The sequence below is a fragment of the Myodes glareolus genome, chromosome 22 (assembly GCF_982192425.1).
Source record: "Myodes glareolus chromosome 22, mMyoGla1.1, whole genome shotgun sequence".
NCBI classification, from domain to species: domain Eukaryota; kingdom Metazoa; phylum Chordata; class Mammalia; order Rodentia; family Cricetidae; genus Myodes; species Myodes glareolus.
In genome coordinates this window covers 9,809,688-9,953,866 of record NC_142047.1, presented here as the reverse complement: position 1 = coordinate 9,953,866, position 144,179 = coordinate 9,809,688, and the positions used below count along the sequence as shown (strand labels likewise).

Here is a 144,179-nt window from a genome sequence, read left to right as displayed (position 1 = left end):
TGATCTAGAGAAAGGGGAAAGCAAAAAAAAATTATCCTTGCCAAGTGAGGACCGGCACATGTAGTCTGCATCTGCAGATGCAGCAGGGTCAGTAAGTATGAGTGGCCGTGGCCGTGTCAGTAAGTGTGAGTGGATGCAGTAATGTCAGTAAGTGTGAGTGAATGTGGCAGTGTCAGTAAGTGTGAGTGGATGCAGTAGTGTCAGTAAGTGTGAATGGATATGGCAGTGTCAGTAAGTGTGAGTGAATGTGGCAGTGTCAGTAAGTGTGAGTGGATGTGGCAGTGTCAGTAAGTGTGAGTGGATGCAGTAGTGTCAGTAAGTGTGAGTGGGTGTGGCAATGTCAGTAAGTGTGAGTGGATATGACAGTGTCAGTAAGTGTGAGTAGGTGTGGCAGTGTCAGTAAGTGTGAGTGATTAGAGATCAGAATGATTCTGAGACCACTGGAGACTGATTGGCTGTCAGAGAACCATGAATGTCACGCATGAAGTCATTGCCCATCACAGTCCCAGCATTTTGGAGACTCCTTTTATTCCATAAGCCGTTGTTTGCTAGTCACCCCCAGACAGGAACGGTTTAAGCTGTCTGTTTTCTAAAGTAACTGGCTAACAGCTAAGTGGATTAAAAAGTGATTTATTAATGTTATGATTCTTTGAAATAATTTTATTACATTTGGTTGTGTGTGTGTTCACACAAGCCATGATGTACATATGGGGGTCAGAGGACAACCTCTGGGACTCAGCTTTGTCCTTCATATGTGAATCCCAGGGATGGAATTCAAGTCACCAGGCTTGGCAACTTAACCACTGAGTCATCTCTCTGGCTCCATCTTACAAATCGTGAGGTTAGAAGTCTAATACAGGTGACATGAAGATAGAATCAAGGTGTCAACAGGACGGAGCTTTCTGCCGGTGACTCTGGGGGAGACTGACACCCTCACCTTACCAGCTCCTAGATCCCGACATTCTTGGGCTCATTACATCCTTTCTCTGTTCTCATAGCGGCACTGGTGGGTCCACCTGTGTCTTCCCTGCAGTCCCTTACGCTTCTCCCCTTCCCTCTGCCTCCACCCTGCATTTGTAAGGAGCCTTGGATTATACTGGTCGTGTACATATAATTCAGGACCTATCTTGAGCTTACAAGCTTCCTTTCAATTGAAACCTTAATTAGCTTATTCTGTGCAAGCTAATATATTCACAACTTCAGGGACTAAAATATGGGCATATTTGGGGGAACATTATTCTGCCTAATATTTTTGATCTTCAGATAATTTGATAAATTTATTTATAAGATGGCTATTAGCGTTTCAATTTCTCTTGGAGTGGTAAATAGTTTAAGATTGCTTATCTCACAATGTGGATGTAGCCTTAGTGTTTCCTGCCAGTTTAATGAAGACCAAAGTATTAAAACGGACGCTTACCTGCTGTGGATGGCTTTCGTCAGGAAACATGACCTCTCTGAACCAAGACTGTCTGCTTCGATGTATGGTAATTAAACATTTCCTTCCCATGTCAGAGTTGCCCTCTACAGGTAATGAGACGCAACATCTATATTCCAATACTTAGACATGTGACCTTTGCTGTAGAACTGTAACACAATATATTTGTTGGCGATAATTTTGACTGTGATAAAAAAAAAAAGATCCACCTTTTTGGCTAACTGCTCATATCCAAACCTCAAGACATTACCTGTTTAAGGCTCAGGGGAAAATGCTTCCTGCATTTTTGAATAATAGATTATAATACAGCACAGCACTTCCCGCATTAAAAGAGAGAACACTTCCTGAAGGTCTAAAAGTCTTGCAATCCCTAGGGTACCCTGTTGTCAGAGGATCTGGATCACAGATGTCACTGTGACAGGTACGATTGCTTCCACTTTCACCCTTGGGCAAATGGAAGCTTGTTTCCTCACCCTGCCTACAAGTGCATCCCAGAGAAAAACTGTTGCTTATGTAGAAGGATGCACACAGGTGGGCCAGGGCTCCTACTCCCCCATCTAAGGGCACACTTTCATTTTCAATGCAATTAGTTGTTTAATTGAGCATCCAAATTTAGCAGTGCATTTGCATGAGCAATTAATTATGATTTAAAAGCACTCTGTGTTAATGGTTTCTTTTCCATTATCTACAAATGTAATTACTGAAGGATGAATCGAATTTAGAAATCATGTGGGAATTTCTTCCATCCCTGGAGTTCAAGGCTGTAGGTGTCAACAGTGCAGTTAGAAGTATAAGGCCTGAAGGCGATGGGTGTGGGGATGAAGGGCTGTTGGGGTGTGTCAGGATTGCTAATTAGAGGCGATGGTGTTATTTTTCTTGCTTACTAGAATTAATTCAAATTGCAGTTGCCATATTATTTCATTCAGGCAGAACAGAGATAAACCCCGCATACAGAAAACACATTTGAAAGGAGTAAACTCACAGTAAAGGTTTTTGAAAATGAAGCAATGATCTTAGCATTTTTTCATAAATCACAAAATTACTGTGTAGCTCGACTTAGATACACTCACGGTGCTTCCTTAATTAAGGAAAGTAAAACTATGACCTTAAGGTTTGAAATGACATTCAAATCAAGAGCTGGTTACAATTAACCAAGAACAGGATCAAAGGCTTAGACTGACAAGACTGCAGAAAAATCTGACCAAAAGTGGTGAGGGTTTCCTTTCATTTTCTGAGGACAAAGCATGAAGCATAGACCCAGCGGACACAGAGTTGCTTTGGAAGAGGCACGTACGTTCAAGGGCTATCCCGGGCCCCAGACTCTTTAGAGACTGAGCTTCAGAGGTCTGCTTGCTTGAGCTGAAAGTCTGTTAAGAAATCACGCTGGAGGAAGTAAACGGTCGGTGAAATACTGGGGGCCACGTCAAAAAAAAAAGTGACTCAAAGCTGTAAGCTGTCATGGACGCTGCTCTTGCCTGGAGTTCATTAAATTGTAATTGTAAATGCTTAAGTTATTATGTGGGTTCAGGGAGTAATGTCCTTGTCACACAAGCATGAAGATCAGAATTCAATTCCCACTACCCATGCAAAAGTCCACGTGCTCACAATGCCAGCACTGAGAAGGTGGATCCCTGCGACTCTCTGTCAGCCCACCTAGCCTAATCTGGAAGCCCCAAGTCCCTGTGACAGACCCTGGCACCTGAGGTGTGACACTCGAAATTAATCTCTCCACATGCACATACACAAAAACAAACAAACAAACACACACACACACACACACACACACTCACGCACGCAAACACACTTATCTGCAAAGATAGGAACACACACCTACATACACACATACCTGTATGTATATATATAAATATATATATATATACACACACACATATATATACACATATACACAAACATTGTTTTTAAAAAACTAAATTAATTAAACATTTTAAAACATGTGTTATACTATCATTATTAATTTATGCATCAAAAGTTAACCAAAAAAAGCTGAGAGAAGAGGTCTATGCCTGTTCCCGGCAGCAGGGGACTGAGGTTGGAGGATCATGAGTTTAAGGCTAGCGTGAACTACTTGGTGACATTATGGCTCCAGAAAAAGCAAAACCAAATAAAAATTAAATGAAAGCCAATTTGCTTAATATATACTTGATGGGGAATCTCAGCCATTCACATTCTGCTTAAGGTGTGGCCCCTTCAGGCCACACAAAACAAATAAAAGATCGAAGTGCCTTGCCACTTTCTCTTTCTTTGGTTCCTGGCTCCTTCGGTGTTTGTGGGATCTCTGGTCTTGTAAGTTTTCCCCCTTTTATTAAAAGCTAAATCTTTTGTATTAAATCGGTCTGGTTAATTATTGATCGACCACACCCGCTACAGTGTGGTGCCCATATCGAAAATTATAAATCAATAGTCATATGTGTTTGTCATATATATATATTTAGGCTAATCAGGTTCTTTAGATACATAGAGATTATATTTAGTGTAGATAGTATAATCTACAACCTCTTTAAAGAGCTGTGAAAAATGGCCTTTAGTTTAACCTAGAATTTTGTGCTAAAGAGACACAATCACTCCTGGCATCACCGCTCTACTCCCAAGAGAACATTGAGCACCAAAGACACTCCACTTGCAGCTTGTCTTCTTCCTGGCAGAACTGGCCTTTGGGCAAAGAAAAAGCCCATACCTCAACCACTGACAGAATTACAAAATATCCGTAAATGGAAAAAAACAGGTTTGTCTTATCTTGCCAAGACAGGGTAAGAGAGTTCTAAAAGGTTCCTTGCCTTTAAAAATGACAAGTCAGTTAGGTTAGGCCTTAGCCAAAGTTGGTTGACTCAACATTTACAAACGAGACTTTGGGTAATTGCCCAGGTATTCAGTTGTCTCTTCCATTTGTTGCACATTTCGGAAGTTTCCCGCTTGTACTTCCGGGCTGCTTGAGTAAACTTATTTTCCTTCTCAGATCTTTGATGGAGTTGAAGATTAGATAGTTGTAGTTACCATCTACATTATTTAGACTCCTTGAAATAGAATGTTTAGTAAAACTTTTGTTATATGTTTCTTGCTTTATACTGTTTGTTGTTTGTAATTTTTTATATTTGGTATCTGTTCCTATTGTATATAGTTGTATTGGGTTAAGTTCAATCTTGTTTAGACAAAGGGGGAGATGGTGGGGAATCTCAGCCAATCACACTCTGCTTAAGGTGTGGCCCCATCAGGCCACACAAAACAAATAAAAGATTGGAGTGCCTTGCCACTTCCTCTTTCTTCGGTTCCCAGCTCGTTGAGTGTTTGTGGGATCTCTGGTCTTTTCCCCTTTTCTTAAAAGCTAAATCTTTTGTATTAAATCAGTCTGGTTAATTATCGATCGACCATGCCTGCTACACATAGTGTTTCAATTGTTTAAAATACAAATATGGCTTTCTATTTTTTTAATTTATTTGTTTATTTATTAAAAATTTCCACCTCTTCCCCACCTTCCTTTTCCCTCCCCCTCCCCACCTCCTCCTCCCTCTCTAGTCTTAAGAGCAGTAGGGTTCCCTGCCCCATGGGAAGTCCAAGGTCCTCCCCCCTCCATACAGGTCTATAAAGGTGAGCATCCAAACAAACCAGGCTCCCACAATTTATGCAGTAGAATAAAAACCCAGTGCCATTGTCCTTGGCTTCTCAGTCAGCCTTCATTGACAGCCACGTTCAGAGTGTCCATTTTGATCACATGCTCCATCACTCCCAGTCCAGTTGGCCTTGGTGAGCTCCCATTAGATCAGTCCCACTGTCTCAGTGGGTGAACGCACCCCTCATGATCCTGACTTCCTTGCTCACCTTCTCCCTCCTTCTACTCCTCATTTGGACTTAGGGAGCTAAGTCCAGTGCTCCAATGTGGGTCTCTGTCTCTATCTCCAACCCTCGCCAGATGAAGGTTCTATGGTGATATGCAAGATATTCATCAGTATGGCTATGGGACAAGGCTTTCTAATAAATGAACTAGTCAATGTGACAAGGAATCAGGAGTCTAAATGGGAGAAAAATGTTTCATTATGAACTAGTCAATGTAAAACATTTTTCTCCCATTTAGACTCCTGATTCCTCTCTTTAAAGATCACCATGATTAACATCTTTCTTGAGTTCATTCAGAAAAAAATATATTTATATAAAAATATCTTTATAAATATATATATTTGTAATTTGTATATGCATATTAAATAAATATGTATATACTTGTACCTGTACTTTGTACCTGAAGACATCCAACCCCTTCTCTCCTCGCTTCTGATTTCCCTTTAAAAGTAGTTAAGATGGTTTAAATTGAGATGAGTCTCCTTTTCTTAGACTCCAAATAATTTCTACAAATTAGTTTTTCAGTACAATGAGCAGAACAATGTTAGATTTCAGTTTTAAGTTTGCTGAAATTAAGCTATTAAAAATTTAAAGGCATTTAAGTAGTTTGAACTGAAACTGCTCGCTTAAACATTACAGCGGTTGCAATTGTCCTGCCTCTGAGGACTGGAACGTGCCCAGGCCACGTTCACACCCAGGCGCTCTGCATTGACTCTCGCTGTTGGTTGCTTAAATCCGTCTGTGCTTGCCTTTTATATAAAATAATGTAATGACCATCTACATAATCACATGGATGTACTTCGGTGAGGATATGAAGAAAGGGATTTTAGAAATGAAACTGTCTGTGCATGTGACTCATGCATATGTGGGTTTTGAATTTTAGAAAATATTGGCCATAAAAAGTTATCAGGGTTCGCTACCACCAAGAGGGCTCGAGAAGCCTGATCCCCCAAATACCTTAGCGATGTATTAAGATTTCATTTGTGTGTGTGTGTGTGTGTGTGTGTGTGTGTTTAATGTATGCAGTTGCCCACAGAGGCCAGAGCAGGGTGTTAGATTCCCTAGAGCTTGAGCCATCTCACGTGGGTGTTGGGAACTGAATCCAGTTATTCCGGAAGACCGGATAGAGCTCTCAACTGTCCGAGCATTCTATTACCCTATTACCAATATTTTACAAACTTTTCTCAAATTACTAATAAAAATATTTTACTTGAATTTGCATTTTCGGTCCTATCAATTCCCTTGTTTATTTCTGAGTCTTGTATTCCAGGCCAGCATGGAAGTGGCTGGCCTTCTGTCCCTGCTTCCTGGGCTGAGGTCACATGTATGTAGCACTGTGCCTGGTAACCTTTCCCTTACTTTTGAAGTTGGAGGTCTTCCTCATGAAGACTGTGGCAGGGGAACTTCTTCGTCACACAAGGGTCATTTCTATGTTTGTTTTATTTCTTTTAAACATTCTTTCTTGATCTTCTGTAAATTCTGATTTCGTGTGCCTGCTCGGTAGCCCGTTCCCCATATTCCTCTGTTTTACATTCTGCATTGATCCCTTAGCTACTGCTGGTGCCGTGTGCCCTGCGGGACTGAATTTTCTGTGACACTCTGGTACTCATGGGACCACAGCTCCAATCTGGAGCATTTGTTAAGTCTGAGGACAGTGCTTTTGTGTAGAGAGGGTCTGCCTGTCTGCTCCAAGGTGCTCAGTGTCACTTAGAAGGGGGATCTCCCCTCTTGCTCTCCTGTGGCCTCTGGCTTCCTGTGGAATTCTGTTCACTTTTACTGACTAGCAGTTTCCCAGGAGAAGCGACTCTTTTGTTTTACAGAAAACTACAAAGCTTCTTGACATGAAGACGAAGCCCACTTGTCACCATGTTGTCTTCACCTAGTTAGCAGACACTTGTTTCCACTTCTGTTTCACTGCATCAGCTGCATAACTTTTGATACATGGTTAATTTTATGTAGTAATTCACTGCAGTGATTTCCCATTTACCTAAGATATTTAAAAGGAATCTCTTTTTAACATGTCATTGTTGACATATTTATAGCCACCTCTACTTTGTTAATTCTTATTAACATGATTTTGTGTTAAGAATTATGAGTAATGCAGTTTGATATAGGAATCTTTGTACATGCCGCTAAAAAGGCTTGTATGTGTCCAGTGCTTCCTCTCTCTGACTTGGAGGTAAGATAGATTTGGTCCACATTAATCTACCATCCTAGAGGAATGGGGAACAAGCAAATAAGTCAATTTTAGGTGATGCTGGCCGTGAAATCCTAACAGTATAAAGAGATGGTGAGGAAGATGCTGTCATGGACAGAAAGGCCAGAGCAAGCGCATTTCAAGCCCAGCACTGAGACAAGAACTGAGAAGGATGGAAAGAAAACACCTGTGTCAAGGCAGAGGAAGAATATCCCAAAGAGTAGAAATGGCAACTTACTATACAGAATTTCCAAAAATTTATGTCACACACTTTTTTGGTTATCATTATTACATGTTTATATTCCTGTCATTTTTTTTTAGTATTTTCAATATTTTTAAGTATTCATTGTGATCAACATTTCTATCTGTTACTTCCTTTTTTTAAAAAAAAATTAAGACCTTAAAGTTATAGATGTGAATGTCCATAACTCCTCATAGTTTTTTTTTTTCACTAAACAGGTCAAATAATGTTCCAGGAAAACTGACTTCTACTGCTAATGTAGTTCAGTATAAATATTTTTAAACTATAGACAATCCTTCAAGTACTTAACATGAAATGTCAAATAGTTGGTAAGACTAGGTGCCCAGAAATAAATGACCTTTACATAGTACATACATTTGAGAGGTGCTCTTGGTACCCTCAGACAAATCTGTGGGGGTATTTCTAGAACACATAAAAGCTTAAAATGCAGCAGGAAATGCTTAAACATTAGTAGAACAAATAGAAAATATTACTTGCCATAAGACAAATTTATAGATATTCAAGACAACTTAAATTCACAGTATATGAGGACATAGTCAATAAGACAAGAAGGCAGCCACTGAATGGGAAAAGATCTTCACCAACCCACATCAGATAAAGAACTTAAGAAATTAGACATTAAAATTTTAAATAACCCAATTAAAAAATATGGTACTGAACTAAACAGAGAATTCTCAACAGAAGAATCCCAAATGGCCAAAAAGATACTTAAGGAAATATTCACCATCCTTAGTCATCAGAGAAATGCAAAGCAAAACAACTCTGAGATACCATATTACACCTGTCAGAATGGCTCAGAACAAAAACACTGATGATAGTTTATGCTGGAGAGGATTAGGAGTAAGGGGAACACTCATCCTTTGATGGTGGGAATGCAAACTTGTACAACCACTTTGGAAATCAGTATGGTGGTTTCTCAAAAAATTGGGAATCAACCTACCTCAGGATCCAGCAATACCCAAAAGATTCCCAATCATACTACTAAAGCATTTGTTCAACTATGTTCATAGCAGCATTATTTGTAATAGCCAGAACCTGGAAACAACCTAGATGCCCCTCAACCAAAGAACAGATAAAGAAAGTGTGCCACATTTACACATTTACTACTCAGTGGGAAAAAAAAATATGACATCTTGAATTTTGAATGCAAATGGATGGAATTAGAAAACACTATCCTGAATGAGGTAACCCAGACCCCAAAAGATGAATATGGTAGGTACTTACTCATAAATGAATACTAGTTATAAACAAAGGACATTGAGCCTATAGTTCATGACCCTCGAGAAGCTAAGTAATGAGGTAAACCCAAATAAAAACATATATAGATCCACCTGGAAATTGAAACAGACAAGATTGTCTGATAAAATTGGAAGCATGGGGATGGAGCGAGAAGGAAGGGTGGAAGGGAAAGAGGAGGGGAAAAATGAGGGTTGCGGAGAACTTGAGGGAATGGGATAGTTGAGATGGAGGAAGGACAGAGATGAGAGCAACAAAAGGGATATCTTGATTTAGGGAGCCATTACAGGGTTAACAGAAACCTGGCTCTAGAGAAATTCCCAGGAATCCACAAGGATGACCCTAGTTAAGACCCTAAGCAATAGAGGAAAGCGGGCCCAATCTTGACTTGCCCTGTAGTCAGACTGATGAATATCTTAAATATCAACATAGAACCTTCGTTCAGCAGTGGATGGAAACAAAGGCAGAGACCCACATTGGACCATTGGACTGAGCTCCCAAAGTTCAGTTAAAGAGTGAAAGAAATGAAATATGAGCAAAAAGGTCAAGACCATGATGGGTTGACCCAATGAAACAGTTTACCTGAGCTAATAGGAGCTCACTGACTCCAGCTGGACTAGGAAGGAAGAAGCATAGGACCAAACTAGTCCATCTGAATCTGGTTGACAGTTGCATGGCTGGGGAAGACTGAGGGGCCAGTGGCAGTGGCACCAAGATAAACTCCTACTGCTTGTACTGGCCTTTTGGGATCCTATTCTCTTTGGATGTATACCTTGCTCAGCCTAGATTTGGTAGGGAGGGCCTTGGACCTTCCCCAAAGCAATGTGCCCTATCTCTCTGTGGAGTGGATGGGATGGGATAGGAAATTGTATGGAGGGAATAGGAGGAGGTGAGCAAGTTGGAACCTGTATTGGTATTTTTTTAAAAAAATCTAATTAAAAAAAAGAAAGAACCTTGCAGTACTAACAGGACCCAAATTGTAAGCACTGTAGAAAGAAAAACAGACCACGGAGTAAATAAATCAGTGTATCAGAAAGCATAAGAAAATTTCCTTAGATATACACACTTGAACTACATTTTCTTAATTTTTTGTTTGAGATTATAATATAGTTATATCATTTCTCCCTTCCCTTTCATTTCTCCAAGCCTCCCATGTAGCCCTCTTTAAAATTAATGAATATTTATCTATAAATAATGGATATATATCCATTTTATATATATGTATAATATTTCTAAATACACAAATCCAGCATGCTCAGTTTATACAGTGTTACTACTTGTACTTACATGGTTTCAGCTATGACCATTTGACATTGACAAGTCTTTTGGTGTGCTCTTCTCTGAAGAAGACAATATTTTGCTAACTCTCATCTTTTTATAGTCAACTATATGAACTATATTTATAGATCTTTACATCAGACTGAAAATTTTGAATCAATTCTTCACAATAGTAGATTCTTGAGTCTATAGACCATATTACTGTATTTATATTACACTTTCTTTTTTACTATCTACCCATCCGTTTACATGTGTCTCTGTTAAATAATCAATTGGAGTTTGCAAGCATGAGAAAAGTTTGACTAACATTACTTTCTAGAAAACTATTTCCTATCAGCAATGTGGACTGTGGGCTGGTAAGGAAAATAGTTGGGTGTTTTAGAAGTTTACATTTACCAAATGTAGTCATATATCTTCTTTTCGGCACATTTACCTGGGGTAGAGTTATTATTCCCCGTTGACAGTTCCCATTCAGAGAAGGGCTTAGCTTGCACATGTCAGATGCAAGACTAGGATTCATTTGCCTGTTTTCAATACATTCCCTGACTTCTAAGTTCATTTCCGCTCTTCACTGACATCCCATGCACACCCTGCCCCCTTTCTGCAGCAGCACTGACACTCTGACTCTTGGGAAACTTTGATACCTCTAACGGCAGCCAGAGACCTGCTTGCAAACCAATGAGTCTATGAATCTGTTTTCCTTTATTCTCAGGAATATAGCTTGGCATTTTTCAGATGCCCAACAGTTAAATGCCGCTACAGACTAATTTTTAGTCAACGAAATTGGACAAAAAGCTGTATTCACCTCTTCTAATCCTGGTGCTAAAACCTTTCATGCTCCTTCATCCTCTGCCATCTTTGGCAGGTCTAAAGAGGCACAGGGTGGTGAAGTCATTCGAGATAGAAGAAACCTGAATGGTTCATCGCGAGAAGAAAAGACTGAAAACCAGAGCTCTTTCTGGGTCCAACACATGATGTCACTCTCCGTCACGGACAGGAAGGAAGAATCACAAGCACAAGATAATTGTGTTTTGTAATTATAATTAAGATATGTGTTAGCTAATGTAAAAGTCAGGAATCCATATGCTAATGCATTTGAACTTTTCATTGCCAAGGAAAGCCCTTGGGTCAGCAAGATGTCTCAGTAAGTAAAGACGAGGACAGATGGCCTGAGTTCTGTGGGTAACGGAAGGTAGAAGGAGAGAACCAACTCCACAAAGTTATATTTTGACCTTCTCTAAAAGACCATGGCACACATGTCTCTGAGTCCCATCACACATGGTAATAGTAATAAATGATAGAGAAATTGTAAAGCCCTAAAGTGAAAAGGGCTAGTTTACAAAGCTTATTTACATCTTTCCTGTTTTCGATGGCATTTTTCCTTTCGTGAGCGTTGTGTCTTCAGGAATATAACACTAACAGTACAAGGTTGTTTCGAGAGTAAAGGAGACCGGCTCTTACATCAGAACACAAAGCTGATGCCTCGGAACTGGCCTCAGTAAACGTCCTCTCCCTCTGTAGACTCAGTATTGCCAAGCTGCTAATGCCCCAGTTACAATGAAAAAGACACACAAATATTTCTTCATGCATGATATCCCAGTGTGCTTGGCATGCAATCAGTGCCACCCACCCACGGTTTTCAAACTCATCCCAGATCACAAATAACTCTCAGTTAGTTCACTGTAGCTCGCCAATTGTCTTAAATTAGATGAAAACTGTAATTTTCAAAAACAAATGAAGTGTACACCTACAGATTGAAAAAGACCCATACCTTAATAAAATATATTTCATCTGTATGTTATTTCTTTTCTTCTTTATACTCCCAGGGCCTCTTAGGATGCAGCTAGATGAGGCTTCTTAATTGTAAGTAGCCACTTGGAATTGCTTAATAAATGCTGACTTTCGACTCAGTGCATAGGCAAACTTCATCATCACCGCTATTTTCTGGATGAATTCCTAAGTTTGTATGGATCTGTGTATCATGCAATTTTCTTTCTTATTTCTCTAGACAATGCCAATTAAGTCAATTAGAAGATCTAAGTGTCTTAACTATACAAGCACATTTTCTTATGAAGAGTGGGAAATTTATTCCTAACCAAATACCTACCCTGGATGTACCCAGGAGCCTCAGTCTCCACAATGCTTCACACAGCCCTAAAAGTGGGGACTTGGAGAGTAGAAGGGCCAGTGCTAGCAGTTAGGGTGCTAGATATTTGTGTGTCACTTATAGCAGGTACAGGTTTTTAAGATGAAAGGATCTAGAGTGTTCCCTGTTTTTTGTTAAGAGTTCTTCTCCTCGCTGTGGCTCTGCTTCTGTCTAGAGTCATGGGTCGGGTGCTCAGTGATGATGTCCTACTTGGGTTACTTTTCTCTGTGCATATTCATCTGGGTAAAAATGAATAGTGGGCTTCATCCACTCTGCCATGTTTTCCTTTCTAAAAATCTAACCTTTTACAGCACATAAGTACTGTTTCAATTACACCTACTATAACTGTTAACGTGTGTGTGTGTACATGTGTGTGTGTGTGTGTGTGTGTTAATAAGCAGGAAGCTTATTTATTTATTTTTATTGGACTTGAGAAAATCACATTCCTAAAGTGTTTGAAGCCTTTGCATTTATAGCTTTTGTCTATCTGTGTGTTTGTTATATTCATTTATTTATTGTGTTGGGGTATATACATCTGCCACAAGAAGTATATAGGTCAAAGGACAACTTGTGGGAGTCAGATTTTTAATTTTATCATATGGATCCTGGAGACTGAACTCAGGTGGTCAGGCTTAGACAGATATATTAGCAGACAGAGTTTATAATTATCATAAGCTATATACCTCAGCTATATAGCTAAAGATGGTCAGCTGCTAAGGTGCTGTGCCCTTGCAGAGAACACATTAGGTTCTCCGTACCCGTATCCGTGACTCCAACCATCTGCTACTCCAGCTCCAGGGGACCCATTGCTTTTGCTTCCGGACTCAGTGGGCACCTGCAGTTGAACAAGTACATACAGATAGACATGTGCACACACACGTACACACACATAAAATCACACACACATATGTACACACACACATAAACTAAAATGAAATCCTTTTTAGATATATCTCTGTACCTCTCATTCTTTGATACTCCAGACCAGTTACAAAATCACATTTCTTTCAACTTCCTTGTGTGTTTTTACTGAATTGCACTTACCAAGAACTCAAATAACTATTCTAAACATAATAGGAAAAAGGATTTTTATGGGACTCAAACTAAATCATTTGAGTATGGCTAACAAATCTCCTCCTCAAAGGTCCATTTATAGGAAGTTTGGCCCACAAGGTTGTGGGGAATTGGATAGTGTGTACCTTTCACAAGGACAATGGGATATCGTTAGGTCATTGAAGGCCTGCCTCTAAGAGGAAGATAGGCTCCCATCCCTCAGTCTCCTTCTTGACTGGTGATGTGGCTGTTTGTTGGCCATGTGTCTGTCCCTGCTATCCTATACTCTCACAGGACATTAGTTCAGTGGTCAGCTGATTCGTGAATTTAAACCTCCAAACTCTCAGCTGAATAAATATATTCTCTCTTGAAACATCTCAGGCACTGTGTTGTGTTTATGAAAAGCTAGCTAATGCAGAAGTTTTAAGGCTTTGACCAGCGCAAGTGGTTTCCAGAGCAAAGCAGGTGGAGGGCTCTGGATCAGTGCCTCTCTCTCATGCTGCTACGATGCTTTCCTCATAGCTGCAACAGTGGTAATGCTCAGGTACAGTTTTGTAAGTCCGTGGTTTGTAGGTTTAAAAAGTGTGAAGAGGAATGTGTGGAGGAAGAGAGAAAAAAGGAAAGAGAAGGGGAAGAGGAGAGGAGGGGGTAAGACAAGACATTCGGGGTCTTGTTGGCATGTACGGTTTGGTCTTCATAGATAGTCCGGGTTAGACTATTCCTCCTGTCCCATATGTTTTCTTGTCTTGTCTTTCCTTCCTTCCTTTTGTCCTTCCTCCCTCCTTTCATTTCTCCATCCTTTTCTTCCTTCCTCCTTCCCTTTTTCCTCCCTCTCTTTCCTCCTTCCTCCCTCCCTCCCTTCCTTCCTCTCTCCCTCCCTCCATTCCTTCCTCCCTCCCTCTCTTCCTTCTTCCCTCCTTCCTCTCCTTCCTCCCTTCCTCCTTCCTCCCTCCCTCCCTCCCTCTCTCCCTCCCTCCCTTCCTTCCTTCTTCCTCCCTCCCTTCCTTCCTTCCTTCCTTTCTTTATAACATTGGAACAGGGAGAAAGATCCCTCTCGTGTAACAGGTCTGCACTTTTATAATATGTAGAACCATAGTCTGCCTTTGATTGAAAGCACAACTACATATTCTGTCCTTGTAAACCTTCTTTTTGTTTGTTCCTGAGGTTCTTCCTCTGTCAGCTGGAAGACATTGCTATAGTTGTATGCAGTATGTCTCCACATATTCACTTCTTTTCTTAACATTTCTTACTATCTTAGAACTTTCAAAATCTCCTCTGTGACCATAATCAACAGCTTTGCAGCTATAAGTCTTTGATAATATCAAAACATTGTAGTATGGAGGCCACTTGTTAGTTTTCTGGCTTCCCAGACTCCCAAAATAATCACAAAGAAACCATATTATTTAAATCACTGCTTGGCCCATTAGCTCTAGCTTCTTATTGGCTAACTCTTACATATTCATTTAATCCATCTCCATTAATTTGTGTATCGCCACATAGCAGTGGTTTACTGGCAAAGTTTCAGCACGTCTGTCTCTGGTGGCAGCTCTATGACATCTCTCTGACTCCACCCTCTTTCACCCAGCATTCAGCCTAGCTTTCCCTGTCTTACTAAGTTCTACATTGCTATAGGCCAAGTCAGTTTCTTTAATCATTAATCAATAAAAGAAACACATAGACAGAAGGACCTCCCACACCAAAACAAGAACATAAATATGTATTTAAATAAAAAATACTTTTAACAGAAAAATTGATTTCTCTACACATAGTAATGATTATAAAATCTACACTATGTAACATTCCAAGCCTTAAAATAAGGTTAAAATTCATGTGTCGGAGGGAGGGTACATCCATTCATCCCTTGTGTGAATGGCCAGAGACTGACATCCGGATGTTTTCTTTCGTATTTTTTTGTGATATAGTTTCTCACTTCTAAACTTAGAATTTTCAGTTCTGCCGCTTTGACTATACTGACTGCCCAGAGATCTTCCCAAGATCAACCTGTGTCTGCCCTTGGCATTGGGGTTACAGAAGTGCTCCACTATGCATGTGTGGGCATTAGGGAATCCAAACCCACATGTTTATGCTTGAACAGCAAGCCCACCCCCACCAAACCATCTCTCAAAGCATATGAAGACATTCTTTCAAAGCCTTCAACAATGATCATCCTATCTGCATTTGGAAGATAAATTATTTTATAACTTACTATTATTATATAAATAAATATCACTAACTTGAAGGAGTTTAAGTATATGGCTACTGCCTGAGAACTATATTTATTTTACTGTCTCCTTGAATATCACTGTCATCCCCCCCAAAAAAGTGTTTTTTTTTCATACATGAGCTAAATGCTGTTGAAAGTCAGTAGCTATGTTATGCTTTTTCTTGAGATTCATATTTTATTAAACTTGCTGCTTTTATCAAAAGCAAATTTCTCCGAGAGAAGGTGCTTTGGTGTCTTTTCAGCTTCTTATAGAACCTGGTATCATGTTCACATAAAGAGTTCATGTGTAGAGGCTGAAGCAACGGCTCATCAGTGAAGAGTATGGCCTACTCTTGCAGAGGACCAGAGTTCAGTTCCCAGCACCCACATGGTGACTCATGATCTCCGTAATGAGCTGATCCAATTCCTCTTCTGGCCTCAGTGGGCACAAGGCATGAATGTGGTGCACATACACACGGGAAAGCTATCTATAAAGTGGTGTGGGAAGTCCTTCTGTCTATGTGTTGTTTTATTGGTTAAAGAATAAATCAGTTTCAGCTAGTGGCTTAGCAGAATAGGGCAAAGTGAGAGTTCCAAGCAGAGAGAAGAGGAGAGAGTAGGCAGAGTCAGAGAGAAGCCATGAAGCTCCACTGGAGACAGACACCAGAACCTGAACTTTCCCTGGTAAGCCACAGCCACGTGGCAATACACAAATTAATGGAGATAGGTGAGTTTAGGATATAAGAACCAGCTAAAAATATGCTTAACCTATTGGCCAAACAAATTGCAAATCATATAGTTTCTGTGTGATTATTTTGGTTCTGGGCAGCCAGGAATGAACAAGCAGCCTCTTGATAAAATTTAACTTAAAAGGGTTTATTTGTAGCTAATTTACAATTAATTGTAACTAATACAATTAAATTGGTTTATCATAATATCAACTAGCTATGTACTGTGCTCTGCTCTCCAGCACAGTGGGGTCTGACATTAAGAACTAGCACTTTGATGAGATCCAGGAGCCGCCAAACAACTCGTCCTTCTTACTGGCTTGCCCTCCCTTTGAAAGCTATAAGACATTCATTTTAACTCCCTCCTAGCCACTCATAAGAAGCTAAACATTAATTTATCACCTGCTTCAGAGGGAAGCCTTGACGTTCGTCCACCTGAAGTAGAGAGAGAAAGCGACTTTCTTCCCCCAGTGTGCCTGACTTAGACCTCTTCCATGCACGTGTCTAGGAAGGCACAGAGCAGGATGCTGTCACAGCGGAGGATGGGTGTGGATAACCCGAACAAGGCAGGCAGCTATGGGTATGTAGATTGGTGAATCCACTATCAGGAAGTGACACTTTGTGATCCTTCCTGTTTTAAGAACCATTCTCTCGACTCGAGCTTAGAATTGAATATTCCTTCCACACTTCAGATCTATGTTCTTACGCTCTACTTGTTTGGAACCCTGCTATTTTGAAGGATGATCCTGAACAGTGAAGGAAGGAAGAGACACTGTCTATTTCATTAAAAGATACCTGTTATACGTCTACTGACATGAAAATAAATTGCATCCCAGTGCTTTAGACCATAGGGGACAATACTGCCAATGTGATATATCTCTCTTCATTCACGAGGGTTTCAGTTAGAATCCTTGAAGATTTGCAGCTTATTTGGGCTTTAAAGAGAAATAGAATTTTTAGCTTGTTAGGTTGGAACAGTTTGAAAGTCTTTCATGGTCTGCTCACCATCCTCCAATAATAGTTTCTAATCACTCAACAAGGAAGAACAGACTAGTGAAATTAGATACAGATGAAGGAATTAAGAAAGGGAGCAAGAAATGAAGAAAGGAAGGGGAAGGGAGAAAGAAAAGAGAGAGGAAAGTGAGGGAGGAAGATAGAATGGAAAGGGGAGAGGGAGGGAGAGAAGAAAGAATGGGAAGGGGAGGAGAGAGGGAAGAAGGAAGGGAGGATGGGGAGGGAAGGGGAGAGGAAGGGAGGGAAGGGAGAGAGGAAGGAAGAAAGGAAAGGGTAGAAGGAGGGAAGAAAAAGAGGAAGGAAAGAGGGAGGAGGAAGGGAAGAAAAGAAAGAAGGGAGGAAGGAAAGAAACCAGAGAGGGAGGGGAGGAGGGAAGGTAAAAGAGAGGGAGGGAGGGGGAGAAGGGAGGAGGAGGAAGAAAGGAGTTTCCTGGTGAAAAAGACAAGCCACAGCTATGTTATGAGTTCTATGAGGTAGATTGGCTGATTTTCCAACCTCGTTGTTGAGGACTACATCTCAATTACCTTGAGTTATCTTTAATAGCAGACTTTCATTCCTCTTCCCTTGTTTCAACTAACATCTTTGTAAAACTACCAGGTAAAACCTTTCAGAATGTACTAACTTACTAGATCCTAACTTCCACCTTCCAAAAATCTAAGGATGTCCTCAGCTAATGTCGGAAATTGGATTTCCCTCCTTTGCTTAACACAGCGCTGATGTTGCCACCAATGTACTGAAAATATGCTTTCTTCTGACTTAATTGTACTTTATTGTATAAATAAATAAATATATTTATTTATAAATATAATAGATTCATGAAATACTTTCCATACTAGGACATATCATTTGGGGCTTCCTAAACCATACTTTTGAGCCCTAGGCTCCTATCTATATCAAAAATAAACTCTTGCTCCCCTTGGGTTAAGAGTTATGCCTGGTATACTAGTTTTGGCACCTGTTTATGGGGCTCCAAGCTGATCCACTGTTACCAGACAAGTAAGTTTCATTGCCAGAAGGACCCAGAGGCCCTCGGACTCAACCATCTATGTAGCCTTCACATTATGGATATTGTTGAGCTATTTTCTATGGGCCTAAAGCTCTCTTTGGTTTCATTTTTGTGCTGGTTGTTCACTGATCTCTTGCTTTGATTGATAGCATTCAATTTGGGACATTTTTTTTTAGGTCTTTATTTGCAACATTGAGCCCATTTTCTCCTGCTAATGCAGTAATTCCTTCTGTTTCTCTCCTACTTATAAACCTTATCTCCTCTTGGTTAGAAAGTCTATAAGTACCTGATCATAAAGATGCCAAAGGGAGGTAGCTCTTGTCACCCCAGTCAGGCAGGGTGGGGGTATCTGGAGTGAGGGTGGGAACTCCTAAGAGTACACTATGGCCTAATATGGGATCCTTGTAAAACTGTGCAGGAAGACATGCATAAAGTATTACAACCCATGATTGTGATCATCTTCACGTTCCTATGAATATCCGGGACAGACCTGAGACAATGGAAGGAACTGACTTCTGGATGGCGTCCGAAAGGGCTGGGCTACTCCTGGAAGCCACGCATAAGCTTAACACCAAGCACAAATCCCTCCGGCTAACAGACAGCTGCAAAGAAAAAGGCACTAAAATGGGAAACAGAAAGTTAGGAAAGAGAAAGTTTATGGAGAAAAACAGCCGTGTGCTACTTAGCTGGTTTACAGTTGACAAATACGGAAACTCAGCTTCTATGTGACAAGGCAGGAGGGAATGTTTGCTATCCCCTGAATATTTTTCTTGGGCAGTAAGCTGAAAGTCTTAGGTAAAAGAGCTCAGTTGGCAGCCTACTTTAATTGGAATTTTAAAGTATCTAAGATAATGCCATGAGCTGTCTTAGCAGGTAAAGGTGTTCACTGCCAAGGCTTATAACATGACCCACAGAGAAAGAGTGAACTCTAACTCTCCTCCTCCCACCCTCACCCCTTGGCGCCTTATCCTCTGACGTTCACATGCCTGATGTGGCACACGCCAACATACACTCTCTCTCACACATGCAAGTAAATAGTAACTGTAATATTTTAATCTAAGGAAGGAAATTATGAAATTTATAATTTATAAGAAACGCTTATTCAATATTATTAATGCTTTTAATTAACAACATTTTAAAATAAAGATGTTAAAGTAGAGAAAATAGTTTTAAATTTTTGGGGAGTGGGTCAGAACCAAACCTAAATTCCTTGGCTGTCTGCACTTACCTGTATTATTCGAACCTTATTCCTTCTTCCTTATCTTCTCACTCTCGTGAGATTCTGCACTTCCTGTAGTTTCTCTTGGTGTTTATTCCAGCTTCCTTTTCTGTGGTCAACTGGAATCTGAGGAACTGTTTCGGTCTTCTGTTGCTCAGACTGGTACATCCGAATGTGTGATTCTCTTTAGGGGAAAAGTTCGCTGAGCTGCCGAGAAGCCCGTGCAGTCTGAAGTCTTTGGGTGGGGTGCTCTATAGATATACGGTAGATCCATTTAAGCTATTTTTAATCTCCACCTAATCTCAATTTTTTTTTTATCCAGATGACCTGCCCATTAGTGAGGGTGGAGTGTTTAAAGCAGCTACTGTGGGTCTGTTGAAGTTAATCTGACTTTCTATTCTCTGTCTTTAAAATCAGACACTTTCCTTCCAGACTCTCCATAGAGATATCTCTGCTGCAAGTTTTATGTCACCTTGACACTTGCAAAAAGGAACTTCAATTGAGAAAGCGCCCCACCATATTGGGCCATGGGCAAACAAATGATGTGTTCTCTTAACTGATGGTTGATGTGGGAGGGCCCAGCTGATTGTGGGCATTGTCATCCCTGGGCTGGTGGTCCTGGGTGCTATAAGAAAGGCTGAGCAAGCCATAAGGAGCAAGCCAGTAATCAGCACTCACTATGGTCTGTGCATCAGCTCCTGCCTTCATATTTCTGTCCTAACTTCCTTCAATGATGTGGAAGTATAAGCAAAGTAAACCTTTCTTCCACAAGTTTCTTTCAGACATGGAGTTTTAGCACAACAATAAAAACCCTAAGACACTCTCTTAGTGATCAAAAATTTCTTTAGCCTGTTTTTATTATGAAAGTTTATATTTATTCTTCAACTGTAGAGTTTTCCTGGTGTAGTAGTGGGTTGACAGCTGCGGTCTTTCAGAACTTGAAATGTATCTTTTCAGTTCCTCTTGGCCTCAAGGGTTTCTATTGGATAATCAGATGGTTTATTTTCTTGATTGGCTTGCCTTTGTGTGTTATTTAACCATTTTTAATTTCATCTTTCTGTGCCCTTTCTTTGTTCTGTAGTAGTAATTATTAATAAATTTATACAACCGAGGGATTTCTTCCTTATGGCTTTGTTGTGTACTTCTTTCAGTCTCATTTGCCCTAATTCCAGCAGACGTTCAGTTCAGTGTGAGAGCCCCAGTGAACTCACCCCCATCAGGTCAGCGGGAGCCTTCCATGACGTGCTGAGATTAGGCATCTTCCACACTGGAGTAAACAGAAATGGTTTGTAGAGGACTAATCTTTCTGACCAAGGAAATGAAATATTCCAGTTAAGGACTCATTGGAGCTGTGGAGGTCAATGAAGAATTGAGTGCATGGGAAATAGTGGTGGAGAATATCTTCTGCTTCACGGTGCCTCTATTTCTGAAAGTTAACAACCTAAAACTGTTGCACATCTCAAGCTGTTTGCTGAATGGTAAAGCTCTGGGACGCACATTAATCCCAGGGTATCTGCCTCCACCCCATTGTTTTCTTTATTAGCAAGCAAAGATCCCCATCTGTTTCCTTGTAAGACAGAGTGACTCAGCCATTCTATATTTAATGCCCCCTTGGATATCTGCTTTAGCGTGTACATGCTGGGACAAGAGCACAGCAATCGACTGGGACACCTTCTGTTGACGACATAAACATGATGGCCCTGGAGACAGAGGTTTACGCTCTGCTTGAAATATGCAGAAAATCAGAATCTGTTCGATGCTATTTTTTGCCAATATTCTCAAATGAACAGTTGATTCCTGCATTAAATTTAATCAGATAATATAAGTGTTAAGATTGTCTAGATCAATGCAGAAGCCGGGTAGGGGGTTCTATCTCATAATACCCATCAGCAACCAGTGACATATTTATAAGAATTCATGGTGGGCACTAAGAAGGAGAATTGTGTCAGGGAACTTTCTTAACTTTTCCTGAAGATCCAGTGTGTCAAGTTATCTATTATTGCATTATTTTTTTCCAGATTGTCCCTTCAATGCTTGTAGGAGTTATACGAGGTATGTAGTATACCTCGTATACTATATCATATATATCATATATAAATTAGAAAACTAGCATAAAAATATGCTTATAAATCTCCATTTTGGATGCTTAAATGCTTTATTATTATAAAGAACTATATGAGGCCATTTTATGGAACTGTATACTATACTTTGGCCAAAATATTGGTCCATCCCCTTGCATTTACCCACCCCTCTTATTCTTCAAGCCCCCTTATTTTGGACAGGTTTGAGAATACTCAGGCTTCTAAATTCAGTATTTTTTTTTCCTTGGCTATGCACCTCTATGACAACACACATACTCTGTGTCAATTAGAGGAAGTTTTCCAGCCCTTTTTAACCTACTAAACTCATGTTATTTCTTTAGTGCCAAATCTATGTAGCTTATTCTAGATGAAAGCATTACTCTTCATTGACTACATTGCATCATTCTTTTTAATTTAAGTCGAATATTAACCTATTAAAATATATTTGTGCTGGGTATTCTTGGGTTTCTAAAGTTTGGACAGAAACCTGTTTCATATCAATTTCTTTGAGTACACATTTTTATGTATTTTCCAACTAAGTTAAGCATTAAGAAAGCGTTTAAAATGTCACGAGGGAAATTATAAAATCTAAGGAAACAGAGCTGTGCCTGTATAGTTTATGTCCTTCTGCTATAACAGACAGGTTTCTGAAGATTTAGACGTTCTTCCACCATGAGACAGGCAGAGGCATCTCCTTTTCCTGAGCTTCCTTTCCTGTAACTACAGTGTAACCCAGCAATACCCTAGCAGCAACTCGCCATTCTTGACAACCAGAGCAACAACTCTGCTCTAACCCCTGTCACGTGTATTACACTCAGATACCTCTCCACAGAATGCATTCTGGGTAACTAGTGTACAAGATTCTTGGGTGGTTGTTATAATGGTCTGTCCTGTCCCTTTAAGAGACAAGCCCTGCCCACTCCCTCCCCTGTCTGCCAAGGCAAGCAGATCTGCTTCTGCTCTGAGCTCCTTTCTTTCCATCTCTCTCCCTAAAAGGCAGCTTCTGCCTCTCTTCCTTCTCCCCACTTCTCTCTTCTCTCTCTCTTTCTGTCTCTCTCTCTCTCTCTCTCTGTCTCTCTCTCTCTCCCTTTCTCTCTCCCTCTCTCTCCTCATTCCCCTTCCCTTCTATAACCCACTGAAAAAATATCCAACCTCATTCTGCATGGCGTGCCTATCGGTTTCTGTCTCTAACCCACGTGCGGCTCCCTGCCTGGGACCCGCTGGCTCTCGTGGCCTGGCGTTGTGCCCCTCAGTGAATGGGGAACTACCCCACAGCCATCCTCACATCCTCACTTGGGCCAACATAAACTTTGTTCTGACATTCGTCACGCATCAAGTTTCCTCAAGGTTGACAAGATGCAGTTCTTGAAAAAAAAGCAGGATCCCACTAATGAAGCTTTTAAGTATTCTTAATGAGAATAAATTACCATCTTTAGAAGGAAGATTTCAAAAACTAATAATCAACTGTAATTTGGAACTATTTTTAAATAAAGAACATGATTAAGCCAATTTCTCAAAAATTATAAGAAGTATTTTGTCGTGTGATTTTTAAAATTAGCTCTTAAATTTTTAAGCAAAACGTATGTGATTGAAGTGAAGTCCTACTCCCAAGTACTTTCAAAGACAACAATGATGTCGAGAAATAAGATTAATACACCTTTTAACAAATAATTAATTATCTATTTGTGTCTAGGGAGCACTCTAGTGCATCTCTTTCTTCTATGAGGATATAATAAATATATGTCCATTAAATATTTTAGGTTATTCCAATCTCTTAAAACATCAAGGCGAATAGGTATTAAGTCCCCTGGCTTAAATGCAGTGATGCATTGTCAGCGTGATTAAACTGCACTGCCTGCAATGGCTCAGTCTTCCAGTGTCCACACACTTGCCAGCTAGCTAAACAACTGCCTTACTCTTCCTGGTATGTGGCCCTTATTCACTGTGTGTTGTCCAGTTTAAAGTCAGGCTCAGACCTGCGGATATAACATATTTAAATACCCAAAGGCTTTGACAGTCAAAAGTTGGTCTTCAAAATTTCCTTCAGAGATGACTAAAATCTAACTTCATAATATTAACTTCATGTAGAAGGAAAAGGTACTGGGCCATGTATATTTGAAAAAATCATTAAAAATTCAGACTATATATGTTTTTATTAAAGGTATGTATATGTGGTATCAACAGAAACTTCACAAGGACATGTTGAAGGTTTTAGTAAACATGGAATTCAGTGTGACAGTTCTGTTTGGTACAGAATGTATCATCACCATAGGGTTTTACCTTGGGCCAGGTAAACCCTTATCTGGAGAAAACACCTCATATTTGTTTTCCAAATTCTTGATTCCCATGTCATGTTGAGCTTCGTATTCACGCAGTGTAAATACTGGTAAATTTCCAGTTCATATCAAAACTTACCTGTGGTTGTACGTTTTTATTACTGTGAGTGTTTAATTTCAATTCTTTTAACTGCAGGTTGTTTCCTGTCTGGGTCTCTGATGAAAACTCCAACTATAAGGCTCAGGAGAAATCACTGCAGCTCTGAGCACGGCTGCTGAGCTGTGTCTCGGTACGCCTGAGCTGAAGACATTTCCCTACTGCCTCCAAAGTTCTTAGGGCATTTGACCTCCGAGAAAGATGGAATGGGAAGTCAAGTGTCTCCACATCTAATGTTAGTTACTTTTCTCATTGCTATGACTAAATTGACCTAGGGAAGGAGTTTGTTTTGACATCTCGTTTGGTGGAATACAGACCATCACAATAGGAAGGCAACTGGAGTACCCCAGCCATACTCTTGAAGCAAAGAGATGAATGCTGGTGGGTTCCAGGCCTTATTGCCCCCTTATCTCCTTTATCCATTCTGCATACCCAGAATTTAGAGTGGACCTTCCTTCCTCAGTTAATTTCCTAGGTGACTTAAATCCATTCAGTTGGACAATCACAATTAACTGTCCAACAGCTGACGATATTCATCTTTGTTGTTGCAATCTGCCGAGTAGATTCCCACATTTTCCTGTAGATTAAATGTTTAGCCCCCATTCGTATACTTATTAGCTGTTCGTGTACCTTCTATGGGGAAGTAGCTCCCTTATGGCCACTGGCTTATCTGTCTTTTTAATTGAATTATAAAATTTATTTATGTTCTGGAGAAAACATTATTTGTCAAATATTTGTGTTAAAACTATTTTTTTTCCAGATGTTTGTCTATGTATTTTTTGTTGTTGTTTGCTTTGTTTTGGTTTGGGGTTTTATGTTTGTTTGTTTTGTTATAATTGTGAGAGTCCCAGATAAATCCAGACCCCTCTAGCAGAAAGAATAGAGCCAAAAGATCTAGCACGAAAAATAGAATCAAAAATCTAGGAGGAAGAGAAGAACCAAAAATCTAGGTTAGCCGGTTCATTGACTCTGTTCCAGGAACTAGCTGACCATAAAGTTAGATTATAATCTTGAGAAACAGGGAGTTGCCCCCTTGTGATTATCACTGCTATTTTCGGAATTTTCCAATGATCACTGTTTTTTTTTTTTCAGAATTTTCCAGTGACACCCTCCCTACCCCCTTTGGGTTTTGGTTTCTTCCCCTAAATACCCCCTCTCCCAGCTACTCATGGTCAAACTCCTCTACCCCTGCATGGGAAATGAGTTTTGGCTTCAGTGCTCTTGTTCCTGTCCTGTCAATAAACCTCGTGTGACTGCAGCAAGGACAGTCTCTCGTGAGTTCCTGGGGGGTCATGTTATCCTGAGACTTGAGTGAGAGTCTCCCCACTCCGAGGGTCTTTCAATTGTTTTGTTTTTGTTTGTTTTCTTTTTCTTTTTTCTTTTCTTTTCTTTTCTATTTTTTTTTGTTTTGTTTTTTTGTTTTGTTTTGAGATACATTCTCTGTACTTAGCCCTGGCTGTCCTGGAACTCACTCCCTGTATAACCAAACTGGCCTGAAATTTACAGAGATCTGCCTGCCTCTCCCTCTCCTGTGCTTGGATTAAAGGCATATGCCATGATGCCTGGCTTCAATTTATTTTCTTCACGATGAACTTTTCTATGTACACATTTCAGTTTTGTTGAATTTTAGCTCTCAGGTTTTAGTTTACTGTCAGTACTCTCTGAACTACTTCAAAAAGCTTTGCTCGACAGAGGTAGTGAATATTTTACCATTAACCCTCTGGAAGTTCTTTAAATTTAGCTTGAGGCCCAAAAATATAATCAATCTCAAAGTACTTTTTGTTTTTAACGTGCTCTTTTCTTTATAAATAAGAATATGAGTTGTTTTGAGCACTATTATTGAAAAGATATTGATTTCTCCATTGAATTGCTTTGATATTCCAGTTCAAAGCCATTTGCTGTGGCAAATGCAAGTCTATTCTCGTGTTTGAACCACTACCCTGTCTCCAGTACAAGGCCTGGGCATGTGTATGGTGGCCTGAATGTCACTCTGATGCCTGGCGGATGGCTGTCATCACTTTCTGTTTTCTCTTCTTGTGCAGTATCTCATTTCTTCCTGACACGATCGTATCTCGGCAGGTCGCACATGTGCACGCCACAAAAGAGCCTTGGTGACTGTTCTGCCCAGTAGCACATCCAGGCGCCTGCTACTTCACCTTGTCTATCAAGCCTGGATGATAGGAGAGCGCCTCCCAGCCCTTTTGTGCGGCCACCAGACTGCCTTAGGCAGGAGTCTCTTCAGAGAGTTCTCACAGTTAGTTCCATGACTTGCCATTAGGTTAGGGAAGGGCAAATTAAGTCCTGTATTAGCATGATCAATATTATTGTGTCCCATTGTATACTTAATGCTTGGAGTTTCTAAATAATTTTCCTGGCTTACTTTCTTTAAAGAAATAATTTTTGAAAATCCAGTTGTTTTCCTGTCATTGGTGGCAACTTCTTCCCCTGCTGTTTTATGTGATGGTTCCTTGTGACAAACACGCAAAAAGAGTTATGTGTTGCAAAACAGTATGTGCAGAGTAACAATACGACTGCTGAAGGGTATTAGCATCAGTCTCTTATCTACGAGTGCAGATCATAAACACTACAAAGTGACAACAGTGAGAACCTGCTCTACATGACACTATGGGGTCATCAGGGAACATTATCCGTATCTACAACAATGGCAAGTTGTATAATAATTTAAACAACAATGTAGTGCAGATGCATTGATATGGCAAAGTATATACGTGGTGGGATCGGGGTGCAAGTACGGGTGCAAAATTCTTATCCTCTGGTAGGAATAATCAATAGAGAAAGTCTAGAATTAAAACAATAAAGAGAGGTGGGTCAGGCATAGATCAAGGTATTGCATTCGCTATTTGTCTTGTGAAAGAACATCATGCATATGGAGGATTTTGATTAAAATCAGGACACATGGTTAACAGAGCATAAGTGTGTGTGTGTGTGTGTGTATGTGTGTGTGCGTGTGTGTGTATGTTCCCTGAGTCATTTCACAGTTATCTTTTCTCCTAGATGCATTTTGTACCAAAATATAATTTCTCAATTTTGAATAATGGTGAGATGCAGCACTTTCATTTTAAGTAAGGGAGGGAGAGCCATCTGCAGGGAGCAAACAGCTTCATGACTAGGTTAAAATGTACTTTCTTTTGCAATACCAGCTCCCAAGTATAGATGATCACAAACAGCAGATTGCTCTAAATAAACGCTCTTTCTCTCTTATGCATGATGCAGGTAAAAACAGCATTAAGAGCAACATTTCAGAGGAAAAGAAGTCATAACGTTAGAGGGGAAGGCACACAGTGTGGGGGCGGGGAGCTATCACAGGATATGTGCTTTACCGGGAATGGCCAGTAAACGGGCTGTGAAAATGAGAGAATTATGGAGAAGGTAGGGAAGTTTATTACTGAGACTTACTGGGGCCTTCTGGGACGGCCAGGCATTCGTAAAGAGCCATCTCTCCCTCATCCCAAAGTCTACAGTCTTTCCTCCCCTTCTTCCATGGGTTCTCTGACTTCTGAGGGGAGGGGTCCGATGGAGACCTCCAGTTTAGACTCTCTCTTTGCATAATATCTAACTGAGGATCTCTGCAGCAGCCCCCATCTGCTGCTGGAGGAAGCTTCTCTGACGACGAGGGGACAGGGCACCAGTCTGGGAGTATTGCATCATTAGGAATCGTTTCTTTCTCTTTTTTCTAATCATGTTTGGTTCTACCCTATCTCTCTGGGTTATCCAGCCTCTCTAGCTCCTGGCCATCCAAGCAGAGTAGGGCGTGGGCCTTCTCTTGAGGAGTAGGCCACAAATTAAACCAAACTTTGGTTGGTCACTCCCACAAGTTCTGTGCCACCATTGCTTCCGAATATCTTGCCCACAGGACAGATTGTAGGTCAAGGTTTTTGTGACTGGGTTGGTGCCCAGGTTTCTCCTTTTGTAGTCTGCAGAATACTTTCCCACACTAATGAGACTCGAACTTGAGAGTAAAGGCTCCAGCCTGCACCAGCTCAACTTCTGTACCTTCCATGAGCTGTGTGGAAGTTGTCCTCTGCAATGGGGTCCAACTGTCAGTTTTCCGAGAATGACCCTCTGTCCTAGCATCATCCTGGAGGACACCAGAAGAATATGCTCCACTGAATCAACTAAGCAGGGCTCACATGGACTCACAGAGACTGAAGCAGCTCTGCTCAGAGGATGAATGTGTGTTGTGTGAGTTCTAATTGGTCTTAATACTAAAAACTCAGAGTCAGACATTAGTGGGTGAAAGCTAAAAGATCAGAGAAGCAGAGCATCCAGCCACTGGAGATCTTACCTCTATAACTCTCAGTCCAGAAAGAGACCGAGCTCCTATCTCCACACCGTCTTGTCCCTTCCTCTCTCTACCCAGCCATATCACTTCCTGTCTGTCTGTGCAGACCTCTAGGCCTCTATGGTTATCTAACGGCTAGCCCCTCCCTCTGATCTTCGGGTAAGCTTTCTTTATGGAGTACAGACAAAATTTCACAAGTGTGAGTTGTTATGTGGGCACTGAGAACCAAACCCAGTTCCTCCCAGGTCCTCTGCAAGCGCTCCAAACCACGGACTAACTCTTCAGCTAAGACTTCCGTTAGCATCTAATTCAATTACATTTAAAGCGAGGTGTACAGAGGGTTCCTAGCTGGAGAAAGGCTGGAAGGATGGAAAGCTCTGGGGTATGTCTCAGACAGAAACAGAGGATGTTTTGGCCTTAGACAAATATGACCCGCTCTAGCCAGACACTATAAAGATCTCAACAATTTAAGAGACAGAATTGTGGTTTGGGCTAGCCACTCTAGTTGGGGCAGTCTAGCTATGGTGGAGAGAAAAACGATCCTCTGACATTTTCTAAGTATAAAGCCAGTGGAGGGACAGACTTTTAGAAGTCTAAAAAGAGAAGAGATGTCCCTCTCGACACTGACGTCTCCTTAAATATTTACTTTTCTTTTCTTTCTCAGAGGCACATATCTTTAGGAAGTCTTACCTCAGGGTATTCACTCAGGAATAAAATAGGGTTCAATGATATTAAAAAACTCTTAGTAATAAAGTATATTTTATTGATATGGTAAACTATATTTGTTCTATGATTACTAAAATGAAGCTCACAATAAAAGCTAAAATATAAATATTTCAAATTTAAAACTTTATGCAGAAAATAGTGAAAAGATGTGCTAAAACTGATTAGTGTTTATCTCTGGGAGGTCATGGAGTTATCTAACTTCCCATCTCAAACAGGTGGGGTTTCTATAAGATAAGGAAAGCGATTATGTCGGTGATAATGCTGAGCACTGCTGTGTCTGAAATCCAAGAACTGGGAGAGTGTGGACTTTGCAGGCTGCCCTCCCAGCACCCCAGCCAGGGGGACTTTTGTGGGGCTGGAGTGCATTTCTTTTAACATAAGTGTTTCCCGCTTTAACTTTCCTCAGCTAATCCTGTGCTATTTATCACAAACATCCAATAAGCCAAGGTCGAAGATTTAGGAATTCATTATCTGCTCCTCTAGTTACAAGAGCAACAGGATGCCCAGAAGAGAAGACTTCCTTGAGATCAGCCTCCTAAAAACTGGATGTGTTTGGGGAAATAGATGATGCCTGCTTTCAATGGCTCAATTCTGCTCACAGGTTGGGTGAGAAAGTGTCACTGGGAGTGACTTTGCCGTTGACTAGGGAGAATGGGGTGACCAGGGTAGAAGATTCTTGGAGAATCTCAGAGCAGATATGTATCATACTTACTTTTTTTTTTTTTGAGTAGATGAAATTTGATGCTGTAAAGGGGAAAGAATGGCTCAGCTAATGAGATGAGGGGCGCAGAGAAGCCTTGGAGAAATGGAGCGATGAGGTCATCCCACTCAAGTGGGACACTTGCAGCTATAGATCAGACTGACTGCATTGCCATTGCATTCCAAAGCTGACTGTAAGTCTTTAAATTCAGTAACCCAAGTCCTTATCAGTCTTCTTCACTTTTCCTATGACGCCCATTGCTTGCTACTCTAGTGGAGCTTAAAACTGACCCCGTTTCACCATTCCAGGTGATCCGAGTCACCTTCCAGAACTACTAATTGGAACTGTGTAAATTGTGATCGAACATCTTTCCCAGATAGACAATAAACTTCCAGAAACCCCACAGTAAGATATGCCTTCATTCAAGGCTATTGTATTAGATCATTATGCTAAAAAAAAGGGTAGATTTATGTGATGAGGATCAAAATGAAGACCTGAGTGTGTGTGTGTGTGTGTGTGTGTGTGTGTGTTGTCTGTGTATCTCTGTGTGTGTGTTTGTCTATGTGTCTGAATATGTATGACTTTGTGTGGGTGGGTGTCTGTGTGTGTGCTTGTGTGTGGGTAGATGTCTGTGTGAGTCTCTGTGTGTGTGCATTTGGGTGTCTGTGTGTCTGTGTGTGTGTTTGCCTGTGGGATGTATCTACGTACATGTCTCTCTGTGTGTATGTCTGTCTGTGTGTTTTGTTTGGACTCTTTTTTTCTTTCCAGACCTTTCTCTTGTCTTTGGACTGGTAATAAAAACTCTATGTAGACACTCCAAGGATGCATAGCACTTTAATATTGTCCTTTCATACTCTAGGGCTTAATGGAATATTTTACCATATATTTATCTTAGCTGGGGAGTTCCTCTCTCCATTGGCTTCGACACTGACTAAGACTCAGAAGATAGATTGAATTAAAACATTCAGGTCAAGAAGGACCAGAGAACATAGCTTACAGGACTCAGCGTAGCTCGGGAAGTGCCATGCTGAGTCCCAGAGGAGTCACGTGTGCTAGAAATTCTCTTTAGACGGTGTTGCTGTCTGCTCTCTTCTTTGGACACACATCTTTCTCAGAGACCTCTTTGGACAAGAGGGCACTGAATTTCTGTGGTAAATCCAGAGTTTCTGACACGGCCCTTCAAGGGGAATGTAGGTAACACAGACATCTGACACTTGTACAGAAAATGACTGCAGGAACTAGAGCGGCACACAGCTCTGTGGGTGGTGAGACCTGAGGTCACAGAGATCCTTCCATACTGACTGAAAAACACCTGGGTGAGGCTGAGTGTTTTCTAAAAGACCTGTGTGGCCTAAAAACGTCATTTGAATCCTTCAGAAACGTGTGTGCAGTGTAGTAAAGATTGCACGCTACACTCGGAGACGACCTGAAGTGTCCGTGGCAATGCCCCCTTGGTAATTCCTCTCAGAACATGACAGCCTTTGCCTTGAGTGAGCTGAAAGAATTCCCCAGAAGACTGCTGGGGACCAATCCATGTGGACACTGCCCTCCTTTATAGACACCAGCTGTCACCTCTGATAGCTCTTCAGGATGTGACTGCTGGGGCCTAAAGGAAAATCACCTGAAGAAACCATTTTGTTAAGTTACTTGGGGAAACACTACACAGAAAATGTCAAATTCCTAGGTTTTAAGGAAAGTGGTGATGGGGAAAATGATAAATAGTTTTTTCTCTCTAGGAGAAAGCAGCAGGTGAGGTACTTCAGGTCAGAGGTCATAATTTTGTACTACAGAGCGAACCTAATGAGAACCCTAAACACTGAGCAGGATGGCTGTATTTATTTTCCTCTGCAAGAGGAGACGAGTGAGATGATGTAAAGACACAGGACCCAGGAAAGGAAAGTGAGGGAACTTGCTAAAAAGTGCAATTGCTAAAAGGAAAATTCCAGACTCAGAGAAAATTCATTGAATGATACTTCGCATCCACTTTGTGTTACCTCCTTCAGGAGCAACGTTCTGTCTCTCACTGGCTCCTTATGGCCTCTCTAACACAGCTGTGGACACAGATCTACCCGTGTGATCTACGACACTGGCAAGAAGAGTTGCTACCATCATGGAGTAGATGTTCTGCATCGCAAGGAGGGCCAGCTGCAAAACAGGGAAGACACTGTGGTGAGCGCCCTAGAGGAAACTGGTCCAAATACGTTTATGATAAACCAAACCATCCACAAGGTGTAGTCACAGATGCAAACCATAGTTCGTCCTCTTCAGACTCTCTGGAGATTCAGTCTGAAGCGTGAGTCCAGTAATCCAGCGTCTAGGGGAATCCAGTGTGGGCGCCCTGTTGAGCCACCACAATAGGCAAAATCATCTTCTGAAAAGTGGTCTGGAAGTGTGGTGTGGGGCATTAGGAGAGCGACAAGCCTGGAGCAGAGCCTACGCATATGCTCTCTCCTACAGAACCTTTCAGTTATTAGACTCACGCTTCAGCTAGGGCTCGACCGCCTCACTCACTCCCACCCGCCCATGCATGCTGACATAGTTATAGTGCGCACCCTATTTACACAGGAGGGGATTTCTTCTTTAAATCTGTGAAGCACCTCCTATGGTGAGTTGCCCCTAAGATGGTAAATTTATTGCCTGAATTTGTTGCAAATGTAATACATTGGTAGTCCTCCTAGCAATGGCTTCCGTAGAGCTCAGTTATCTCTGGAATCAAGGTTTGCTCTGCTGCTGCAATATGTGACTAATGAGCAACCCCTGGCTTCATCCTCGCCATCTAATGGCAAGTCAGGGCATGTATCCTTGCTTCATCAATGGCATATTTATTGTGACAAAAAGAATGATTGTTTTCCATAGGAAGTGCTCTTCTGGATATGTGTCCTCCAGATGGATTGTAATCCACCGTACTTTACATTCAACGGCCATCCACAAGCATTTGAAGGAGGTTGCCTGTTTTGGCTGGTGCCCATCGAGACAGCTGTGAATTCCAGGGAGAACTCAGGAGCTACATGCATCACCTCCTGATGTACTTGCAAGCTCAGGGAAGAGTAGTCATCTTCTAGCTATCGTGAATTACAGTGCCTGTCTGAGTAGCTCCGTGATCCGAAGTGACATTCTATTAACAGTGTTCCTGACATAAACAGGATTTGACGGTAATGGGAGAATTAAACATGAATTATCCTTGGCTGGTAACCTTGAGCCTAACCGTCTTGAAGAAAAGCACAGCCTACTCTTTCTTTCCGTTTCTTTCTACGTTGTGATCTATTCACTCAAGTCACAACTGTGGGAATTGAAATTTATGAATCAGCCCCATTGTTTTCTAACTCGTTTGCTTACTAAATTTTGTCAATGATGAAAACTCAACAGTAGAGTCAAATTAATATTCCATGCTAACTGTAACCTTAGCATTTTCTTAATTAAAAACAACAGCTCATGATGGCCCTGCCTTTGGGGCTCAATGATAAGAACATGGTCTCTTTCATTAGCCAGCACAGTAAAATAAGCAAGATGAAGAAATCTAAACCATGACATATTTCAAAGCATGCAGCCTCCCAGTTTTCCTGACACTTAATGGGTTCTGAAACAAAATAAATAAATAAATAAATAGAAAGAAAGCTCTCTGGGTTAGGCCTGACTGCAATGCAAGCTCCATAGATTTGATTTTTTTTTTTACTGATGAGAGAAGGTCACATTGAAATGGGAAGTGCCCAGGGTCATAATCCATTCACTAGCTTGTATGAACAATGTAAGCAGTGAAATGCTTCAGGCTAAGAACATTGCAGTTACCAGGAAAAAGAGATGGACAAACTCTAGTGTACAGCATAGGTTTAAAAGGAGTTGGAGGGAGAGCAGGAGTTGGAGAATATTGTCCTCACTGTAGAAGAGGCCAACCAGAATAGCTAGTGCAAGTAAGCACTGAAGGCAGAATAGGTGAGAGGAGGAATCCGGTCAGCTCAACGGCAGCATTCTGCTAGGCAACCAGCAAATACACCAATAGCATTTGATTATCTGTTGGGAAGACTATCAGCGAGCACTGAAAAGTAGGAAAGTTTCCCACTCTGGTCCCGCTTGGAACCAGGAAGTACTAAAGCAAAGACAATTTCTCCAAGGGAATTCTAGACATGATAGCTCTGTACTGGTTTTCAACCTGAGGCTAGCCCCAGAAAGTGAAGAGTGCAAGTCTTCCCCTAGAGACACAGGAAATAGAAAAGTGAGTCAAGGAAAGGTGGAAGGGAACTGCCTTCTCAAGAACTAGACCCTGGTATCTATCTCAACTCACAACAGTTTGGCTAGTCAGCAACAGCACAACTTTTTGTGATGTGTTGAAACACACAGGTCAAGGTGGTTAAGTGTCTTGATCAAAATATGGTGACTAAGAGCACATCTACTCCCGTATTTCTGGATGGCATCTCTCTAGTCATGGCTATGGCTTCCTGAAACAACTCAAGAGGTGAATGCTGTTTGATGTCAGATTTTATGAAAACCTTTCTGTCGCCTCAGAACCTGCTACCAACACCATATCTGTGGCAACTGTTGATTAAGAATGTGAATTTTGGTAGGATTCTTGGTCACACAGTAAAGCATACAATTGAGCTTTACGAAGGCAAGGTTACCTGACCCGTGTCTTAATTTGAAGATCTAGGAATTCCTAGAGGCGTTCTTTTCTTTAGATTTATTTTATCAATTATTGCATGTGTGTATATGTGGGTGTGGGTTTGTCTGCTTAAGTGTGCTTGAGTGTCGTTGCTCACAGAGGCTGGGCAGGAGTGGCCAAGGCCCTGGAGCTGATATTACAAGCAGTTATGAGTTTGGTGCTTGTAACTAAACTCAGATCCCCAGCAAAAGCAGTGCACATTTTTGTCCTCTGAGTCATCTCTCCAGTCTTCCTCCAGGCGTTCTTAAACTCTGCTGAGTCATGGCAAATACTAAGGGTCAGCTGGCGGTATGGACCTATTTCTGAAAAGGACTTTATGGGTATCGCTCTTCACACCTACGTTACCCTCTGAAACAGGGAGACCTCCTAAGTCCTGAGCATGGTCAATCTAACTATGTGTTGCCTCCATGTTAACATGCTTGCTAAGACATGATGAAGATAACAGAGAACTCCAAACAAGCATAGAAAGTATATTACATGTAAACTCTTTTATAAATGGAAGTCTGAACAATTGATTAAAATTTAGGAAAATCATGTTTGTGGGACGGAGGAAACCTTAGCGGTAGGATTGTTTCCACATAATGATTGTTGGTATACAGACATCAGAAAGACAGATATTTTCCTCAGTTTTACAACAGTTTTGAACTTCTTAAACAGCTAAGAAGTGCCTCTCTGAATCCTACACCTGGGAAAGCTGTTGCTGGTCCCTGTGGCCACTGCTTCCAAATATAAATTCAACAGAGCACAGCCTATGTTCTTTTTTAGAAGTCAAGTCAACATGGCTAAGACACGAAGTAAATGCCCAGGGACCAGAGAATCCCCTGGAAGAGCAATATCCATCTGAAGGAGAAGTCAGAATGTCAGATACCTCAGAGAGCTTTGGTATCACGATCAGGCACCATGACCCTTTCCTGGATCCACGGTTAGCAGTCTTGACTAACAAGAAGTGTTCTGTTTGGCAAATACACTCTCTGAACAAAGCAAAGAATCTATCAAAAGTCATTGAGCTGAAGCGTGAGTAACCAGTGTCATTGTAGCCATTTAGATAGCAACCTGTAGCTGCCAGCGTGTTACAGGGGAGAGTTGTGTTGCTGGCTTACTCTTCCGGGTAAAGCACTGAAGAACCAGGCCAAGGGGCACCCAAAGAGAATGACCCCAAAGCACATGCATTGTGCTTGCTGTTCTGAACTGAGGGCTTCACAGAAGTAGTACTTCCTGCGGTTTTCACACCTTATCAACCCCAGGGACATCCACGGCTGGTGTTCTTGTGAAATACAGAGTGGAAATCTTTTCAGATGAGATGTTTGAAGCCATGCTATTAATAATGCTGTGTCTAGCAGCTGCCTTTATTTATTTATAAATATAGTTCAAACATCTTCCTTGTCAAAGTGAAGCATCTTCTTTTACTATAAAAAGGTAATTAATTCAGGATGGGTAAACTTAAAGGTACATTTGCCATGTAGGGTGAGCAAAGAAAGCACCCGAACAGGATTATATAAATAGTATCGAAATATGCACCAAAAATATGTACTTAGATGTTATTTGATCTCTTGAATAAGACACAATTTTCCACCCCCAAGTATTAAACTCATGTTTATTTAAAAAGAAACACAAGTAGCAATACAGCATAGACGCATGCACACCTGAGTTCAGACGAAATTTCAGGCAGCTTCTTGCTGGATTGTTTTTCCTTACATAGCACTGAAGAAAGTCAAATATTTCCAGGCTGTTTCCCTTTGAATCGGTGCCCAAGAGAGACAAACACTCTCACCAAATAAAATAGCATAGATGAAAGCGCTCTGTGAACTTTGAAGAGCCATGCATATGTAAGAGAACTATTATTATTACCTTCTGCCTGGTGCATCCTGAGAGGAGGGCTTAGCCGCATTGGGAGCTTGACTTTATTAATTCCTCGCAGGAATCTGGGCTTGGCTGAAAGCCAGTGATCTTTAAATCCTTTGAGAAGGATGGTGCCTGCCAAATAGAACCATCTCCGCTCCGGCATCCCTGGTCCCCTCTAGGAGCTTTGCTGTCACATATTGAGAGACTAGTTTTGTCTTTCTTCCCTTAAGCCCATCCCATTCTACTTCTGCTAAGCCTTGCTGTAGCTCTCCCCCATGCTATGTGCTGCTAATTCTACTCCAGACGTTCTCTCCCTGCCCAGGCCCATCACTCCTTCCCACTTCTCATTTCAACTCTTCCCAGCTGCCATTCTGTGGGACTTCCTCTACTTGCTTTATTCTGATGAGAATAATTAACTTCCCAAACAGTTTTCAGTGAAAGGTAATTTAGAGAAATCTTCATTTCAAAAAGCCTTCTTTGTCCCAAGAGTTTTCCACAGACCTTTTCTGAGTCTAGAGAACCAATCCAGTGATCCACTTATACAGATGTCCCTGCGGCTTGAGAGACCTATGTGCTGGGTACCGGACTGTCACACTGAGTGATTACTCACTGTAATGTTGTCTGTTCAGTGTTTCAAGAAATCATCAAATGATAGAGATGGCACTCTTGGACAGGAATGCATTTTAGGAATCTGGTATTTATCTGAAAGGAGACATTGACTTAAAGGAGACATGGACATAAAGTCTTTCTTTCAAAATAAGAATACATCAAGTTTTTGTGCTACAATATGACACTTCTTTCTCTAGAACAGACAGGAAAGATTTTAGTGAGGCCCACAGAGCCAGCCAACTCCTCCACTACCACGCCTTCCTTTCAGTCTTTTGCCCTCCTGGGCATTCCAGATTTTCTTTTGCCCCGAGAACACCCTGTTTTTGCTGACTGAAACGCTGCCACTTTTGCCTTCTTCTCTGGCCCAATCCCTACTCACTGATGGCTCAGCTCACCTGTCACTTTTACCCAAGAGACTCTCTTTGAAAGGGCACCTTGAATGACCCTGATCCTCCCTGATGAGCTTCATAGAATTGATGGAGACCAAATAAGACCTTGGATGATGGGTTTGGTAATGAGCTGCTTCTGCTGGTTGCTCCCAAAGGCCAATGCTGTGGCTTTCTTACAGAATCTGTCAAAACAGTCACCCAGAGTAGATCTCCAATAGCTAAGGCTCTGTTAAGTCTGGCATGGCAAATTCTTAATCAAAAGAGGTGATCACAACAATGAAGGCAAACAATTTGGCAGGGTTGGTGCATTCCACAGTAGTCCACAAAGTCTGACATTATTTCCAAAGGCTAAATGTAACAGTTTTCAAGTCTGCTTCTATGTTATAATTGTTTCCTCCATTTCTTTAATTCCTATTTCAAAATTCATTGTTGAAGAATAACTTATAGAACAAAAGCATGCCTCTGTTTGATTAATTTTTCTTCTATGTTGTGTCAGGTAGAGTACACAATTAGGATCAAGGGACCCTTCACACAGCTAAGCAGCGTACATAACACATTCCTTAGGGGGAGCACAATTCAGTCACTAGACACATTCAGGAATATTGAAGCAAATCTCCGTGGAAATGGAATTTCCTCTGGGCAAAATATCTATCCATTGCAGGCATATGTTAAGCGTGATTTGCCTGTGAGTGCAGATGGCTTCAGTCATGATGTGAAGTCACAGAAGAGAAGGAAGAGGAATACATTCTGTAGGATTTCTTGTTGCCTGGGGACAGAAAGGAGTTACAACACATTACTTGGTCTTCAGTTTGCATATGTTGGTTTGATTTTATAAGTTATTGAATTTGGAAGCCATAAACTACAACATCAAAACATGTAATTCCCTCTTTACAACTACAGCAACAACAGCAGAAGCAGGTAATTCTATTGATTCGCTCGTCCTGGATAAAGAATGAGATTATATAAAACTAGACTTGTAATTGGGTTATAGAATTCTCTTGGCTCACAAATTACTTATTAGTTCTGCTTGTGTTTCCATGTCCCCATCCTATAGTCCTTTTGCTTTATTGCCGGAGGGAATATCCTCTCGTATATCTTTTCTTTACTTGAAATAATAATTAAAAAAGCAAGAAGATACCTGTCAACGGATGTTGGTCTATCAATCTAATTTGGTTTACCTTGCCCATTTGACATTATATATGTGATTTTGTGCTATACATATAATTTTTATTATAGGTAGTACATGACAAGTTAGAAATTAGCACAACAGGTGAGATGCGAACAAGGCACCCTCCAGGAAAATAACACTGACTGGCCAATGGAAGAGGATGTGGACTTCGAGATAGAGATAAAGGATTGGCTTCAAGAGCAGACACATGTAAAGCTAACTCTGGATGATGGCACAGGATCACTCAATCTCTTACGTTAACTAAAAGATGCTGTATATGATCGCTTTATCTCTTGTGACAAGTTAAAGAGTTGGAAGACACATAGACTTCAGTTTTCTAAAGCCAGCTGTATCCTGTGACATTCCAGAGACAGTAACTTTGAGTACTGGAACATTCCAAATTTTGAAACCATCATGCGTTTGTTTATACAATGCAAGTGGATTATTAGTCTCTGTGAAACACCATAGTAATGTGACTGTCATCTTGTTCTCCCTTTCCTCAGACAAATAAATACTGGATGGGGACCAACTTCTCTTAACAATAAGACTAGAAAATTATAGCTAAAAATGGCACATTTCCCCTACTTTTTAGCAATAGAAATACTAGAAAACTTAGTAATTTTAGCCAGTAAAATGAAAAATTACAAAGGTAAGAATCATAAAAATATATTACCCTGTAAGCTGCACGTGAGTGTGGATCGCATGTTGATATACACGGGTGTGGATACCTCCTCTAACCCTTCCCTCCACGTCCTTCTTTCTTTTTAATTATTCTTTGTGTATTTCACATCCTGCATCTCTATTCCATTCATTTCCCTGTCCTTCTGTATCCTCTCTCTGCCACTATAGCACCCCCAAACTAAAATAAAAATTAAGAGGAAAAAAAGAAAAAAAAAACCAGAAAAATAGGAAAAACCTAGTCATGGAAGCGGTAGTGTGACACCGTGAGCCACACAGCAAACCCTTTTGCCCATCTATCTTTAGGTGCAAGGGTTCATTGCAAAGAGTCATTGGTCTGATCGGGACCTCTGGTTTCTGCTACAACATTGATGCTGGACTCTCGTTGGAATTCACCCCTTTTGGATAGCCTGTTGTTGCCCTGTGTCATGGAGATTCTGCAGCGTTGGGTCTGCAGGACTGGCCCCTTCACGTGCTCCCACAGATCATAGATGGGGTGAACGTTGGGGTGGGCCAACATGTAAGTCTGGTACTGGGCCCGAATAATTACAGGGTTGGTCCGCCTGACAGCTTTCCTCCTTTCTCACCACCAGGGTGAGCTCTCCAGCATTGCCCCAGCTAGTTCAGCCCTTGCTGCAGTCAGCAAGGGATGGGGCCAGTTCTGCTCTCTCACCCGTAGAGTTGACTCTCCCGCAGCTGGACCATCAGAGTTCTACTGTGCTGTCCAGGTGAGGTGCAGGATCCTCGTTCCCCAGTGCTGCGGCTGATAAGGGAGAGGGTCAGCTCCCTTGCCCACTACGGGTGACAGGGGCCAGGGAGGAAGGATATCTTTCCCTTGCCCTCACCCCCACGTGGCAGACGAGGGAGGTGAGGCCAACTATCTCGGTCTCACACCGCGGGCCAGCTCACCCACCCTTGCCTCTGCCAACATAGGCAGCTCGGTGTTGTGCTGCCCAGAGAAGGTGTAGGGCGCAGGTTCCCGAGTGCTGCAACTGATAAAGGGGAGGGTAGCTCGCTCATACACCACAGGTGGTGGGGAAGAGAAGTGCCTCCAGATCCTTTTAAGACAGAGTACCGCACTGTATCTGGAGCTAAACTGGTGGCCCACAAGCCCCAGTCATCCTGTTCCTCCCCACGGCGCAGGGTTGGCATGGCCATGACCAGTTTTTCAAGGATGCTGGGAATGCAAACTTGGATCTTCTTGTCTGTTCAGGAGATATTCTTACCCCGGAGCCATCTCCCTAGAACCTATGAGCAACTGCTTTTCTGTCATACCAAATGGAGTCCAACAAATCAGCAGTTTTTAAAAATTTAACAAGTATAGCTTTAAAAATTGTGAGAAGAAAATAGCACTATTTGGGAAAAGTGCTACACTAACGTAAACATCGGTGTTCTGTGTACCCTTGTGCACTTTCGTTGAAGGACGATCACCCTCAAGCAAACAAAGAAACAAACAAAATAACCCTTACTTTTCTGCAACAGGTAAGTTAGAGAGTAGAGAGTTGCCTCAACAGGGCAAGTGTTTGCTACGCAAACATGATGATTTGGGTTTAGATCAGCAGTTCTCATTTAAAATGTTGGGTATGTGTCAGCTGCCTGTAACCCCACTTCTGAGGGGGTAAAGACAGGAGGATCTCTGGGTTCACTGGCCAGTTAGTCTGATTGAACTACTGAGCTCCAGGACAAGAAAGAGAAACAGCCTAAAAACCAAAAAACAAATAAGGTAGAAAATGAACAAGGTGCCAGAGGCCAACCTCCAGCTGCCACACACTTGCTCATGTGTGTACTGCATGACACACATGGACAAACACGCACACACATACACAAATCACATGCAGCCAAAGACAAACTAATAATAAAAGGTGAAGTAAGAGTTAAAGCTAAGTTGATAAAGCATATAAAGACCTTTATTCCACATCTTCTGTTATATTACAAATATGTACAAGTGCAGTAATAAATTAAAACGGAGCAAAAGAAGCCTGAGAAGAGTTCCTTTTCTCCGGCGTCTCCCGGAGTTCATCTGATCCAAGTGGCTCATTGGCTGCCGCTTCCGCTGCTTTGTTTCCCCAGCGGGTCTCAGATGCACAGAGCAGCGCCTGCCTCCGCACAGCAGGCAGCGGCGTGGTAATAACAGAAACCCTGGAGAGCATCAGCGACAATCAAGACGTGTTGATGAACATTTGGACAATACTTTTAAAACTCTGCAAAAACTCTGTGAAGCTTTTCTCCTCCAGTTCCTCACATTCCTTGCAGCCATATTCTGTTAGATTCTGCAATCAAGAAGGAAGAATTAGATCGGCAAGCCGAATGCATTGCTTTCTTGGGGGTTATTATACTCTTGGAAACACATGGTGGGGGTCTTCGGACATAAAAACATTGTCAAACTCATATAAAGATAAGAGCAGCTATGAGAAAGAATCAAGAGATTTGATAGAAGTTGGTTTCTCCAACGTTGGGTTAAGAACTCTGCAAATGCATAGGCCTTGTATGTTAGACTGTGCTCTTCCTGCTTAAAGCCCGTCAATGGATTATTTGTTTCTGTCTTGAAGCCCATACTTCCCTGAATGTTCCATGGCCTCTGTGACACCTATCTCATCTTTCAGTAGCCTTGAATGCCATGACCTTGACCTTGATACACCAATAGAGTACTTGCCTTTCTACTCCATGTATATGTACATATATACATATGTGTATATATAGAATATATGTACACACACATATATAATCACAGACTTTGAGCATTTTTTTATATTACTATTCTCTAACCATTCCTAGGAAGATAACTGTATATTTTTGTTTCCCACGAATAAGCACAAGGCCTGGTACACAGTAGCTTCCTGAATGTTATTGGTTGATCTGAACCACTTAGGCAAATGCCATTAACACAGCTTCGGGAGAGCTAGAACGTTACAAGTGTACCAATCATGAATAAATAATTTAGAGATCTTCTGAACTATGAAGACTGTACCAGCAAAAATCAAAATTAGGCTTCATATCCTTTAGGCTCCTAGGAATCAGATTCCCCAATATTCACCAGCACACGCTGTAGGCCAGACACTCATATGCTTCTATTGCTTAGTTCTTGGTCCTGTAAACCATGTCAGAAGGGAAAGCCGAGACACTCACAGAGACTGTAAGCTGAAATTCTGCACGGGTCTCCCAAGCATGCAGTCCTGTTCACTTTTCCAGGACATATGCCAAGCTGTCACCTTGGGAGTGGTACCAACATGCAGCCTAAAGCGCAACACTGATGCTGTCCTGAGTTACCATCTGACTTTCCCATCATGAATACACGGTAATAACATATCACAGGAGTAGTTTAACCACAAAGAGATTCACTCGATAAGTATCCTGAGTGATGAACATCTGTAAGAACTGTATGTTCTGGGAATTGTAATCAAACATCCAAAAACCCCGAAAGCGTATATGCTCTGATGCTGCCTAACAGACAATTACAGCTGCTACACCTAATACATGATTTCAGAGTGTGGGATGTGTAGAGAAGGGGACGGAGAGAGATGACATGGGGAAAACATGGCACATGCAAATAGTTGACGTCAATGGGAAGGTGATGTCTGAGCAGGCACTATAGGCAGCCCAGCATTTGGGAGGAGAAGCAAAGTATCTCCATATCATTGTGTGTCCTGTTGTATCTGCCTAACGATGCTCCCGGAGGGCCATCGGCACTCATTCCTGAAGCTCTGTGTAACATAGCAGCCTATTGGCTAGCCCTTCCCTACACCTGAACCCTAGTTCCCCTATACACACATGCTTCCTCTCTTGCTACTGTACTTAATGACCAACTGACTGGGTCACTCATTTGCTAAGTGACTAATTCACTTTGCTCCTTCCTTCATAACTGGGACTCCAGACTTTAGCACAGTGTGCCGAAGTACTTACTAGATGAAATAATTTTACTGCACATGTTCTGATGACAGAGTTTCTTGGTTTCACCTTGTTTCACCCTGTGGTTGTGCCATTCAAACCACAGTTAATTCTGTGCACTCGAGAGCATTTGTACAGCGCACCCCTCAGCCAACCACAGGACTCACTAGTATTTGCTTTCTCATACCCTGCATGCTCATACTGTCTAGCATGCTCCAAATAACACTTGACGCATTAACACTTTCAATTACGATAATCTTTCATTATTTACTGTTTTAGAAGGTGAGAAGCCGGAAGCTGGAGCAGAACCACAGCTCTTGTGCCATTAGCTGCACAAGTTGGGACCTGTGGTTGGTGCAGGGCATTCAGAGCGCATCAACGCTCCAACGGACATAAAGACAGCCAGATATGAAAAAACGCGAGATTGCTCTCAAAGACTGGTCTTGAGGATTTCGTGCCTTATCAATTTAAAGACTACAGAGCAGTGACACTAGGAACTTACCCAGTGAATGTGAGCTGCCATTTCTGATGGTAAACACTTGACTGCACTGATGTCTCCCCACTGCACCCACACACCTGCCTGCCTGTCCAGTATGCCTCTTGCGCTAAAGCACACTGGCTGTCACTACTCAAAAATGCCTGATTACCAAGGGAATCAGTGAGCTCAGGATTCCATGCGTGGCAGCTCTGGCACCACTTCTGAAGGCCTCTGCACTGGAATCAGCTTCCTTCCTGTGGTCCCCATGGGAGAATCCACTTATGTATGAATGCCTTATTCCAAGAGATCCCCAACCATCAGATGCAGCTCACTATGGTGGGTGGATAGCTCACCTTGTTAGAAGACAGAGTGCTGTTTGCTAGTAACATCAGGTTTTCTATTGTTCCATTAAGGTCCACGTCACTGTACTCGTGTAAAATAACCCGTAACTCCAGCAGAAAGCAATTCATTGCAGTAACTTTGCAACTGGGCTAAAAATAAGAATTGCGAAGAGCCAGTTTGAAACGAACAAGCAAAATAATTTTCCCATTTTTGATTTTTCACATTCATAAAACTTTAAAAAAATCAATCGCATCTAGTTATCTTACAAAGCAACATAATAACCATGTTACTTAGTTTTAACTGTCAACCAGACACAACCTAGAAGACAGTCTTAATGAGGATTTATCTATGAGGTTAACCTGTAGACATGTTCCTACAGGTTCATCTTCATTGTTAATTCATGGAGGAAGACCCAAATGACTGTAGGTACACCATTCCCTATGCAGGAGGTCCTGGGTGCTGCCACAGTAAAGAGAGTTAGCTAATAGCAAGCAAGCAAGCAAGTTCTCCTGCCTCTATTCTTGTCTATTAATTGGATGTTTTCAATTCCTGACCTGATTTCCCATAATTATGAATGATAACTTGGAATTGTAAGCCAAATAAAGACTTGCTCCCCCAGTTGTTTTCTGTCTATGTACCAGTAAAGGATTTTATTTATGTAGGCAGCTACTTTTCTCCCATTTGGTTTTTAAATCAAAACTAAAACCAACAACAATGAAGAAGGGTGATACTATTGTACGGAAGAAAACCAAAGGCCACCATTCCTCACTGAGCATGCCTCTTGCTCTCTGGGGGTGACACAGCAGTCTAGGAGTGACAGGGCATCTGGGGAAACATTGAGGGTCAGACTGTGTGCTCACATTTGAAGGAGAGATAACTGCCAGTCATACTGTCCCTACAGTTCCCTGCAGAACAAATTCCAAGAAACTCAAGGGGGGGGGGGGGAACAAAGCAGAGGTGGTACCCATTCGTGGGCTGACCAAACCAGAAAGGGATTGTGAGCAACAGGTAAATGTATTTCCTATAACAGCTACTTTACAAAACCCTAAATGATAAGAATGAATGAATAAATAAATAGAACAAAAGAAAGAAAAACACTTACTGGGATTCAAGAGTGATTTATATTAGGATGTGTCTGAATCTAAAATATAGTCAGAATAGTGCATTGAGGACTTTCTGATCAGGAAAAAAAGAAAAAGGAAAAAGCTGAGAAAACCAGAAAAATACACTAAAATCAGAAGAGGGGTCACCATGTGTTTGGGGAATATCTAGTTGTCTGAGTTCCAGGCTCCACCTTCTCCTCAACACACCAAGAGCAGGGAGCACAAACCTTCCACCTCTGAGAAGTTGCACTTGACAGTTTTGGACACATGTAGGCAGTTTGGTTTTGAACACATAATAGGCAATTTGGTTTTAGTTCCGGTTTCACTTCTGTCTCTGTCACTGTGATAAAATACTTTGATAAAGAAAAGCTTCCGGTTGAAAGGATGTCTTTCCTGCTCACAAATCCAAGTGATGGTCTATCAGCAGGAAGGCCAAGGCATGAGGACCTTAAGTGGTCAGATCCGGTTTTGAGCGGCAGAGGTGCTGCAGATGTGCCCACCTGGCCTTCTCTGCCCTCAGTCCAGTGTCCAGCAGGTGAAGTGCTGTAGGAAATCCGACAACCAGTAGTCTTTAAGAGGCCACGCCCAAAGGGGCGAGTAACTCAAAGGCTGTAGGATTTCCTACAGCAGTGAAATGGTACTGCCTACATTAGGAGTGGATCTTCCCACAATAGTCAACCAGATTAAGAAAAATAGCCCTTAGACATACCCTCAGGCAAAACTCATTGATGTTCTTATGAGGCTACTTTAAATTGTGACTCGTTAACATTTTAAAATAAATTAACCTTCACATTTTCCAAGCAGTGGTATCCAGATCAATCTCTTGGCTTTAGGGACAGTCTACAGTGAAAGAAGGAATCTAATGACAAATTACCAACAGCCATCATTATAATAAAGCTAGTTGTCATTTATAAATTCTAGTACATTCTTTGAATTATGTTTTTATCACACAGAAAATAAGGAATGGATTTCTTACAAGTGTAGAGATTCATGCAAAACACACAACATGGATACCCTCAAGCAAGTTACAGTGGACGGTACTGAACTTGGTAACATACTACAGCACTAGGAATAATGGTATCGTGGAGACATTTAGATTGAATTATTTAGCGTCATTCCAGCTTCTAATCCTATGTTTATCTAACTGCATCACAGAAACCAACAGGAGATTTTGTTTGACGTTGATGGAAAGGTATTTATTTTTCCATTTTGATTTGGCACCATTACAAAAGTAGCATTTATGGAGCTCTTTTGTCCGAAGTCCCACAAATTCAATGATCCCTTAGAAATGTCATGGGTCAAACACTCTGAGAACCCACTGTAAGTTAGATTTTAGAATTGTAACTATTTCAGTGATTTTATGGGAATATGGCTGAGAACTGGAACATAGCAATTCTGAAAACCTAACTGTACTCACATGGAAGTCACTGTCCGTGTATAAAGTGGCATCTATATGGACAGACTGAAAGAGAAAGGGGTAATATGAAAGATTAGGTAAGGCAACAACTTCCCGTAAACAATAAATTTAGGCCCTTAAGTTAATTTTGAACTTTGCAATAATTTTAAATTCTAGCAGTTGTAAGAGAACATATAGTAAGACACTCTGACCCTTCTCTGTGTTACCCTGCTGGTCGTTGCTTGGCCACAACACAATTTTCCAACAAGGAATTCATATTTATGTAATGTTTGTCCCTTTACCAGATTTTATCCCCCCCCATGAAATCTTATATATACTTTTATTATTTCTAGAATGCAAAAGAATTAGAACCATAAAGAATGCAACCTTATAGACTGACTTTTTAAAAAATACTGCTTTCGGCAGCTGTGTTATAGGGAAAAACCAGCAGAATGTCTTGAGCCCTCTTCTGCTCCTTTATCTGATGTGAGAGGTCCTTCTGTCTATGTGTTGCTTTTATTGGTTAATGAATAAAGGAACTGCTTTGGGTCTATAGCAGAGCTATAGGGGAAGAACTAGGTGGAGAAAACTAAACGGAATGCTGGGGGTAAGAAGGCAGAGTCAGAGAGATGCCATGGATCCACCACTGGAGATAGATGTGCTGAAACTTTGCTGGTAGGCCATGACCATGTGGTGATACACAGATTAATGGAGATGGGTTAAATTAAGAGTTAGTGAAAAAGAAGTTAGATCAAATGTGTCAAGCAGTGTTTTAATTAATACAGTTTCTGTGTGATTATTTTGGGTCTAAGCTAGCTGGGCAACTGGGACAAACAAGTGACTCCCTCCAATATTTATTGGTTCCAGTTCCATCCATTGGTAATAACCTTCAGATATTTGGTACATTTGTCATGCTTGATGAGTGAACATTCGTACATAGCTACAATCTGGGTGTTTAATCCGCTGAACCTCTTGTTTTCAGGATGGAACCAGTGAAAATTCTGGCCAAAGGAACTAGAAGAGGACCCTGAAATGCAACTTTGAAAGGCTCTTTAGGACTTTCACCTCTTCATTTCTCCTTTGTTTCACTTTCTAGACAAATTGTAAACAGCTTGCTTTTGCCATTAGAAGTTCTCAGCCCCACCAGAGAGGTTCAAATCATTGGTTTAAAACCATCAGTCAAAATAAATCCTTTATGTTTTAAAATTAATTATCTCGGTGTATTTTGCAATAGTAGCGATACGCTGATCGCTACCACTGTGATAGAGAAAACTTACAGGATACATATAGAATGGACTTTGATGATACAGTGGCAGGTATCCACCACTCTGATACCACACATTGAAGTTGTATTGTGTTACAGAGAACCCATACTTTGCCTGCTCGTCCTTCTGTCCTTATTTATTTGTTTGTTTATTTATTTATGGTTTTTTTGAGACTGGGTTTTTCTGTGTAGCTTTGGATCCTGTCCTAGAACTCACTCTGTAGACCAGGCTGGTCTCAAACCACAAAGATCCACCTGCCTCTGCCTCCTGGGTGCCGGGATTAAACGCATAAGCCACCACCACCCGGTCCTTCTCTCCTTTTTAAACCCTGTGGCCCAGGCATCTTTGTATTTGTTCTGTGACCTTGTCTTCTCCACAAGGACAAGCAGCTGGAATCCCGCAGCAGGAAGCCTCTTTACTGGCCTTCTTAAATACAGTGCGTTCACTATATGGTGTGCTCTCAGGGTGTTTGCTTCCTTGGCTTGGCCACCTACTTTTTGGTCACTGGATAAGACTTGACTCTGTGGGTGCACCAAAATGAAATCCATGGTGAATAAAAGTGGTGAGAGATTTGCTTTGAGTCCTGGGTAAAAGCTGTCTTTCACTCACTAGCAAGGGTAGTAGTCTGAGGTAGTTGAGTACACATTTTACATGAAGTTGAAGAAGATGCCCTCCGTGATTCCTCTGCTGGGATAGTTGGTCTTGAACTAGTTCTACAGAATTTCACTGAAGCTGTTAGAATGTCATATGAGCTGGATGGCTTAAATAAAGGCGTGTAATTTTTTTCAAATTCTGCAGGCAATCAGTCTCAGAAGGCTGTGCCAGCAATGGTCTCCCAAGGCTTCTTCTGTAGTCTTATCAATGTTCATCTTGTCTTCTCTCAGTCTCCTCAGGGTATCTTCCTCCTGTGGGGAATTGCATGGTTTTCTGTCTTCCTAAGGACATTGGCCAAACTGGGTTAACATCATCTTAATGACCCTATTGTAACTTAAATGACTCTTTAAAGATCCTGTATGAAAACACAATCAGACTAAGGGTTGTGGACAGTAATTAAAGAAGGGAAATCCATTCTGTACAAGAGGTGCTGTATTAATCACGTCTTTTCTAAATCAATTGATATGATTTTCTTTTTAGGCTCCTGATGTGTCAGGTTGGATTGATTGATTGATTGATCTTCAAATAATGAAAATATTTGCATACTTAGAATAAATCCCTTATATTGATGTTATTCTTTTTATATTATACACTAATAGATCTAAATGGTAATATTTTAATTGAGGAATTTTATACTAAGGGTATGAGAGTCCCTTGTCTTGGTATCATATTATACAACAGGGTAAGATCAGTCTTTCAAGCTGAGTGGGAGGGGCTTCCTTCCCACTTCTCCCTCTGGAAGAGACTAGGATCATCATTAAATAGATGGTTTCTTGAACCATCGATTTCATTATTGCTATGTTTGGGGAGTTTGTATTTGATGAGTTGGCCAATTTTCTGTAGGTGCAGAATCTAAAGTTACAACAAGATACTAAGGGAAATGATAAAGAAGTTGATTACCATAGATTCTGTGCCACCATTCACCCATGGTCCTGGCACTGTGTTTCTTCTCTCATTTATTAGATGCTTATTAATTTGACTGATATTTTTCAAATTAATACCCTTTTGTTTCACTGGTTTGCCCACCACCTTCCTGCTTTCAGTTTCATTAATTTCTTCTCTGAGACCAACTCTCTTCCTCCCTCTACTTGTGTGGAATTTATGTTGTGACTCCTCTGACGTGGGGAGATGTAACTTAGGTGGCTGCCTTGATCTCAGCACTCTCCCGCATTTCCAGCACACTGACCTAATCTTTAAGTTTCCTCATCCTTGCCAGCTCACATCTTAACAGACTGGACTTTATTTTACTCAGTTTTATGTATTTTTTCCTATATTTGAGAATTAGTCTTCAACCCCTGTTCTATTTAGAAATATATTATGTAACTTGTAAATTTGGGGGAACTTCATCGATGTATTTTTTTTTTTCATTTTTTATCTACATTTTGATTCTATTGTGTTTTAAACATACTTTCTGCATGATCAGTTTTGGTGAGTTTCATGAACCTGACTTTGTGGCTGAGAATATATTTATTTAGTCTTGGTAACCATTCTATGGGAATTGCTGAAAGTTTGTTCTGATGCCATTGAGTAGAATGGTTCATGCATAAAGTAAATCCTATTAGTTTGTTTTCACATGGTTTCTATCTTTTGCTTAATAGTTTAGCTAGTTATTGGGCTGGAGACAGTGAAATCTACAACTGTAATCATAAATTTGTTTGTTTTTCCTTTGCGCTGTTAAATTTTTGTATTAGGAATTTTGAGACTCTGTTGCTCAGTGCATATATATTAAGAACCAGTGTTTCTTCTTCATGAATTTTCTTTTGTCATTAATGTTGCTCTTGGAATTAGCTGTATTTCTCACCATATTGGCTTTATTTGATACTAATATAAGACTCACAATGGTCTTGATTGTGCCTTCCCTCTTCTTGGTTTGACTAATGATTTTTCCTTGTATCTGGGTATGATAGCTATTATACTGGGAGATTCTTGTCCTACTTCAGTACTCTATTTCAATATGCAGTCAATCACCTGTTGAGATGTTTTGCCTGCAGTCTGAATTGCTACTGTGAGCATCTTAGGGTTCAGGACCTCCACAGACCTTCAATTATAATCCCCACTTCTTCAGACCAGGTTCCCTGTCTTCTGCTGGTTGATGATGGAAAACACTGGCCCATAGGGACAACACATACCTTCCAGTACTGTCATTTAGAATGCTATTCCTGACTTTCCTGACCAGATCCAGTAGAGCCTGCTCCTAGGACACTGTTGCCTCTAGGCAGGAGAAGAAAATCTACAATGCTCAGAAAAGGTATGTCATTCTCCAGCTAATGTGACATGGGTCCCCATCATGGAATCTGCTTTCCAGATAAGGAGAGAGTGTTTCTGATGTGTGAGGAACGGAGCTCTTTAGTTACATTACTTAGAAATTGCATTGACTTTTGACTCCCTTAGTAGTTCCTTGAAAATTTTGTACACTCTTTTGAAATTTACTCTTCTTCTAACTCCCTCCATGTTCACACCCCTTCCCTATCCACCCAGCTTTGTGTCTTCGTCTTTTCTTTCCTCTTTTCCTTTAGCTCATATGCTGTTGCAAGGTGTGAGACCCTGCACTGGAGCTGGATGACCCTCCAGGGCACACCCTTAAAGAAAACCCATTCTCCCGCTCTCAGCGACTACTAATTGCTAATATGTCCTTGACTTGGGGTGAACTTCATGTCAACCTCTGCACTTCTGGCTGGATTTTATTTGGCTTGAGATTGTGTGGGTCTTGTGGATGCTATCATAACTGCTATCAGTTCAAATGGACAGCTGCCCTTTTGTATTGGAAAAACATTGTTTCCTCATAGTCATTTCCTGCCTCGGACTCTTACAACTTTCCCAACAACTCTTCTACAAAGAATTCCACGGGGAAGAGGGTGCATCATATTGATGTCGTGTTTAGGGTTGAGCATTCTGTTGTCTCTCACTCTCTATTCCTTGACCAGTTATAGATCTCTGTGGTAATCACCATTTACTGCAAAAGAAGCTTCTCTGATGGGGGTTGGGCAATGTGCTACTCTATGGGTTTAACGATCAGTCATTAGGAGTCATTTTCATGCTATACATTTAGCAGAATGATAGTAACGAGTTCTTCACGAGAGCCTAGGGCCTGTCTAGCCACAGGCTCTTAGCTCTGATAAAGGTATAAGTTTTCACAATAATTTGAACTTGAAAGAAATGCCTTAGGAAGTTTTGCAAAGTTCAAGCATTATTATTTCAAATGGTATTATTTCATGGGGGCTTATAGAAAAACATAAGAGACACGTACTTTATAGCCATCATATGTTCTTCTGGGGAAAAGTGATATCAATTATCTTCCCCCACACTGACTCCTACATACCACAATAGCAACCAGCCATGCAACATGTGGCTGTGGCAAGACAATTTTAGATAACTAACAGATTTTAAGAAACGTCGTGCCTGGAACTAAAATCCCGATCAAAAGCCCATGGCTGGGAGGTCATATGCCCTAGGGTAGAACCTGCTCCTGATATTTTCTTAATGGCCATGCTGTCAAATAACTTTCTATATATCTATGGTTATATTCACAGGCTTGGTATCCCACCAACCTTGGCCATAAAGACTTCTTTTTTTTTCGGTGGGAAGCAATCAGTGCTAAGGCATAATTAGTCAAAGTGCGACCAAGAAGAAATCGATTGCTCTGCACTAAATGAGATACCTTCATCAGCCATACTTCCTGTCCTGCCAAGGCTCAGAAGATGCTGACGAAAGGGAGGCAGAGAAATCTGAAAGCCAGAGGGTGAGGAGGAGCGCAGTGAAACACTGTCTTCTGCATGTGACGTGGCTGCCACGTGCACACATGTGTCACATGTGTTCCCTGCACAAGATCTAGTCTGCCAAGATGAGCGTGGAGATGGGGATGCACTCTCCTGGTTCTGCTCCCATGGGACCTGTTGGTACTTGGTAGCTACTGGGGGAGGGACAATTATTCTCTTTTGATGGCATTTCCACTCTTATTTTCCTGTGTTCCTGTGAATGGCCATGTAGCCATGTATATACGGCAACACTAATTGGACTTAGTGGGTCATCAAAAATCAAGGAAAAAAATAAACAACATCGGGCATGGAAACCATGGGGGGGATGGAAGAGGGGAACTTAAGAGGAGTGAAATGGGGAGTAGAAATGATCATATTTTACAATATTCATGTATGAAATTCTCAGAATAAAAATTACTATACAAATATGAACTTTAAACAAAAAGAAAAGAAAAATGAATACTCACTTTAATAAGAGATTCAATGTATTCTAGGTCACTTAGTACATCCCTCCAGTTGGCTTCTGTTTTAGGGAGACCTACACTGACACAGCTGGAAGAGAACACAAAGACAAGAATTTGAGAGAGGATGTCCTTGTCTGACTGAGAATCTAAGCAAGCGAATGAATGACCAAGTTCATTTATATTCCCACTAGGGGGAAAAGCCCAGGCTTTTTCTGTCTCTGCACTCAACAGCTCAGTGGGTGACTAGAAACATCAAATATACAGGACAACTTTGATACTCTGAGCTAATTCGAGGAGGACTATCCAACCTTGAGGATTAGAGAAAGGCTAATTAGATCATCTGTAAGTAACCACATGCGGTTTGTCACAATGAAACTGGAAGAGCATCTGATGTGTGGCATGCTCAATAAATGTTCTTGAAGTACAAGTTCCATTAGAGTTTTGAGGTTAGTAAGTGTAGAACCTTAAGCACTAATCTTTTCCATGTGACAATTGTGAGAGGAAGTGTTCCTTCCAGCATGTTAACTATGCCTTTTTCACTATGCTCACACTATTCTGATGCTAGGACTATTTAAGAGTCACTGAAGACTTAACTAAATACAAGATGAATGACCACAGACTTATTCACTTTGGTTAAAACTGAAATTTAATATCCAGAATAAAAGACACATTGATGAAGTGATGGTGAAGTGATTCATAAAGCCTCAGGAAACACAGTTATTCTCAGAGGGATCATGAACAAGGCGTGTCAGCCAATGACAATCTGTTTAATGGGAACAATTCACATGCATGATATCAGTAAATGGGATACTTATAGCAAGAAGCTAGATTGCTTTGGGGGATAGAATATACACATGGATACCGGAAAGGTGCCGAAATCCTCAGGTCGGTAAGCTCCCTAAGCCTCTCCACAGTCCCCGGCACATCCAGCCCTGAAGAGTGAAGACCTCCACACTAGCAAACCGAACGCAGTGACTTTCTTTCCAGGAAGAAATTCAAGGACAGATAGGCGTGCTGTTGACATGGTAGCAGTTATAATTAAAGAGGAAATTACCCCAAAATGAAGACATGAATGCCAGCCTCGGTCAGGAAATGACTGTTCAGCAGGAAACACAGGTAGCAGGAGATGGATGTATTCCTCATATATGGTTTCTGGAAAACAGAATTGCAGACGCTAGGGTGAAATATCTCCAGTTACAAACATGTAAGGCTGCATTTTGTTGTATTTTAGGTGCGAAATTGTAGCGCTGCCTTTTCACAATCAACAATCTTTATCAGAAGCAGTGAAAGTTCAGCAGATCTTCTGTTTAACTCTAGTCTCCAGACTCTCCAGCAGCTATTTCTCCAGCTGAAGGTCGATGATGAACTGACATTCTTAGCAATTGACACACATCCTAGGAGTTCTTCTGTCATCGCGAAATTCCCCTCACTGTCTCTCCATTTAACAGACCACACAGTACCTGCAGCCCAGATTAGAATGTGAACCAATAGCAAGCAACTAATTGTACATTAAGTTCATGCAAGTATATGGAAATCAAAACATATTATTATCACATGGAGAAAAACTGGATAGAAATGAAACCAGTAAAGGTATCTGGGCCAAATTGTGCATACCATCAATCCTGGCACTAGAGAGAGAGGACATGAAATCCTATGAGGTTGAGCCTGGTCTATATGGTGAATTCCAGGCTACCCAGGGCTACGTAGTGATGAGACCCTATCTCAAGAAGTGTCTCCTTTCCCATTCTAACAGCCATGACATTAAAGCTTTTCCTGGTTAATTAGAAACTTGTTTGTCTGAGACAGACCCAGATTTGATTCCTAGACCTGACTCTCTAGTATTTTCAAAGCTTTTTATAGTTACAGAGAATAATGTCAGTCAATAGCTCAACCACCAGAAGACTGTGTTCTATTTAGTCTCTGCTGAAAAGATGCATAACACCAGACCTTGCCCTCAGAGGCATAACTTATGTGGTAAATAGACAGAGAACAAGAGAGACTGAGCTAAGTAAGATAATGCATTACCAATGGCATGGAGAGAACGGGCAGACTGTTAGTCTTGCTCAAAAACGCACTTTACTTATCTTTAAAATAAAGACAAACCATGGGAAAACAGATGTCTGTCCAAGCCAGAGATGTTTAGTGAATAATCATACCACTTATTATAAAATACAGCTGAGATGAAGGTGACTTAAGAAATATGCTATTTTTGTCTGCTTTTTCCTTACCAAAATTTTCATTACTCAATGCCCAGGTAATTGTTTGAGTGGTGAAGAGCTGGCTATGGTGATGGGTTTCCAGCTGCCATCCATGCAGAACGCCTCCTGGAACACAACCAGGGTAAAGGATGACAATCAAAACCACACACAGGCAACATGGGGGCGGACAGGGAAGGACCGGGTGTTTACAGAGCATCTGCTTCCCAAGGGAGATGCCTTTTAACATACACATCACATCAAACAGTCCTGAGAGCATTTGGGAAACCAGATCTGGCCTCATGACTGCCAAAACTAGAGGCCAGGATTGTTGAATCCAAAGACCAAAACCCTGTCTTCCTCACTGTGTCCCAGATCTAACAGATTTCAGTTAGATCTAACTGATGTCTCTAACTCTAATTGTTAGATGTCTAATGTCTCTAACAATTAGAGTTAGAGACATCCAAATACATAAGCTCAAATAGCCACCAGGTGATGATCTAATTTACAGTAACAGCTACATCTGCAGGCTTCAAATAGATCTTAGGTCTGCTCTTCAAAATAGTTAATTGGAACACCATTTACAAATTTCCTAAATAACAAAATTATGTTTGTTTTCTAATTCAAAGTATGAGAACATGTGATGGTAAAACACCCCCATTCAACTCCATTTCATTAAAATAGTCAAACTCAAAATACATCAAATATAGACAGTCTTCTTAGGCTTAAAATTGACACATATTAATTGAACTTTCAACAAAATATTAATCTTTTGCTAATATAATATAATTTATCACAATTAATTGTCTTAATTTTTACACTTTTAAGATGCTTTCTAATGTGTAAATATTTTCTGTAAATAATATTGGCCTTATTTTTACATTGTGTGTATGCCTGTGTGTGTCTGTGCATATCTGTGTGCATATGTGTCTGTGTGTGACTATGTGTGTGTCTGTGTGTCTACATGTGTATCTGTGTGTGTTTCTGTGTATGTATCTCTGTCTGTGTGTGCATCTGTGTGTGTGTCTGTGTGTGCACTGTGTACACGCCATAGTGCATGCGTGGAAGGCAGGAAACAAATTGTAGAGTTCCCTGTCTCCTTCCTCCACTTGGGTTTCTCCAATCAATGTTAGGTCATCAGGTTTGTCAGCAAATAGTGTCACCTACTGAGCTATCTTGTCATGCTGTATTCTTAAAAGGAAAAAAAACCATAATATTTATTGGGATATAAAACAAGATGCTAGAGGTGTGTGGGCAATGCCATGCTTCTGTGCAGTCTTGACCCAGTGTTCCATGTGGTCCTGGCGTTAGCCTTCCCCTTCCAGCAATAGTTCATATATTAAGGTTGCGTGTGCAAGGGCCAGAAAGGTTGAGCCTTGGTTACGCCTATGACTGATGTTTGCACTCAAAACCTAAGTCACCTGACCCACACAGAAAGCTTAAGCAAGGAAGACTCCAGAGGCAGCTAAGTCTTCCCAGTCAGCCTCCACCAACTTGTCGTATACCTCAGTAGTGCCCGATTAACTTTTCCTTGCATCTCCTGCTGGTCTTTATCTGTAGTCTTTCTGCTAAGGACCATACCTTCCCAATTCACCAGTAACAGGAGCTTATTATATTATGTGTGTGATTGTTCCAGGCACGGTAACCTGCAAGTGACAGACAACCTGGAAGAGAGAGCTCGATTTGAAACTGTGCAAGACAAGTAAGTGGCTATTGGAAGAGCAGACCGGAGAGGAGCATGAAGCTTGTATGTGTCGAGGGCTGTGAAATAATGCACGTGGGCTGTTTGCTTCCTATATTGCAAGTCTTCATAGCAATGTGTCATTCCGATCCTAGCCTGAAAATCCTGTAAGATGCTGCCTTGTTGCTGACATCTGAAATAGTGTGGCCTCGGGGAAGGCACCTGGGTGAGGACACGTGCACCCGAGCACTGTGTTCTCAGAGCAGTGAGTCATTCTCCTAACAGAGCAACGGAGGGCGATACAGTGGGCACGCTGTAACTGCTGTACGAATCAGAGTCATTTTCCTCCAAGGACCATGCAAGAAGTAGCTCCTACTAAAGTTTTATACTTCCGGTCCCAATTACATCAATCTCCACTACAGCTTGAAAGTAGGAGCAGATGATGAATGGGGCTGGCTGCAACCCAACTCAGCTTCATTACCAAAATAGGTGGCTGATGCCTCTGACTCACCAAACATCCCTTGATGAACAAATATTTGGCTTGCTGGCAATGCCTAGCTCCTGCGGGTCCCTTATTCCATCCTCATTTAAACACAGCTGAGAAAGTCATGTCTTTGGATGTCTTGCTGCACCTTACTCTGGAAGTCTAGCAGGAACTGCTGTCTAGTTGCCCTTGGGAGGACTAGTGGGACTCAATCGGAAACTCACTCAGTTCCCATTAGAGTAGGTTCTTATGAAAAAGCCAGCCTGGCATATGGTTTCACCATGTGCCCTATCCTTCTTGTGTGCACTTTTACCATGGTGAAGCCGCATACAACCCAAGTGGCACCGTCACCAAGGCCAAACCAATGAGGCCACTTGGTTTTCCACTTTCAGCTCTAGAACAGTGAGTCAAATATACCTCTTTCCTTGAGAGGTGTCCAGCCTTAGGGATGTTGCGACAGCAACAGGAAATAGACTGGCACATGACTCTAAACATGACAGTCCAGCATAAAACAGAAAAATAAGTGACCAGTTAAGATTTTTCATGCTTTTAAAATATCACTTCACATAAAGAGAGATGGGCATATACACACATATTAATGAAATAAATTAAGGCTCTTGGGAATGATGAAAATGAGATCAGCTGCTGGTTAACAAAATTATTCCCAGGCTAAACATTACCCATGTAAGACTGAAATGCCCATAACAAGCATACGGTTTGGGCCTGCACAGTTGTAAGCACTATTTAATAAACAATAATTAAACAAAAATTAATTTTAAACTGATATAAAATAAATATAAAACACTTTAGATAGTTTGCCATTTACAATAGACATCACACAAGAGTCATCTGATAAGTGGACTGATCTAGGTTTATTTTATTTTTTGATATTTAATAGGAATGCTTGCAAAAGCTACTTTCATAAGTGTTCTTGAAAAATTCCAGCTAAACCAATTCTGTGGGCAGATATCCTAGACAGCTTCTTTGGGAAATCATAACAACAAAACTTAACACTGTCCAGAAACAGTCATTAGGATATCCCACTCCAGAGATACCCTAAAAACACTTTATTCAAACCCTCACAAAGGAAGAAGAAATTCTACCAAGGCATTCTGCATGGGAAGAAAGACGGGAATTATAGCAGAGCGTTAAAAATCAATATATCACCTAAAAGGAGTTCCAGAAGGAAACAGAAAGAATGGAAAAAATGAAGAAACCAAAAAACCCAATAGGAAACTTCAAGGCAGTAAAGAAAAACACAAGCATTCACACTGAAGGAGGATAGAAGGGGTAAATAAACACTAAGCAATTTAAAGGATATACCTGTTCTCAGCCAGTTCTTTAAAGCCAGAGGCAGAGAGACCTGATGATGCTGGACAAGACCAAGAAATTAAGCTTCAACATCAGCATCCCAACTTAACCAGTGCTTATTGGGGAGAAAGCGAGCAAAGCACTCTCATGTCAGACCTTAGAAAATGTAAGAACTAGGGCTAGGGAGATGGTGCAGAGCTTCAGGGTACTTAGATTGTGCTGTGGGACAGTCCTGTCAATTATGTTTTAAATAAACACTAATTGGCCAGTAGCCAGGCAGGAAGTATAGGCGGGGCAATGAGAGCAGGAGAATTCTGCAGTCGTGACCCAGCCACAGAAGAAGCAAGATATGACGGCCTCGCTGAATAAGGTACTGAACCACGTGGCTAGCATAGCCAAGGACAATGGGCTAATAAGAGTTATAAGAGTTAGAAAGAAGTCTGAGGTAATGGGACAGTCAGTTTATAAATAATGTAGACCTCTGTGTGATTTTTGGGGGACATAACAATTGCAGGAACTGGGCAGGACAGAAATCTCTAGCAACAAGACTGTCAACATACTTATGCAGAATTCTGGTAATTATATACACTCATAAAACCATCACAGCCACTGTGACAGACACCATATTTATAAAGGCAAAAATCAACCCTTGTGTGCTCCATCCTTAGCTCTAATGTGAGGCACTACTGACTTATCCATGAACACTCACTGCACCAGCAGGAATCAAAGGACATGGATGGTTGCCACGGGAGACAAAGTGTGAAGAAAGGAAGGCATAAGTGCATTCCAAGGTTACCATTTTTATTTAGAGTATTTTAAGCTTATGTTCATGCTGATCAATTGAAAGAATCAAGAGAAAACTTAACTGTTGGGGAGGGGGAGCCAGATAACATGTAATTTCCAAACTCATTAAAAAGCAAAACAATGCAAAGACAATTTAAATACTCTTACAGAAAATGATGGTCATAGTAGACAGTAAGAAAACCTCTCTCTCTCTCTCTCTCTCTCTCTCTCTCTCTCTCTCTTTCTCTCTCTCTCTCTCACACACACACATGGAGGGGAAGGGGACAGTAAAATATATTCATGAAAAGTGCTAACACTGAGACCATACATGCCAATTACATTCAGTACATGTGAAAATACAACAAAACAGTAATTTGCTTGAAAAACAAATGTTACGATTAGTATGGAAAACAGAGAGGGAGACAAATCCCAAAATAAGTAGCTGAACAGAACAGACAGGAAGTATTCTAAACATATGCAGCTGGAACAGTGGTCCTATCTCAGAAACCAATTCCAGGTGACGTGGAATAGAATATAGACCCGTGAGAAGACAGAGCAAGTACGATTATGTTCACAGGAAACAGAATAGCCCCAATTACATACTGAAAGATAATAGGGGAAAAGTATGTTAGGAAATGTTCATGTTCTCCAGAAATTTAAATATAAAGATCAGTAGGACAAGTCGTGGCATGTCAGTAAAATTTGCCCGTTTCCATCCTACCAACACTTCACCTACTGATTTCAGGGTACCAATAAAGGTTTATCAAGCAGATCATAACCTTCCCAACTGATTGCCCATTGCCTCCTCACTTCACTGCCTAGAGACAAGTTTAAAATACAACTTTTTGTTCTCTCTCTCTCTCTTTGTGTGTGTGTGTGTGTGTGTGTGTGTGTGTGTGACACACAAAGAGAGTAACTTCTGTGTTTTTGAAATAAGAAATTTCAAAGCATAGTAAACACAGACAATGTTCATATTGCTGATGTGGGACTCAGACCTGGAAGTCCTGATTCCAGGCACAAAATACAGTCTCAACAATTAGAAAATCCTCAAATAGCATCTGAGAAACTATGATTGTGAGTCAATAAAATTGAGCTAATGAATATCAATTACACTGTTTCCAGCACTATCAGATTATAAATCAATAATAAATCAATAGCAAATAAAATGACATAAATACTGTTATAGCTACAAAATGATTAGTTATCTTGGTGTGAAAAATAAGTTAAATATGGACATTTTATTTAATTGAATGTTTCTGAAAGCATAATCATTGGGCATACATTTATTTTATTTATTTATTTTATTATGTATTTATTATAAGGAGTTGAAAATCCAATAAACACACGAAAAATAAAGTATTCATACGATACCAGCAAGTCATGACATAGGAAAAGTGATTAATAAAAGAAAAGGTTCTTTGAAAGCAAGTGTGTTGAAAACTAAAATGAAAATTCAAGAATACACAAATTAAGAATAAAAAGGACAAGTATGAAATATGATATATTATACATACCTGAAAATCAGTCTGAGCACTAATATTGTAAGTAAATACAAAGCAGCCTCCCAAGAAAGTGAAGTAAATCTGATTATATTAACATCCTCAGAACACACTAAAATCTAGCTAAAACTCATGAACTAGGAAGTCTCTGAATTCTTAACACAGTTTTTCCAAAAAGTCAAGAAAACCATGTATTGTAAGATTACCCTAATTCTGGGGCATCAAAATCTAACATCAAAATTAAGATATAATATCTCCCCCAAAGAAAATTATTAGCTATTATATGGAAATAGATGTGAATATCCAAAACATTTCTCCATAACCAATTTCATCCAGAAGTCGATTGAACAACAAAAATGGACTAAATAGATTTTTATCCCTGAGGTAAAGATGATAAGTACCCGAGACGTCTCGTGCCATCAGCTGTATTCATAAACCAAAGGAGAAAAGGCATTTATTTGGCTTTGTAGGTAAAGAAAATACTTGATAAGTTAACATAAATTCTTAAAAATTGCAGTCAAAATATGCTCTGAAGACGGCAAGTAGGACGCAAAAGAACAGGTTCCAACAGACTTGGAAGCTTAAGGGATGTGGGGAGGAGGAACTGAAAACATAGTACAATGGCCTAAAACCATGAGTTCCAAAAAGACAAGCCAGGGAGACACTGCGAGGGAAAGGCCAGAGAGCACAGGAAAGAACAACAGCGCAGGGACTCCACTGCTTTGCCTTGTTGGTCCCAGCTAACATCGGACAGCGAGCAATTACCGCATTCCTGTGCACGCCGAGCCCCTGCTCTCCCGAATGCAAGCAGCATTCTGTACTTTGGTCTGGACGTTTCTGAAACAGGGTCGCATATTCTAAATGACCTACGCCGTCATTCCCAGAAGAGCTATCATTAAGGAGATTTGTTTGTGCTTTTTACAAAATGGATAGCATTTTGTGTCTCCGGAGCACATTTTTGCACAGGCAGTACGATGGACCTGGCTTCAGGACCGGCGGTGGGGGAGAAGGGAAGTAACCCCAGCACAGCCGAAGCTGAGAAGGCCCTTGAGCACTCTTACGCTTTAGGAGACAGGATCAAACATTTGGTGAGCACCCATGCTCTTCCCTCTCTCACTCTCAAGGTGCATCGGAGGAAAGTGAATCCTGAAAAGTGTGTCTTCTTGGGGAAGCAGGAAGAGGAATCTTTAGGGGTTTATCATCTTGAGGTTAGCAACCCTTAGACCCAGCAATTGGGATGAAGTGGTCTTTATGCCTGGGGAAAACAGCCACAGAGCTACATTCATGGATGGAGGAAATGGGCACTCTTACCTCAAGACAATCTGATTCTAATATAATAATGAAGCATAATATAAATTTGCTTGGGTAAGACACATTTTAAACTCCCTTTTAGCAAAAGTTAGGGCAGAGGGTTGAAGGAAGTAGATGCAGAATTATTCTTGGGCCAAAGTCCATATGCTAAAACAAGACATTTACAATCAGTCCTGAGAACGACTTAGAAACAATCTGTCAGTGAAAGAGCACAATAAAGAGTGTGCATATGTACTCCAGACAGAGGCAGATTCGCCACAGCATCCTGGAAGGCATGCAGTATGTGTACTTCAGACAGAGGCAGATTCGCCACAGCATCCTGGAGGGCATGCAGTCATTGTGTACTTCAGATAGAGACAGATTCGCCAAGGCACCCTGGAGCTTAGGTTACAGCCCCCACACAGGCCTGCTACAGAGGTGTGCAGGTTGACCACAGTGATGCTCATACTTTGCCTAAAAGTCATCCTGAGTTAGTGACAAGCATACCATCAACATTTCTCTCCATCTGCCCACCTCCCCATGACAGCTTGACCCCACCTCGCGCGATGGAAAATCTAGACTGGCTGGTAACCCTAAGGATGTAAACACATGGCATCCTAAGCTCCTCCTATACCACTCCTCCCTACCACATCGCACAGTGGGACCGCTCAGCAGGCAAGGCAGAAGAGTCTAAGGGAGCAGGGCTGCTGGGAAGTCTTATCTCCACCACATGGTCTGAGCCTCCAACAGGGAGGAAGTCAGCTGTGTGGCATTCCTAATAATAGCTACTTCCTAAAACCATCAGCCGCTAGGAGAAATACTGATGCACCTTTCTGAAGAAATGTATCTTATTCATACAGTAAAAATAAAAAAAATCATTAGCCCATGAAATATGAAAACTGAGTGTTTATATTTGAAAATAATAGAGGGGGGCTGGAGAGATGGCTCAACCATTAAAAGTACTGACTGCTCTCGTGGAGGACCCAAGTTTGGTTCCAAATACCTATGTCATTTATCTCTCTAGCTCCAAGGGACATGATGCTTTCTTCTGTCCACTAGCACCTGCACACATGTGTACATACCCATGCAGACATATATTACATATGTTCTCTAAAAGTAATAATAAGTCTTTACATTTCCAGGAAAGAGCCAGTGGTGGTGGTGCATGCCTCTAATCCCAGCACTCGGGAGGCAGAGGCAAGTGAATCTCTGTGAGTTCGAGGCCAGCCTGGTCTACAGAGTGAGTTCCAGGATAGGGCTCCAAAGCTACACAGAGAAGCCCTGTCTCGAAAAAGCAAAATCAATCAATAAATAAAATTTAAAAATGGTAGGAAAGAAAATATCATAAAGCTTGATCAGGAAGTTAAATGTAACATAATTCTGTGTTAATTGGTATTTTTCAGGATTTTTCCCTTTCTAAAGAAATGTATTAAAGTGAATTTCACTCTTAACTTGGGATTCCCTTTCTTGGAGAGACTGTGGAGTTTGATCTTGGTTGTCAACTTGTTTAGCTTGCAGTTGATTAAGAGATATGCCTATGGAAGGCTATGGAAGATTCTTTCCTTTAAGGAGTAGTGGGGAGGGTAGATCCTCCCCCAAAGTAGCCAAAGTTGCCTTATGTCTGTTTGCCTTCTTTCTCTGCTGGTGAACACACCTATGCTGCGACTGCTGTCATCCTTCAGTGACACTGGACCCAACTTTGTCAGTCTTCCAACATGGACTCAAAAGGACCCTTCATGCCTTCATCCTGAGATTGGCACTGCTGGGCATGCAGACTGAGCAGTCATCTCTGCAGTGTGCAGAGTCCACTGAACTCCCTAGCTCCAATTGTCTGAACTAAGCTGATATCTCTACTCTGAAATAGAGAGCCATTCCATTGGTTCCCTTCTGTAGAGAAACTGGATGAATGCAAACACTGCAGAAATTGAGGTCCACAAACTTGGTTCCCTGGGATAATACTTAGACATGTTTCCATGCAGCCAGGCAAAGACCTGTCTCCAACTCTGCCTGATATGGTCTGTGGCCCTGTTTCTTTTCAGGGAAAAAACAATGACATAATCACTACCATGATGGGTTCAATTTTACTGTGAAGAAAATACTACATTGCAAATATATACACATACATATTAACTATAAATACACATGCAATCAAATTTCAGGATGGGGGTGGGAGAAGCACTTGGATCATGGATACAAGAGTAATACATAATATCAAATACATGTTTCCCAAAATAGAGGAGGCTTTGTAACCAAGGGGCCATGGAAGTAGATATTAAAAGTGGATAGACTTTGAATAGGAAAGGGGGTTAGTGCATGAGGGAAGTCAAGAGGTACACGCGTGAACAGGAAGCCAGGCGCCATGCTGTCTGTGACCATCACAACCAAACAGAGGAATCCAACTAGACTTTCTAGACAAGTGTTTCTTTAGACAATGATGTTGAGCAAGAGTTTCATTTGATAGGAATTCAATGCGGCATTTTAAAAATTCAGCCACTATAAAAACTCAGTCCAGGAGTTTACTTCTCAGATAAACTGTGGCTCGGATGCAATAAACAGTCCTTCTGCTTGAATGAGTTGTCTTACAACTCCTGGTTGTCCCTGCTCATTCTTTGCAGGGAGTGAGAGACTGTCAGCACTAAAAGTAAGAAACTGAGTTGATTGCATATGGCGGTCACATGGTAATGACTAAGTCTGTAAGTGCAGGGCCAGTCACTACCAACCAAGACCTTCGTATGAACTCTCTGTTTCCTCAACACAGAGGTGCGACAGAAGCTCCTATCAGGATGGCTTTGGGTTGCTGCTTCCTCTTCTGAATTTTCAGATATCTGCTGCGTCATGTTTTCCTGCATCTTGACCTCCACACTGAAGTTAGATATTAATCTCTCCACGAATCCATGCTCAGTATTTCTGACTCGTGTCATCTTTAGAAATCTCAGTAGAGATAAAAGTAGAAAAGATTTGCCTGAAAATGTCTTTTAAACCATTTTTTCCACCTAAAGCTTGCTTCTGACTCCTTAGCATTTCCTTTTTGCGTTTATCCAACTGTTATACAGAGAACCAAACAAGCATGCCCTGCAATGGGATCCTCTCCTTCCCCTTCTCGCTTCTGATTTCAAGACCCCTCACTCTTGGTGCCAAGCTGTACTGATAATCAAGTTTCTTGTACAAAATGGTAGTGTGATTGCTCACCTTTTTACATATCTCTAGATTACCCATAGTGCTGAGCTGAATGCAGTGTCGATGCTGTGGAAATGAATATACTAAAGTGTTCAAGAAATAATGACAAGGAGAAAAGTCTGCCCATGGTCAGATGTTTGCCCAAAACCTACTTGATCTGCGGCTGTTGAATCCTGGTGTTGAGCCTAGGAAAGGGTCAACTTTCGGGCAAGAGGGAAGTGAGCCAGAAGTTGTTAAAGTACTTGAATGACTTGTTCCAGCTTCCTGCAGCGATGAACAGCCAAGAGGGTAGGCCATCTGCACTCCGCTCTAACGACAGCTTATTACACCATGCTATCTCCACCCCTGAACATCTCAGAACTTTCTGAGTCTGGCTCTCCACTTGGTATGGGCTACTGTGCCAAAGGAAAGAGTCCCATTGTTTACTTTTCACACTTTGCATTACTGACCCACTGATTCAGAAAAGGTACTTCTGGAAAAACATATTCTAGCCAGAAATTTGTGATTAAAGTTGCTCTGATTAAATGTTTGATGGAGAAAATATATAATTCTTGATACGTTTGTAATGAAGAACTCAATTGTCAATATCAGTTACATTAATAAAATTAGAAGTAAATCATTATTAAATATTTCCTAGATCTTAAATTTTCTCTTAAAAATCATATTGTAATTTAAAAATCTTACTTTAGTTTCAATTATGCACGTGTGTACATGAGCACAGTCGCTGGAGATGCCAGAAGATGACAACAGATCCCCCCAAAACTTAAGTTACAGGTGGTTGTGAGGCACTTGACCTGAGTATTAGAAACCAAACTTGGGTATTCTGCAAGAGCAGCAAGCACTCTTGGCTGTGGAATCATCTTTCCAACATCCCCCCCCCCCCCCGAATACCTTAACTTCAGAAAGACATGAGAAAGCAGCAAATCTGGGTATGGCTTTATTAGCAACTTGTATGTGATGGTAATAGTTAAGCTTATTTTTGCTGGTATAGGAACAAATGTTTAGGAAAAATATAGCTCAGCAAAATGGTTCTGAAAGGGGAAAGTACACATAGGATCACAGTCCCACATTAGTAATGTCTTCCGCACAGAAGGACAGTTCAGTTGTTCCTATGATGACTATATAGAATTAGAAATATTCTTTACAAGACTCATATCTCAGCTGCTATTACTTGAATAAATTTGTATATTAAATTGTAGTCTGAAGACAATAAGCTACCAAGAGAATTAGACACGGCCTATGGAGAAAACTCCCTGCAGGAACAGCCCCTTAGTCAAGGCAACAAATGACTTGGCTAAGGCACACACAGAAATACTATGCACATTTAGATGAAAAGGAGTCTTCTTGCACCCAGGAAACCACTCAAGGGCTTCTCTGGGGAGAGGGTTTCCTCTGATTTCAGTAGAAGCAGAAGACACATAACTTACAGAGCAGCGACAGGTGCACTAAGAATCTGGTCGCCTCGCTCTGGCTCCCTCAGCCACTCAGGACTGGGGAGAATGGAATCTTACCAAGCCAATGGCATGAGCGGGAAAGAACATTTGTGTCCTGATCACAGGAGGCTTTTTGGCAGCGGTACTGCTCGTGGCATAACTCACAAATAATCACTAACTGCTCTTTTATTTATTTCCGTATTTTAAGAAGAAATGCAAAGAAATAACCTTGTTGTTCAGTTTCTTTTTGAATACCAAGTGTCCTGGCTAATTTTATGTCAACTTGTCACAAGTTAGAGTCATCAGAGAGGAGGGAACCTCAACTGAGAAAATGCCTCCTTAAGTTGGGAGATCGGCAAACCTTTAGGCATTTTCTTAATAAGTGATTGATGGGAGAGAGCCCCGCCCACCGTGGAAGGGGCTGCCCCTGGACTGATGGTCCTGGGCTCTCTGTGAGAAAGCAGGCTGAACAAGCTATGAACAGCATTCCTCCATGGCCTCTGCATCAGCTCCAGTCTCTGGTTCCTGCTTGGCTTTGAGCTTTTGCCTTGACTTCCCTCAATGAATTGTGATTCAGGACATGTGAGACAAATTAACCCTTTCCTCTCTGAGCTGCTTTTGGTCATCATCCCACATCCCAGAAATAGTGACTACAACTAAAACATCAAGAAACCTGTTTCCAGACTAAGTGAAAGACTCCTGAGACTTTATTACCCTTTAAAGAATTTCTGATCCTTTCTGTGGATGGTAATCGCACATGCCAACTCCTAAGAAAACCTGAAAGGTATAGAAGTTTTCATGACTAATCTCACAAAAGAATTCAAAGCAACAATGCAAAAGTGTTTGATTAAGGGAGGAAGGGTAGGATAGAGGAAGGGAGGGAGGTAGGAAACCATGCTGTAATGGAATGTAGGCATTCTGACTTATATCATTCAGTTAATATCAAAGAGAAACACTACAGGGCACATCCTGAACCACAGGACACATCAGATGTGAACTGGCTCCACCAGATATCACAAATGTCAGCAAGTAAGAGTACAAATCCATGACCATAAGAAGTAAAGAGAAGGCCTGCGAGATGCATCAGTGGGTAAGGGCATTTGCAGCTGAGTCTGACTTCAGCCCTCTGCACCCATATGGTGAAAGGAAAGGGGATACATTTCGTTAAAGGAAAGAAAAGAGTTGGAAGAAGAATCTGTAACAAGGCAGAACTGAGCTGAAAGGACAGCTGCTGCAATGAGGTAATCTCCAAGCTGCTCGATGATACTGAGGACCATCTCTCATATGAAACATGTCTCAGCAGCTATGTCTGGGGTAGGAAAGGGAAAGCTGCTAAATGACATTTGGTCCTTGTTGTTTCAAATGTCCAAAAGAGATACCCCAAAGACTCGGTGTCCTCACACAGGGAGGCAAGTTGGGTGGACTGTGTAGCCCTTCACTACAGGAGACGGGTGGGCAAGCGGCTCTGAAGGAGGAGAACCACGCTTAGGTGAAGGATATGTGCAGACACGCAAGACAGACACAGCCCTGAGTAAAAGGAACGCTCAGTGCTGAGCTGTTAACAGCGAGCAGGTTGGCAACACATAAAGACACTTTCCGATCAAATTTTATGGAAGTTTACTTTATAACCAAGACATAAAGTCCTCTCCAGGAAGCAGTTTTACAGCAATGCTTTCCATCAGTGTCTGACAGGAGCCACCACCTGACGAGTCTCAGATATTTGAGCAAAAGAAATGGAAGCGGTGACGTGACGTTTATCCTCCCAGAAGGACGCACACAGACTGAGGAGAGCGAACTTCTGCACACGGCATTGGTGGCACATTCCTCCCCGTGTGTCACACACACAGCCCTACTTCCCCCTCCAGCTACAAGAACACTTCACACTAGCAAGCTAGACGATTAGCACACTAGCTTCCAAAGCACGTGGCCTCGGTCGTCTCTCTGACAGAAGCCGACAACTTTATGAAGCCGTGCACTGACAGAATGGCAATAGAGACTGAAGACAAAACAAAACGAAAACAGATGAACAGCTGCTTCCCCTGCACTATGGCAGCATTGCAGATTCATCGCAGAAGAGGTGCTTGCAGGGTGAAGGCTTCTCTTGTTCTTTTTATGCCAAATGGCAATGCAAATAGATTCATTCTGTGTTGGTTGTTATTGTCCTAACTTTATTACCAGGAAAAATATTTCCCGACGTGCGTGTTACCCCTAATATCCTCCCTCCCAGGGAGAGAAGTTATAGCTTAGTCCCCATTTACAATTTTACTGTTCATTTAATTTCCTTTAACACTTTCAAATGTCATGTGGAGGCTTTGACTTGTCAGAACTGAGCCATTCATTCCAGGCGGAGCCCATCAAAATGACAGCAGCAATGCTTCTCATGATATAGTACAGAGAAAAAGGCAAACCCAACTCTTCAGAAGACAATGTGTGTCCACACTAACTGTACTCTGAAGTTTTATGTTTGGCTTCCCTTTTCTACTTCAGTAACCTATCTTGAAAAACAGAAATATTATGTCTCATTTAAAATGCAATCAAGTAAAAGTTAAAAGAGACGTCGCATCTGAGATAAACATGCTTCTGGCCCAAAAGAATAAAGAACCGTGCATTTGAGAATACAGGGATCTTTTAAGAAAAACCTTCGAAAGGAAGAAGTGAACCCTGGAGCTCCCGCACATGTCTCACCCGATCTCCACCAGGCTTTGCTTGAACATGGACCTAAATACACACACCTGAGATTTTCCTAGCTTTATGAGATCCAGAAAAAGATTCTTCATTAGTCAATTCCAGATTGTTTCTCACAACTGGGATATTGACTCAAGCACATCATAAATTATACTTGTGCCATTGTAGAAATTGGAGAAATTTTGGATTTATAAGTGTAACGCTGCAGCCCAGCGCTGTACAGTGACTTCTCCCTAAATAATGAGCAAGTTAACGCAGTTTGAGTTGTTAAACCCATAATCCACACTATTCAAAACACACTAGAGGTTATTAGAATCTGTGAGCTGACTCTGAATTTAGCTCTGGCCTGGTGAAAGCCAGGAGGAAAGGTAACTCCCTCTTTTGTCAGAATGAAGACAAGCTGTTGGAAAAGAAAACAATGCTTATATTCTACTGCCCAGGAAACGCATGCCATGGTTACTCTACTTAAGATCAGTAAGACAACCCTCGTATCTGTTTCTCCTGTCATGGCAGCATTAGGTCATTTTTATTCATGTGACTTTTTGTGATCTCTAGTTAATTATCTCTGTGTATTTTATTATTACAGATAATGATTTTTCTTTTATATTTTTCTTTATCTTTCTTTTTACTTTTTTTGGTATATGTGTGTGTAGACTGTGTCTCATTCTGTAACCAGACTAAGCTACATATATGTGTGGGACAAGGTCTCATTCTGTAGTAAGGCTGGCCTCTGTGTGTGTGTGTGTGTGTGTGTGTGAGAGAGAGAGAGAGAGAGAGACAGAGAGAGAGACAGAGAGAGAGAGAGAGAGAAACAGAGAGAGAGAGAGAGAAAAAAGAGAGAGAGAGAGAGAGCCAGTTTCATTCTGTAACCAGACTAAGCTACATATATGTGTGAGACAAGGTCTCATTCTGTAGTCAGGCTGGCCTCTGTGTGTGTGTGTGTGTGTGTGTGTGTGTGTGTGTGTGTGTGTGTGAGAGAGAGAGAGAGAGAGAGAGAGAGAGAGACAGACAGAGAGAGAGAGAGAGAGAGAGAGAGACAGAGAAAGAGAGAGAGAGAGAGACTCAATCTGTAACCAGGCTGCCTGTAACACACTGAAACTGAAATGCATGGCAACCCACCTGCCTCAGAAACCCAAGTCCTGGGATTACAGGCAAGAGCCACCATGCCTGGCTGGCATTTTCTCAATTGATTTTGCATCTTTTGCAGTTCCCTTGGCACCTTATTATGAGACTCACAGCCATTTAACTCAATTAACTGAGAAAAACGCAAGGAGGTAGAAAAACTGTCATTTCCATGGGTGCTTGACCATGACACTGCGAGACCACATTTCTTTGATATGTTCACGAGATGGAGGGGAGAAGGCAGCATGAAGGCAAATGACAAGCAAGGGCAGATTACCCTAACAAACACAAGCTAACAAACAAATCAAAAAATATGTAGAGCATAACGAAACATCATTTATGCGATGCTTGACCATCTGGACCTGCTGTTTTATGGGTTGAGGAAGTGGGAAGCTTGCACTGGAGCCCTCTGAGGTGGGACATTTTACAGCAGTATTGGGGGCCCACACAGACTGGCTGCACAATTATATGGCTGCTTTCCATAAGGCCCATCAATAAAAATCAAGCCCTACAGTGAATGTGGCATAAGGACAAAGCCCTGGAGTTCGGCCTGCTGCAGGCTTTACCATTAATTCTGCCAATTCTTTGTGGGTCACAGATTTATGCTCCCCCTAGAAAGTGGGAGAATGACGGGAGGCGGGTGTATGGCGCAATATCATCCCAGAGCATGCGGTGGGTCACATGACCATGCCACGTCCTACTGAACAGCTTACTGGAGATATTGCTGAATAGGGACAAAACACATTAGCCACAGAGAACAAAAAAGATAGAAATATAAAAGAATAAAGGAAAGAAAGGAAAAGAGTCAGCCAATGTCTTCTAGTTGCTGCTAAAAGAGGGAAGCAGAGAGACAGAAATTTTTAGAAAAATCAGACAAAATTATGTACATTATATAATATTGAAAATATGAGATGGAGGAGTGTCATGAAATACAATACCAGAGGTTCCAGGCTGGTAAGTAGCTTTTGCTGGTTGCCAGTGAGGAAACAGCAACCTCATTTCTAACTTAAAAGGACAGAATTCCACCAACGAACTGTAATGAGCCAGGCAATGGACTGCTTTGAGTGTGTCCAGATAAGAGCTGGCCCAGCAAACGCCTTGCTTTCTACTACCTCAGGAGACTATGGAGAGAATGTCCAGATGAACTTGACACTCATGGAACTGAGAGAATGTCCAGATGAACCTGGCACCCGTGCAACTGAGAGAATGTCCAGACGAAGTTGTCACCCTTGTATCTGTGATGCTATTTAAAGCAACTGTGATGCCGTTTTAAGCCTCTACATTCATGATTTCTTACACAGCAATAAAAAGGTAATTTATATAGTAATATATTTCACTACAAGTGTTTCAGAAAACACATATAATAGCTATTATAGTATAGTTATTTAGTTTTAAGTATAAATATATAATATATAACATACATAATAAGTATATATACATATATTTACTATAGAAAAATATTGAATGATTTAATAAGAACTAATGAGATTATATATGTTATGCATCTAGAACCTTTTGGGGTAATACTTTTCTTATTTATAAGTTATTTTCTCTTTTATTTTTTATATTATATTACAATTTTATCATTTATCGTTTTCCTGTTTTCCCTCAACCCTACTGTATACTTCTACTGGCTCTCTTTCAAATTCAGGGCCTATTTTTTCATTAATGGCCATTACATGGATACATAATTATTCCTAAATTTAGCATAATTAGTCTGTATAATATTGTTTGTATGAATGTTTTCAGGGTTGAAGCTGTGGGAACTCCTTCAGCCAATAGCCTTTAAGATACCAGTCTACTTTGGGTGTGGTCTCATGTACTATAAATGCAGACAAAAAGCTACTTGACTGCTGAATTTGGTTCCAGTTCCCAGCATACGCAGAGGACTATAGATTGCTACTATTTCTGTGAGATTATCCCCTAATAAATAAACCTTTGTTATACTCCATCCTGGGCTATTTTGGCACACTTCTGTACACCAAGAAATTGGCAGACCATGCCATTGTCAGACCCTGACCAGACTTTCACCTGCTGCCTCTCCCACTCTACACAGCTGAACTACCCTTCTGCAGCTGAACTGCCTCTCTGTCACACAACTGCATATGGTTTGGCTGGGGCACTGGGGGAGCACCTCATTGACATGGCCATTTCCCGTTGCTGCCAACGCCCATGTGGCTTGGTCCCACTTACTGCTGCCCGCTGCTTTCTGCCACAACTCTGTGACTTCTCTGGCTTCTGCTGGTCCTGCTCTGATCAGGTCAAGCTTTGACTCTGAGAGCAGAGGCTCCAACCCTGCACCTGGAACACAGGTTTGTGTTCCTAGTTTCAATCTGTGCAAGCCTGACCCAAGCTCTGGTCAGTAACTCGTGACTCACCACTGCCCGAAAGTTCTGGGTTTCTTGTCCTTCTGTCCAACTCAAACCTTCTCCATATGCAGGTGTGCTGCTTTTAAGTATTTAAATAAATACTTAATAAATAAATAAATTTGTTAGTAATTCTAAGTGTCAGGTGCCATTTCTGACTTGCCTTACTGCCACAGCTGTGACACCTGTTGGTCAATAAAGATTATTACATATACAACAATTTTCTGGAAATGATAAGAGGTAAGTTAATTTGATGAATAAATAAATAAATTTGAAAATTGAAAACCACACTCAAAATAATTGCAGACAATATCATCATCCAGGAATTTAACAATCTTTTTGTTCCTACTATGATGGAATTCTGTAAGAACTATATTTGACTTAGTTTGTACATATATTTTTGTGGCCATGGTGGCTATTAGCTTTGTTCTTCATATCCTTTAAAGAAATGACTTTATATCCTTTATATTATTAATGAAATGGCTTGATAACAGAGTCAAGAAAGAAACTTTTAGAAAGTATACAATATTTAGTAGAAAGGATTCATACTATTGAAAATGATAACCTTAACAGGCAAAATTTGCATGGCAAAGGATTATGAAACCTTACAAAGGGGTACTGAGAGATTATCTGAAAAGAGTCATACTGTTGAAATTGACAATCAAAATCTGTTAAAAGAGTGTGATAAACTAGCAGATAGAACATACCTTCAGGAAAGCAGTCTACACGCCATCCAAATAATATTTTAGGATAAGATCATTAAAGAAAAAATTTAAAACATTTGAACTACATGTACAATAGGAGAACCAGAAATTAATTAATTTTATGAAATTATTGAAAATATTCACTGGTCAAGAGATTCAGGCTTTTCAAAAGGCAGTGATAGAAAGATTTGAATTGATTGAGGAACTTGTCAGAACTTATAAGCAAGGAGAGGAGGTACAGGCAAAAGATTTAATATCACCAGTACTTCTCAGAGTCAGAGATAACTTACCAAGAGTTTTAGATACTTATACCTCTGAAAAACCAGCAAATACTCAATACCCAAATAGATACACAGAATGTAAATGGAAACCTATAGGTATAAAAGATCTAAAAGAAATTAAGCAAGCAGTAGTATCTTGTGGCACGCATTCACCATTCACTAGTGAGATGGTAAAGATATGGGCTTCAAGCAGTAGGGTCACTCCACATGATTGGCTTAGTCTCAGCAGTGCTAGAAGATAGACCGCAGTTACAGTGGGAGTACTTTTGGAGAGAGGAAGCTAAAGCCTGGAACATCAAGGTAGAATCAAAGGATTTGAGGCTTCCCAAGATCAAATTTATTGTGAGGGCCGTTATGCTGATCCACAGAGTCAAGCTATTTGCAATGAACAAATACATCTTGTTCCTATGCTATACAGCAACCTTGAATGCCTGGGATAGTATTCAATGACAGGAAGAAGGATTGAGTCATATACCAAGGTCACACAAGTCCCAAGAGAACCCTTTAGTCACTTTTTACAAAGATTAACTAAAGTTGTACAAATAGGGGTAGCAGATTCAGAAACTAAACATGTACTTATGGAATCTCTGGCTTTTAAAAATGCAAACATGAAATGCAAAAAAGTACTTGGACCCTTAAAGATCAAATCAGCACTAATAGATGAGTGGATTCTGCACACAGTCAGTGTTGAGTCATTTAACTATAATACTGAGGCTTGGGTTGGAGAAGCAATTTCCAAAGGTATGAAGAGATATCAAAATACCAAATGTTTTAATAGTGGTAGAATAGGTTATCTTAGAAAGGATTGTAGACAAGACGTTCATAGCATATGTTTCTTGTTTGATGTTGTTCATGCTGGTTGTAATTCTAATTTTCATGTATGTTTTTGCCTCTTCTTTTCCCTAGGCAAAGGGAATGTTTGTTTTTATTGTACATAGTTTTGTATTAGGCTTAGAAGTCTTTTATTTAGACAAAAGGAGGAGGTGCCATGGGATTTCTTTCAGCCAATAGCCTTTAGGATACTGGCCTTTGGATATCTTAAAGGTGTGGTCTCATGTACTATTGTAGACAAAAAGTATACATGGGCCTCTTGGCTGCTGGATTCGGTTCCAGTTCCCAGCACACACAGAAAACTGCAGATCACTATGATTACTAAATAAATCTTTGCTATACTCCATTCTGGACCATTGTCTGTAGCTCCTTATGCAGTGCTGTGTCATGGCTTTCCCCTTCTACACTGGCACATCTATTACTGTTGTCCTTGTCCAGCACACGTTAGGGCAGTCATGTCAGTGACAGTTTTTGGGAGTAGTATTTGATATTACTAAGAGACACAACTGCACAGGAAACTTATGATTCTCTGACTTTTACAATATTTCTGACCCTTCTTCCACAATGTTCCATGAGTCTTAGGTGTGTGAATGTTTTGTAGATATACCCAATGCACAATAAAGATCTAAGATGTGATTATAGTAACTTCATATTTTTCCAAAAGTTCAGAGTTACTGACTTATTTATAAATCAGCACTTAAGAGAAAAGCTGTTACTGTATTTCACATGCCTGAGAACTTCATATCCTAGATATGCTATGGTTTGTGTGATGAAAATTAAAGCTTCATATGAGATCCACAATAATATAACCAAGTAACCTCACAAAACTTGTCAAAGTCAATCATCTGAATTTGTACCTGACTTGCAATACACTTCAGTTAAGCATAATAAATAGATTATAACAAGCAAAACAAAGCCAAGAACTCAAGAAAAGGCCATTGAATATATGGGGGTGATGATAATGAAACAACAGCCACAAATATTCTGTGTATTGGGATGAACATCTTTAGAAGAGTTATCTGAAATTCACAATCCTAGAACAAATTATCTGAAATGTCTACATTTTCGAATTCAGCCAGATGATCAATTTTTCTCTGATGCCTCAGTTTGCTTATCTATCTGATGGGGCATAATTCATAGCTACAAAAGTATAAACACCAGTCAGGAGGAAAAAGTTAATCATTAATTGTACTGGACTATTAAGAACCTAATATGGACCTAGACTCTCTTACTTTGGTGGGGATAAACTGAAATGATCTCAGAGTGTGAAATCGCCAGTGCTCTTTCAGCATGGATCATATGATAGGTGCTCAAAAGCCGAGAAAACAGTAGAAGATGCTGAAGTACAAAATGTGAACTGATGTGAAAGGCAAGTACATTTATTCTTTCATGTGTGGCACAGGGGGCAAATATAGTCATAGAATAGGTACCCAATGTGAGAAATCACTGGAAGCTGTAGGACCCCGGGTTAAAATCACACTGACAGAAGAGAGGGGCCACAGAAGGGCTGTAGGAAGACAGTCATGACCAACGCACGGAGTGTTGTGAGGAGGAGACATGCCAAAGACAAGGGAAGTAATCTAGTTTGGGTGGCTACTGTTGCCTGATATTCTAGGTAAATGTATAGTAATACATAAAAGCATGAAAAATTGTGCCCTTGGTTGTGTAGTTACAACCCGAGAAGTGGCCTTGTGAGTATTGCTCTCCATAGGAGAGTGTTATATATGTTATATCTTATAAGGAAGAACATTAAATCAATTGCAACCACACAAACACACACACACGAATAAAGAAACATACAAACAAACAAATCATCGCATGCTTCTTGTTCTCAATGCCCAGACTCATTGGTACTGATACATAAATAAGACCTTCAGGTCAAGCAGACACTCATTGAGCGGGGTTCAAGCTGAGCTGGAAGCACAGCCAAAGGTCAAAAGATACAAAGCTGTATTTGATACAGTGACAGACTATGACTGACATACACAATAGGCTATACACTGAATGTTTTGTTTACTGTCACTGTTTTTATGCAAATGTTTGAGATTCTGTTTTTATCAAATGGATTACTGTGTTTTCTATTTGGTTACACATATTTCAAAAGCTCTAAGTTATAAAGTCATTAAAACTACAAACAGGAAAGATATGTGAGCGTAACCCAGCAGCCTTCTGTCGGGAAGGCTTAAAAAGAGATATTACCTAGTTATAAATAATGCCAAAAATACTTTGTTAAATGGAGAAAAAGAACTGCAAGCATCTCTCAGTGGTGAGAGCACTTGCCTAGCACGTTCACGGCCCTAGATTTCATGAACAGCGGTGCTAAAAATAAAGACAAGAGGATGGAGCAGAGGCGCAGTCATCCCTTCTTCCCTCCTTTCTAGCCCTTGGTTACACAGGGAATCAAGAGCAAAGCTGAACCACATTGATCTTGTCATAGAGGTACGAAAGTGACAGCAACTTAGAAAGAAAATTTACTACCCCTACTAACATTAGAATCGGCACAATCGTCAGGACTTTGAAACCCTCAAACTGCTAGATTTTCGCACAGACATAAATCCTACTCTTGTGACACGCTAGACAATAGTTAACCAAAAACACGCGTCCACAGGAACTTCTTCCAGACCAGACCAAACTGAAATGGTGGCCTGATTTTCTTATTGTTGTTACTTATGGTTATGAAATATGAAAGACACAATTGTTGGCCCTCATAAATAGAAAAGAAATTTATCTTTCACTATGTGGAAAATTAAAACCTGCCCCATATATATATATATATATATATATATATATATGTGTGTGTGTGTGTGTGTGTGTGTGTGTGTGTGTGTGTGTGTGTGTGTCTGGGCTAAGATGGTTACAACAATCTCTCTTATTTCATATGCCTTTTCCAAAGTCCCCTTATCAAGGTGGGCTTTCTACTTCATTCCTCAAATCATCATATGTCCTCTATCTTCATGGCTAGCTATGACCAAAAACATATGTGACTTCTGAGGTTAGGACCTAAAGGGTCTGACCTCTCTGTCCCTGTCTGCATGCTTCTGCTGGCATGCAAGAAAATTCAGATGGGACAATGAAGATTGAGGAATCATGAAATTTCAGACTACTGCCACCTCAAAGTGCCCAGATGAAAATGATAAATTCTGGAATAAGTCTAAGGAAGAAAAATCATGCCATCATGCCATCAACCAACAAAATTATGAGAAATAACAATATTTATCTAAAAATACTCTCCATGACCTAAACTGAGAATCTATATACAAAAACAATGCACTATGGATTTTAGAAACCTATCTGAAATGAAATATTATATTAAAAGAAATAAGAAAATTTCTAGGTTGTATTGGGAAAAATGATCTCTATAAAAATCTCTTAGAAAAGTAACATTTTTTGGCTATCCTTGCATTCAATAAAATCATGTTAATGAAATATACTTTATTTCTAATATTTCTGCAAATTAAGAGAACAAGTAAATAGACTCATTATTCATGGTTAAGTTAAGAAACTTCTTGGTTAGAATGGACAGAATTACAGAACTCAAACTGGTTTTTTTTTAATATTATGTAAAATGCAGTTGCTTTGGTCAATATTTAAAAGAATGAAATTGCCATCCCTTTGATGACCAAAGTACAAGAAGCCCAGCCAGTTGGTGAGTTGGCCCCAAACCATGCTTAGTGCAGCCTGCCTAGTCCCAACTCATAGCGTACTGCTCATGTGAGCCAAAAGCAGCGTTCTTTGTTTCTTCAGCACCCAGGAAGTCAAGCATTATTCTGCCATAATACCACAGGCCAATAAAATTAGGAATTTTCTGTTATTATTCTGTTAAAATAAAATCAACGTTCAAAATCTCTAGGTTAATTTGGTTGACCTACTTTTACATATAATTGATAGACACCTTTAGAAGACACTTCACGGCGTTGACAAGAAGGGAGGGACATTTCGAGTCTATTTCTGGACAACCTTAGGCACAGTAGTCACCAGTGACTGTTGAATGCTCAGCCCTTAATGGAACACCTCTATTATCCCCACCAAGGCCCAGGTAACGGTGCCCAAGAGAGGACAGAAACATTGTAGAAGGTGGGGGAAGGAAAGAAGTGCTGAGAAACATCACATGGCTATTGCTGTCATGAGCACAGAGTGTGTGCAGCTGTCTGCACAAACCTGTGCAGGAAAGACATTAAAGTGGGAGGTGGCTGGGTGAGAAGGAGATCAGTGGGAGTGAGACAGGAGAAGAGAGAGGGTAAGGGAGGGGAATATGGTTACAATATATCACATGCACGTGTGGAAATATCAAAAACTGAAAAAGTAACACAAACTTTCAACTTAAACATTTATATAATTTCTATATATTTAGTTTATATATTACTATATAATATATGAATTATATTTTACATCATTTATGCAATTTTAATATTTTAATGCTGAAGTTCAGTTTCTGTTACTGTGTGCTTACAACACAGATCATTTCTCAGTCACAGAGACACCAGCTGAGTTCCTGGTAACCCAGTACACTTCTGAGGCTGCCTGCTCGAGACAGTGGCAGATCTGATATGCTGGCGGTTCCATTCCACATCACCCCACTTCTGACATCCTAGACAAACCTGGCCGTCTGAAATTCCTGGAGAAGTTGCAGCATCCTTTGTCAGCCCGATTGCTTTGCTAGAGCAGTACTCAGAACGCAGGGTAGCATATTTACTAGTTCGCAGTGAAGGACATTTTAAAGAACAGCCACCTTCTAGGTGATTAGATACCCAGTGCAAGGCCTGGCAGGGACCACGTGGGAGCATCGGGCTGCTTAAGCCAGATGCGCATCTCCGGGCTGTGTAACCGAGACGCGCATCTCCTGGAGCGAGAACTGTTCTGTGGCCTCCACGGGTTCTAAAAGTCCAGTGAACTCCTGTGTTTCTGGGGATTTTTAAGATTTCTTTGCATAAGCAAGACTGGAAAACAAGGCCTACAGAGACATGCTAACAGACTGAAGGGGAAGACTTACCCAGGCTTGTCCGTCCCCTTTGCTGACTCACAGGACCCTGCAAGAAAAGCAGGAAAGAAGAGAATTTCCTAAATCAAATGTAGGAAGATTAGCTGGAAGCTGTTTTTAGTTACGATGACTTGGAAAAGGGAAGAAAAGGATAAGAAAGGCCTTAATTTCTATGTTCTCCATCTGCGAAGAAAACCGCCCTGGGAGAGGAGGGAGCAGGTAAAGACAGGGCAGGACATTGCACTGGGGGCGCCCCTAGCTGAACCCGGCTCTCACAGTCAGAAGTCGGCTCAGCAGAGCAGCCCAACCTGCCCTCACCTTGTCCTCACACCACAGCAATGCTACTTCTCTAGTAACCATAGACACATAGGTGGGTTTTTGTTTTTATTTTTGTTTTGTTTTGTTTTCTGATTAATTGAGACAGGGTTTCTCTGTAGCTTCGTAGCCTGTCCTGGAACTTGCACAGTAGACCAAGCTGGCCGCAAACTCACAGAGATCCGCCGGCCTCTGCCTCCTGAGTGCTGGGATTAGAGACGTGCACCACCACTGCCCGACTGATAAATAGGTGTTTTTGGTCACCTCTGGTAGAGGCTAATCGAGAGCCAGATGTCTACTATCTCACCAAGCAGCTGCCCTCGTGTGATAGACACAGGAGCCGACGACAAACTACAGCTCCCTGGGCCATGTCAAGTCGGAGACTGTTTGCCTTCTTCCACATTTCTATCTCTTAATTACACACGCCTATAAAATTATATCTTAACGTATGTATAACTTTATTACATTTGAAATGAAATATTACATGCTTTTATTTTTAACATTGTATATATTTGTATTTTTAAATATTATACTTATTTAAGATATCAACATATAAACTAAATATACTATATTTTTACTTTTAAAATGAAAATTTTACTTTAAATTCCATGTAATATATTTTAAATTATGCTCATAATTCAAAAATGTAGGAGTGAAGTACTGTGGAGGCCCAAAAGTGTGAGCCTATTTCCACCTTGTCTGATGGTCAGAGAGTTTGGAGGTCGCTCAAAATTGTTGACAACAAGTGTAGCCACATATCCTGCCTCAGGGTGTGGCTACTTGGTTCTTGCGATACTAAGATGGCTCGTACAACTAGATTCTTTCCATCCTGAGACATGGTCAGGCTGTGCTGGTAGACATCTGCTCCTTTCGTGATATGAGGTTACCTGGGGAGTGGATGCCCCTTCAGGTTACTGGGTCTAGGGTGGTGTCACTGCCTAAACACAGAATGCTAATGACTTGATGTCTCAAAGTGTTAAAGCAATTAACTGTGCGAGTTGTCCTATGTATCATGTTAAAGAAGCCTTTTGTTGCTTTCTTCCCCCTTTTGTGTTGGGTATAAAAGTGTATGAAAAATTAAACGCAGGAGATTTCAGTATTCACTGGAGCTCCAGTATTCACTGGAGCTCCTGGTACAATTCTATGGCTTCTGCTTTACTATTTTCTCATCTTCATACTCTTTACTTATGTTTCTGATCCCCACACCTTTACCCTGGCAAGTGGTATTTTTGTCGAGGCTGATGCCCAGCAAAGTACAACTATATATTAAAAGTGTTAATGTGTATACATTATAAATGTATATAAAGAATGAGAATCAGAACCCAAGTCACACATCTACAAATACTAAAATACACAGTAGTTCATTATTTCCAAAAAGGTTGGTCAATTCCTGGCTTTTGGAATATTTCTATTTGTTTAAACCACTACTATCTCAAATGTAATGAATCTAAAATAAAAATATCTCCTCAGCTACAACACTCTGTTCTGGCAACTCCCATTTCTCCTGAAGCCAACAGAATAGTCATTCATCACCCAAGAGTGTCCTTGGCTGGCGTCCTCTTTGCTCTCAGAGAGCCTCCTCTGCTCTCCCTTATCACCATGGCACCGGAAGACACACAGCTTGAGCTGAGCGCATCCTGTGGTTGGATTCCTGCAAAATATTTTGCTCATACTTTGATTTTGCTGTGTATTCCTGAAGGTGGGTTTAGTCAGCATCACTCAGGTCAAGTAACGACTGTCATGCGTCAAGTCTGCTTGCTAATTCTTGAATTCAGATGAACTTTTAGAGACCCGCTCAATTATGCATTTGTATTTCCAAATTCATTTCCCATTAGTTTCCAACAAGAAGACATATGTGTCCTTGTGCCCTTTTACTTCGAATGTGAGGATGACCTTGCCGTATTCTACTTATATTCTGCACGAACAATGGCTGAGGATGATCAAGTGCTTACTACTGACATCACTATTCCCATTTATTTTTATCTTATTACTAATTTTTATGTTACAACAACTTTGAAAGGAGGGCATACCATAATTTTAAATATAATACAGTTGAGGTATAAAGAAGTTACATATTGTCTTATATTATTGCTGCAATCGTATAAGGCAACTTAGGGAGGAAAGGGTTTATTTGGCTTACACTTTCATATCACTGTTCATTGAAGGAAGTCAAACAGGGCAGGAGCCTGGAGACAGGAGCTGATGCGAGGCCATGGAGGGGTGCTGCTTACTGGCTTGTTCTCCATAACTAGCTCAACCTACCAGGATCACCAGCCCAAGAGTGGCACCACCTACTATGGGATGGGTCCCCCTCTATCAATTGCTAATTAAGAAAATGCCCTCCATGGTTGGATATACAGCCTGTTAGGCTGGAACCATTTTCTTAACCAAGGATCTCTCCTCTCAGGTGACTCTAGCTTGTGTCAAGTTGACATTAATCCAGCCAGCACGCATCTTAATGCACAATTACGCAGCTCACAGTAGCACCAGACCAGGAATTCAGGTAGCCTCATTTTAGAACTAAGCCAGTGCCATCTCCAGTGCACATAGTCATCACTATGTAGGTTCTTGGGATTCAACCTTGGACATGAAATATGGTCTAGATCTGGTTTATCCGTATAAAGAGAAGAAAGCCCGCCAGTGAAGGCTCAGCATGAGGATGTCCCCCAGAAGAGGAGAATGGGATAGGTTCTAGTAGTCTTCCAAGAGGGTGTGCCAGCAAAGCGAGACAAAGCAGAAGCTACCATGCACAGACTAACTCCTCCTGCCTGAACTGACACCAACACGGTGTGGACTGAAGATCACTGGTACTACGGACTGTGCATCCAGAAATACCAACATGAAAGCCATCCCAGTCCAGAAGCAACCAGTGTGACAGTGTAACAAGGGGAGAGTAGGTGTAACAAGCTGGGGAGTAACTCAGGCAGAAAGAAGGCTGGAGTAACACACACTGAAACCTCCTTTTTGGAAAGAATAGAGAAATGTCTGCCAAAACTCACAGGGAACTTGAAAGAAAGTTGAGGAACATTTGTGTTGGAGCAGCAGTGGCAAGATAGCCTGACGGAAGATGAACCTGATCCGTCAGGGAGCCTGAGAGACAGCCAGCCTCAGGAGAGCATCAGCGCTCTCTCTTAAAGAAAAGAAAGGTGAAGAAAAACTGAAGAAAAGTGTGGGCATGGAATGCTGGGTACATGTGAGATTAATGTAGAAACCATCACTTAACACATTAATAAAATTACAAAATGATGTAAACACTACCATATAGTGTGCATTAATAAAGAGAAATTGTTCACTGCACAGCCTTCTAGTGCTCGAATTGTATTTCTGGTAAAGTGAGCTTTGCTAACTGTGACAGCAGACAAAACTTAATGACCCATAATTAACAATGCCAGATTACAGAATATTAAAATAACCTACTGGACCAGAAAACTAAAATGAGACATTAAATAAGTAAGCTCATCGAGGGTTGATGGTAATGAAGAAGATCATTCTCATATATCCACACAAAGCTGAGTAATCTCCAGAGTGTTCTAACAATGCATTCTGTGCTTTAAAAGAAAAGTAAACACACTCACATTATCAAACACTCTGAGAGAATTTAACAAAAAAAAAAAGCCACAGTTTTTCAAAAACCTTGTGTTTGATTCAACTCCACCCTTCCTTCCTCGAACAGAATAGAGTCCTAAGAAGCAGGAGGTGTTCTTGTTTCTTCATGTTGCTGACTGAACAAATTGTGTACTTTTTAAATGTAAGGAGACTGTGAGAATGAAAAAAAAAATAGGGGTGAGTTAAACCACTGGTGGACAGACATGCTCTCCTTTCAGTGAGCACCTGCAGTTTCCAGGCTGACTTGTTCATACTCTTCGCCCATTTTATGTTGTCCTGCAGATACGCATGCCACCATCTCAATTGATGATAACACAGGCGTGATGGCTTTCTAAGCATCGGACTACAAGTCAAGTGCCATGCAAGCTGGGGTAAGGACTGTGGATCTGTCACACACCAGGGCATCTGTGAAGCAGATATGATGATGCTCCCCATGTTACAAGTGAAAATAAAAGGACCAGAGGCGTGTGGGAGGTTCTAATACAAAACTAAGTGGCAGACCTGGGATCCACGGGCCTGGGATCCACTCCCCTCAATTGTGTGAGGAGTAAACATGTAGAGGTTTATGGAAATACAGTCACCACTCTTTAAAGAGGGGAAACGAAATGGCCAAGATGTCTACGATTCTGCAATTAACAAAACTGAGCCAAGACCAGAGGGAGGTGCCACAAAGATTAAAGTGTCAGTGTCTATGATATGTCTGGGAAAAGACCAGTGATAAATGAAAACTAATAACTTTCTTACACAGTATTCCATATCCCAGCTGTCTGTAGGAGAGATAACTAACTCCCAGGAGCCAGTAGATAGATCATACCCATAGGAGAGACAGCTAACTCCCAGTAGCCACTAGATCATACAGTACTTAGGAATGGTTATGACAATTGGTATTGGTATTGGATTAGTATCACTGTCAGGCAGTGGTATTACACAGCTATAATCCCAGCACTTGGGAGGCAGAGGCAGAACTTGGATCTTTCTGAGTTCAAGATCAACCTGATCTGCAGAGTGAGTTCCAGGACAGGCTTCTAAGCTACAGAGAAACCCTGCCTCGAAAAACCATAAGAAAAAGAAAACAAGAACAGGTTGGAAAACAGATGACAGTTAAATAATTTCAAGTGCAGACTTAATCCTTGAATAGGAATATTACACATTACAATAATATTACATTTTCCCAAATTTTTTCCTAAGAAATGAAATTGAAAGCAAAGTTAACACACAGAAGCTGATAGAGGAAGTGAAATTGATGTTGCACTGTGTTTCTAAGTTCATTTAGAAGAGAATCCACTGGTACTGACACTTCTTAAATAGGAAAAAAAATAATTAAATAATAAAGAGGAAGAAGACTTAGTGGAACTTAAAATCAACTACTTGGTGAAAAGAATGCAGCTCATTGGCACTGAACTGATTCTATGAATCCTTCTAAATCTGCATATTGAAGCAGCAGGACAGAGAGAGGTTAGAGGAATCACTTAACCAAGTCCATGAAACAATTAACCAGCTCCTTGAGAGAAAGCAGTCTCAACTCGTGTCGTGACAAACTGCAAGTTTATCTTTTGAACAAAGTTATTCAGAGAAAATGTATCTGATTTCTGACTAATGATAATGATATTTAGAAAAGAAAGAATAGCAGATGTGACAACATATTAAGTAATTAAGTTCTAAAAATTAATATGTGGTAAAAGTATAAGATTAATGGATTTTATAAAGTAAAATATGTTACAATATAGCACCTTAATATGCGAAATGATTATATAAATTAAAAATACAAACATTCTTAACTACAAAGAAATTAAGCATAGTTTCAATGTATGAAAAAACAAGCAATAAATGAATACACTATGGAACTCAGTCTCTATAGTATTTGAGAGTGAAGTAACCCTTATACTTTACAAAGTTGTCCAAACTAAAACTTTGTGAAACAATGGAATGGCTCAGTAGGTAAAGGCACTTGCCCCCACCCCCAGTCAAGGCTGATGGCTTGAGTTCTGTGCCTGGAACTCACATGATGCAAAGGAAGAAATGATTTGAAAGCCATTCTCTTTTTATCACACACTTGTATGGTGCGGGAGAATTGTCTGTATTCTGTCAATCATGTTTTAAATAAACAGGCAGGAGGTGTAGGTGGGAAAACCAGACAGGAAGTGGAAGTGATGCAAGGAGAGCAGGAGGAATTCTAGGGAGGAGGAAGCTGATCTCCCCACTCCTGCCCAGATCACCGAAGGAGCAGGATGTAAGCTGCCCCACTGAAAAAGGTACTGAGCCACATGGCTAAAATAGATCAGAAAAATGGGTTAATCAAGATGTGAGAGTCAGTGAGAGGCTAGAGCTAATGGGCCAATCAGCTTTATAACTTATAGAGTCCTTTGTGTGATTTTTCTCTGGGACTAAACAGCTGGGGGAACTGGGCAGGACAGAAGCCCCAACAAGCAGGCCCTTCATGTTACACTTGTATAGCCCCTGACCCAACAAATAATAATAAATGTAATTTTTTAAGTTACAAATTTGCATTCTATTTCAGTTTTTTTCTGAAGGAAATATATGGGTGTGACTGATGTAATCAGCAGGTTATGGTGACCCTGACCTCTAACCATCACACACAAGCAATAGAGGCAGGAAGATTGGACATCCATAGCCAACCTCTCTAAATAGGGAACATATGTGAGGTTAGTCCACACTACACAGATAAAAGGTGAAAAAAGGGATGGAAAAACAAGAAAAAAATACAGTAATGAAGGAAGGAAGGAAAGAAGGAAGGAAGGAAGGAAGGAAGGAAGACACTATGAAATGATACTCATAAAAATCACCTTCCAGGAAGTACAGGCTATGACTGCACAGAGCAAAGTAAGAGGTGAGTGATCACCCACCCAGTTGGACATCCCACTCTATAGGCCCTCAGTACCTGGGCAAAACCCTAGGCCCCTCCCCGATCTGCATCTCCTTCTCTAGCCAGCCAGCTGGCAAGCTTCCTGCAGGTAGGTTTCTTAAGCTATAAGTCCCACTCTGCCCCTAACCCTCATATCTGTCTTGACCTCATAGGAACTCTGAAGCACACACTGTGACTGCACAGAACAGACCAAGAGAAAGAACCAAGACAGCAGAAAAAGAGAGTGGACCAAGACAGTGGGCCAAGAAAGACTTTAGAGGCTCTCTGAGACACAGACAGTGACAGTACAGAGCAGTCCAAGAACAGTTCCCAAAGACACACACAGCAACTACAAAGATTGGATCAAGAGGTAAAGACATTGACAGCACCAATTAGAGAAAGAGGTGGGTAGGTGTCACTGTAAGAATTCATTCAACAACCTAAAAAACAACATGGTAATACCAGAACCCAGTGATCATACAACAGGTAGGTTTGATCATCCTAACCCAGAAAAAGCAGAAGAAAACAATTTTAAATGTAACTTTATGAGGATGATGGGGACCTTTAAAGAGGAAATGAAAAATTTCCTTAAAGAAATAGAGGAAAAGACAAACGAAAATGGAAGAAATCAATAAATTTCTTAAAGAAACCCAAGGAAACCAAGAACAAACAATCAAATAGGTAAGACAATCAGTTCAGGATTTGAAAACTGAAAGAGAGGCAATAAAGAAAACACAAACCAAGGGAATTCTGGAAATGGAAAATCTGGAAAACAAATGGGAACCGCAGATACAAGCATAACCAGCCAAATGCAAGAGATCAAAGCGAGAATCTCAGTGTTGAAGATACCATGGAGATGTAAGTGGAGTCTGCTCATTTGTTTCTGGGCCACCAAAATCAGAATAACCAAACAAAACTATATTAATTACAACACTGTTTGGACTATTAGCTCAGGCTTCTTATTAACTAACACTTAATCTTAATGCATTTCTATAAATCTGTGTATTGCCACTAGGTTGTGTCTTACTGGGTAAGGTTCTGTTCTGGAGTCTTCTCCTTTGGCAGCTCCATAGCATCTCTCTGACTCTGCCTACTCTCTCTCTCTCTCTGTATATATATATCTTCTAGGCCTGGCTATATTATGTCCTGCTATAGGCTGAAACAATCTGTTATTAGTCAAAGATAATAAAATATATTCACAGCATAGAGGAATCCCACATCATCTTCCTTTTTCTGTCTAAATAAAAAGGAAGGTTTTAACTTTAACATAGTGAAATTACATAAACAAAACAGTTATTAAGCAAGAATTATAGGTACAATATTTAGTCAATTTACATTTGGAAAATTAAGGAAAATACTATCTTTGTGAGTCTAAAGTTTTATATCTAATTTATCTTTTATCATAACTAAGAAAAACTATAACTATTTGTCTTCAAGTCCTCAAAGACCACAGAAGGATAAAATATTACCTAAGTAAACAGGAAGTGCATTGTAAGCAACTTCCAAAGTTCTAGAATTGACAGAGAAGAGACATTTTGCTGTCTAGAAGTCACCCAAAGTTTTTGTAACATTGGATCATCTATCTTCAGCCTATAGGCCCATGTATCTAGCATATATTTCCATGAAACAGAAAATTTGAAAGGTTGTTTCACATATATTGGCAGTTTGTCAGTCATATTCTTCTGTGTCCTGCAGAATGTTTGGCACAATCTTTCATAATCAGAAGGAACCCTAAAGGACCATCCTATCTTTTGGAAAGTTCAGCAGTCACTTTCCTGTCGGTTCAGCATGTCCAGTTTATACAGAATACCATCAAGCAGTACAGACAAGAACAGTTTCTTCTCCAAATGACTAGCTTTGTCACATTGAATTGTGACAAATTGCATTCATAACCAGGTTTCTTCACTGCCCACAAACTTCTCTAGAGTATTGGTGCTGCCAGAAGCAGCTATGTCTCACTGTTAAGAAAAGTCTAAGTTCTTAAAACATTTTAAATGTCATATTCTGCAAGTCTTTGAAAGGTTTAAAGAATACTTACCCATCTGAAATATATTACTGTGTATCTAGAAAACCTAACATGACTTCAAGTTTGACTGTTATAGATGATTATCTGTTAATCTTTATTTCATAGTCATATACTACATTTTTAAATGAGTTACACAAAAATACTGTAAACAAGAGCAGAAACATATATATACACAGTGTAACAAATCTTCCTTCAATTTATATCAATAGACCAAGATCCATACCAATGCAAAGTGTCATATCCCACTTTAAATGAAAATAAACATTTATAAACAATCATTTTGGGAATTTGACTGTTGTTTTCTTCAAACTGCTTCCTGGTGATAGTTGGGCAAAGTATCCTTAGAATTCATGGAGACCTTTTGGGGGCTCTTGTTCTATCAAGCCACATTAGCCTGGAAGGAAATCATAGGTTCTCATCTTCTGTGGAAACAAAAGTAGAACCTCTTTTCCAAAGTAACATATCCTTAGACTCAAATTTTAAGTCAAGATACCTTTAAAATACATATGTTGGATGCTCACCTTCCTAGGCCTGGAGGGAGGGGGGAGGAACTTGAACTTCCCACAGGGCAGGAAACCCTGACTGCTCTTTGGACTTGAGAGGGAGGAGGAGAGGGAGTGGGGGGGGAGGAGAGGGAGAGGGAGTGGGGGGAATGGGAGGGTATGGGGAGGAGGGGAGGAAGTGGAAATTTTTATAAACAAACAAATTAAAAAAAAGAAAAAAAGGAAAAAAATACATATGTTGGTTTAGCTTAGCAGCCCCCAGAATCAAATGTCTCACTGTAGTCAAAAAATTCAAAGAGAGCACAATAATATGATTAATTCAGACTCTTTGAGTATTTTTTCATCTGTACATGACTTTTTTCTTTAGCCCTTTAATCTATGACTGTCTGTATTCTTTCATATTATGTTTATTGTTTCTTTAAAGTCTTTGGCTTACTTTTTAAAACCTATTTCTTTTTGTAATTGTCTATACTCTTTTTCTTCTCTATCTCAAGTCTATGTACATTTATCCAATACTGTGACCCACTCAGAGGTCTTTTTATCTGACTCTGTCTTTATTGAATATCTGTTATCATTTTTTGATCAGGAGTACTTTTTTATTCTAAATCTAAGCAGAATGGCTAGGAATAAGCTTGCTTTGCTTTTTGGTTGCACACAATCCAACATCATAGAGGTACACTTACCACAGCTCTGTGAGCCATGTCCAATAACCCCACTCCAGGGATACAGCAGGTCTATGTCACCATTAAGCAATTTATAACATACTGCTCACAGACCTCATTTAAGTATAAGACCTCCTGAAAGAGCCAGAGTTCATGGTACCAGGATGAACCAGGAAGCCACTGTTTTTTAAAGAAGCCACAACTCTGCTTGCTGCCAGGAAACAGAATATATGTGTGTATAGATATCAAGAAGCTGTGCTTAACTCTGTTCTTTTGGTCTAGAATTCCTTCCCAAGCTCTCTCAGTTTTTATGTGGATGTAGTTGCCCAGCTCTAGCGTCATCTGTAAACAGAGGTTGATCATTCATTTGCCAGCTGCCCAGACACAAATAATCACACAGAAACTATACTAATTACAACACTGTTTATCCTATTAGCTCAGGCTTATTATTAACTATTAAATCTTAAATTAACCCATTTCTATTAATCTGTGTATTGTCATGAGGCTGTGACTTAACAGGTAAGGTTCTGTTCTGACATCTTTCTTATTATGCAGCTGCATGGCAAATCTCTGACATTTCCTACTCTCTCTATATAAATCTTATCCAGCATGCCTATATTCTGCCCTGCTATAGGCTGAAGCAACTTCTTTCTTAACCAAACATATTAATAGCATACAGAGGGGAAATTTCACATCATAGAGGAAATAGATTCATCGGCCAAGGAAAATATCAAATCCAACAAATTCTTAAGACAAAACACCCAGGAAATCTGGACACCATAAAAAAAACAGTCCTAAGAATAATAGGTATAGAAGAAGGAGAAGAACTTCAACTCAAAGCACTGAAAATATATTTAACAAAATCATTGAAGAAAACTTTCCCAACCTAAAGTAGGTTATCCCTCTGAAGGTAAAGAAACTTACAGAACACCAAAAAGACTGAACCAAAAAAAGGTCCCTTGCCATATAATAATCAAAATGCAAAACATACAGCAAAAAGAAATAATATTAAGAACTACAAAGAAGAAAGGCTAAATAACGTTTAAAGTTAGACCTATCAGAATTTTATCCAACTACTCAATGGAAACCATGAAAGAAAGAAGGTCCTGGACAGATGTAGTGCAGACACTAAGAGACCATGGATGGAAGTTCAGACTACTATATGGAAAAAGGCTTTCAATTACCATCAATGGAGAAACCAAGATATTCCATGACAAAACCAGATTTAAATAATACTTATCTACAAATCCTACATAAAATACTGGAAGGAAAACTCCAACCCAAAGAAACTAACTGCACCCACAACAACACAGGCAACAGAATACCTCGCACCAGAAAATCCCAAAGAAGGGAAACGCACAAATACAACACCCAAAAAAAAACAAGAATTAACAATCACTGGTCATTAATATCTCTTAATATCAATGGACTCAATTCATCTATAAAAAGACACAGACTAAAAGAATGGACACAAAGGCAGGATCCATCCTTTTACTGTATACAAGAAACACCTCAATCTCAAAGACTGATATTACCTCAGAGTAAAGGGTTGGGAAAAGGTTTTCCAATCAAATGGATCTAAGAAACAAGCAGGTGTAGCTATCCTAACATCTAACAAAATAGACCTCAAACTAAAATCAATCAGAAAAGATGGAGAAGGACACTTTATACTCATCACAGGAAAAAAGTCATCAATTGAAGACTCAATCCTGAGTATCTATGCCCCAAATACAAAAACACCCACATATGTAAAAGAAACATTACTAAAGCTTAAAACGCACACCAAACCCTACATACTAATAGTAGGAGACTTCAACATCCCACTCTCCCCAATGGACAGGTCAACCAGACAGAAACTTAACAGAGCAATAAGAGAACTAACAGATGTCATAACTCAAATGGACTTAATAGACATCTACAGAACATTCCACCCAAACACAAAAGTATGTACCTCCTTCTCAGGACCTCATAAACCCTTCTCTAAAATTGACCAAATACTTGGTAACAAAGCAAACCTCAACAGATAAAAAAAAATGGAGTAGCCACCTGCGTCTTATTGGGCCATCATGGTTTAAAGTTAGAATTCAACAACAACACTAATTGCAGAAAACTTACAATCTCATGGAAATTGAATCGTAAACTATTGTATCACCCTGGGTCAAGGAAGAAATAAAGAAAGAAATTAAAGGCTTCTTAGAATTCAACAAAAATGAAAGCACAACATACCCAAACTTATGGGACACTATGAAATCAATGCTAAGAGGAAAGTTTATGGCACTAAGTGCCTACATAAAGAAAGTGGAGAAAGCTCAAACTAGTGACTTAACAGCACACCTGAAAGCTCTAGAACAAAAAGAAATAGACTCACCCAGGAGGAGTATATGACAGCAAATAATCAAATTGAGGGCTGAAATCAATAAAATAGAAACAAAGAAAACAATACAAAGAATCAATGAAACAAAGAGCTGGTTCTTTGAGAAAATCAGCAAGATAGACAAACTCTTATCCAACTAATCAAAAGGCAGAGAGAGGCAAGTTAACAAAATCAGAATTAAAAAGAGGGACATAACAACAGACACTGATGAAATCCAGAGAATCACTAGGTCATACTACAAAAACCTGTACTCCACCAAATTGAAAAATGTAAAAAAAAAAAAAAAATTCTGGATAGGTTACCTCATACCAAAATTAAATGAATACCATGTGAATGATTTATATAGACCTATCACCTTCAAGGAAATAGAAGCAGTCATCAAAAGCCTCCCAATCAAAACAAAAAAGACAAAAAAAGTGGCCTGATGGTTTCAGTGTAGAATTCTACCAGAACTTCAAAGAAAAGCTAACTATACTCCTCAAAGTGTTCTACATAATAGAAACAAAAGGAACATTACCAAACTACAGTTTTATTATGAAACTACAGTTTTCCTGATACTAAAATCACACAAAGACTCAACCAAGAAAGAGAATTACAGACCAATCTCACTCATGGATATTGATGCAAAATACTCAGTAAAATATTGGCAAACTGAATCCAAGCATACATTAGAAAAGTCATCCACCATGACCAAGTAGGATTCATTCCAGAGATGAAGGGATGGTTCAACATATGAAAGAAAATCTGCCAATGCAATCCACCATATAAATAAACTGTAAGAAAAAAACCATATGATCATCTTATTAGATGCTGAAAAAGCATTCGACAAAATCTAACACCCCTTTCATGATAAAGGTCTTGGACAGATTAGGGAAACAAGGAACATATCTAAACATAATAAAAGCAATATACAGCAAGCTTACAGCCAACATCAAATTAAATGGAGAGAAACTCAGAGTGATTCCACTAAAATTAGAAACATGGCTGTCCAGTCTCTCCATATCTATTCAAAATAGTTCTTGAAGTTCTAACTAGAGCAATAAGACAACAAATGGAGGTCAAGGGGATTCAAATTGGAAAGGAAGAAGTCAAAATTTCCCTATTTGCAGGATATGATAGTATACATAAGTCACCAAAAAAAAAAAACTCTACCAGGGAACTCCTACAGCTGATAAATAACCTTCAGTAACATGGCAAGATACAAGATCATTTCAAAAAAATCAGTAACCTTCCTATATACAAATGGTAAAGAAGCTGAAAAAGAAATCAGACAAACATCATCCTTTACCTCAGTCACAATTAAAAGAAAATATATTGGAGTAACACTAAGCAAAGAAGCAAAAGACCCGTTCAAAAAGAATTTTGAGTTTTTGAAGAAAGAAATTGAAGAAGATATGAGAAAATGGGAAAGATCTCCCATGCTCTTGAACAGATAGGATCAACATAATAAAAAATGGCAAATCTACCAAAAGCAATCTATAGATTCAATGCAATCCCCATCAAAATCCCAAGATAATTCTTCATAGACTTTGAAAGAACAATATTCAGCTTCATATGGAAAAACAAAAAAAAACCCATGATAGGCAAAACAATCCCGTACTATAAAGGAACTTCCAAAGGCATCACCATCTCTGACATCAAGCTCTATTATAGAGCTATAGTAATAAAAACAGTCTGGTATTGGCATAAAAACAGACAGGTAGACCATTGGAATTGAATTGAAGACCCCAATATTAATCCACTCACTCATGAACAGTGGATTTTTGACAAAGAAGTTAAAATTATACAATGGAAAAAAGAAAGCATCTTTAATAAATGGTGCTGGCATAACTGAATGTCAAGATGTAGAAAAATGCAAATAGATCCATATCTATCCTGATGAACAAAATTCAACTCCAAATAAATTAAAGACCTCAATATAATTCCACCCACACTGAACCTGATAGAAGAAAAAGTGGGAAGTAGTCTTTAATGCATGGGCACAGGAGACCACTTCATAAATATAACACCAGTAGAACAGACACTGAGAGCAACGATAATTAAATGGGATCTCCTGGAACTGAGAAGCTTCTGTAAAGCAAAGGGCACAGTCAATAAGACAAAAAGGCAGTCTATTGAATGGGAAAAGATCTTCACCAACTCTGCATCAGACAGAGGACTGATCTCCAAAACATATAAATAACTCAAGAAATTAGATATCAAAATACCAAATAATCCATTTTAAAATGGGGTACAGATTTAGAGAATTTTTAACAGAGGAATATTAAATGGCAAAAAAATACTTAATGATATGTTCAATATCCTTAGCATCAGGGAAATGCAAATCAAAACAACTCTGAGATACCATCTTACACCTGTCAAATTGGCAGGTTAAAAAGATCAACATCATCAATGATAGTTTATGCTGGAGAAGATGTGGAGTAAGGGGAACACTCCTCCACTGCTAGTAGAAATTCAAACTTGTACAACCACTCTGGAAATCAGTATGGTGATTTCTCAAAAAATTGGGAATCGATCTACCTCAAGACTCAACAATACCACTCTTGGGCATATACCCAAATGATGCTCAATCATATTACAACGACATTTGTTCAACTATGTTCATAGCAGCATTATTTTTAATAGCCATGACTTGGAAACAACCAAGATGCCACTCAACCAAAGAATGGATAAAGAAAATGTTGTACATTTACACAATGAAGTACTACTCAGCAGTAAAAAAAAAAAAAAAAAAAAAAAAAAAAAAAAAAAAAAAAAACAATGACATCTTGAAGTTTGCATGCAAATGGATGGAACTAGAAAAAAAAAACATTGTGAGTGAGGCAACCCAGACTCAACAGATGAGCTTGATATGTACTCACTCGAAAGAGGATACTAGCTTTAAAGCAAAGGATAATGAGCATATAGTCTACAACCCAGAGAAGCTAAATAACAAGAAGAACTCTAAGGAAAACATATATAGATCCCCCTGGGAAGGGAAATAGACATGATATTTTGACAAAATTGGGAGCATGGGATTGGGAGGAGAAAGGAGGGTGGAAAGGTAGGAGGAGAAAAGAAGGGGAAGGGGAAGAAGAACTTGAGGGAACGGGATAGTTGAGATGGGTAAAGGACAGAGATGGAGAGCAAGGAAAGAGATATCTTGATTGAGGGAGCTGTTATGGGGCTAGTAAGTAACCTAGCACTAAAGAAATTCCCAGGAATCCACAAAGATGACCCAGTTAAGGCACAGTAGTGGAGAGGGTGCCCAAACTGGCCTTGCCCTGTAGTCAGATTGATGACTATCTTACATGTCACCATAGAACCTTCATCCAGCAACTGATGAAAGCAGAGACAGAGATCCACAGCAGAGCACTGGACTGAGCTCCCAAAGTCCAACTGAAGAGTGGGAGGAGTGAGAATATGAGCGCAAAGAGGTCAGGACTGTGATGGGGATACTCACTGAGCTTACCTGAACTTACATAAACAATGGGAGCTCACCAACTCCAGCCGGACAGGTAAGGAACCAGCACAGGTCCAAACTAGGCTCTCTAAATGTGGGTGACAGCTGTGTAACTGGGGACAGACTGTGGAGCCACTAGCAGTGGTACCAGAATTTATCACTACTGCTTATACTGGCCTATTGGAACTAATTCTCTTTGGAGGGACACCTTGCTCTGCCAAGATATTGTAGGGAGGACTTTGGCATGTTCTCAAAGCAATGTGCTTTACCCTCTCTGAGAAGTGGATGGGGTGGGGTAGAGAGAATGGGAGAAGGGGAGGAAGTGGGAACTGGGATTGGTATGCAAAATGAAGACAGTTTTTCTTTAATAAAATAAAAAGAATTGCCTTCCAAATTCTGACTGTCAACTGCATTCTGCTCCACCCAGGGTCTTTAGACAATCCTTACCAGCAGTTCTTGATCATCCTGAAAAGTCTCCCTGCAGAATGCAGGCAAGTTTAGAACACAGACTTCCAATCCCTCATTTCTTCAATAAGTACTAGATAACAAGTAGCATTTTATGTGGTTTTGAATACCTTTTAATGCGCTGAAATGCTTTTTCTATTTCTTCTTATGCACAATGTCAATTCATATTCTTTTCCCACATTTAGTGGCCTTGTACCCATCCTTCCCTATTCATATTTCCGTGATTTCTATTAGAGAAAAAAATCCTACCTATCCCTTCTCTCCCCAGCTCAGCATTTTCATTTTCAATTTCTCCAGATTCTTATTTTTCTCAACAGAGAAAATTTTTTCAATGAGTCAGACTTCTGTTTTGATTGATGCCTGTTTTAGAAGCTGAAAGTGAGGTAACAGCTGGAAATTTCTAGTGGGATACTTCTGGGATTTCTAGGTGACAATTCGTCAAATATAATGACTTTACTTCAACTTGCTTGTGTTTGAGTCCAAGTTCTTCTTTCTGCTTTGTTGATTAAACTGGTCCAGCATCATAGGGACACTCCAGCTTTGAGCAGAGCCACCTTATTTGTACATCTAGCAATACTGTCTCTAGAATTCTGTCATTATTTATGACATTCTCTTTGGGCTAATATTGTATGTGTGTGTGTGTGTGTGTGTGTGTGTGTATGCACACATGTTTCATGTCAATAAAATGTTTATAACCTAATTTATTGAGTCATTGTTATTGTGTGTATGTGTGTATGTGTGTATGTATCTGTATGGTGTCTATACATGTGTATATGGGTGTGTATATGTAGGCATACATCTGAACATACAAACATGTTTGTGTGCGTATGGAGACCAGAGATCAACTTCTAATGTTTTCCCTGATGGCTCTGTACCTAACTTTTTGAGACACGATCTATCTGAAACTGGAGCTCACTGATCACGCAAGACTGAGGAGTTAAAGATCTCTGTGGATTCCCCTGGTTTTGCCTGCACCCCGGTGCTAGAATACCAATGTGGGCCACTGAATCCAGCTTAAAATGGGTGCTGGATATCCGAATATGCAACCTCATATATATGCATCAGGATCCTTACCTACAGAATCATCTTGCCAGCCCTGAATTATCGTTATTTTTTTAAACATCTGCAAAGACTATTAAATTATTTTCAACTGAATTTTCCAACTGTGGACATTTGCATATGATTTTCCTTTGACGCCAAGGATATGATGAATTATTTTCAGATTTAATAAGCTTTGATTTCTAGGAAAAACCTTAATTTGTAGTAATATATTATTCTTTCAATGAACAACTGGGTTCTTTTAATTTACTAAAGTGTTTTGAACTTAAGTTCATAAATAAATAAGCGAGGCTATCTAGCATAATATTAATATGACCCAACATTAACTCCAATAGCCTTATTAGGAGATGGTATAACATTTCATTGGCTTGAGAAGGCTAGTATATCAAGGAAGACAGCATAATGCATAGTATATCCTTTAAAAATCACAGCTTTAATGTAGAAAGGAGAAACAGACAAATGTACCATCACTATGGACTCTTCCTAGCCTCGCTTTTAAAAGCCAATGTAACAAACAATAAAAGGTAATTTCAGCACATGTGTTGTGGGTACAAGAACAATTCCTAAGGTTGGTCCCACTGATTTTTTTTGGTGCATTGCACTCAACAATGGTGCAGGTCTTAAAAATGACACAGCTCACCAATAGTGGCAGTTTCCATGTCCAAGCCTCCTGGAACATCGCCAAAATTAAGCATATGTTAGACCATCAAGTAAGTCATCATAAAATTAAATTGACAGACATTATGACTGTGAAAAAATGCAAAGAAAACAATGATACAAGAAATTTTCAATTGCTTGAAAATGAAGCACCATGGATTTAAATAATCTGTGGCCCAGCATAGAAGTCCCAAGAGGCATCAGAAAAGCAATAAAAAACAAAATGATGTCATTTTTAAACGTGGGAGTATTTACATAAGAAACGAATTTCCAGGAAATCCAGAGATTGTGAACCGGAAAATAAGAGGAAACAGGCAAGTCGGTTCTGGGAAGAGCTGCAGAGCAGACCGACTGTTTCCCAGTACAGACAGCCAAGCAGGTTGCACTGTAAAGAGTCAATCACTGTCGAAGAGAAGGAGTGAAGTACTGATAACTGCCTCGTGGGTCAGAACTGGAGACAGCATACTAAGTTTCCACAGGACAAAGGAAGCAAGATAAGGCCTGAATCTGCCTGCTTAAATGTGGTGAAGTTCACGGACACTTGGGTAACAATTCTGTCAACCCCAGCTTCAGCATGAGAAGATGCTACCAAGAAACATACCATTTCCTTCCCTTTGCTTGTCTGTTCAAAGATGAGCTCTCAGAGATCTGCCACATAGAATGCAAGCATCTTTCTCTGTTTCTTGCAGCAAGGCTTTCCGCTTGGGTTTACCTGTCACTCAACAGGGCATGATGCTTTTTGGATCCTCCTCTGATGGTGGTTTACTGGTATCAGTGTGTTTCCTCCACCTTCCCATCCTTTCCTGCTGTCTCAGGAGAGGTTCCCACACAAGGTTTGCTACCTCAGCTGCTTGCCCTACAGATGCTACAGTTAGGATTTCACAGTGTCTTCCATGCTCCTAAAGTTTGGCTATAGAATTATTTGTGGATGTTTCCCAGCCCCTGCCACCAGGTCTGGTCTCCTTATCTTTTATATGGTTTCCAGAAAGATATTTAGCACTTGGCATTAACGAGTCCATCTTCTTTGTGGAACCAGAGCATTTCATGCAATGTCAGTATTGGTGAAGTGGTAACGTTAGGAAGACTCACCGATAATGATGAAAAGTCAATTTTCACACATTTTCTGGAATATTTAGTGAGCACCAATAATATATTCAGACATCTGTGCTGGTTAATTTTGTTGTCAGCTTTACTGAATTGAGAAGATGCCTAGAAAACTAGTAATTTTCACCTCTACGAGTATCCATGAAGGGGATTTTGAGAAGGTTGTTTCCCGCGTGAAGGAGCTGGGCAGAGAGGAATCCCCAGGGATGGGAAAGACCACGGGAAAAATGGAACACGAAAGCAGAAGTAGGAAACTAGCCTTTGCTCATGCCCCCGTTTCTGGGCAAACACCCTTGTTCACTGCTGTTGTCTAAGGACATGAGACTCCAGGTTCTTTAATTATTGAGCACAGACTTGCACAAGTGGATCCGTCTCTAGGGACAGCCTAGAGACGCTGCCTAGGCCCTTCTGCCATTCTGAGGCTTCCACCGTATTCAGTCTGGGAAGATTTGCTCTCCATCCTGCAAGCATTCACTGTGGGACTTTTCAGCCTCTGGGATCCTCTCTCTGTGTTAGGCAATAAGTCATCTTCTGTCATAACATACTCCTTTGGTTCTGCTTCTCTGGAGGAGGCTGAGTAATACAGCCAACCCCCAAAGAAGTATTTCTAATAAATGTTAAAAATCTACACAGAGTCACACAAAAAGAAATGTGCTCGTTGAGTATTTTCAATATCTACCCAAATTAAGGAAGTTAACTATGGATTTTTAACACAGTTTAAATTGTGTTACTATGTGCATTAAGGTAATATTTACTTCTGTAGCGTCACAAGGAAATGACATAATTTTCTGGTAAGCACACAAAGCCACAAACCAAATGGTTTTTTTACATAGATCATGTAGAACTAACTCTAGAATGAATCTTGTAATAAATTATCTCTTAGTCATTGCATAACTGGCCATAAGTCCTCTACTTCACACTTATCTGTAGGTATCACTTTGACGATAGAGAACACACAGTATTTTGAAAACTAGGAAGATAATAAAAAATATAATAAAAAGCTTTCACCAAATAGGGTTTAATACAGGTTTTAGGGCCACCAGAGCCTGTAGACTGTGGTCCTCACTGAAACACAAGGAGAAGGCTTGGAGTGAAAGTGCACCCAGGAGAGACTGGATCAACAACTGGAACAACACAGACAACAATTCTCCTTTATACAAACATTTATTTTCAGAGTGTAAGAAGTTAAAGAACATGAAAAGAACTACAGGCGAGACTGGGCTGTTACTGCAGCCCAGGATTCTTTACTGTTGGGCCTGCAGGGTCCAAGAATAAGAATATAAAAATGTAGATTGCAGAAATAAGAATGTAGAAATAAAGAAGTATAAATTTGTAAACCTAGGAGAACGAGGACAGACTGTCAGCAGCTTTCTCAGCATCTTAAGGATTAACTATTAACAGTGGGCTACTCCGCTTTACAACCCATAGCTCTATTTACAGGGCCAAAGCGTCTGTCTGCAAACTGAGATCCTACACCCCCGGCCATCCTTGATTCACAACAGATATGAGCTGAGCTAACTTTTAGGATATAGATATATGACCGCTGGGTTACACATTATCCCTGCTATGTGAAACTGGCAGCATCAAAGGGGAGAGCACAGGGCTTCAGTAAACACCACCTGGAAGTACCAAGAAAGACAATAGATTAAGTACAAACACTAGTTTAACCGAAAAACTCTGTTAAAGGAGATTGTAAAGTAAGGCAATCTGTGTCTGAGTTTTTCCTCAAGATTGTAAAAATTCCTTTGTTCAGACCTAATGCCTGGTACACCTTAATATGAGAGGGTGGGTTCAGAAACCGGCCTTTGCAACAGCCTTCCTTACAAAATCCATCTCTGGCTGTGGGCTCAGCTAGCTGATAAGCTTTTTGTGTCCCCATGGAGATTTCTTATTTTGTTTTATTTTATTTTTTTCCTGGAGTCCGGTTTCTGAAAGAAAGTTTGCTTCAATTTTTTTAGACTTTGATGGTCTCTCCCCATCTTTGCGTGACCCCCATGGACCCAACAGGGCCTATGACACTTCTCTACTGCATGTTAAAAATAAACGCTTCATCAATCCTGTTCAATCCTGTTCAAGTTGGGCATCCTTGGGTCTTTACCACAGTTAAGAGCAAGGGTCACTATAGAACACATTTTACTTGACTGTCTGCTTTTTCCAGGCAAATTGAAAGAGAATCCCGAGGCCCCTAATTCTACTCAGCCTAAATTTTCAGCCTTCACATTGCTGGAAAAGCTGTCCTTGGCCACCATCTTACAGCCTGTTCACAAGCGTCCAAACAAAGGAAACCAAAATGAAGTTATTCAGGGAACTCAGAGGAACTGAAAAAAATAAATTTGGGAAGCAGGTGGCACTTCTCTGAGGTTTTCAGAAGATTTGTTTGTTATTGTGCTAGTTACTATGGGGCAGGGCATGTCCTCTTTAACTTGCTTGTATTCTTCAGGTACAGCTTGACTCAAAGAAACCCCATCCATTATAGTTTATCACAAAGAAATTTAAAAACTCTATGATGATTACTTATTTTTATTGATATGCCACAGTGACAGGGTAATTCAGAGCTACAGTATTTTTGATAAAAATGCAACAAGTTCTACAGCTTCAACATCCAGGATGCCAACCAGCCTCTTGCTTGAGCCCCTACTACAGCAATCCCTGAAATGTGTGTATCTAAAACCAGTAAGCAGAAACTGATTTTTGGGTTCAGGGAATTTGTAACAAGATTTCCAGGTAGCAGAGCCTTTCAAGGAAGCCTGGGAAGGTACTGAGTTGATTTCTGTTTACAGTTAATTATTGCCTAGGGCAGGTTCTTCACACATTTTCTTTTAAATTTTATTACCTTTATAATTTTTCAGCAGCGAAAATGAGCAAACAAGACAAGAATTACCTTTCCCATCTACCAGTTCTTACAAAGACCTCCACTTCTACAACCCGTGATGGGGAATCTTTGTCAACCAATTATTTTAAGAGGTGGGAGCAAGTTAGGGTGTGACTTTCTGGGACCCTGAGAAAAATGGGGTGGCCCAGGTGCCCTCTCTCTGTGCTGCGAGAGAGAGGGCAGCACAGCTAAGCTTGTACGTCTCGTTCCTGTTTTGCAAGTTTTCCCCTTATAATATATTATAAAAATATAATTGCTTTATCTTTTAGCTATCCTGGTTATTTTTCGAATCAAGCTAAATTCAACAAACCTCCTGTATTGTCAATCTTGATCTGACCGCACATTACAGACTCTTGTCTGAAGGTGACACAGAAATCACTACTGAGAATAAAAATGAAATATATGTATTTGTCAAGAAGAACCCAGAGCTTGAATTTCTATTACTTCACCTTTAATGTTTTTATTTAGCTCTACACATGAACTTGGCCAGGCATTATTCTCAAATAGCTTCCAAAATTTGCAATTATTCATCAAACGATTAGACAAGTCAATGTCTAATCTGCCATTTTCTAATCTGCTTGCAGTAGGCACTCCGCAGAGCGATAGATAACAGAACTACTTTCGGGTATAGGCTGAAGCATGCCATTCCTTCCGAATTACCTAATAACAGAGCAGAAAGTGAGGTGAAGAATTCGTTCAATACGGGTGCCGGAACTGGGACAGCACCTTCACAGGCCAAATCTTGCTTGTCACCTGTTTTTCTAAGTGAAGATCTGCCAGGCCCAGTCACGGCCATCACATCCCAAGGCTTCTACCCACCCACAAAACGGGGCTGACTGGTCTGTCCAGGGATATTTTAAATTAAATAGCCTAAAATATTTCCAATCCGGCTCCAGGTAAAAGAAAACAGTCGCCTCTATCATGTGGCATATTCCCTGTCATCTCACACATTTCTAAACTCTGGCATCTGTTTTTACACCACCACGCTCCTTTTCTTAAACCTCAAGTGTAAACAACCATATCTCATAGCCATGCCCTATTTATTGTTTGGTACAGTGTTATGTCACATGATACAATTCTTAAATTTTTGCTTACTTGACCTCCTGTAGGCTGGTTATCAGCTGACAGGGGCCGTGTGCTCTAAAGGACCTTGCCAGCGTGGATCACGGAGACACTGCTTCAAAGAGCTAGAGGGCCGTGTGTCGGCATGGACTCTGCAGGAGCAAAAGGCAGGGCTTAAAGACGTAAAATCACACACTGACTGATTTCCTTTTCCTCAAACTTACGGCTAACTATGGAGCTGATCATTCTGTTAAAGACAAGACTTGTGTGGAGAAAATGTCAAAGATTGGTCTGAATTGTTTTGTTCTGTTTTTTTATAAATCTTCCCTAAAGTCTTCAAAATTTCCCAGACTATAATTGATGCCCATGTTGACTGTAACTCTGATAATAACTCAAGGCAGACAGAATGTCAAATAACACTTGAGGTCTTTGTATTCAATTACTAAGACTAAGCAAGATGATGGCAGTGGTATGCACCTGTTCTAGGATTCTCCACTCAGGCAATTAGGAATATAGTATATATAATGTCATTTATAAAGTATATCTGCTTTGGGGGCTTGGTTACACTGTTGGAGAAGCTTAAAATGGGCTACCCCAATTTTGCTGTTTGAAAGTACAGCATTTCATGCTTTTCAAAAGAGTAAAATAGTAATTTCTATCTTTTACAGAAGGACTATTGAGAGGAGGGACATCGTATTTATGACATCACTGTTACCTTAGATAAGCTACTCTGATCATCACTGAGGTAGTAAACATTTCAAATTAAAAGAAGAAACACTGTGTTGCCCAAAACCTTCAGGCAAGTTTGTAAGAGGGTTTGTGATTGACTCACAGATGGGAAAACTCTCCTGTTTAACCTGTAAATACCAGTAGCCCACTCCAAGACCTCACCTCTGGTCCGGAAGACTAAACACCAGGGAGGTGAGGGCACAGCAGGGTAACATCACCGCTCAACGACATCCCTGTTAGAGCATCAACCTCTCACAGGTGCTGGTCACTCCCTCTCCTTCTCTTACGCCCCTCTCCTGTTCCTTTCTCTCTCCTTTCTCCCCCTACCAGGTAAGGTCAGGGTAAGATGATAGCCAGAGTCATGAAGAAACATCTCTCAGTAGAAAACAAACCAGCTGGCTTCTTGTTCCTAAAATTCCCAGCCTCCAGAATGGGAAGAAACAAATTCCTACTGTTTATACCTCTTATTCTCTAGACTGCTCTTACATTGCCCACGGCTGTCTGATACAAATTATCCCACTTCCTCATCAGTCAGGATAGCAGTTTTGCCCCCAGTGCTTCTCGGCAAAACCTCCCGTATTTCCCCTAACTTCCTACCATGGTTCCTAATGCTGTGACGAAAATCATGACCAAAAAAGCAGCTTGGATTGGCGAGGGCTTATTTCAGCTCTCAGTTTACAGTACACCATGAAGAGAAGTCAGGGCAGGAACTTAAGGCAGGAACTGACCAGAGGCCGTGGAGGAAAGCTACTGACTGAACTCTTCTCTGTGACTTGGTCAGCTGGCTTTCTTACACCACCTCCTGGCCAGGGGTAGGGCCACCCTCAGTGAACTGAGCTCTTCCCCATCAATCATGAAGCTGCTCCTATGGGGAGGCCAGTGGGCATTTTTTCAACAGAGGTTCCCTCTTTCCAGATGGCCCTGCTTTTGCTGTGGTAACAAAAACTAACCAGCACCCCAAGAAACCAAAGTAATCCCATCTGATGAACCAATCGCGGAGTAAGAGAAGGAACCGAGAGCTGAAAGCCTACAGCCGAGCTATGGCTGTTAAGGAGAGCCCACCCCTAACAAAGGATCCCTCCCACTGGGGAGAAATTCAGCCCCAAAGTTCTGCCATCCCCTCAATCTCTAGCTGGACTCAATTAGAGCAAGAAGAAGGTTAAAAAGCATGCTACATGGACTGCAATCTTCCCCTTCTCATTTACAGGTCTGGTTTACATTAGGGCAACATGAGCATAAGATATCAGGATAGGACTAGATAATTAAATATTGTGAAAATAAGAGAAAATATATAGGAAACAAAGTCCTCCTTCTATCCACAGAAAAGAGCTGGAGAACGCTGTGCAACCTTTTGAAGTCTGAAATCTCAGTTTGACTGCATCTATGCACTCAAGCATTAAGTGTGAGAAAGCAATAAATAGCAAGCTATTTAAAAGTGCTAGAGGTTTGGACATGCTGATTTATCTATCATTCATCGGACAAATATGAAATATATTGTTATTTTCTATGAAGGTGCTGAGGCTAGGCGATGCTTGGCGGGAAAGGCATGTCCTTGTCATGTAGCACTCTGGAAACTCAACACTGTCTCATTCAAGGGCCTGAGAAATGAATTTAACTGAACACCAACTCTCCTAAGAGAGTAACCAGTTAAGATGCTTTGGCTTTCTTGTTAGAAAAACTCTAGAAATGGGGAAGAATGATTACTTTCTCTTAATACCTTTGCTGTGTCTGGTTTTCCAGTTCCTAGTGAGCCACATCTTGAAAGTATACAGAGTTGTGCTGTCGAACCTGCTAGCCACAAACCCCATGTGACCCTCTGAGAGTAAATGAAGTCAAATACAAGGAAACCAGAAAACCACTTCCTCCTCCTGGAGCCAACTGCATCTCAAGCATGGAAAAGCTGGCGTGCTATGTCAGACACTGTGGGGTCAGTGGCTTTCATCACGGCAGACAGACTAGGAAACACTGGTGGAGGCTCAGTACAGGACTCGCCTGCAGACAGATGTGGGTTTGAAACCTGACTTAGCCACTATCTAGCAATACCACCAGGTGTATATTCAAACTGTTTTCATCGGTGGAATTGGGAAGGCGCTAATACCTACCTCACACGAGGGCTATGCAATTCAGGTCATGCGTGTAAGCTCCATACAACAAGCCTAGGCACACAGAGAGCACGCGAAACCATTATTGTGTTTGCACTGTGGGTTTGTTTCTTTATTTGTTTCTTTAAATGTGAATGGTGATGGGTTGACTCTGATGAGAACTCGGTATCAAATCAAAGAATAGGACAAACAGGTTTGTACCTAAGATGACAATGGTCTACTGAGATGACACACCTCTACACAGGATTTCAAAACTCTCAAAAAGGTGCTCATATCATCAGGAGATGGGCAAAGCCTTACAGTCAAAGAGGAGGGGCAGCAATGGGGAGGCTCCCGAAGACGGAGAGTTGAAGATAAGTTTCAGATAACATAAAGACCACAGCAGTAGAAGAACAAGACTAGAGAATGAGAGGAATCCCGCCACGCTGGTGGAAAGAGAGAGCAGAAAGAAGCCCTACGCTCCTCGCTCCTCGAGAATATGTACTTTCTTTCCACCCCATAGGCCAAGCCATATCTTGTTTATTTGTAGATTATAGCGCCAAAATGATCTAGTTAGGCTCGACTCTAACAGTGGTTGCTTCTGACCTCCTTCCTTCCTTTGCATATTATCTTTATATAACTATTATACATGCATGCCGCTTCTGTAGAAACAGCTATCGAAAGCTGTTTCCTGAATTTTGGGAATTTGCTGTTAACAATAAACTACCTCCTTCCAGTTCACAGAAATGTATTAAACACAAGAGGGTCCGAGGTATGCATTTAAAATGCAGGCCCGGCTTTTGATTCCTTCTGGTATTTATATTAAAAGATCCATATAAAATTTATCCTTCATTATAAAAATTGGCAAATCATCACTAAGCAATTTTCCAGTCCTGCCACCAGAGATGATTGTTTAAGTGTTACCGTGCATGCTGTATTTATAGCAGCACAGTGATAGCAATCTCAGCGTGATCACTCCTGGCTGCCCCAGAAGACACACCTCACTGTTTGTCCCGGGAAGTATCGCATGATAGCTGCCATGACGCGCACTCGCTGTTACCTGCTGATAATGTCCCGTCAAAAGGCATGACAGCTGAATGACACAGCACCGCTCCTTCGGGCAAATACCCGGATGCAAATATTTCTATTGCCTCCCACAGCAGCACAGCAGCAGGGTTCCCGCAGTTCTCAGAAATAACACGATCAAATAAAGCCATCTAGGACAAAGCGGTTCTTTTATTAAACGCTGATGACTTCTGACCACAAAATCTCTTGGTGCTCATTCGGTCCGCAGACAGCCTCACCAAGACTGGCTGCCATTCTTCTATGCTTTAATTATTCTTGTTGATGAGACCTGAGGCACCACTCATTCTGAATACTTGTCTTTGTGCAACGTTCAGAGTGGTTTACATTGTAGGTGTGAATCAACAGAGTAGCCTCATTTTCCTGGAGTGGTCCCAGGCATCTTATGTCTAAGGATCTGCTTCCTGGGCCCCTCGGCAACAAAGGAACTAAGCATCTAATAATTGCAAGCTAGCAGTGTGCTGGACTGCAAGGAGCCAGGCTGTTTCTATTCACAAAGTTTATTTGCCAGTTGGCATAGCAGGCTGCTGAGCTCCTGCGCAATGACTGCGGCTGCCGGGTTTCCTCTCCCTGACCTGGACAGCGGACAGTGTCCATACTGTCCATTGTCATTGCTTTGTGTGTGGTTATCTGGGGGAGAGCCAGTAAAGCACTGGCCCCCATGACAGGGGACTTAATTCATCATTACGTCTTTTCTCCATGGGTCTCATTAGCTAGTTATCAGTGGGTCAACTGTTGCTCCGGTACAGTAACACACATTAAACCACTACTAAGAATGGGTGCTTTTACCTTCTTAATTATTTTTGACTTTTCCCCTCTGCTTTCTATCACTACTGTGATTCTCAAACTCATTGTTAAGAAACTGCGTTTTCTAGTGGTCAGCAAACACTGACTCATTCCTCGTGAAATCAAGTTTGCTACACTCTGCGACTCGGCCCCGCCAGTGCTGGTCACAGGACGTTAGAGGTGGTTACAGTCTTGTTTTTTACGCTGCCAGGTTTCATTCGAGGGTTGTGCTTTCGGTTTTGTTTTGAACTGTTTTGTTGAGAAGGGAACTGAGGGATACAGCAGGTGCACGTGGATAACTTGCTTCTTGTATCGGGACAATCCCTACATAAGGAAGGTGACAATCCTACATGGCTAATACTGGAAGTAGATTCTTTAACACACAGGTTAGGAGGAAAGATGACTGAAAAGGCTTCTCTATAGCTTAGGACTTGAAATAACCTGAAAGGCTCCTGTGATCCAGGTGTGCTTCCTTGTGCAAATGGTGTTTGCAGGTGGAGATTGGGGGCAGTATTTGGATCTTGGAGGCCCTGGATAATAATAACTATTATTATCCAATAATAATGATTGGATTATTCTATTGATATCAGTGTCTGAATCGATTGTGTGGAGGTGGTAGAGCTTGGAAGCTAGTCCCAGTTGGGGGAAGTAGGTGACGAGGGAACGTCTTGGAGAGATCATTTGGTCCCTTCTATTATTATATGCTTTCTGCTTCCTGACAGCCATGATGAGAAGAGCTCCAGTCTTCTACTCGTTTCTGTTATGTTCTGCTTCACCGCAGGCTGAGAAACACTACAGCCATCCAACCATGGACTTTAGCCTAAACTGTGAGCCAAAGTCAATTTTTACTTTTTCCCTTCACTGTTTGTCACAGTAACAAAACAATAAAAGCTATAGCACGCTCTTACAGAGTACATATCCCAGGCTGAACAGAACATATAAAATTGTCTCTGTGTTGGCGCAGAACACAGCTTTCTAGGTGTACAGCACTCAGCATATGCCTGATGTTTGACGGTATGCCAAGAATTCATTTCTAGGATGCAGAATCTCTCTGCCTTTGGATGTGCTGTGTGAACAACGGCGGAGGCTTTACCAACTTCTAGTGCATTCTCATGCATGCTACCACACTCCCGTTGAATTACTAAAACAATAATAGTTTGTATCACACTGAAGCTGAGGAATTCTTGATGAAATCTGGATTCTCCCAAACTTTAACAGAACTATGAAGTAGACGGGAAGTCAAGAAACATGAATGCAAATCTTGGTTCAGACGTCCACTGGCTTCATGACCTTAGACATCTTATCTTTGCAATAAGGAAATTATAGCGGAGGTGATTCTAATTCAGCGTCTAAGTGCCATGTATGAGGTCACAGTTGGCTATCACAGCATGTATTTAATCCAGCTATGATTTTTCTTTCTTCAGAATATCAGACTTAACAGCCCAGGAATTTGGTCTTATCACCATAATTTTCCTGAAGAGAAAATACACAGATTGCAAATGCAGTCTAGATTTGCACAATGAGGTAAAGTTTGGATTTAACGATATGTTTTGGGGCACCCTCCACACACACACAATTAACTTCCACGAATATGTGAGCATTATACCAGTTTGCCCTCACTAACTTCAGTTCTAAGGTAGATGTAGCTTGGCCTAATAACCCAGAATTATGATGGTTGGCTTGCAATTCCACATGGATTGGCTGCATATAAAAAGGTGGTTATTAGCAGACTTTTAGTTTTTCTGCTTTACATCTTAGAATGAAGTGTCTTACACCATCACTGCCACGAATGGAACACTGCTGCACTGCTATGAACAGTCTACAATTCATACACAGTTGCCTTGAGGATCCGAACCAGACACTGGTGCAGAGTGATCCTTCTAAGAGCCCAGTTTCCACCCTTTTTCCCTGCACTTCCTCCCCTGCACACGCTCAAGCCATGACTCGCTCATTTTTGTGTAGCACGAGGGTTGGCTTGTTGGGGTATCTTTCCCTGCCCGATACCCCACAGCCGGCAAATCCCAAAGAAAAATCACACACAGGTCTCCATAAGATTATAAACTGATTGACCCATTAGCTCAGGCTACTTATTAGTTCTTATAACTTATGTTACCTATGTAGCATGTGGGCCGGATTGTTGGGGTATCTGTCCCGCCCAGTACCCCACAACCGGCAAACCCCGAAGAAAATAACACAGAGTCTACATTAGGTTATAAACTGATTGGCCCTTAGCTCTGACTACTTATTAGCTCTTATAACTTATGTAACCCCATTATCCTTATCTACATTAGCCACACGGCTCAGTACCTTTCTCAGCTGGGCAAGTTACATGCTGCCTCTTCAGTGGTCTGTGCAGGAATGGCAGAGGGAGCTTCTGCTTCCAGAATACTCCCAGTGTCTTTGCTCCACCCCTACTTCCTGTCTGGCTTTCCCGCCTATACTGCCTGCCTGGCCAATCAGTGTTTTATTAAAATATGATTGACAGAATACAGACAATTCTCCCACATTTTTGTACTGCTCAGCACACCGTAAGCATTCTGTCTCACGGTCCTGTTCATTGTTGTCAGCGCTCCTTTTAAGGGTGAACTGATGTTCTACTCATCAGGAATATTTTTCACATTTCTGCATTAAATTCAACATTTGCTATATTTTTTTATGCACAGAGTTCTCCAATTTTGGAGGCTACATTCATTCTTGCTCTCCTTGTCACTTGATATTAGGGGATTTTTGTTGGTTTTGTTTTGTTTTGTTTGTTTTTCCATTACTAAGAAAACTAAGGTAGGTTTTCTTAATCTGAGTCTTTTATTCAGCCCTCAAGTAAACCACAATTTGTTGCAGAGAAGGTGTCCCTGTTGTGGGGGGGGTTGTATGATTTGTTTCACTAATGTATTATATTAGCTAATGATAATTCACTATTGAAAATGTCCTATTTTTTTACTTCACTGGTAAACTTGCTGAACGCTCTAATAAATTTTAGTAGTCTATTATCTCACATGGCTTTCATTTATAAATTATGAAATTTTTATAAATTCTTCTTTACATCTTTATAATTGTTACCAGTGGGAATTACTAGCAAATACCAGTCTCCACATTAAGAATGCTGAATCTAAAGTGAGACCTGAGTTCAAACCCCATTTCTGCCACTTTCTCATGGTGAGCTCTCAGTGGGTCGAGCCATAGTGCTTCAGTGTATGAATATGAAATTAGCATTCATGAGTTGGAAGAGCTGATTACATTAAGATCTTTGGCACTATGGCGGAGAAAGAAATGTGTAGAAATATTACTGAATGAAGCCAAGAGTGAAAGATTCACAACCCAGTCTTGGAGGTTTATGGAAATATTCCCCTAGGAAGCTTAAAGACCACTGGCTCAGGTTTGTGTCAGGAGGAAGAACCGGCCATATGGCAGGAGAAGGCACTATTAGATGAAATGGTGCACGCCCCACGAGTCCTGATTGCTGGCCAGGAAAGTAAACAGTGTGTATAAAGTCATTCACTCCACACATGGGCTACTCAACTCTAGATATACAACTATTTACTCTTTCATTAGATGATACATCGCTGGAGAGTCTCGTGATCGTTCTGTTTCTCACATACGCTGGCAGGAAACCATGCCCAAAGAAAGGGGTCAGCACACAGGCACTGTGTACAACAGAACTTCTGCCCTTCCGATAGTCTTCCAGAATTAAAATCCTGCACTTAGAGGACCTATTTGGTAAATAACAGTGACTGCAGATAAGAAAGGCCAAGGTTAATAAGGTAAATGCGTTCCTGCCAAGTCAAACAAGACATTTTCAGCAAAGCCATGTATCAAGTTTCTTCTCAAGCAACCACTGGGGCATCGCTCTATAAGAGTAGCGTCGAAAACCATGAGACACAGATTTGTAAGTCTGATCATTGGACTCACACATAGAAGTGGCATAATAATACTAAGACTTTATGTTTGATTTTTTTATTCTTGGGAGAAGAGGCACTGGATAATTCTTATACTAAAAATATATCTAGATTTTTAAACTTCTCTCATCCTCTTATGCCAAATTGCTTCTAAAATACTTGGCAACTAGAACTAAGAAAACAAAAGGACTCTTGTTTGAATAAATTTAGAGATTACAGTGTGTCATATTTCACTTCCCTTTCATTTATGAAAGTGTTTTCTTTGAAATTGCAAAATTATCCACTCTGAAATAAAATAAAAAAACACGCACGAAATATTAAAGAGCCCTGAGTTGGTTCTGCTGTTTCTTCAATTCTAAAGCATTCACATTTCTAATAATGAATTCAAATATTCTATATGTATCCTCTGTCAAATTAGGCACCTAGAAAAATTCAGTTCACTTCTTGATCCTGGAAATTAGGAGTACACTGGGAAGAATTCTCAATATCCATGTGATCTGATTAGATTACTAGTCAAATCTAGCTGAACACATTTCCCAGATACTCAGCAATGAGGAGTGATTTAAAGGCAACAAAAATGGCATTTGAAAAATCCTACTATCTTGTAGGCAAGGTGGCAGGTGTATAAGGAATCACTGTTTCCCCAACCTCAACCCTTCCAACCCTATCATCACTGTTCTGATCATCCTGTTTACCTGAGAAGAGGAGCTACATAAATATGTTTCCATTCAATTAAATATTATCTGAAGCTTTTTTCCATGCATTCAGTTCTAAAGCAAAAATTCAGCAAATAAATAATATGCATTAATAAATCAATTCTCCTTGACTTAACCATTCTTTCATTTTCAATTTGTGGTGTTTGCATCTGTGTGCTTGTTTTGTTGGTTGGTTAGTTGGTTGGTTGTCTGGCTTTTGAAGACAAGATATTACCAATGCAATCCAGGCTGGTCTTGAACTCAGCATCCTTCTTCCTCCACCTACCAAGTGCTAAAATTGCTTGGTAAGATCGCAAAGGTAGAATGTAAACAAATTTCCAGGAGCAAGACAGGAAATTGGGTTAAAGTTTGATTTTTCATGGAAAACTTCATCTAGAAAATGACTCTTTCAAGCTAGACATGTAAGAATTGCTGTAGGTGGATAGAAAGGAGCTCAGAAGACATCGGGCAGAGCAAGCCTGGCAGGCAAGCAAGAGTTTGTGAAACTTCACCTTCATTCTTGAAGACCTTGGAACTGACATGGCTATCCTGAAGACCATCTCTGAGCACTGCTTCTCCCCTTGTAACCAGTTCTGTGACAGCCGTTGTGTATGTGACCTGTGTCTTCTGCACATCTCTCTGCCTCCTGGAGAACTGTCTCACAACTAGCCACGGCTGATCATTTTCCATTGCTAATTTACAGGCTATGCTCCAGGCTACCCACTCTCCATGCCAGGACTCCCAGAGACTAACACTTTCAACTGCATGGCCCACTTTTACCACAGTCTGGAGATTCCCAAATCAGTTTCTCTCGTTCTGGTTTTAGGTGGAGTCCCTAGCACATTTTATTTTCCTTGCTCTTAGGATGACTATCTTAACACCCCGACTCTTCTCCCATGTGCCCCACTGACTCAAATCTTGCCCAGGGCTTAAAATACAGCCTATGCATTCTAGGCTCTCGACATTACTGGTGACTGAAGAAAACAATTAATAGATAAACTCAGCTATTAGATTCTCTTTGAAAATAACTCTTCTTTCTTCCCTCCAGTAGTTTTTGTTCATTTGCTTAGCTGGTTGATTGGTTGATTGAATGTGTGGTTGGTTGCTTGGGTTTTGGAAACAAAGGTCTTATACTATATCCCAGGCTGGCCTTGAACTCAACATCTTCCTGCCTCTGCCTACTGAGGACTGGAATTACCAGGTATAGGCAACCGTGCCTAGCCTTTCCTATTTTTAATAGTTTTGTTCTCCTTGGTAGCAATATATCCATCCATCCACCCATCCATCCTTTCATCATTCATTCATTCATTCATTAATACATTTAAGTTTCTACCAGAAACTACCATAATCTAGAACCAACATATGGCAAGGCTATGTCAATGAAGAAAATCACAAAAATACATGCTGCATTGCATTTTATTTTGCAGCACAAGAGAACTGTTCGCAACTCATTAGATAATCCTTACATCCAAGTCCAGAGTTCCTTTTTATGAACATAAATAAAGCTCTGAAAACTGAGTATTACCGTCTACATCAGTTACTCAAACATGAACATATATGCATCTACTTATTTATAAATTGCTTTTGAATTGATATCTGAATAAGTTCACTTTTGAACTGATATCTGTGTAAGCTTGCTTGTTGCCAGTTGCACCATAAGACACCCTCGAATTTTGAACACCTGGAAACTAGCCCTGTGTTTGCAATCCCCACGAGCCCCTCTAAGCCTAGAAGTATTACCCACGGGACTGTGTCAGACTGCAACAGCAGCACAGAGAAGAGACGCAGGCACTGTGGGGGCGGGCAGTTTGAAGAGCCTAAATCACAGAAGACTTCTATGTACATGAGGTACTTGTGTCAAACCCCAAAAGAGGTTAAGGAGAGTTGACATATCTCAGATAAGAGAATTCGTGGGGAAAAAAAAAGTAGCCTCAAGTGCAAAGGTTCTTAGGCAAGAACATGGCATTATCGTGGATAAGTAGAAAAGGTGTCTGTGATAGTAAATCAGTGAACCCAGAAGAAGAACAGATGCGACAAGGACAACAGTCATTGTAATTGAACTTGGTTTTTATTGGAGTTAGAGGAGGAAGCAGAGGAGGGTTTGGACAACAACAGCAGTATGGTCCAAGTAGTTTCTTTACAATACTATCCTTTGTGGAATTTAATTTTCAGAAGTAGGTAGCATAAAACAATGGCTTCCAGCCTCTGGCTATGCATGTCAGACTATTTGTCAAGAAATGATCTTATGTTCTCTAATCTTGAGTAGAGTCTGGCCTTATAAGTACTTTTGCCCCGAAGAATGATACAAGTGTGACAGTCAGAATTGAATTCCCAGTCCTTATGTGTTGACAGTTTCTACTTCCTGTCTTACAGAAGCTGAGTGTTATGTAAGTGGGTATGGGCTCCCACCCCTTACCAAGAAGATGTCTGCAATTGACACCCACTTACAAAGTAAAAAAAACTAATCTTCTCCAATGGTATGTTTACCACATTTAACAGTAGGTCACATACCCAGCAATAGATGACCAACACAAAATGGACTCAGGGGTATTTTTGTAGATTTTTTTTTCATATTACTTTATCCGGGCATTTTTGGTCTTAGTGCTCTTTTGCTTGTATATTATGGTTTCCAATGTTATGTTTTTATGGACCTTATGTGTGTGTGTTCCTTGTGTTTGGTATTTTTTTCTGTCTGTTTGCTTTGTAAGGAAAGAAAGAAAGAGATGGAGTTATGTGGTGAGGGAGGTGGAATGGATCTAGGAGAAATCAAGGGAGGGGAAACCAGGAAAAGAATATATTGTACAAAAAAATTTTTTTTCAACTAAAAACAACAATAAAGGCAAGTCTGACAATCCTGAACTCCTCCTGCTGTCAGGGCATTCCACTTAGCCAGGGGGAAAAGCCTTGCGGGGAACAACTAAGCCAACCAAGCCACAGGACAAGCAACAGACACTGTGCTCCACACAAATGGCCCTGTGTCCACAAGGGCCTTGTGGTGCTCCACACAGATGACCATGTGTGTGCCAGGGCCTTGAATCAGAATTGATGGACATCCACGCTGAGCATGCTAGTATTGAAGGAGAGAACACCATCACCACTGTCCCTTGCACAGATCTTTAGCCACCCAAAAAAACTTTTTTTAATTTTATGATAATAAGCTTAGGGTATCAATTTACATAGGGATTGATGATACTGAAATTGATATATGTCAGGCAGTAGACAGTTGAGAAAAGGCAAAAACACTCTCGGTAAAGGCTAGTAAGGTGGTGATGTCATGTTCCTGGAGTCTAAAGAAAGGACAAATCGTGCTACATTACATTGTAGAATGTTATTGGTAACACTGTGGCTTGCAATAGTGTTGAAAGAAAAAAACATGGATATCTGAAAGTGACAACTGTCGAATTTCGAGACTAATACTAAATATGGGACCAGAAAAATGGGCGAGTTTCACGTTGGCTGTGGGGCCATGGCTGCAATCACAGCGTTGGAGAGGCAGACCAGTCTAGCTACACAGCAAGTTCCACGGCGGCATGAACTACATGACACTCTATCTCAAAAACAAAGTACTTGCCTACTTAAAAACAAAACTGATTTTCCTTCTTGCTTGTCTAGACGTCAACAAATTATCAAAGAAACACATGGTCTTGGGGCAAAGTTCATATCTGACGTCCATTAGAACCGGGGTACTCTCAGGTTAAAGACAAATCGCTTGTGTATGTGAACCTCTTATTACCACCTGAGAAAGTTTTAAGGTCACATCTTGTAGCTCTTGTCAGTCACTCTGAAAGACTCCAAAACACCAGTCGGCTCCTCCTACAATATTCTGATTCACAACAGAGTAAAGAGCAACCAGTCTCAGGCATTGTACTAGTATTTCTTCTTAGTGGAATGGACCTCAATAAAACTCAAAGAAAACCCCAAAGTTTTAAAGATTTTTAAACTTAAAAACAAAAATAGAACACCGTCAACTATATAAAAGAACATACAGGTAGTCTAACTCCGAAAGGAGGAAGGAGAAAACTTAATTGAAAACATGAGCTATTTCTTAGGGAAAGAAGAGAAAAGGTCCAAGGAGTCAAATATCCAAAGAGAAGAGATAAAAGGCCAAGAGAACTGACTGTTCTCTGGTGTTTACCACTCTAGTTGGGGCCTTGAACCTGTGAGAACAAGGCTTTAATATGAGGTGGCCTAAAGTCTCATGCAATGGCCAACTTTATTCAGAGCATCAGACAATTTATACTCTGAGAGTTAAAAAAAAAATTTCACCTGAATCAAATATCCAAAGACACGGACAAGCTACAAGCTACATGTGGCAAACACATGATTTCCATAGAGTTATATGAATACTAACAACTGAAGCAAATGCACCACTATCTGCAAAGCCTTGGAGCAGCACATAGGTAGATTCCAAGAATAATTCTGTGTTCTAAAGAAACTGAGATTACAAGTCTTACTTTCTTGGGGTTTTCACACAAGCACTCAGAATTGCCTTCACAGGATTCCATTCTTGGACTGTGTTCTGACTCTCTGGGAACAAATTTGAGCTTTTATTAGGCACACTTTCTCCTTTGAGGACAGAGAGAAGTAAGGAAATAGGCCTGGCTGGGTTTAGAATTTCTGTGGACTAATGGTTATCCCAGCCTTTGTTTTTCTTATTTTTAAATGGCACCATCTCTTGTTTATATCATGTCACTGTATGTTGGGGGCAGAAGAAAGGTCAGAGATCTCAGCACTCAGGAAACAAACAGCATGAGAAAAATACATAACCATAATTTAAAGATCTAATTTAAAAGCTTCAAGGCTGAACTACAGACAATGATATAATAAGCCATAGACAGGAGGTGGCAAAGAGTGACAAAGTCCATCATTACTATCATTTAGATATTGAATGCCATTCAAAGGCATGGCTAAGTAATCTGGTGGCAAAGTCGGTGTGAGCATAAGAAAAACAGAAATTAAAAATAACTCATACTGATTTACTCATTGCTTATTTACAAGACTTGAATGGGATTGTCACCAAACATCACAGGAAAGTATTCTGGGACATGTAAATTATGGAGTAAAGTTAAGACTCCAATGTGTTAAACGTCTAATCAGGGATGATGTACAGACTTTGAATATGAGTCTGGAGTTCATGCTGTAGGTCATGACTAGAGGCATAAATTTATGAATCATCAGCCCATGAAAGCATTAAAATCCGTGCGTCAGGATGAGATCACCAGGAGAGGAAGACCAAGTAGAGACCAGGTTTAAGGCCCCAACTCTCAGACTTTGCTGTATTTTCACGTTGAGAAATAAACAACTAGTTAAAGAGTGAAATGGTTGCTAGTAGGGTAAAGATTGGGACTGGGTAGGGAGGAGAGCCAAGAACTAGCCTGTGTAGTTAACTACATCTAGTTTATTTGACTCTTTAACCAGACAAGTACCCTTTCAGAGGAGAAGTGAACATGTGGTGTGTAGCAGTCTCCTCCCAGACTCCAAACCTTCTATCTTCCTTAAGGGAAGCTCCTTAAGAAAAAAGTAAACAACTCAAAATCACTCCAGGAAGTCCCGGAGACTCACTAGACTCACTAGGCCCCTCCCTCCCAGAATAAACAATCACGACTGTTGAGAGATAATCTTAGACAAGTCAAGCTACAAAACATACTAGACCAACTGCCTGGAAGAAGCAGGCTCAGATAAACTTAGTCACCTGGAAAGGGAATTCTCCAACCCTTTGAGCTGCCAGCAGGCTGGCAGATTTTGTGAGCTGTCACCCATGCTGAAGTGAGCTTTGGTGGTGCAGCTGTCTTTGAGTAGTTCTTGCTTCTATAAGTAACGCCAATTTTTAAAAAGTGGGACTTTGGTGGTATACTTAGTTTGGTCAGTTATGGACTTCTAATATGGGGTGTGTGTGTGTGTGTGTGTGTGTGTGTGTGTGTTGTGTCTCCACATGGAAAAGTCTTCTCACACAACAGCATAGAATTTAATTGGCTTGTTCAAAAGAGTCTAAGAATAGGGAAATTTTTCTATATGTTGGGATAAATGTCAGATATAGTAGAAAGAAATATAACAAAAAACTTTAGGATAATTTTTTCTTAATAGAAGAAATCAGGACATAGGTGATAGGGAAGGTCCACTAGGAAGAAAGAAGGCAGGGAAAGATGGAGCGAAGGGGTTACTAGAGTTACACCCTCGAGTCAAAACAGACAGGAGACTACACACTTGAATTAACTACTTGAATTTCCAGATTTCCTTAAGTCTAATTTGTCTTTTCCATCCTTAATTCTACCCCCAAATTATACCGATCTTATCACCTTAGTTGAACATTTTTCCCATATGGCTTCTGTCTCTGACTTCCTCTACAGCCTTGTTCAGCTGTCAAGCACTTGGATGATGTGATTGACTCTTCCTGAAGTTAATACAAATCACCCCTATGGCCAGTTTGTGGCTAGGCATAAAGAGTCCACTGTCCCATCAGTGTGTGTGTGTGTGTGTGTGTGTGTGTGTGTGTGTGCTCGCGCACATGTACATGGAAATTGGAGATGAGCATGAGATGTCTTCCCCCATCACCTTCCCCCTTGCTTTTGAAACAGCGTCTCTCACTGAAGCCAGCATGTGGAATGACAAGTACATGGAAGAGCAGAGGCAGCATGGCAGGAGCTGGGTCTAGAAAGTATGATGAGGAACCATAGCTTACCCAAGCCTCCAGACACTCAGTTCCAAATCACCAGGGCATCCTCCATAGCAGCCAAGCTAGGTTCTTCAATGTTCCCACTCTCCCTGGCTGTCCAGAAGCTCGGAGGAGGGTGATGATAAGGCTGAACTAGATCAGAGCTCTCCTGCCCACCCTCGGATTTGTGCCTAGGGGAGGAAGGCACAAGGTACTAAAGGAACTAAAAGCCAAACCCACAAAGCCACTCCCACTGCACCCAGAGGAGCTTTCAATAGATGAGTCTGAGTTCTCCCTTCCCCCTTCCCTTTTCACATTTACCCTTCCCCTATTTTGCAAAGACAGGCACACTCCTCCCACTCAGAGTCTCCTCCAAGACTCTGCCACAGACAGGAGTAATTCATATAGGAGATGCCTTCAATCAAAGCCTTGACATTAGTACCTTGTCCACTGCCTTGATACATATTTCCAATATGGTCTTAGTTTATAACTAGTTCCTGTTTATTAAAAGTACAAGAGTTATTTGAGTCATGCACTAAAAATATTAAAAATAACCCTAAACAGTAGTCTTGTATAATAAAATATACTAATGATAATATTTAATTTTAATTTTCTTGTGGAGAATTAAGAATAAAAATTGGAAACAGTCGGGTTCGAGAAAGGACAGTCCAGTTGTTGGGTGTTTGCTTTACAGGCCTGAGGACCTGAGTGCGATCACCAGAACACACATTTCAAAAGAGAGAGGCACGTTTCCCTGAGATTGCAATCTGACCAATGCTGGGGAGGCAGAAGCAGGCAGATTTCTATAACTTACTAACCAACCAGTCCATCCCGACAAATGAGTTCCAAGCCTATAAGAAATTTTGTCTCAAGAGAAAATCAATGATGGATGCCTGAGGAATGACGCCCCCAAAACACCACACACACACACACACACACACACACACACACACACAAACACACATACACACACTCCTATACCCAACATAAACAGAAAACAAAATTGGGAAAACATACGTTTAACTATGAAGATTTTCCACAAAGGGAAAATTCCTCGATCACCTCAGAGCTTGGTCATGAGGTCCCAACGGCGGCTTCGTTTTGGACATTTCAGGGGGAAAGCACAAGAGTAAAGCGTCTACCAGGAAATAGGACTCAAGGTATTGGACCCAGGGACTTCTTAGGGCCTCTTCTGTGTCACAACAATGAATACAGCTCCCTTCCCCCACCAACCCCGTACTCATCCCTTCCCCCAGCCCCACCCTTGATGATTTTCAGTTTCTTTTTCTTCATTTGTTGCAATAATTTCTATCATCCTCCTAACCTGTTCTGCAACGGCTAAAGACGTAGAAGAAACGAGCATTTGGAGAAAGCACACATATCTACACTCAGATCCATATATCACCATCATACTATGGCTATGGACCTCTACCCTGCAGTTGGCTAGAACACTTCAAACCCATGCACGTCAACACTCTGGCTCCAGGAGAATGTGTCCAGACACAACAGAAATGGCCCCAAAAACCCCACCTTCCAAATTCTGACCCCAGCACTGAATACCTGACTTCTAATCAGCTTTTATTATCATTCTGTGTGTATGCATGATGGAGATCGGAGGCACAGGTGCCCTGGTACATCATGGCGTGGGTTCTCTATCCACCATTACACAGTTTCATGGTTTGAACTCAGGTCACCAGGCTTATGTAGCCAGCTCCTTTACTCAACAAGTCATCTTGCTGGCCCAAAACAATAACACTTTAGAAAGAGATAACATTGTTTAATACAAAGCAAAACAATCACTTAAATGATGGCCAGTGCCTGCTTCCTGGTACAGACATGTGCTTTTATTTCTCATGTACTGAACACAAAGAGCCGGACACCCACAGAAACAGCAGGGATAGAGTCAGCCTTAACTTCAGCGGGGTCTCCCTAGCTGATCCTATACCACAGGGACAATGTCTCCCTAACTGGATCCTAAATAGACCAACGTCTCACTAGCTGGATCCTAAGTGGACTGATGTCTCCCTAGCTGATCCTATTCCACATGGATGGTGTCTCCCTAGCTGGTTCCTAAGTAGACCAATGTCTTTCTAGCTGGATCCTAAGTAGACCAATGCCTGGCTAGCTGGATCCTACTCCACACAGAAGGACATGGCAGCACCACCTATTGCTCTTTTCCCTTTTGTACAGTAGGAACAAACATTAAACGCATTAGAATTCAATGGGGCTGTGCCTATGGCAAACCAACATAATGCCCGAGACACCAGAACCTTCCTGTTAGTAACTTTCGGGCTCACATTTCCTTCCTTCTGAACACGTTAACAATTTTTACGTCAGTATCTCAGTCACGATTTCTAGACCATCCTTGCTCTTCCATCCAATGTAACCCAAATACAATTTAAAATAGTCCTTCTATCTGCTGATAGCTGCTAACACACATGCACATATTCAAACCTGTAAGATATACAAATATATGCATATGTAATTTTGATATTAGTTAAAGGAAACACAATATAAAATAATTATTAATAAATTGCAGTCCGCTTTTGCATTCTCCCAAAACCCACTCATTTTCTCTCAACACTTCTGCAGAACGTTCCCTCCCACTAATGCTGGGTTGCAGCCATCCCCTGCTGTTGCCAGAGCCGCTGCATAGAGGTTCGGAAGAGCTAATGTTGAGGCAGAGAAGAAGGAACATGCCAATCCCACCATCTAAAGTCATTCCTTAGGTGACTTCCTAAAGAAGACATCTCAAAGAGCAGCCAGTCACCCTCAGTCAGGATGCAGCAGGAGAATCTTCTTCTCCCACCCCTCCTGGAGTCCTTCCTTCCTACTTGAATGGATAAAATGACGAGCAGAGGGACTGAGGAACAGAAATCAATCCAGCTTTGCCCATTATGAGCCATTATTTAAAAACTGATACACACTAGACAGATCTTTTCATTCAGGGACCAGAAATTTTTCCAAGGGATCAAACACATACAGAAATTATTTGATTATAATCTTTCAATATAAAATTAATAATATCAGCTACAAAAGCAACTTGAAACCAAAACTCTAACATCATAACATTGGTCCAAATAAAGTAGCAATTGTCACTATCAAACTGTGGGAAATAGTTCAATGGGAATAATTCATTTCTTATCAGCATTGCAATCTTAGGTCTGTCTGGGTCGGAAGAGGTCAACCCTTCCAAGCCCTGTTTTCTTGCATAAGTTTTTGAAGTTAGCTTACACACTGATTACTATATGCACAATTATTTATATTTACTGGGTGCTCCGTGTGACACTTTCCAAGCATGTGTATACTTAGAACAATGTTTAGAGCTTAGAGCTGAAGTCGTTGGCTGTAACTCATGTTACTACCCGATTCAGGCTATGGACTGAAGACTTTATTTCCCGTGTTGTCAGTAGCCAGCGTTCAGAAGAATGATTGACAAAATGCAAGAGCAGAGAAATCTAGGAGACAACGGACAGAGGTTTAAAGTCTAAAATGTTTTAAAAGGCTAGGATCAGACGCCCTTTAATAGAGCTGATTAGTGTCACAAACATTTCCCTCCAGAAAAATCTACATCTGCAGAATTCCTTTCAGCCTTCCTGAAATTGCTGAGGGGCAACACACCTTAGCTGACTTGCTTGCCAAGGTCAAAATTCTTCAGGCTCCAAATTCTGTTTCAATAAACTTAAGCCATTTTTTTTAATCTTCAAAATTAGTTTATAACAATATGTGTCACTCATTGAGTGTTATTTAACTGGCTCATTAAAGTTACTAAGTAGCAAAAAATATGTGTCACTGACAAATTTTATATCATGCAATACGCCTATTGACATTTCCTATAATTGAAACAAGATTTAAACAAAAAAAGCACCATAGCATTTTTCCTTTAACCCACCAGAACTAGTTGCCCACCACACTGTAAAGCTGCTCCCAGCAACAGCATCCAAACTATGAAAAGGCTGTCAGAAACCTGAGCTAGGGAAAACCTACCCCCTATCATGTTCCAAAACAGATCACAAGGCAAGAGGACCCATGAGAGTCCGACTGCAAACTCCCAGAGGAAAAAAGAGAGAAGCATAAAATCAGAACATGCTCACACACTTAGAACATGCCTGAAGCACTTTCTGATGCTTCGACATTAAGTAAAACTTCTGATTTTTATTTTATTTTTTTTCATTTTAAAAGCCTCAAATGACTATTGCTTTGTCTCTCGTCCTTTATTTTCTATCGGCATCCCTTCTGGAGTAGCATCCCCTCTTTTATGAAGCCCACTCAGTTTTCTTCAGAAAATCCTCTAAATTATTCAATGCTAATAAGGATCTAACTTGCAACCTCTACACAGAAATTTGGCTAATCTTAGTTATCTGACTATTTACCAAATCAAAACAGAGAACCCAGCAAGTACAATCAGACCTCCCCTGCTACAGACAAAGGTCAGGGTGGGTGATAGGCACTGGCAGAGACCTGACACCAAGGAGAGGACCAGAAATCAGTTTAAATCACCAGTGGAAGCAGCTGGAGGCAGTCACTTGTTTCCACTCCTCCTCTGACGACTCTGCGAAGAGTCTGGAACCTGCAGCGTTTACAGTGTTTACATGTTTCCTTGTCCTTGGAAGTTAGCACAACCTTAACAACAGAGGGGTTATAGAAATTCTTTTGACCTTTGCATTGCTGCAGAATTGCAGCCTCAAAATCACTTGAAAAAGTTAGCCGGGTTTTCATCTAACGCCCCCGTGAGTACGGATTTGATTTCAGGACAATTTTCCAGCATTGCTTCGCTTCAGTATGGCATTACAGACAGACAACTACGGTGATAAGCTTTAGGTGATTCGAGCTAAGTTGTAGCTAATACATACCCAGGCTATGGCCATCCCTGCGCACTTCTTTCCCTTAGAAGACACATCTTCATCAAGGAAGAAGTGATTTTTCAAAATGGAAAGAGAGAGAGAGAGTTCAGAGCACGCATCCATTCACCAGGGCCAGCAGAAGTTTGGAAGGGGAATGTGGAAAGGAGAGAAGCGCTGGTACCTTTCCTGACCTCTCTGAGCTCCTAGGGTAGATGGGGAACTCAGCCTTCCAAGCAGCAGGATCCTGTCTTCGTCCAACTCTGCAGCTGGGCGGGGGCAGACAGACGCGCGTTGCTCCCCCTGGGCCTGCCCTGGCAAGGTCCCTGCAGCGCGGAGCGAGGTACACCACAAGCTGCAGGGCGCAGCGGGCTGGTGAGACTCGCAGGAGGACCGGCAAGCGGTGCCCTACCCTGCAAGGGCAAGATGTAGAGGAGAACCCCAGAGAAGAATGGCTGGACAGAAGGGAAAACACTCTGCATATAGTGCCACTGAGTACTGAAGTCTCGGTCAAGAGGGCGGGGCGCCTTGGCCCGCAGCTGGTGGGGAGACGGGTGCCTGAGTAGAGCCAGAGCTGGGAGGGGCCCCGGGCGTAGGCTTTCGGGAAAACTTCCATTGTTGATCCACCACCACCATCACCACCGCCTCCCATTCTGTACCTCCATCGAGTTCTGGCTGCAGGGTGCGAGGCGGCAGCCAGTGTGAGCAATCAAGGTACGAGGGGCGAATCAGCTGGGGTTTCCCCGGTTTCCCAGTGCGCTTTCCAGGCGGGGAGTCCCAACCCCAGCTAAAAGAAAAGTGAAAGAAAAAGAACCCAAGCTGAGTCGGAGAACAACATCCTGGAGGAGCCTACGGGAGGGGCACCCGCTCCCGGGCCACCACACCAGGTGCCCACATGATTTGGCCACTGCCAGGCCCCCAGGGCACAGAACCTGAAGGGCAACTGAGAGCAGAGAGCATTCCCCGCCCCCTGGGCAGTCGGCCACAGCCTCTGTGTGTCCTGGAACGCCTTGGCCTTCTGTGAAGTCTCAAGGAGCTGGCGTGAGTTCACAGGTTGCCGGCATCCACAGCAACAGGTCTTGGAGGAAGGCTGGAAGCCTTGGAGGGCGGCTGGAAGGCTTTCCCCAGAAAAACCCTGAGAACTGTACTCAGCCAGCACGGGGAGGATTGGGTCTGGAATGGGCGGTCCTCCAGAACAACCCTTGACCGGCTGCAGAGTCAGGAAAGGGAAGTTTCTGAACTCTTCTTACTAGAGGCTATCCGGGGGACTTTTTGGATAGGAGAGTAACCTTCCACTAAATGGACCCCTCTTGGATTACTCTTCCAGCCTGATTTGTAGCTGAATGTAAAACATTGCACTTGTCTCTAACAAAGTATGGTTACAGCAGCATCCTTACGCTGGAACTTAGGAATGGTTGTAGTAATGAGGCATCAACTACCCGTCCATGGCAGGCTGCAGGGGAGTCTGGATTCTCAGCTTCGCAGGCTCCTCCGAGCAAGGCAGGCAAATGAATCACTGAAAAGACCCAGTGGCTTAAAAACCTTTTAAGAAAGCCAGGGGAGATGATGAGGCCTCCTGACAATAAGCTGAAAATGCAACTATGTTCTCTTTGCTTCATTTTAAAAAAAAATGGTAAAACTAAAATATTTGAATAATTAAATATTGCCTTGTACGGCATTGCTCATAAAATCGTTTTTATGAGAAGTTCGCTTTCACAAGCTTATCTTGCGTCATGTCGCGTTTACAGCTGAAACGGTAACTAACAGACGTTTTGGTAACAATCACGCCATACTTGACTTGTGATCATCAGAAGTGAAACCACGTATTTTTACAACCATTCAAAATTTTACTACCATTATAAATCGTATTTAAAGAAATGTAAGAATCCAACTGGAGAAATGACCCAGTGTGGTTCAGAATGCTTGTTGCTCGGGCAGAGGACTGACCTCCATTCCCAGGACCCTCCTGAGATGGTGTCCACAAACGCCTGTAACTCCCGCTCCAGAGGATCCAACAGCTCTGGCCTCCTGAGGAACCTGCACTTGACCTGTGTGCACAGAGAAAGGGGGGAGGGAGGGAGAGGGAGAAGGAGAGGGAGGCAGGGGAGATAGATACATTTATTAAAAAATCAAAATGGAGGAATCATATTTTGAACGTAACATTATAACGAGTTTTCTCGAACAATGCCAATGAGTTTCCAGCCCTATCACTTTTCTCCCACGGTAAGCTGAAGCTCCGCTTTGCCAAATGAGCATGCGCTGAGGACGGCCCTAAAGCTGGCAGGATGTCCATTCCAGGGATGTAACCGCAGCGAGCACTCCAGCATGAGTTACCTAGAGGTGACCAAGTAGGTCACTCCCCCAAGCCTCAGCTTGGTCCACCCGCGACAGAGCTGTGTGTACTCCTGTAATGGTGATTCTTCTCACACCTCCTTTGAGCTCTTCATGGCTTCCGTGTGCTCTGCGGCTGGTAGAGGACTCAATTCCTGGACCACAGCCACTGCCTCCTAGCACAGCCAGATGTTGCTGCCACCAGAAGACACACATAGATCCCAAAGTGTCCTCCTTTGTTGGCATGCTCCACGGAGGCAGCTGCTTTCAGTCAGACTTCCACCAGTCTTGCCATCCAGGCCATGCTGACTGTCCCCAGGACTGACCAGGCATGCCTGCCTGACAAGACACTTTTCAACGGCGGCAGCCGCCACCATGTGTTAAAGTTCTGAACTAATGGAGAATTTCCATAACACTTCATGAAACCAGTGAGGCACTTCGTCTAAAGAGTAATCTCAGTCTACAAAAACAGTAAAAACCGGACGAAAACTACTAACTCCATACACATACGGAGATGTCTCTGGCTATGGGGACTCCATGGATGTACGCAGTGGGCTCTGGATAAGGTGCTGGGTGAAACATGAGGCATTTATGCAGATCCGGGGTAAAAATAACACTAATGACAATAAAGTCAAATGGAGCATTGGAGCACAGGGCACACTGTGTCCTCCTAGTGCCTCTCAAATACGTACGGCAAATTTGCTTTCTTAATTACAGATAAGAAGAAAGTTTTTAATTACTCACAAGTGCCTGCAGTCCAATGGCGTTCGCTTTGCGGCATAATTTGCTTTTGTCGTGTTCTGCTCCAACAGAAAGTTTTAATATATGCAGCTTTATTTTCATGTGCCACAGGCTGTTTGGCAAGATATTGAAAATTACTCACTCCAGTGAGCAAATAAATTCCACCACATAAATTAAAAGGAAAAACCAAGGCTGATGAAACAGCCTTAGCATTGCCTTAAGAGAGCTTTGGCCATTAAGACGTGGAAAGGACTGAAAGCCAACAAACTGAAGCGCGCAGAGGCGGCTGGAGCAGCGATTTTCAGAGAATGAACAGAGAAGTCAGAGTTTAGAAAGCTAAGCAAAATGTCTGATTGTTTTCTGAAGATTAACTTTGCCATCTTTAAAATAAGTTGCTAGATGAGTGTGGTGGCTCGTGTCCATCGGCCAGTGCTTAGGATTCTGAGCCATGAGTTCGATGCTTACCTGGCCTACAGCATGAGACGTTGCCTCGAAAAGGAAAGAAAGAAAAGAAATGACTTAATAATTATTATTTCAATAGATTTTTGAGTAAAAGAAGGAGTTAAATATTAGCTCATATGATTTAATGAATCAGTCCATAGCTGATTCATTTCATTTATATCATTTATAGTCCCCTAAGGGTTAGTTAGTTACAGGGGTGGAATATGATGGTCTTTGGAAAGTGGCCTGTCCTAACTCAAGTTTCCTTGATATTATGTCAAAAATGTGCAAACCTGAAAGATGCAGTGGCCCTTCCTCCTTTCTCTCTATCTCCTCTCTCCTCCCTCTTTCCTCCACATCTCCTTCTTCGGTCCTCCCTCCTTCACTCCTCCCCTCTCTCCCTCTTTTCCTCCCCCACGGTAAGGAAACTCACTTGCTTGTCAAGATGGGCTCATTTCTCAGTCATCTTGGGGGCCGTGGGAAATGAGCTGTGCTAGCTATAGCTTCTGTACACCTTACACAGTGTTTCTGGGCCCACTGTATTTTAAATTGTTTTAGTTTCATTTCACACACTGGTGGGGTACATATACTATAAAATTCTATGCACACATGCAAATAAACACAGGCATTAGCACATGTGTGCTCATAAGCAACATTCAGAAGTATGTTAGAGATTATCACCTTATTTTACAAATGTTAAATTGGGGTCGAGGGTGATTCTGTATTTGCTTCTCTCTTACTGTTTTGTTCGTTTTTGTTTTGTTTTGATTTTCTTTTCCATGCGCCTCACGTGGCATGGCAATTGACTGATAAGGTCGTGAACTTAAGAAATCTAGCCCGAGCCCCAACCTCTATGCTCTGCTTCTTCTCCACTGATAACCGCATTCCGCTGCTTCTGAAACACAGGCTGGAGAGGAAATAATCCGGGGCCTCACAGGTGTGCTCTCTCAAGGAGTTTAGCCACTGGAGGATGCTCATCAATTGCCTTGAATTTCCGCCTGCTGAGCTCTTTGTGTTTCTGCAATGGAAATGCCCTGACTACTGCAGCCCTGCTTCAACCGTGGCTCATTTGAATAAAGTGATTGACAGCAGGCTGGCAGAGAGCAGCTGAACAGTTAAAGCCACACAGTCAATGGCAGACAGGTTGCTGCTAGTTGTTAATCAGATGGGCAACAGTATTGAAGTGTGATAGCTGGGTGTATCCATGGCAATGCAAGAGATGACACCTGGTTCAAGGTGGGGAGGAATTGACACAGAATGTTTCGCATGTATCTCAGAACACATGCAGGAGGAACACGCGATTTAAACAGAAACAGCAAGTGAATTCATTTGGTAATAGACCTATTGAGAACAGGCTTCTAAAATTGACCTTCTCAATCAGAATCCAATGCAAAATACATAAATTACCCCTCTTAGATTTCTCATTTGAGCATATAAAGAGGAAAATCGATATTGTTGACATTTATTTCAATACTCTGCATCACATATACTTGTTGGCAATGATAAACACGCTTGAAATTATTGTCTGACTTATTTTGTTGCTTTTACTTATTAGATGAGGGTGGAGGCGTGGGCACATGCCAGGCACACATGTGGAACTCGGTAAGAGAACAACATGTGGAGGCATGGGCACATGCCAGGCACACATGTGGAACTCGGGAAGACAACAGCATGTGGAGGCATGGGCACATGCCAGGCACACATGTGGAACTCGGGAAGACAACAGCATGTGGAGGCATGGGCACATGCCAGGCACACATGTGGAACTCGGGAAGAGAACAACATGTGGAGGCGTGGGCACATGCCAGGCACACATGTGGAACTCGGGAAGACAACAGCACATTGCAGTGCCCTGATTTGCCAAGCAACAGTGTTCTCAGCAGAAAGATTACAAGACTGCTTTGGGGGTTACGTTCAGATTAAACTGAGCTCCCCTTTCCCTCCCCTCTTTCCTTATACAAAAATCAATTCAAATTCATCAAAGGCATAAATATAAAAATTTAAAGCTATGTAACTAAATGCATATTAGTCAAGATTCTCTAGATCGGTTCTCAACCTTCCTAATGCTGGAACCCTTTAATACAGTTCTTCATGTTATGGTGACCTCCGACCATAAAATTATTTTTTGTTGTTGCCACTTCATAGCCATAATTTTGCTACTGTTAAAATCACACTGTAAATTTTTATTGGAACAGGAGGTTTGCAGAAGGGATCATGACCCACAGGTTGAGAACGACTTCTCTAGCGATGCAGAAAGGATGGAATATATATGCGAGGATGCTCTATTAGATTGGCTTACACAAACGACAAACCCAACGATGCTGTCTTCACATTAATGAGGCTGAATTGGTAGTAGCTGCTCAATGTATTAGGCTGAATGCCTGCCTCTGCTGACCCATCTGACTCTTAGGATCTGGGAGAGCCTGGATGTCATTTGGGGTTAGTCAATGTTGAAAGGCCGAAGAAGCTAAGAGCTTACTTCAGTCAGCAAGGAATTGCAGCAGCAGCAGCAGCAATTAGGGTGAATGACCTGGGCAGAACAATGGGAAAGCAACAGAAATGCAGTCAGATGAAAAGTAAGGCTTTCCCCTCATTCCAGAAGGTGACACATTCAGGTGGCTCTTTCCACTTCAAATAACCTGCATGTATTAGTCAGGACTACCTAGACTGTAGATTTTGTTTCTCTAGATACATGGGATTTAATAGAGTGGCTTACAGCTGTGGTTTGACTGTTGCAACAATGACTGTCACACACTGCAAAGTCCAAGAATCAAAAAGTGCTTCAGTCTAGGAGTCTGGATGTCTCAGTTGGTTTTCAGTGTATGTCCAAATCCCAAAGAAGTGGTGGCAATCAATACCAGTAAGGGAATGGACTTGCCAGAGAGTGAGGGAGTGGAAGCAAGCAGGCAAAGAACAAGAGCTTCCTTCCTGCGTACCCTTTGTGTAGGCTGCCACCAGAAGGGTGCGGCCACATTAAGATGGGTCTCCCACCTCAGATGAGCCAATCCAAAAAAAAAAAATTCCCTCACGGGTATGCTCAGACACTTGGGTTTCAGTTAACTGCAGATGTGGCCATCACACTGATCAAGAGTCCCTTCCAGGAGCCCAGAGGCTGGCCTCCTAGTCAGCTCCACATTAAGTCAGGATGACAACCAAAATGAGCCATCACAATGGGATTCTTTTCTTAAATCATAAGGGAAACTCTTCAAGGCAGGTTTTGTTTTTAGAACAAATCTCCAGAGCACAGAAAACAGAAGCAAAAATATACAAACAGATTCCAATAAACTCACTATAAATATTCTTTATATTTAAAGGGAGATATGTTATAGAGATGAATACTTTGCATTGGTATGGATCTTGGTTTATTGATACAAATATAAGGTCAATTTTGTTATATGTGTTTCTGTTCTACTTTAAGGTATTGTATTTGTGCAGCTCATTTAAAATGTTATTTATAGTGAAAAATACAAGTTAATAGATAATCATTTATTTATAATAGTCAAACTTGTAGTCATGTTAGTTAGGTTTTCTAGATGTACAGAGATATATTTCAGATGGATAGGTGTTCTTCAAACCTTTGAAAAATAACAGAATATGACATTTAAAATGTTTTAACTTAGGACTTTTTATGACAGTGAGACATGTCTGCTTCTGGCAGCACCAATTACTTTAGAGAGGTTGATGGGCATTGAAGAAACTCGTTATAAAATTTGCCTTCACTGTGACAAGGCTAGCCATTTAGGCAAAAAAAGCTGCTCTTGCCTGGACTGCTTGTTGGTATGCTGTATGAACTAGACAAGGAGGGCTCACAAAAAAATGACTGTTAAAGTTGCCAAAACAATGTTAGACGGTCCTTCAGGGTTCCTGCTTCATAATAAAGTCTGCCAGACATTCTGCAGACACCGAAGAAAGTGACTAACAAACTGCAAATATCGGTGAAATTGTCTTTGAAATTTCCTGCTTCATAAAAACATCTGCCAAATACTATGAGTCTGTAGGCTGAAGATGGATGCCCCAATGTTACAAAGAAACTTTGGGTGTGACTGTTCAGACAGTGAGATGTCTTTGTCAATTCTAGAGTTTTAAAAGTTGCTTGCAATGCACTTCCTGTTTACTTAAGTAATATTATGTCCTTTTGGAGTTAAAAAAGATAGTTATAATTATAAAAAATAAATTAGATATAAAACTTCAGACTCACAAAGATAGGATAGATGAGAGAATATTTTTCTTAATTAGCCAAAAGTAAATAGACTAAATATTTTAACTATTATTCTTGCTTAATAACTGTTTCGTTGTATGTAATTTTACTATGTTAAAATTAAAACTTTCCTTTTTATTTGAACAAAAAAGGGAAAAATGGTTTGGGAAGTCCTTCTGTATATATGTTGCTTTTATTGGTTAATAAATAAAGCAACTTTGGCTGATGGGCAGGACAAAATAGAGTAAGACAGGAATTCCAAGCAGATAGAGGAGGGAAAAGGACAGAGTCAGGGAGATGCCATGTAGCAGTTAAAGGAGACAGATGCCACCAAAATCTTACCATTAAACCATGGTAAAAAACAAAGTAATAAAAATGGGTTAATTTAGAATGTAAGAGTTAGTTAATAAAAAGCCTAAGCAAAAAGGCCAAGCAGTGTTTTGATATAGTTTCTATGGGATTATTTTGGGTCTAGACAGCTGAAAAACAAACAAGCAGCCTCTGCCTACACAGATCCAGTCAGGATGACAACCAAAATGAACCATCACAATGGAATTCTTTTTTTAAATCATAAGGGAAACTCCTCAAGGCAGGTTTTTTAGAACAAATCTCCAGAGCACAGAAAACAGAAACAAAAATACACAAACGAATTCCTTTGAACTTACAATCTTCTACATAGAAAAAGAGAATCAATAAAAAAAATAACTCACAGATTTGGAGAACATAATTGCAAAATAGCTATCTTATAAGGGGTCAATAACCAAAATGTCCAACTCAACATCAATAGATGAGGCATCAAAGTTCCTAGTTTTGAATAAATGTATATCATAACATTTTTCTCAAGGCAGACACATAAATGGCCAGGAAGTACATGAAAACAAAAAAGCTCTTTATCTGTAAAAGTCGGGAAAGCACAAATTTAAGCACAATGAAGTATTACCTGATGTCAATAAGAATGGCTGTTACTAAAAAGGCAAAAGATAATACAAGTGATGGTGTGGGCATGTGGAAAACTTGGCACACTATTGTTTTAATGTGAATTATAGCCTTTGTGGGGTAAGTACAAAAGTTCCTTAAAAACATCAAACAGCTATCACACGACCAAACAGCCCCGCTCAGGGACGTACACAAAAAAACTGAGTCAGTCTGAGAAAGGAGTCTGCACTCTTGGGCATCTCACCTTATTATTGGCATCACTAAGAAAAGGAAGCAAGAAAGTAGTGCGTTTGAAAGAAAACATGATACAGACACCATGGAAAAACATTCACCCTCTGTGTAAGGATGAAACCTTGCCATTTGCCACAAAAATGAATAGAAGCAAAATGCATTTTGTTCTATAAAATGATCCAGGCAAAGAAGGACAAATGTTGCCTGATGCCATTAATATGAGGAGTCCAAAAAGCTCATCTAGAAATAGAAACTAAAACAATGATGACTAGAATTTGGACAATGAAACTGGGATGAGAAAAATGTAACCATGGATGTTAAGTCACTGTCTGAGGGAAGAAAGACTTTCTGATAGTCTTTATAAAGAATGACAATTATAGGTGATGATAATATATTATCTCTGTGTACTTAAATATATATATATATATATATATATATATATATATATATATATATATATATAATAGACGACTTTGGATACTTCACCATGATAAGTGATGGTGGTTGGAGGGAGGAGATTGATGTATTTAATTTAATTTAAATACCATATAGTAAATACATATACATAAATACACACACATCAAACATCATATGGTACACCAGATGGTTTAAATGAGAAATGCCCCATTGGCTTGCACATTGGAACACTTGCTTCCTCGTTGGTGGCAAAAATTTGGAAGGTTGTGGAATTTTTAGAAGGTATCTCACTGGGTGAGTTTTGAAGGATTTATAGACTGCTCCCACTCCTGCTCTGTGGACAGATGAAATGTGATCAGCCATCTTGCTCCTGCAACCCTGCCGTGCCTTCCACGATGGATCCTACTCTTCAGGAACCACGAGTTAATGCGAACCCTTTCTCCCCCAGTTGCTTTGGTCATGGCATTTTGTCACAGAAACAGAGAAGTAAGTAACAATGCATCATTGATATGTATAATTTGCATGTGTCAACTAAATATAAAGAGTAAGCATGAGGGTGCAGGCTTGTGATTTCAGAACTTGCAAGTTTAAGTCTGAGAGACTTTTAGTTTTAGGTCAGTGTGTGCTACATAGGGAAACCATGTCACTAGAAGCCACCACCAGTGATAATAAAATATTTCTTAATTTCACTTAATGGAAATAGATATTAAATAGTGTGTGAATAAAGGAAGGTGGAAAATAGCATTGCTTTGTTGTAAAACTTGGTAGTGGATTAAAAATTTAAAAAGACTTTTTCTGATGTAGTTTAAAGAGCAGGTTAAATTGGTGGCAGGTGATAATAGCATTTGAGTTCTTAGCCAAACAAAATAGGAAATGTGCTACTTCCCAAGAAAACAAAAGACATCAAAACCTCTCCTCTTGCACAGAAAGAGAGGCTCACACAAACACTGAGTGGCCATTTCCCTGAAAAGTGGCTTTCAAAGTAGAGGCCTGACATTTTCATTGTGTCTGCAGCATGAACTAGAAATGAGATTACTGGGCATAAAAACCAAGTCTTAGGTTCACAAAGCTGGCTTTTGTGTTCAAACACAGTAAAAATATAGAAAACTTGCCTATATTTTGTATTTGAAGAGTCTTTGTATTTGAAGACACCTCCATCCATACATAAATAGTCAAACTTGGGTAGCGAAGTCATAACAGCTCCTTGCTGCTTGTTTTTCACACCCCTCCCCACATTTGTCTCCAGGTCCCCCTTTTGAAATCTCCCCTCATTTGTATTCATAGTTAAGTATGCTTGAGAAGATCGATAGAATACAAATAGACTTTTGACAGACCTCAACTAATGTTATCACAGCATTTTGTTTCCCCTTTTCTGATTGCTGTCTCTGTATATGCAGGGCCTGTATACACAGGGTCTGTGTTCACCGGGTCTGTGTACGCGGGGTCTGTGTACGCGGGGTCTGTGTACGCGGGGCCTGTGTACACGGGGTCTGTATACGGGGGTCTGTATAGGCGGGGTGGGGTCTGTATACGCGGGGTCTGTGTACGTGGGGTCTAGTCAAGACTCCAGAGCTATATAGGCATAACTCTTTTCCTCCAAAGACATTGTCCCATAGTTTTTTATTTACTTTAAATTCTCCCACAACAATACTATATATACATTGTCTATTATCTTTGTTGAATTCTTGGATGAATCCAACGAATGTATGTATGAAAAAAATACAGAACTATTTCCTAAATTCTGCTTAATGTTTCCCTACAGTACACAGATTTTTATATACTCTCTTAAAGGCAATGCTAGTTAGTAATCACAGAAAAAGCACCCAATTAAAATAATTTTGTGATATTACTTCACAAGTAATTGTGAATCATTTCTTTTCTGGATGCTCAGAGTTCATTCAGCTCATAACTGTATTACTGGATCATTTATGAACTCAAACTACATTTTTTAATGTAAAGCCAAGTATCATGCCCAGCTGAACTTTTAAAGAATTGTCCATAAAATCTGGTACCCACCCCTATTACCTTTGACCATACCACCTTTTTATGTCTACAATTTCCCTTAGCTTTATTGTCAAGTATAGCAAGGACAATGATGTTTCTTTTCAGTAAAACATTTTCTATATATACATTTGAATTAACCACATTTCAGTTTTTGAGAATCAAAACTTATATATACCTTTCCCACCTCCTCTCCCCCAACTCTCCCTGCCCCACTTAACACCTACCGTTCTCAACTTCATGTCTTTTTTATATTTGTAACCCACTAAATCCAATTACTCCTGCCCATAAATGGATGGGTGCCTGCAAAGCTACCAGTGGCTACACTAAGGAAAAAGATTTCCCCTCCCAGGAGCTAGCAACTGCCAATAGCTCCACCCAACAAAGGAAATAAATTGCCATCTATGTGGAATTTGGGCTGGTTGGATCTGGAGAGTGTAGCCCTCGTTCAAATAGCGCAGCCGGTGTGAGCTCATGAGTGTAATTGCCAAGTCATGTCCAGAAGACAAGATGGGATTTCACAGATAACCTCTAGGCGGCTGCTTCAGACATTCTCATTAGCTAATCTACTAGATTTTATTTCTTTTTTTATCTTATATAATTGCAATTATCCTAATGAGCTCATTGTTTTGCTGTCTGCTTCCTGAGACTTCAGGCAAAGGACAGAGTCTTCCTTGATACAAAGCACTTCTTCTCAGTCCATGCTGACTGTTAGACCAAACCCTCTTGTCTCCTACTGAGACACCTCTCTTTCAAGGAGACTTCCATGGTAGCTGCGGTCACTGCTCATCTTTCTTCCCAATAAGTCCTTGCTTAGAATACTCGGTTTTGAATTGGCATATATTATTTTTTCAGGCTATTTCAGATATGTATATTTCTTCATTTCATGGTGAGCCAAGCTCAGAGACTATCCCCTCCCCCTCTCCTCCATCTCTCTTCCCACCTTTTCCTACTGTCCTCCTTATTTGAATTAATATGCAAAGACATAGAAGTAGGTTGTGACCTCAGCATTGAAAGATAATAAATTTCAAGGGGAGAATTAAAATTTTCCTTGTGATGATCACACTCTATAAAGATTCTCTTAGATTTCATTATAATATTATACTTCCAGAGTAAAAAATAATATATATCCTTTTCACTAAGCAGTAACATTCCACTCCCATATGAGACAATATTTTTCAAACCCATGCTTGATAAAGATGTAGTAGAATGTTTTAATAAGTACTATTATTTAATGGGACATTTTGAAATACTACATTTTTTCAATATTTTGTATTTGGCACCATAGCAACCATCTTTGTAGATATGTAATTTGGCATGTACTGGGTTAAATTTTGGTTAGTCATAGTTGTTAATAAAGTATTTGTTAAAACTGTTACCTAAAGCAGTTGGACAGATAGCTCGGTAGTTAAAAACACCAGAGGCCCCAGGTTCAACTCCCAGCACCCACATGGTAGTCACAAGTCCAGTTCCAGGGAATCTGACTCCCTCTTCTGGCCTCTGTACACATGTGGTATAAAGACATATATTCAGGCAAACATATAAAATAATTAAAATCTTAAAAAAATTAAAAATTATTACTTACATACTATTCTGAGAGTACCATGACCCTGTACTGTGCCAATGATCAGAAATGTAAGACAGTTTAGCTATCTAAATTAAAATGTTCCTGACCAATGGGTATCTTACCATCCACATATATTATATTTGTTAACACTTTCCTAATAACTAATGAATTGAATAGAATTATTTTAGAATAATTTGGGATGCGCTGGTTCCTTGAATATTGTTTATATTGAGAATGATTCTGCTGTTTTAACCTTCAGTACTCTCACAGCTGTGAATTAGAAAATATTATTCTTTATAGGAAAGAAATAAGCATTTTTCAATAAGATAGTTAACTGCAGAGGGCTTTAGTTATTAGCTGTCTTTATCATCCAACTGACATTATTTTATAAGCAATTTTTTGGCTAGTGTAGTTATAACACAATATTTTATGTTAAAATACTTTTTCTGCCAAATTCATTAGATGAGTTTGACCTGCTTTCAAAATTGTGTGGCATTTGGCATATATGAATGTATGTAGCATATGTAACTTTATTACATAACCATGTAGTACAATGTAAAATTGCCCAGACCACAGAAACGCCGCCATTCCCTTCCCAGGTAATCTCCTATGCGTATCATGTTTTTCTACATCTCAGACCCTCCTTTATGACGTATGTTCTCCTGAGGCATATTCTTCCTAACAGATATCGTAAGTTCATGCCTTCCTTCTGTCTGTAGTGTGCCTGTCTCTCAGGTGTGTCTGATCTGTCTGTCCCTGCTGTATTAATGGCTAGCATAGGAAACATGATATAGGAAAGGAATGAGGGATAATTGTTATAGAGATTTTTAAAGGAGTTTTATGAGGGAAGAAATTACTTCGCTGACTTCAATGAACCTAAAATACAATTCTAAACCACACGCAGATATTATCAAACTCTATTCGCAAGCTGCTTACATTTATGGGATGTTTGCTTATTTTGTTTAAGGTTGCTTTCAATCTACTGACTGCTTTCTGTAAATGATTGCTACAACACACACACACACACACACACACACACACACACACACGTCTGAGTCAGGGGCATGACCATATGATCAAAGCTATGCATTTCTTAGTCTGTAAAGCGGATGACACAGGCAATCCAAGGGACAGCAAGCTTGGTTACATTGTTCTCTTAAACGCAAGTTAAACTTCAACAGACTAAGTACACAGCAGAATAGAAGGTTGGGTACATAGTCTCAAATGATCTCAAGGCATACTATTAACTTGACTGCAAGGCCCAGCAAATGTTCAGTCATTTCGGGGACAAGAGATATTTTTCTCAGGAAATTTATCACACACACACAAAAATCCCACCCCTAGCTGAGAAGCCATGAGGATCTGGGAGAGGAAAAGTCAGTTTGTTTGTGTTTATTCTTAAATATTGTGAACTCTGATAGGCCGGGTAAACACGCCACAACAGACACCAAACCCAAGTCTAACTGGGCAATATACACCAGAGACAAAGGGGAATGAGGACATTAAAAAAAGTTACCTCCAAGTTGGGTGAGAAGGGATGGGAGGGACAGCAGCAGTGGTAAAGGGAGGGGTTGAGGGGTGAATAGGTTCAAAATACACCCAGTGTGTGACATTCTCTTACAGTTAATAAACGTTACAACAGAATATGCTGTACAGGGATGATGTATGAGGAATGGTATTGAGGTTGGGAGAGAGCAAGCCCCAAGTTGCCAAAATTGCATAACCTGAGTCAGTGGGCAGCCGCACCATTCCTGTGAGACTTGGGTTCCTTTCTTGACTTAAGAGATTTTCTACTAACATCTTCAGATTTCATTAATTTGTAACATTGCTAGTTCTGTCTTACACATCCAAAATATTTTCTACCATTTTTTATGGTATGTTATAGAATTCTGTAGCACTCTTAACATTGCTTAGAAACAGTGGTTTTGTGTGACGATTGTGGAGTTTTCATCTCATCGGGATCCTTTTCGACTTGAGTGGGCACATGAAGTTCAGGACTATTGTGGCAAGACAATGGACCATTAGGGAAAGTCTCTCTTGACAGACTGCACTCTGTGATTGCATCTCATCCTCCTTTCCCTAGGCTAATTTCTTCCTTATATGTCTGCCTTCTCTCCTCAGCCCCAACCAGATTTAATTTCAATTAAAAAAAAAAAAAAAAAAGGTTCTCTGTGAGAAAGCAAAATAATCTTTCTATGCTGACCAGATGAGGGGTTTTGCTTCTGTGTGGGCCCACGGTGGAGGTGGTGAGGTGGGCAGGACACAGAGCGTGGTGGGGGCCCACGGTGGAGGTGGGGAGGTGGGCAGGACACAGAGCATGGCCCTCTGACTCTTCTTGGAAGGACGTCAGTCCCTCCGCAGGTGTCTAGGTACTTGGCCGCTTTCTTAAGGGCATCGCGGTCGCTTACTGTTGTCGTTCCGTTTTCTGTGCTAACGTCTGCATTTCACTCTGTTTCAGAGTGTCTTTCACCTTCTCAGTGGCAATGATCCTGCACTCCCTGTCACACCGGACCGCTGCAGTTCTGTGCTGTCTGTTACACAACTGCTCTGTTTGCCGTTCGCTGAAGTCAAAGACCCCAGGAAGAACAACGATCGCACAACACAGTGAGGTACTTTTCGGTCGTTCAGCTGCGAGTAGGCAAACTTGACACTAATCTTACTCTCTCTGGCAGATCTGAAGTTCACATAGCAGTGACGGTCTGACTAAGAGGTTTTGAGGTTAATGTTTAAGTCACTTACTAAGCAAGGCACGAACACAGGTGCCCTGCCCACTGATAAGAATGAGCAAGCTCGCAAGCTCCCACCACCAGCTGGCTCTGCGTCTTCTGGATCTGGGTCTGTAGCAGTCTTTGGCTCCCTGGCTCATCTCTTCCCTCTCTCCCAGGGGGTGGTGTGCTTTTGGCAAGGAGGAGAGGACACCACAGATTTAGAGAGTTATTCCACTCAGAGAAATGAAAGAAAAATTGGCGGACATAGGGAAAAAAGCGTCAGAAACTGCAATAAGTAGGGAAAATCTGGAAGATCCAAGGAAAGGTTTTGTTCTTTATTCTTTATATAAGTGAGTACGATATTAAACTAAGTATAATTTTATCAAATGCAATCCGATATATCAATAGTTTAGCTATTTTGATAAGATGGAATTTGCACAGTGTGTAAAGCCAGGTGTGCTGACTTATACCTATAAATACCAGAATTTGGGTGGCAGAAATGAGGATTGCCCAAGTCCCACGGCAGTCCCAGCTATAGGGAGATAAAGGCAATAAAGACGAAATGTTGAAATAGTTAAGAAGCTCACACCTTACCAGTGTGGGTCATAATTTCCTGGGGCCTTACTCTTGTGAAAATGCTTAGAATAAACTGTTTGTGGATTATAGCTATGTACAATAAACAAAGGATAATGTCTATTTGTTTTTTTTAAACAAGGTATATTGTGTTAAACAAGATGAAAAACTCAGAAATGACTGTGATCTGTTTGAGTTAGTTCTGGAATGTTTAAGTCTCAGTGTCCTAATTTAACAAGGTGACATGCTTGATATTACAAGCCTCTTGGTTTCTCTCTCTCTCTCTCTCTCTCTCTCTCACACACACACACACACACACACATACACACAATTTGCTATATGCATATATATGTGTGTGTGTGTGTGTCTGTGTGTGTGCGTGTATGTATATATACCAAAACCTCTTCATTTTAAAAACTTTTCTTCAACTCTACTAACTCATAGCAAAATTATATCACTTTAATAGAAAATGTTTAGTGAGTATCTGAAGTATGCAAGGCACCTCTTTAGAATATCTGTCCACATGCTCATCCTCTATCTCGGCAGTGAGGTATGGGGAACACTTGCTGAACTTTAGACTTCATAGAACGAGGTTCAGAGAACTTATATGTCTTGCTGATCCCTGAGACTTAGTAGTAGATACACGTGTGCCAAACTTCAAATCACTTGCTTTTTTTCTATGTTGCTTTTTACTGTTTTGTGAATAGTTTTGAACGTTTTGGGAATGTGATTCTGCTAAAATAAATCCCTCATTCCCAACCCTCCAACTCTTTCTATACCTCGTATCAAAGATACAACCAAAGATACAACCAAAGATACAACCAAAGATCCCAACCAAAGATAACAGTTTTAATCCAGTGAGTTGAATTTTTGCCAGCAGTACATGTGTGGGTGTAGAGCCATCCATTGGCACACAGGCAATTTACAGGGCTGCCTCCCTTAAGCAAATGCATTCCTCTTTCCTCAAGAACCACCAATTGCCTTTAGCACCTCAGCTATGGGTGAGACTTCACAAGTCCCGCCCATACTCATGCTGGAACTTTGGATGGTCTGGTCTTTCATTGTGAAGAACAAAGAACTTAAGAATGTAATGATTCTTGAAATCTACTTACTACAGGTAATATATGTAATAATCCTGCCTTAGGACAGAAGAGTGGTCTATCAGAATGAGCAAACCCATTCAACCCTGTTGCTCCCACGCAGTGGGCCAATGTGCCTGGTCTATTGCTACAAGCTCACAGAGGTGGGGTGGGTGGACTACTTGAAAACTTCCAAGAAGCGTTGTAAAAGGAATGGTGGGCTGCGTCCCACCACCCAGCTCCCGGATAGCTTTACCTGAAATAATTACACGGAAACTGTATTCTTTTAAACACTGCTTGGCCCATTATCTGTAGCCTCTTATTGGCTAACTCTTACATATTGATCTAACTCATTTCTAATAATCTGTGTAGCACCACGAGGTTGTGGCTTACTGGGAAGATTCTAACCCACCTCCATCTTGGAGAGGAGAGCCGTGGCATCTGCCTGCCTCTGCTTCCTTTCTCACACAATTCTGTTCTGTCTTCCCCACCTACCTATGTTCTGACCTATCAGGCCAGGCAGTTTTTTTATTAATTAACCAATGAAAGCAACAGACAGATAGAAGACTCTCCTACATCAAAGCTTGCTCTTGTCTGGTATCTGTCGGACTGTTTCAAATAGGAGCTCAGGGCGTTTTCTGTTCCAGATAATGTTAAATCTAGAGGATATCGTTAGCTCTACAACGCTAGTTGAGCTTCCAAGGTTAAGACGATGGAAAGGAACTGCAGATAACAATGGAACAGGAGGGAAGAGGAGCAGGACCCTGTCAGGCACAGAGGTTTGTGAAGTTGGACAGGGCCCAGTTAGCACACCCACATCACTGATAACTCTGTGATACTTCAGAAATGAACCTCGAAGACTTCGGTGTCAAATTGTCTGTGTTCTTTTCCTCAAATGGATAGTGAGCTGTGAGGACACGACTGATTATGAAGGATTTGAACACAACTCTAATAGAAATGAGTTGTCGGGGATGTAGAGATGACCCAGCAGTTAAGAACTCTGGCTGCTCTTGTGCTATATTCTAAACTCAAATCTACTGTTGAAAATGTATTTTAATTGAAATTCAAAACTTATGGCGTTATTTTTTTCCATATTAACCTGCAGGTCATGATGTCTTAAAAGTTATAAAGTTGGTGATTTTAGATGGAACTATATATTTAAGCATTTGATATGTGACTCAATGTCTTGGAAAAAGTCCCAAACTAATCATAAATACAAAGTGTGAAGGCAGGTGGAGACACAAACGCAATAGGAACATATACACTAAAATCTAAAATCCTAAACTTTCTTTGGGTCCCCATAAGGTTATCAGAGCCCCCAATCAGCAGGAAGTAGCCCAGAAACTATGCCCAAAATCCAAAAAAATGGATTATGGATGTTTGCCTTTGTTTAGTGTGTTGGTTACAAGTTGTTATGGATAATGTTCAGGGAAAAAGCCACACAAAGAAAATTAGATTCAAGGTTCTTGTTTTGAAGAGAAAAAAAAAGGATACAGATATGATAGGATAAAAGGATAGATTATTGAATCTACTCTGAGAAGACAAATGGAGGATAAAGATATGATAAGATAAAAAGGCGGATTATTGAATCTGCTTTTAAAAAGCAACTACTAGTTTTAAATGCTTTATATTGGATTGGACTTTTGCATATTGTGTACAAATTTTGTATATTGATATAAATTTGAGGTTAATTTTGTTAAAACATGTTGTACATATACTTCTAATCTTGTTCAAGGTATTGTACCTAAACATCTCATTTAACATGGTAATGTAAATCTCTAGTCCTTGAAAATTATTGTTACCAACTGTTTAGGATAATAAGGAAAAGCAGGCTAGTAATTGGTCACCTAATATAATTGAACTTGTAGTCACATTAAATATGTTTTCAAGATCAAACGAAGATATATTTGAGAAAGACATGTCATCTTCAAGCACTTCAGAGATCTATAGGATATGGCATTGAAAATGTTTTAATAACATAGGTTCTTTTTTATGACAAGGAGACATGTCTTTTCCTGGCAGCACCAATCTACTTCAAGAAGATAATGGAAATCGAAGAAACTACACATCGAGTTTACTTTCTTTGTGGCAAAAGTATTGCACTGGGAAAAAAAATTCCCTTGCCTTGACTGCTGACAGTGCGCTGTCCTAATTGGACAAGCAGAATACCAAAGAAAGTGATCACCAAACATTGTCAAGACAAGGAGGGACAGCTCTTTGGAATACCCTGCTTCACAGAAAAGTCCATCAGATATGCTAGGTCTGTAGGCCCCAATGTTGCTGAGGAACTCTGGATGAATGTCCAGGTAACCAGCTGTATCTATTATTACTAACATTTGTTTTGGAAGTCACTTGCTTTCACTTCCTGCTTACTCAATTAATATTATTTCCTTCTTGGGTCTCTGAGGAAGTTGAAGACAAGATATTTAGAGTTACAGTTTTCCTTGTTTACCTGACACAGAAAGCAAGTTATGATAGGAAGTAAATTAGGCACAAGACTTTGGACTCACCAAGATAGGATAGATACAAAGTATTTTCTCTGAACTTATCAAATACAAATGGACTAGACATTGGTGATGTATTTATTGCCTGAATATATTGTATATAGTTATTGTACTTATTGTATATAGTTTTTCTTATATTGGTTATAAACTTCTTTTTATTTTAGATTAAAAAGGGGAAATGAAATGGTATTTTATTTGTATTTTAATAAATAAAACTTGCCTGAAGATCAGAAATGAAAATAACCACACAGGTCAGCCTTACAGACCAGGCAGTGGTAACACATAGCCCAGTAGCCATATTAGCTTGCCATAGAAACCAGGTGGTGCATGCTTTTAATCTCAATGGTGCACACCTTTCATCCCAGCCCTAGAGAGGATTATAAAATGGAAAGAGACAGCTCTCACCCTCAGTCTCATTCTGAGATTGCTGGAGACAGGATTGTCATTTTCAGACTGAGGTTTAGGTAAGAGTCAGTGGCTGTTTCACTTTTCTGACCTTCAGGATGAACCCCAATATCAGTCTCTGAGATTTATTAATCATGCCTCAAAACTGAATCTTGCTAGAAACGTCAAACTGTCTTATAAAGTAGTTAGTATCATTTATTTAATCAACAGTATAAAATCTCAATAGCTTCTCTACAAATTTTCATGGAAATAATTGCAATTTTCTTTGTGATCTACTATGAGTGAAATTTTCAGCTTTTCAATTGACATCAGAAGACCTTTTTTAAATTGTGCAATGTTAACAGAATATTCCAGAAACACTGCTTTTTATTCTTTGTGCTAAATCATCCAAACACAATTATACCTTCTTTGTCAGGTTTTTCTTACATTCTTAATGGTTTTTCTTTTACTTTAAAGCCATGGTGTCAGGCACACATAAAATTCATGAACAATAGCACATTTGGTATATTGTGCCTTATAGTAATATATAAAACTGTCACATTGAGTTTATTTTATCTGACTGGAAAATGCGTGTATTTTGAAATCACTAGGAAGTATTCTTTTTAGTAAGAAATTTGTCTGGGACATTGTTTTAAATCTTTAGTCTTGATCCTTTTGGCTTCATAGTATTTTACAGAAGTGCCTTGCACAGTATTAATGGTGCAAGTATTAAATATACTTATTTAATATTAAATGCAAGTATTAAAATACAATTTTAATATTTGCATTTATGTTACTATCTGCACAATTTGAATGTATAATTAGTACTGTATTAGTGTATTGAGACTCCCCGAGCCTCTCCTTTGTGCTTGTTTACATATATTCTAATATTTTCTTTTATATATTCTTTATATTCCTTTAATTACT

At 40.6% G+C, this 144,179-nt stretch overlaps 1 protein-coding gene across 1 annotated transcript; it reads right to left on the bottom strand.

Annotated features, from left to right (window-relative positions):
* Nucleotides 1-41,094: 41,094 nt before the first annotated feature.
* On the bottom strand, nt 41,095-123,757 carry Il15 (interleukin 15). The gene is made up of 7 exons (XM_087900685.1): nt 123,326-123,757; nt 54,780-54,875; nt 53,606-53,703; nt 52,555-52,639; nt 46,435-46,479; nt 43,926-44,063; nt 41,095-41,479 (listed from the first exon to the last, which is right to left on the bottom strand). Exons 2-7 carry the CDS (start codon nt 54,789-54,791, stop codon nt 41,369-41,371), a joined length of 489 nt encoding a protein of 162 aa, XP_087756811.1. The 5' UTR covers nt 54,792-54,875; nt 123,326-123,757; the 3' UTR covers nt 41,095-41,368.
* Between the last annotated feature and the right edge of the window lie 20,422 nt (nt 123,758-144,179).

Excerpts from the sequence above, each read along its gene's own strand:
- Il15 (XM_087900685.1), bottom strand. Across the intron at positions 46,480-52,554 it reads ACATTGAATCTCTTATTAAA|TCTGTCCATATAGATGCCAC; the intron begins GTGAGTATTCAT and ends TTTCTCTTTCAG. Across the intron at positions 41,480-43,925 it reads GCACTCTGTCTTCTAACAAG|AATCTAACAGAATATGGCTG; the intron begins GTGAGCTATCCA and ends TCTTGATTGCAG.